Source organism: Acomys minous (assembly GCF_964271855.1).
Source record: "Acomys minous genome assembly, chromosome: 5".
In the NCBI taxonomy this organism is placed as follows: domain Eukaryota; kingdom Metazoa; phylum Chordata; class Mammalia; order Rodentia; family Muridae; genus Acomys; species Acomys minous.
In genome coordinates this window covers 32,131,604-32,260,981 of record NC_140494.1, presented here as the reverse complement: position 1 = coordinate 32,260,981, position 129,378 = coordinate 32,131,604, and the positions used below count along the sequence as shown (strand labels likewise).

General features: G+C 45.5%; 3 protein-coding genes across 12 annotated transcripts; 1 reads left to right on the top strand and 2 right to left on the bottom strand.

Annotated features, from left to right (window-relative positions):
- Positions 1-10,803: 10,803 nt before the first annotated feature.
- Positions 10,804-11,474, bottom strand: LOC311598758 (uncharacterized protein; the record flags this gene model as incomplete). Its single annotated transcript, XM_084784100.1, has 2 exons — positions 10,804-10,933; positions 11,046-11,474. The coding sequence occupies 2 exons, from the start codon at positions 11,472-11,474 to the stop codon at positions 10,838-10,840; spliced, it is 525 nt and encodes a 174-aa protein (XP_084640226.1). The 3' UTR covers positions 10,804-10,837.
- A 31-nt stretch (positions 11,475-11,505) lies between these two features.
- On the top strand, positions 11,506-95,732 carry CDC14B (cell division cycle 14B; the record flags this gene model as incomplete). 9 transcript variants are annotated; one of them, XM_084784066.1, is made up of 15 exons in its annotated part: positions 11,506-11,668; positions 39,527-39,617; positions 40,251-40,326; positions 43,879-43,971; positions 60,488-60,564; positions 63,921-63,987; positions 64,781-64,843; positions 68,319-68,406; positions 68,875-69,105; positions 74,538-74,676; positions 74,778-74,937; positions 75,655-75,752; positions 85,239-85,355; positions 89,517-89,582; positions 89,867-93,364. In XM_084784066.1, 15 exons carry the CDS (start codon positions 11,509-11,511, stop codon positions 89,901-89,903), a joined length of 1,563 nt encoding a protein of 520 aa, XP_084640192.1. In that variant the 3' UTR covers positions 89,904-93,364. The 9 variants fall into 9 exon arrangements, with proteins under 9 accessions (XP_084640192.1, XP_084640194.1, XP_084640198.1 ...); XM_084784068.1 differs by lacking the exons at positions 85,239-85,355; positions 89,517-89,582; positions 89,867-93,364 and adding exons at positions 94,767-94,826; positions 95,541-95,732; XM_084784072.1 differs by lacking the exons at positions 85,239-85,355; positions 89,517-89,582; positions 89,867-93,364 and adding exons at positions 94,763-94,826; positions 95,541-95,692.
- Positions 95,733-97,934: 2,202 nt separating this feature from the next.
- HABP4 (hyaluronan binding protein 4) lies at positions 97,935-127,410 on the bottom strand. 2 transcript variants are annotated; one of them, XM_084784075.1, is made up of 8 exons: positions 126,867-127,410; positions 119,312-119,474; positions 114,844-115,005; positions 114,137-114,205; positions 112,433-112,516; positions 105,047-105,218; positions 101,008-101,193; positions 97,935-99,321 (listed from the first exon to the last, which is right to left on the bottom strand). In XM_084784075.1, exons 1-8 carry the CDS (start codon positions 127,249-127,251, stop codon positions 99,265-99,267), a joined length of 1,278 nt encoding a protein of 425 aa, XP_084640201.1. In that variant the 5' UTR covers positions 127,252-127,410; the 3' UTR covers positions 97,935-99,264. The 2 variants fall into 2 exon arrangements, with proteins under 2 accessions (XP_084640201.1, XP_084640202.1); XM_084784076.1 differs by having other exon boundaries at positions 126,906-127,408.
- Between the last annotated feature and the right edge of the window lie 1,968 nt (positions 127,411-129,378).

The window sequence follows — 129,378 nt, the reverse complement described above, 5'->3', positions numbered from 1 at the left end:
GTTTTGGTGGAATAAGTGAGTTGAGGAAAGTACTTGGTTTCGTTTAGGGCCTGTGTTGGGAATAAACGCCAAGGTTTTTATGCATGTGAACACATATTGTTATCACTGAGCTGTATCCCCATTAAATATCTGCAACAAATATCTGATTATATTTTAAGTATCTAGGACAAAGGGGCACAGAGAATATGCATAGCTCTAGATTTTTATCCCTAGAAGTGCACTTAAACACACACACACACACCTTTTTTTTTTTTTCTGAGACAGAATTTCACTGTGTAGCCTTGACTATCCTGGACTTGCTTTGTAGACCAGGCTGTCCTCAAACTCACAGTGATCTGCCTGCCTCTACCTCCCAAATGCTGGGATTAAAGGTGTGCACCACCACTGCCCAGCTACACACGCTACTTTAAAAAACGCAGTGCTAAAATTTTTTTAAAACTTTGTAATGAAAATGTGTGCTGTGTGATTGGGCATTTTAGCTCACGTCATCTCAGCACAGGCAGAGGCAGTGAGCTTAGGGTACACACCGAGTTCCAGGCCATTGAGGGCTATCTGTAGTCAAACTATGTCTCAAAAATAACAGCAAGTAAATGTGCAGCCAGATGTGATGGCACGTGGGGAGGTGGTGACAGAAGGACCTCTGAGTTCCCAGACAGCCAGGGCTATGAAGATAGACCCTGTCTCAAAAACAAAACAATTACGTCAGGTGGTGGTGGCCCACATGTGTGCTTTAATCCCAGCACTCGGGAGGCAGAGGCAGGTGGATCACTGTGAGTTCAAGGCCAGCTTGGTGTCCAAAGTGAGTCCAGAACAGCCAAGGCTGCACAGAGAAAAACCCTGTCTCAAAAAAAAAATGCACATTGGGTTGGGGTATACATTCCTAGACATCTGCTTTTTCTGACCCCCAAATCTGTCTTACTAAGAAAACTATTGTCAAAAAGAAAAAGAAAAAAAACTATTGTCATATTTTACTTTTTAAGAATCTTAGTTTTGTCCCAGAAATTCTCATGAAAAGTATCACAAAATCAAAACTTTGGTAATCCTTAACAACTGTCATAATACTAAGACCTTATATTTTTATATAAAGCTTATTAAGTCACAAAACTGTATTTTAATGTATTTTCACATGAGCATATATGGATAGTTGTGTTTTTAAATCAATAAAAGTGAGAATTTTCAGAATTAAAAAAATTGGTATTTTAAAAATTAAGATATTTTGTTTGTTCTGGGGTTCTTTGGGGGTAAGAAAGAGGGCTCAGATGTTAAGAGCACATGTTCTGAAACCCAGCATGGTGACGCATGCTTTTAATCCCAGCACTCAGGAGGCAGAGGCAGGCAGATCTCTGAGTTCCAGGCCAGCCCGGTCTACAAAGTCCAGGACAGTCAAGGCTACACAGAGAAACCCTGTCTTGAGAAACCAAAAAAAAAAAAAAAAAAAAAAAAAAAAAGAGCTAGCCTCATCAGCAGCTACATACACATGATATACATAATAACCATATCCCTTTTTGCCAATTTTAACTACAATTTATATATTTGCAAGTGTAAATAAATGTTCTTTATGTGGCTTTAGGGAGGTACAGTTCCAGAAAGACTGCAAGTAACTGCCACCAAAACATACATGGAACACCAAGTCACTGGCTTGGTGTGGTGCTGTCTCAGCCACTGCTCTTCTGCTGTGCAGAGATACCATGACCAAGGCAACTCTTTAAAAAATATTTAAGTGTTTACTTTGGCATATACCAAAATCTGAATGATACGAAGAAGATTAGCCTAGTCCCTGTGCAAGGTACACACAGGTGGTACAATCTGCACTTTTTGCTTTGTTTGGTTTTTTTTTTTTCTTGTTATTTTTTTTTTTTCGAGTCAGGGTTTCTCTTGGGAGGTTGAGGCAGCCAGATTGCTGTGAGTTCGAGGCCAGTCTGGTCTACAAAATGAGTCCAGGACAGGCAAGCCAACACAGAGAAACCCTGTCTGGAAAAACTAAAAAAACAAAACAAAACAAAACATGTTTTCTATGTGTATATTTGACTGTCCTAGACTCTCTTTGTAGACCAGGCTGGCCTCGAACTCACAGAGATCCACCTACCTCTGCCTTCCGAATGAGGCATGACTCCGTGGTAGAATGCTTGCTGAGCAACACATGCAGATGATAGATGGATAGATAAATTTTAAGACATGTACCTGACATACATTTTGTAAAAACTAGTTTTCAATTTAAGTTAAGGAATTCAATTTAATTAGGCACGGTTGCACATAGTTTTAATCCCAGCACTCAGGAGGTAGAAGCAGGTAGCTCTCTGTGAGTTTGAGGCCAGGCTGCTCTACAAAGTGCATCCTAGACCACCTAGGGTACACAGTGAGACCATGCCTCAAAAAAATACAAACAAAAAACCTAAAACAAACTGAACCGCCACAATTCTTAGGGGCTGGTGAGATGACGCAGAAAGGAAAGTGTGCGAGTCGCCACGCCTGCAAACCTGTGTTCAGCACTTGTGGCTGACATGGCTGAAATTGTCCTCTAACTACTTATGCCTTGTGTGCATGAAAGCACATATGCACACACACCTAAGTCTTTATTAAATCACACAAAACCAAAAATGGTTCTTAGAAAATTATTAATGATGTCTTGACTTTAGACACATTCAGACAAAAAAGACTAAGCAATAAAAATATGTAAGTATAATTATTCTGTTTATTCTTAGCTAAGAATTATTCAACATTAAGAGCACTCACTGATCTTCAGAGGACCCAAAGCCAGTTCCCAAACCCATGGCAGGCAGCTCACAACCACATATAACTCCAGTTCCAGGCATCCAGGACTCTTTTAAGGACTCCTCCTCCTCCTCCTCAGGCACTGCATGCATATGCGCATACACTCAGACACAAATACCTTAAAATAAGAAAATAAGAGTCTCAATAATAAGCCAGATGTGGTGGTACATCTCCAAAGTCTGTCTCACACAGAAGCCAGACAAGAGGCTGGAGGATGCCTGCTAGCATTGTTTCAGTCTGCCTACCTGTGATGTCATTGCTTACCTGCCATGGGGGTGTGGCCCTGCCCAGGGCCATATAAAAGGACAGTCCTACCTCGCCCCTCCGCCTTCCTCTTCCTCTCTCTCCCCTCTCACTCTTCTTCTCTCTCCCCTCTCTTCCTCTGTCTCTGTCTGTCTGTCCCTGTCTGTCTGTCTGTCTGTCTGTCCCTCCCTCCCTCCCTGGGGTACCCCGCCCCCTCTTTCTTCTCTCCCCATGCTCATTATATAAACTCCTCTATAACATAATATCTGCTCCCTGGTATCTCTTATTATATTATCTTATATCTTATATATTAAACATAAAGATGCCAACTGCAGCACTGTCACAGCTATGAACTGGAGATAACCCAAATGGCCAGCATCAGGAAAGGGATGAGGACATTGTGGGTTATCATGTACACCTGTGAAAAACAAGCCAAAGGTGTGCATATCTGAGAGGCTGTGTCTTACTTTTCTATTGCTGTGAAGAGACATCATAATCAAGAGAACTTACAGAGGAAAGCACTTAATGTGGCTCATGGTTTCAGAGGGTTAGAGTTTGTAACTGTCATGGCAGGGAGCATGGCAGCAGGCAGGCAGGTGTGGTACTGGAGCAGTAGCCGAGAGGTCACATCTTGAGACAATGAGGCAGAGAGATATTGGGAATGTCATGGATTTGTGAAACTTCCAGGCCCGCCCCCCAGTGACATACCTCTTCCAACAAGGCCACCTGCTTCAAGAAGGCCACACCTCCTAATCCTTCCCAAACAGTTTTCACCAACTGGGGCAATATATATCTATGAGGGCCACCACCATACAACCTGATTCCAAGAAAACAAAGCAGTTACAGAAAAAACAAAACAAAACAAAAACCCTTAATGCACATGTATGCATACAACCATATATACATGCACACGAGTGCACAGACACACACATATTTCTGTCTCTGTGTCTGTGTCTGTGTTTGTCTGTCTGTCTCTCTCTCTCTGTTGTTTTTTGCTTTTATTTATTTATTTATTTATTTATTTATTTATTTATTTATTTATTTTTGAGACAGGAACTCACTCTGTAGCCCTGGCTGTCCTACAGCTTACAATGTGGATTAGACTAGTTTAAGCTCTTACCCCTTCCTCCTTTTCCCTCTACCCGCTTCCTTCCATTCTCTCTCTCTCTCTCTCTCTCTCTCTCTCTCTCTCTCTCTCTCTCTCTCTCCCCCCCCCCCCCATGCTCATTTAATAAACTTCTCCATATCTGGCAAAAAAAAAAAAAAAAAAAAAAAAGACTAGCTTAAAACTCAAACTCACAGATCTACCTATCTCTCCTTCCCGATTGCTAGGATTAAGTCCTGATGAGCTGAGTTCAGTCACATGGTAGAATGAAAGAACTGAGCAATACTAGTTCTTCTCTGAGGGCCCCCCCAACACACACACACACACACACACACACACACACACACACACACACACACACACACCCCACGTTGTGACACATGCATGTGACTGACTACATACAGATATATACTCACACATTAAAAACAAACGAGTAAATATAATTTTGAAATAGAGGGCTAGGGAACCCAGCTCAGCTGGTAGAGTGGCTAACATCTGTGAAGCTCAGATCCCCAGTGCTGAGGCCCAGGCATGGTTGGCACATCCTTGTAGTTCAAGCAGTTGGGAGACGGAGGCAGGACGATTAGAAGTTCAAGGTCATCCTCAGCTGAGAATGAGACCAGGCTGGGCTAGGTGAGACCCTAACTCAGAAAGTATGGAAGAGGACAATAAATGCATGACAAGTGCTCCTTTGCAGAGTGCAGACTGTTTGATGGGAACTGGAAACGTTTGGGGCCTGCATCATCAGTTGAAGTCAGGTTTGCTCTGAAGTGCTTCAATGCAGCTCCCAGAAGCCACAGGGTAATTATCCTTGCTCATCACAGTGAGATATTTGATGAAAGCACTTATGGAAGTCAAACTTGTTTCTAGAAAAGCATTTTAAATATTATGCCAATCTTTGTATAGTGACTTAAAAATATAGGGAGGTAGTCAGAATGTTTTAAAAGGTTCCTTAGTAGGGCTGGAGAGATGGTTAAGAGCTCAGTGGTTAAGAGCACTGCCTGCTCTTCCAAAGGTCCCGGGGTTCAATTCCCAGCACCCACATGGCAGCTCACAACTGTCTGTAACTCCAAGATCTGACACCCTTACACCAACGCACATAAATTAAAATTAAATAAAAAATATTTAAAAAAAAAAGGGTTCCTTAGCGATCATTATAACTTGCTGTTATTTAGTTACTCAACTAGCAGGCTGGAATCGATGAGTCACTGACATTTCCAGACTTCAACCCTTAAGGACTTAAAATGCCATATGTGAACACGTTTACTGACTTAGTGTAAATGGGGAATAGCTTTTTATTTCCAGCAGTGTGTGGGAACATAGGCCTGCACTCTCATCTATAGAAGATGTAAGATAGGAGACCAGTCCATGCAACTTAATGAGACCCTGCCTTAGAGCTGACAAAGAGGTTTGGTAGTATAGCCCAGTGGTTGCGCTCTTGCCTACTTTGCCTCTGACTATCGCTTTGGTCCCCCATAACTTCAAATATGTCTACCCACACAAATGATCCATTCTTAATTTAGGAAATTAAAATTTAGCCCCAGAGATTACTTGGTATGGAGATATGTCACCACATTTAAACATAAGCATCTGACACTTTTGCAGGAGAGAAAAAAAGTGTATCACTTCCCTACACTGAGAACTGAGTTTGTGGATGGAGAAACCTAGGGTCTCATTCAAATGACACAAAGTTTATTAACAGCCCAGCGCTTGGGGCAGAGGCAAACAGAGCTCTATGGAGTTCCAGGCCATCCAGGGTTGCAATGATGTCATCTCAAACAAAACAACATACCCCAAAACCCAGTAGGGATGGGGATGTAAATTAGAGGTAAAACATTTAGAACATGGGTTCAGATTCTAGCTCTAATATATACCCCCAATAATCCAATAATATTATCAAATTTGTGTGTATACACACACACACACACACACACACACACAGTTTCTACTTGTATGCCTTCTTAGGCTATTTTGTTCTAGAATAGAAAAATAGACAAGAGCTGATTGTAGTGGTACACACCCTCAGTTCCAGCAGTCAGGACACAGAGTCAGATGGGTCTCGTGAGTGGAGAAACAGTCGGCACCATCTGCAGAAGGCATTGCGTGTCCTAGAAGGCATGTACGCTTAGGCAGCCAGACACTGAATCTAATGAGCTTCAGATTCAGTGAGAGACTCTGCCTTAAAAAATAAAGGTAGAAGCCGGGTGTGGTGGCGCATGGCTTTAATCCCAGCACTTGGGAGGCAGAGGCAGGCGGATCACTGTGAGTTCAAGGCCAGCCTGGTCTACAAAAATGAGTCAGGACAGCCAAGGTTACACAGAGAAACCCTGTCTTGAAAAACCCAAAAACAAAATTTTTTTAAAAAATAAAATAAAGGTGGAGGGGCTGGAGAGGTGGCTGAGAACACTGGCTGCTCTTCCAAAGGACCAGGGTTCTATTCTATATGGAAGCTCATGACTGTCTGCAACTTCAGTTCCAGAGGATTCGGTGCCCTCTTCTGAACTCCACAAGTACCAGGCATTCCAGGTTCCCAGACATAAATGCAGGCAACCCCCCCCCACAACTAAAAAGTTAAAAATTAATATAAAAAAGATGGAGGTTGACTGGGGAAAGGCATCTGTCAACCTCTGGCCATCAAACACACACACATACACTCAAGCACAGGACACACAAAATGAGTTACTTCCCCTAATTTTCAGAAGTAGACTGCCTATGAAATGGGCTCCTTAACCTTTGGATTTTTTCCATAACCTCTAACGTTGGATTAAAGGATTCACTGCTCACTGGCTGCATTTAAAAATAGAATGGGGGTTGGGGTGGCTCAGCAGTTTTAAGTGTCCAGAGTTCATTTTCCAGAATACACATGTGAGATTACAACCTCTTAGAACTCAGGCTCCAGCAGATCTGAGGCCCTCTTCTGGCCTTTGTGGGTAAATGGAGACCCAAGGGTGCGATAGGATTTCCTCTTCATGAAGGGACGTTAATAGAAAAGACACAGAGGAAATCACTGTATTCGAATTGGTAGGTAGTTCTCTTTTCAAACCAGAAAGCCTGCAAGAATATTCTCCTTAGCCCCAGTGAGAGATGAAGAATAAATTGCATTTACATTTCTACAACCTTTGAAGAGACTTGAAATTGATGCCTTTCAGTTACTTCCGTGTCAATAAGGAGAGTTAGACAAGAATGTCTTTCTTGTTCTGTAATAGTTGGCAAGAAAAACGTGTGTAGTGTGGGTGAAAGGGGTGGTTAGCTATCTCTAATTACCTGATTATCTTCGCTGATTAGGACCGTGAAGCTTGCTGTGTCCTCCCCTGGGGGGAGGAGGCTTGGCAGCTGGGCCCACAGGCAGAGTCAACTTGGATCTGCAGCCACTTTTGCAGACTCCAGGAAAGACTGTCCAAGCCTGGTGTGTTTAAGAGGACCAGGATTCAGCCAGAAGAGCTGGTCCAACTCGGTCAAGATGAGAGAGCCAGAAATAAAATTCAGAAGCCAAAATATTGTGCCAGAAGACATATCTGACATGGAGAACAGCAACCAAGCAAGGAGCGGGAGCCAGAGGCAGGGGCTAGCTATAGGACATGGTCTGACCTAGAGAATCATGCTCATGTCTGTGTGGAAGGTTCTTCAGATTGGGTACTTTAAAAAAAAAGAAAAAAGAAAAAAAAAAGAGGTTTGTGTAGCTCACATTGCTGGAAGTTCACAAACTTAGCACCAAGTCCCAGTTTATTAAAAAATGTAAAGTGATTTTATTTTATGTACATGTTTTGCCGGCATGCATGTTCTGTGTGAGCTGCCATATGGGTGCCATTTTAACCTGGGTCCTCTTCTTCTGGAAGAGGAGCCAGTGCTCTTAACCACTGAGCCATCTCTCCAGCTCCACGGGACTAGTTTATTTTTTAATAGATACAGAATATCACCAGCCCCCTGATACTACTTCTATATAAAAGAAATACCTTCTCCAATTTGGAAGCTTTACAGCAAACACTGTGTTGAAATTCTTTGTGTGTATCTGTTCGTGTGAGTATAAAAGGACATGTGTGTAGAGGCTAGAGGTTCTTGTCAGGTGTATTTCACGGATTCAACTAGGCTGCGGCCACCAAGCACCAGGAATCCTCTTGTTTTTTTTGTCTTTCCAATGCTGGGATTTAGATACTTATCCAGTTTTTTACATGGGTACTGGGGATGCAAACCCAGGTCTTCATTGTTACATGGCAGGTACTTTACCCACTCAACCATCTCCTAGTCTGGAACTCTTTTGTTTTAAAAAAGATTCGTGTGCACTGGTGGGTAGGTGTACGTGAGTGCAAGTGCGGAGGTAGTCAGATCCTCTGGAGCTGGAGTTACAGGCAGTTGTAAGCAGCCCCATCAGGGTGCTTGGAAACCAACTGGAGATACTCTGAGAGAGCAGTGTTCACTGGTAACCACAGCCATCTCTCTAGGCCCAGCCTGGAATTCTTGAGTCTCACCTGTTGAGAGTTCAGTTATATTCCAGAGTAAGGGGCTTCTTCTCTTTCCCAGGAGTCCCCATCATGTGCCTGTCCTCACTGTCATGGACAGCCTTGGACCACAGTCGTCTGAGGTGCTTTCAAACACTGCAGTTCCATGACCAGTGATCAATCAATCAACAATAATATACTCATGCAAGCAAACTCAGGGTCTTTTCTGTAGCCAAATTCTTAGAACCTGGAGGTCAGCTTGCTGAGAGAAATCAGACAATTCAAAGGAAATGTCACACACACACACACACACACACACACACACACACACACACACACACACGACAAAGATCAGCTATTTTCTGCTGCTATGTAAACATGACAGGAAAACAAAATACAGGGTTTGGGGTCACATTTACTTATTTCTTTAGTATGTGTGGAGGGGATGTGTGTCGTATGACAGCCTGTGGGAGCTGGTTCTCTTCTAAAAACTGGGTTCCCATGGATCGAACTCAGGTTGTCATACTTGTTGGCAAGTGCCTTTACCCACTGTGCCATCTGATTGGTCTTGAACTTTTTGGGGGAGGTGGGGGAGGATCTGGTTGTATGTAGCCTTGGCTGGCTTCCAACTCTTTTTGTTTTGTTTTGTTTTTTTGAGACAGGGTTTCTCTGTGTAGCCTTGGCTGTCCTGGAACTCTCTCCACTGGGCTGGCTCTGAACTCACAACAATCCGCCTGCCTCTGCCTTCTGAGTGCTGGATATTAAACTCCTGCTCCTCCAACCTCCTTCGAGTGGTGATATTCCAGGCCCGTGTGGCCATACCCAAGTGATGAACATGTTTAGCACGTGGACTTCTAGTTCCAGGAATGACAGACATGTCTGGATGATGAGGTGTAATCCAAAGCCTTGTTTTAAACATTATTTCAGCAAGATCATAAAATTATGTATTTGCAAAACATTAAAATGCTTGCATGGTATAACTGTGTATACCTGTTTTTTAACCTTTGTTTAAGCTGAGTGCATTCTGTTATTTCTAGTGGCTAGAATCTAACCCAAACATTCGATTGGAAGGGGAGAGAAAATCAACTGCTGCCTGGAAACTGCTTGGCTCTTAGACATTTAACTAAGCCAGTCTCAAAGAATATTGTGGGCCAGGGATGTGGCTTTTGGGAAGATCATTTGTCAGGGACGCGTAAGCCCTTGAGTTTGAGTCCCAAAAGCTCAAAAAATGGAACCCACTACACACACACACACACACACACACACACACACACACACACACACACCAGTAAGGTGCCGGTGGTAGCCCACACCTGTAATCCCAACACTGGAGAGACAAGTTGCCATTTTGAGGACATGCAGGGCTTTGCAGGGAGGCACAACAAATAATCCCTTAAAAATACTTTCTTCCTGTAATCCTATGGATTACAGTAGGGATTTTAAAAAGATCTATTCTTTAAAATACTTCTGAATGTGACACCCGGTGGCCCTTCTACTATGAGTCCTAGAGCAGTGTGGAAGACTTCCTCTTCCAAGCCAAATGTTTTTGCTAGGGCTACAAACATTTAAAATATAAGGCCTTCGTTGATATCCTTATGGAAAACTGAAAGATGATCAGGAAATCAAGTCCGTTCTTAAGCGGTTCCTGGCCAAAGAAAGCTGACCCACATCTTTTCGTGCTTAGCTGTCTTAAGGGAAAACTTCAAAAACAAAGCAGCCAAAATGACCCTAGGGGGAGGAACTCCGTGAAATCTATTTTTCTGAGAAGTTCCTTGGGAGGAGGGGAGGAGGGCCTGAAATTCATCCCTCTCACTCTGGCTTCCCTTACAGACTAGAAGTTAAATCGCTGTTGACAACAGGAACTGGCCTGCAGATGGAGAGTTTGGGACCACCGAGTCTAAAGGCTGCTTCCAGTCTCCTCGCCCCTATAGATGCTACCGTGGAGCCAGGCCCTTCAAAATGGCAGCTGTTGTCAAGTTCCAGAAAGGTCTGGAACTTAAACCCAGTAGCAAAATATGAGGCTGTTTCCCTGTAGACCCCAAGGGGAAAATCCCGAGGGCGCAGCTGTGCTCCACGTGCTGCACCACTTCGTGCTAAGTCGGACCGTGGGCCACATCGGCTACGCACAGCAAGCGTTAGCGCAGCTCCTGGGTCCCGAGGGGAGGTGCAGGGAGGTGCAAACCCACCGCGGTAAATCGCTTCTCTAGGTGGTTCTTACCGACGCCAGGAAGCCCTCATTGCTCTGTTCCTATAGGTGGAAAACCAGCGCTGGTCTGAACTTCTAAGTCCTGAGGTCCACTCTCTGCCTTGCGTCCACAGAGCTGCGGACCATTTCAGCAGGATACACTCTCCTAGCAGGCGGCCATGACAACGCTCCCTTGGCGCGAATTACAAGGAAACCCAAGAAACACTTAAAAAAAAGAAATTCCATCCCAAAGACCCGGAGTGGAGTTACTAGGGCAGGGCTGTGTAGGAACTTGGGGACTCACTCGAGGAACTGGGGGTCGGGGCGTCACACCTGGACACAGGACACAAAAGTTGGGGGGTCCCAACAAGGGGGTCTCCAACACGCTTTCTGCCTGATTGGCGGAAGCGCTCAGACTTTTCTTTATGGCGTCACCCAGTACCTGCCTGTAGGAAGGCCCCGGCTGCGTGACGTCACGCCGCGCTGACCAATGAGCGGCCGGAGCCGGCGGGCCCCGAGGAGGGTTGTGGGCCCTTCTTTTTGTGAATGAAGCTCCACGGAACATCCCTCCTGGGGGTCCCCGGGAGCCGCGGCCCGCAGAGCTCGGACGCCCCGGCAGCAGCGTCCCAAGTCGCGCGCGCTCTTCTCCAGCCGCCGGCCAACGCTGTGGTGCCCCGGGGGCGCGGACGGCGGGAGACGCAGCGCGAAGACCCGGGCCGGGCTGCCGGGCCATGGTCGCGGTCTCCTGACGGGCCGCGGCCGCCTCCATGAAGCGCAAGAGCGAGCGGCGCTCGGCTTGGGCCACCGCGCCCCCCTGCTCGCGCCGCAGCTCGTCCGCCTCTCCCGGCGTGAAGAAGAGCCGCAGCTCCACGCCGCAGGAGCTGCACCGCCTGGATCCGCAGGACGACCTGTACCTGGACATCACGGGTGAGCCCCGCCACACCCCCACGAGGCTCTCGGCTCCTCGCGCGCCTCCCTCCCTCCCTCCCTCCCTTTCTCTCTCTCTCTCTCTCTCTCTCTCTCTCTCTCTCTCTCTCTCTCTCTCTCTCTCTCTCTCTCTCCTCTTCCCTCCCTCCCTCTCTCCTTTCTCCTCTCTCTCCTCTCTTCTCACACCTCACCTCCTCTCCTCTCTCTGTCTCTCTGCTCGCGCGCCTGCGGCAGCAACTTTACCCGAGAAGGGCCGAGGGGTCACCTCTGCTAGTGTGCCCGGTCCCCGAACCTACCTCATCTCGGGATAGGTGGCGCAGTTGACCCCACGCGAGTCCCAGCTTCTCGTGAGGCACGCTGGTGTTTGCTGTCCCGAGGGCCCCAGAACCCCGCTGAGCCTTAGCAACGCGTGGGCTCCCGCCTGACCCCTGGCCGTCCCCCCTCCCCCCGCCATCGCGCCCTCTTAGGCCTCCTAAGGGATCCTCGCCCTCCCTCCCGCGCCTCCAGGAAGGTGTCACGGTGATGGCGTTTTAGCCACCCAGCACGCTAAGAGCCCAGAGGTGTCACTTTTGAGAAATCCCCGCCAGCCGGAGCAGGTAGAAAAGCAGCTTTCGAGGGTGATTTTTCTTAATGCCTCAGTTCTTGAAGACCAAAGAAATCCATTTGGCAGCTGCTGGGTTTGCCGGGATTGATGTAGGAAGCCAGAGCTCAGAGTTTTCCTTCGGTGTGCTGATGTTCATGGAAATGCGGTGTCAGCTGCATAGCTATCTGAGCGGTTGAGGGAATGTTGCCGCGTTTTCTGGGGCGGAAGGTGTCCACTTCTGGGTGGGTGGGGGGTGTCTTAAGAAAAGGTTCCCAGGCCTTGAACTTTGCCTAGGTGTGCTCTGTTGGTGACATTTATTTATTTAGGAAGTGTTTAGACAAACATAGAAATTGAATAGAAAGTACGTTCTGTACTGACGAGCATCTAGAAAGTAAGACCGGTTTTTAAAGGAAGCCTAGAGGAGGGGGAAGGTTTCTTAGTGTTTGAAGGAGGAAGAGGAAAGAGTTGCTTTAAGTACAGCCCCTGAGCACTCGCTGTCTGCACAGGTCTACGTGTGCCTCTCCAGGAGGAGATGCCAGCTTGCCCAGGTTCCTTCCAAAGAGACTTCGTGCTGGTGGCACCTGCGCATTCCTTTGCACGTTCTCATATGTCTTAAAATGATCTTTGGTTAGGGCTGTTTAGTGTAGAGCAAGTTAATCCTTGTATAGCTCGGAGTGGTAAAGGGACGCAAGAGTATATGGAGAAAAGTTGGTGGCAAAGACACAGGAGTGTCCTCAAAATGTAGCTGATGTTGCAGGTTTCTTGTGAATCTTTCCAGAAACATCCTAGACCAGCACACATAGGTATCTGTTCTTTGCAAACCCACATAAATGAGTTTGCCTTGCTCTGCACAGTGCTTCATACAAAAGGCTAGCCTCCAATTGGTGTGTTCAAAGTCTCATTTGATTTTAATTTCTACCCAGGCCAAAGGGTGTTTGGGTTTAAAAGATTAAACTGTGAAAAAAGGTTTGTGGATGTAAATGCACTTGTAGGTTTAAATGTTCCTTCCCTCTCTCTGTTGTTGTTGTTTTTTGTTTGTTTTGTTTTTGAGACAGGGTTTCTCTATATTATCTTGGCCATCCTGGACTCTGTATACCAGGCTGGCCTGGAACTCACAGCGATCCACCTGCCTCTGCCTCTGCCTCCACGCCCAGCTCTTAGATTTAAATGTATGAACATTTTACACAGTTCTCTGTTGAGTATTTAGGTGGTTGTTTTCAACAACAAGAGTTGTAAGGCTGGGCATGGTGGTGCAGAGGCAGGCAGTAGGCTCTCTTGAGTTGAAGGCCAGCTTGGTCTGCAAAGCAAGTCCAGGACAGCCAGGGCCACACGGAGAAACCCTGGCTCAGAAAACAAACCCAGGACAGCCAGGGCCACACAGAGAAACCCTGGCTCAGAAAACAAACCCAGGACAGCCAGGGCCACACAGAGAAACCCTGGCTCAGAAAACAAACCCAGGACAGCCAGGGCCACACGGAGAAACCCTGGCTCAGAAAACAACAAACAAACGGTCAATAATACTGAAGGAGCGGGTCCATTTTGTGCTCAAATCAAAATCCTCTCCAGTTATGAGCCCTGATAATGGAATGGCTCAGCCTCAGGGTAAGATACTAGCGAGCTCCAGGCAGCAAGGCTTTCAGCCAGTCAGTGAGTACCTCGGCTTTCTGCAGAAAGAAGAAAAAAACAAAAACAGAAAAACAACCAACTAACTAAACAACCCCAAGACACCGAAACAGTCTGTTTCTGTGTTATTTGCTAAACAAACAAATAATTAAAAAGGTTTTACCTTACTTAGTTTTATGTGTCTATGTGCATGCCTGTGTGTATATATGTACACCACATGGATGCTGTCTGAAGAGGTGAGAAGAGAGTCAGCAGGTCCCTGTGGAGGAGCTGGAGTTACATACAGGTGGTTGGGTTCTGGGAACCGAACTTGGATCTTCTGCAAGAGTCGAGCCATCTTCTTCAGCGACCCTCTATAAAAATACTAGGTCTCATTATATAGTATAGGCTAGCTTGGAACTCACGGATCCACACCAGCCTTAAACTGGAGACCCTGCCGACTCAGCCTCCCCAGTGCTGAGGTTATGGAGGACATCCTCTACCATGTAAATCACAGGGTCCAGATTACTTTTACTTTCACTTCTTATCTTATGTGTGATGGTAATGGAGGGAGAGAGGTATAAAGCTTTGTGCTTAGCAAAGGCGGCAGCGGGTCCCTTCATTTACAACGTTTTTCTCCATTGTCCTGTTGTTGTTTGCTCTTTGAGACGGGGTCTCTCTGTGTAGCAGGCTGGTCTGGGACTCTCTGTGTAGACAAGTGTGGCCCTGATCTCACAGATCTTTTTTTTTTTTTTTAATTCTTCACTCTTTAAACAGTTTCTTTTTTTTCTTTTTCTTTTCTTTTCTTTTTTTTTTTTTTTTGCTTTATTTGTGCTGGGGAAGGGGATGTGTGTGTGTAGTGGGATGGTGGTGGGAGACAGAGGCATGATGGCTCACTCTTCCCAGGGCTGTGTGCACAGTCAGAGGACAGCTTTCAGGAGCTGCTTCCCTTCTTCAACCATGTCAGAATCCAAGATTCCAAAATTGAACTGAGGTCATCAGTTTTGGCTGCAGGCTCTTACCAGCTGAGCCATCAGGATGTCCTCTTTTTAACTGCCCAGCGCTATCATACTGTATGGCTGAAATATGATCCGTTTCGCAGTAGCAAGCGGGGATTTGGGAGAGTTAGGTTCTGTTGCAAATGGCTGGAGAAGCATCATCAGTGTGGATGGAATCTTCCTGCGTGTGAGTGAGACTGCGTCTACAGAGTGAATTTTAGCAGTGAAAACGCTGGGCCAGCATTACACGGCTTCAGTGGACTTTTGGACTTGTATGCATTTTGCCACCGTGCACATTGATGTGCTGGTCTTTGTAAGGACATGCTTTCGGCTCCTTTGGATACATACATAGCTGGGAGTACACTTGTTGGGCTGTGTGATGACCCTGTATTTTTACATCTCGGGCAGCGGCCAGCCTCTTTTGAAAAGTACTTTCACTGTCAGCTTTCCTACCCTTGACCTGCCAATCGTTTCTGCATCTTTGCCAACACTTGTTACTCACCAGGAAGACTTTTGAGCAGACAGGGTGCATGTTGTCTGTTTTGCCTGCTCTGCTCCTAAAGCTTTTCCTCACATAGCCCAGGCTTTCCTCAAGCTTGCTGTGTAACTAGGGATGACCTTGAATGTCTGAATCTTCTGCTTGCATCATATTGCTGGGGTCACCGTGCCTGGTTTTATGTGGCGCTGGGGCTAACCCAGACTTCATGCATCGTAGGTAACCACTGAGCTACGTCTCTAGTCCCAAATGATTTTGACCCTTAAACACCCTTGATGTTTTTCCCTAATGTTTTCAAGACAGGGTTTCTCTGTGTGGCCCTGGCTGTCCTGGAACTTGCTCTGTCGACCAGGCTGGCCTCGAACTCACAGAGACCTGCCTGCCTCTGTCTTCCTGGTGCTGGGATTAAAGGCATGCGCCACCATGCCTGGCTGACTGGGACCATTTTGTTTTTTGTTTTTGTTCTGTTTTTCCAAGACAGGGCTTCTCTGTGTAGTCTTGGCTGTCCTGGACTCCCTTTATAGACTGGTCTGGCCTTGAACTCACAGTGATCCCCCTGCCTCTGCTTCCTGAGTGCTGGGATTAAAGGTGTGTGCCACAACCGACTGGGGACGTTTTTTAAGCACTCCATCCAGTACAGCTGTGAGATCTGATCATTGGCAGGATCTAATAGTTGACACGGAGCTTTGATTTATTTCACTTTTATATCTTTTAAGTTTCTAATTATTGAAGAAAGTTAGTAATAGTTACTACTGGCTGAGTCACTATTTTGTTTTATTTTTATTTATGTTTGTTTTTAGAAGTTGATATGTAGCCAAGGATGCTTTTGAACTTCTGATCCTCCTGCCTTCACCTCTGCTGCGATTACAGGCCTGATCTATGCAGTGCTGGGGATCATGCCTGGGCCCTTCTACATACTAAGCAAGTACTCTGCTACTGAGCCTACTCTACGTCTTGGCTACACCCACAGCCCTTGCTTTGTTTCTTTATTCTCCCCCCTTTTAACTTGTCCAGTACGTGTGCTATGATTTAGCCTTTAAATTGTCTCTATTATGATAGAACTTACTGGAGAAACGCCAATCGAGGTCATGCTAGTTACTTCCAAGAACTGGTTGTCACAGCACAGGCTACTCACTAAATGAAGTCAACAGAAGCAGCATTTGCCCCTTACCCTCTCTCTTTAGGATCTTTAACATTCGCAGCGGGTGTCATTAAGCTAGGGGAATGTAGTCATTAATTCAAGAAGTGTTTATTGAATGCTTACTATGTAAAATCCTCATGCATATTCATTGCTTGTGCCGTAGAAGTGTATTTTTCTGGATAGAAGAGGAAATACTGTGACCCAGAACACTGAGCTAGAGGGCAAAATAAATCTATTTTCATTGCTCCTGCTGTAGCAGTTTCAGGTGGCTAAGCTGCTGGAACTTTTCATTTGTCTTTCCACCTGCAACATGTTTCCACACTTTTGCATTTATTGCATTCTCTGAGCTCATCTTGATTTCTCTACTTCCTGTGTCTTCTGCTTCTTTGCTCTTGACAGGTCGTGTTCCTTGTCTTTCAGTTTAGCTTGGGCATTTCAGTCCCACACACAGTCAAACAATTAAGCCGCAAATGTTAATTGCCTTTGTGGCTTTAGCGTAGCCAGGCTTGTCGGTGAGGGAAAGTAGGTAACCCGCTGTGGGACCAGTCCTAAAGGTGATTCCCTGTAACCACCAGTCAGTGGTCATTGTCTGGGCTCTGTGTTTTATATATGGTGATGGAGAGAGCTGGGCCAAAACCCACACTCTGAGTTCTTAGGATGTAGGGAGAAAGCACTGGTGCATGCAGATAATAATCCTTGAAAAATTCTGATTATCTGCAAGTTATAGGAAAGATGCTTTGTGAGTGTGCAGTTTTTAACATTTTATATTATGTTAATTAATGCATGTGTGTGTGTGTGTGTGTGTGTGTGTGTGTGTGTGTGTGTGTGTAGGGGGTGGGGGCATTATGCTTGAAGGCTCCTTCCAGCTGAGAAGCATACAGCACAGAGGCAGTGCTGTTGTGCTGCTTTGCTGGCACAGGGTGCATCTGAGCCATGATGGGGCCAGCCTTCAGAGACACTGAGGAGTGTTCCTTAAAGACTTCAAAGGGCAACCAAACACCAGAGCTCTCATTTCACATCTGAGCTGCTATCCCAGAGAGCTTATAGCTTGTTAGTTTACATGTGGCTTGATGCAGAGGCTTCATATGGGAGCCACAGGTAGAAAGTTTTATAAAGCAAAACAAGAGGCTGAACTAATGACCATTTTTTTCCCTGGATGGTTAATCCACCCCTGGGCAGGGCTCAACCCCCCATCCCCACCCCTCCTGTCCCCCATCCCCCACCCCCCACCCCTCAGCCTGTGGTGGTGGTGGACTCAGGGGTGAGGGGGGTGGTGGGGGTGGGGTGGTGGACAAGACATTTTCAGAGGTCCTTCCATTATTTTACAGGTAGCAGAGACATGTCATACGGAAGAGTCAAAAGCTGGAAATAGGTTTTAAAAAATTATGAGTTACATTATGAGTTTATATTTATCTGTGTATATGCACATACACCCCTGGTATGTGTGAAGTTAAGGATAGCTTATGAACTCAGAATGCAGGTACCTTTATCTGCCTAAGTCATCTTCCCAGCCCCAAATTAATGTCTTTATTTCTGTATTTATTTGAGGTAGGGTATTCCTGTGTAGCCCTGGTTGGCCTGGAGCCTGCTAAGTGGACCAGGCTGGTATCAAACTCACAGAGTTCCACTTGCCTCTGTCTCCTGAGTGCTGGAAGTAAAGATGTGCTCTACTGTGCTTGGCTAAAATTTAAAAATTATGTTTTTAAATCTGTACTTTTATGCTGGAAAAGTTCATTTTAGTAGATAACATTTTATTTTCCTTCATACCCTAGCTACAGAATTTTTTTCACTTTTCGATGTTTTCTGTTGAAATTATCTTTTTTATTTTGGGAGCAAAGAACTAGGCAGATTTTTATTTTGGGGTTTTTTTTTGAGATAGGGTTTTTCTGTGTAGCCTTGGCTGTCCTGGACTCGCTTTGTAGACCAGGCTGGCCTCGAACTCACAGTGATCCACCTGCCTTTGGCTCCTGAGTGCTAGGATTGAAGGTGTGTGCCACCACGCCCTGCCCCAGATTGTTTATATGAACATCTCAAAGCCATTTGTCACCTAGAAGGCACCTTTGCCAGTTAGAGAAGCAGGATCAGAAGATGAGGAAAGTGTACAGAGAACTGCCGTCTGTAGGAACTAACCATTCTTCCAACATGGCTTTTTTTTTAACCTCATTTTTTTAAGCTTCCAAACGTAATCATTTAGCTTCTAGTTTTTTCTTTTAATTATTTTTGTATGTGCATGTGGGTTCATGCACCACATGTGTGTCTGGTGCCTAAGGAGGCTAGAAGTGGGTGTTGGGTCCCCTGGACCTGGAGCTGGGAACGGAAGCCGGGTCCCTGCAAGGAGCATTAAGTCCCCTCAAGCACCCATCGTTTCTTGTGTTTTGTCTGTGGATGACCTGGCTTCAATATTATGCAGAGATCACTGTAGAAAACATTTCCAAAAATAAAACTGATTGCAAAAAGTGAGGGAGCAGAGATGGCTCAGCAATTAAGACTACGTACTGTTCTTACAGATGATGATGATTCCCAGAACCTCTGTCAGGCGGCTTACAGCTCCCTATAGCTCTAGCTCTAGGGGATCCAGTGCCCTCTTGGCTTCCTGGAGAACCCGTACACGCTTGATGTACATACATAGACACACACATAGTTAAAAAATTAAATGTGAGTCTTAAAAACAGAATTTTAACCTCCCCGAAGTTGAAGATATATATTTACAAAATTAAAAGTGTGTGTGTGTGTGTGTGTGTGTGTGTGTGTGTGTGTGTGTGTGTGTGAGATGAACAAGCATAGGTGCTGGAGAATTGGTTTTTCATTTCACAGTGTATGTCCCAGGTATTGAACTCAGTTTGTCGGGCTCAGTGGCAAACCTTTACCACAAGTTAAGCCATCTTCCTGTCCCTCAAAGTCAAGGCTATTGAAGCGTGTGTGATGTGCCATGTACATCTCATCTGGGCTCTGTTTTGATTTAAGTTTACGCCCTCTCTCTCTTTTTTCTATAGCTTCTCATGGACAAGGCACCTACAAAGGTATTCAGATTCTTGGCTACTTTGTGGTTCTTTCTGATACAGTCAAGTCTAGTTGTGATTCTGGGCTGTGTCTGGTTCCGTCTGTCTGTCCTGGGTTTAGTGTGAGTGATGGATTCAGCCCCAACTGTAGATCACACCTTCTTCACAACGGAAGCTGGAACTGCTTTGTATGAAGAGTTGCTGTCTGTGTGTGCCTGCTTCCAAGGGTGATTTCCCAGCATTGCATTGAGCTGGTTATGCGTGCTAAGTAGTGAATATTCTTGGTAGTACTAAAATTGGTCTTTTGAAATGCAAGTACCTTTGGATGTGCTTTCTGAAAGAATATTTACAATTAACTTATTATAACAGCTATTCTTTTTGGTTTCTTTGTTTTGAGAGAGGGTCTTTAAAATAATAGTTATTTCTATTTCCTAGGTATTTCTGTGCTTACTGGGTGAGTTTAGTTTTATTTTTATTCCATGAAGTGAGAAGGAACTTAATGAAATGCTAGTTTTAATTTGGGGCTCAGGGAAGGGCTTTTATGTTCTGGGTGCTAGCAATCAGTCCCAGAGCCTCTTGTATGACTGACTTGTGTTCTGCCACAGAACTACAGCATTAGTCCCTCCCCCCCCCCCTTTTTTTTTGATACAGGGTTTCTCTGTGTAGCCTTGGCTGTCCTGAACTCTCTTTGTAGACTAGGCTGGCCTCGAACACTCAGAGATCCACTTGCCTCTGCCTCCCTAAGTGCTGGGATTACAGGTGTCGTCCTCCACCTCTTCCTCCACCTCCTCCTCCTTCTTTTAAAGTATTCTAATTTATTTTGATTTTAAACTTACTCAATTAAGGGAGTGAGTAGTCTCATGCATATAATAACATGTTTCAATTCTTTTTTTATTTTATGTGCATAAGTGTTTTGCCTGCATATAAATGGATCATATATGTGGGTTAGCTTGAGACAAGAAAAGGCCACCAGATCCCCTCAACTGGAGGTATAGATGGCTGTGAGGCACCGTGTAGGTACTGGGAATGGAATGCAGGTTCTCAGCAAGAGCAGCAAGTGATCCTCCAGCCCTGTGTAGCTCTTTCTCATTTATACTGCTGAGGAGCAGCTCTCTTAGAGTGTGCTTTGCTCGCCAGTCAGAAGATCTAGTCCCTCTGTTTGGAAAGCAGGGGAAGCTCGGCTGGAATTAATTCTGGACCCGCATCACACACTGACTTTCATTTCCCAGGTAGTTCGCTTTTGTACCATCAGAATTCTGTTGGCAGCCTACTTGTCACAAAAGCAAAACATCTTGTTCCTGATGTCACTGGAATTTGTTGTTCCTTCAGCTTCTCATTTGAAAGTGAAATTACTCTACGTTCTGCCATGCAGTTTATGACATTGATCTTTTTATACCCGATCCATAATGCTTTAATATCATTTATAAATTTCGAATTGTGCAAAGCTCTCTATTTTAGGACCATCTCCGCTGAATCACTCTCTGCATTTTGCTCATCTGTATGAGTTAGTCTATGGAATTAATTAAAGTATCTATTCAATAAGGATTTGTCACCCCGTTGCTATGAGCAAGGAATTGGACCAAATGTAATTGAGGGAGGGGGAAGAGAACTGGAAGATTTATAAGAGCATGTCCCTTTTCTCTGAACAGGGAGAGCAATAGGTTCTTAGTCATCTTGTGAAGACAGATAACAAGGATTTAACCATGTGGCTTTGTTTTCTTTAAGGAATCAGTTGGAGACAGTTGTATGTTGAAAGTGTCACGTAACGGTTCCTACATGATGTCAGTTGTTTTTCCCAGTGGTTGGTGAAAATGATCTATTTTAATGGTGCATCTTTGTGTGTATCTCTGTGCATGCTTTACTCTTTTAAAAACATTCTATTCTATTTTACTTTTGTTTGGCTAGACATAGGCTAGAGTAATCTGGACATAGGGAATCTTAATTGAGGAACTGCTCTCATCAGATTGGCCTGCGGGCACGACTGTGGGACTGTGTCTTGGCTAATGACAGATGTGGAAGAGCATGCTCTTATCTCTGAACACTGAGAGCAATAAATTCTTAGACATCCTAGTGAAGACAGGTAACAGGGACTCAACCGAGTGGCTTCAGAGCTTGCCTCCAGGTATTTCTGCCTTAAGTTCCCTCAGTGATAGACTGTTATCCGGAAATGTAAGAAATAAGCCTCCTCCCCAAGTTACTTTTGGTCTGTTAATTGGAAATCACTAAATATTAAGTTGCTAAATATTTCTATAGCTTCATTTGCTGTGTGTGAGGGTAGCTGAAAAGCACCCCAACTTTCGCATTCTTTTAGGGTACTGAGGGAGAATTGCTTTGGCAAGAATGTGTGATGGAATTAAGATTATGTTCTTAACTTTATGAAAGATGTTCTTAAACTGCATGTGGAATGTATTGTTGAAATACTAAGTAGTTTGTTGGAAGTGCCTTATACATGAAACTGAAGCATTGTAACATGGCGTTTCTTCCATTTTAGTATTGAAATATTAGCAAAGTGTAGTTTATAAAGCTAGGAACTCAGCTGAGGGTAGATTTTTACCTCCACTGGCAATGTGTTCTCATTTTAAATCATTGAATCTGAAAGGGCTAGAAAGCACAAATTCAATCAAGACACATTCGGATGCATTTCCCAGTTTCATCCTTGCAGTGTATCCTGGGAGAACTATCAAGACCTCAGCAAGGCAGCTGGGACATAGGAAGTGGAGCCTGGTGCTGCCTTTTGTCTGAAAGGGGAGGGCCCTCAGCAGTGGACTCCTTGGGATGATAGGATACCTGGAAATTTGTGCTGGAATTTTCCTTCCTTCCTTCCTTCCTTCCTTCCTTCCTTCCTTCCTTCCTTCCTTTTTCCCTTTCACCCTTTCTCCCTCCTTCCCTTCCTTCCTTATTAGAAAATGCTTTTTGAGACAGGGTCTCACTGTGTAGCCTTGGCTGGCCCGGAACTTGCTTTGTAGACCTGGCTGGTCTCAAATTCACAGATCTGCCTGCCTCTGGATCCTGAGTGGTGGGACGTGAGTGCATGTGCTCACATGCACACACTTGTCCTGTCCTGAGGGTCTTGGGGGATCAAACTCAGGTTGTCAGCCCTGGCACTTGACTACAGATTTGTCGGTTTCCCTCTAGAGCTAGCAGGAACTGAATTTATTTATTTATTTTGTTTTGTTTGTTTGTTTGTTTTCCGAGACAGGGTTTCTCTGTGTAGTCTGTTTCGGAAGCAAGCAGGGCTGGACTAACCTGCAGACCTGCTGGGGCTGCCAGATGCAGAACCATACTTGGCTGTCCCGGATTCGATTTGTAGACAAGGCTGGCTTTGAATTTACAGAGATCCACCTGCCTGTGCCTCCGAGTGCTGGGATTACAGGCGTGCACCACTTCGCCCGGCAGGGTTTTATTTATTCACTCATTTAAGTTTTGAGTCAGGTTTCAAGTGGCCAAAACTAGCCTCATATTTACTAAATAGCCAAGGATAACCTTGAACTTCTGACCCTTCTGCTTCCACCTGGGTGCTGAGATTTCAGATGTATTTCCCCAGGAATTTCTTTCTTTCTTTCTTTTTTTTTAATTTTAATTTTATTTATTTATTAATTGGTGTTCTGCCTCTATGTATGTCTATGTGATCGGTGTCAAATCCCCTGGCACTGGAAGTACAGACAGTTGGGAACTGCCATAGGGGAGCTGGGATCTGAACCCAGGACCCTTGGAAGAACAGCCAGTGCTCTTAACCACTGAGCCATCTCTCCTGCCCCGGAATTTTTTTCTTGATTAGAAAATTTTGATAACTTCCCAAATGAAGATGTGAGATATTTTGCAAAGTAACACACTCCTGGATCCTCTCCCTCCTCCTGTCTTCTTCTTCTTCTTCTTCTTTCTCCTTCTCATTTTGAGAAAGAGCATCACTTATATAGCCCAGACTAGCTTCAAAATTATAATCCTCCTGCCTCAGCTTTTCTAGTGGTGAGGTTTCAGGCATACTTCTTAAAACTTTTCATTGAAAAGTCTGAGTTGAGAATGCCACTTAAAAATGATATATAGGGGTTGAGAGTGTAACTGAATGGTATTTGCTTAGCAGCGTTCTTGAGTACCCAAATTTAATACCTAGTACCCCTCACCTCTCTAATAGGTGTGTTGTTTTTTGTTTGTTTGCTTTTAAATTGGTTGATTGTGCAGGGGCTGTCTTTAACCTTGTATGTCAGTCTAGTTTTAGTTTATGTGCTAGTGAAACAAACATGAAATATGAGTTTTATGCTTTCAGTAATTTTTAATAAGTCCACTTTTGTAAACGCAAAACCCTAGACACTGTTGCTTTGTTGCAACTACATTCTTTGAAGAAGTCTACTGAAAATAAACAGGCATGTGCAAAACTGCACCCAATGTGATTGTCTAGCAGGTTGTTGCTGTAGAGACCTGGAATCCAGCTTGGGGTCCAGCCTGCAGCTACTTGTGGGAATTTACTCTGTGGAGGAGGCTGGCTTTGAATGCAGAGATATCCAATTGCCTCTGCCTCCCAAATGCTGGGATTAAGGCCTGTGCTACCAGCTGGGCCCAGTGATGCACCTCTGTAATCCCAGCCTTCTGGAAGGCAGGAGCATCTCTGAGTTCGAGGCCAGCCTGGTCTACAAAGTGAGTCCAGGACAGTCAAGGTTACACAGAGAAACCTTGTCTTGAAAACAACAGTAAGGCCTGCAATACCACTCCTGGCCTTTTATTTATTTATTTTTTGGTAGCATGAGGAATTGACTTAGTTCTCATTCATGCTAACTAAGTATGCACTCTGCTGCTGAGCCAAAGTGCCTGCACCTGGGTGAGGTTCTTAAAATATTTGCTGCAGTTAGTTACCTAGTTAGGTTTTTTTCCTCCCTGCTTCTTTTGCTTGTTTTTTTTTTTTTTTTTTTTTTTTTTTTTTTGTCTTTTGAGACTGGGCTTCTTTGTGTATCCTTGGCTGTCTTGGACTTACTTTGTACACCAGGCTGGCCTTGAACTCACAGAGATCCGCTTGCCTCTGCCTCCTCCCCACCAGGGATTTAAGGTGTGCGCCACTACACCCAACTTCCTCCTTGCTCTGTCTCTAGTGAATGTGATATTGTTATTGTGTTGTGTCTTGCTAGTTGACATTTAAAAAGATTTATTTATTTATTATGTATACAGTGCTCTGCCTGCATGTACACCTGCAGGCCAGAAGAGGGCAACAGATCTCATCACAGATGGTTGTGAGCCACCATGTGGTTGCTGAGACTTGAACTTACTACCTCTAGAAGAGCAGCCAGTGCTCTTAACCTCTGAGCCATTTCTCCAGCCCAGTTGACATTTTTTTTTTTAAACCATTGGGAGACTACCAGGCTGGTTGTTGACAGTGTAAACCTAATGGTTTTTTTCAAAGATAGATGTGTGCTGGTTAGTTGATCCAAGCTAGAGTCAACTGAGGGAACTTCAGCTGGGAAAAGGCCTCTAGCAGACCAGCATGGAGGCAAGCCTGGTGAGTAACGACTGACGTGGGAGAGCACAGTCCACTGCCGGTGCTGCCAGCCCTGCTCGGGTGACCGGAGAGTGAGCCAGGAGGCAGAATTCCTCTGCGTTCTTCCATGGCCTCTGCTCTGGTTCCTGCCTCCAGGTTCCTGCCCTGACAGCCCTCCATGATAGACTAGAAGCTGAAATAAACCCTCTCTCTCCAAGTTTATTTTGGTAATTGTTGGAGACAGGCCATATGGCCAATGTTCAGCCATCATGGCAGAGCCTAGGTTCCTACTCCAGCACTCTGTCATTTGCTAGAAGCCAGTTGACCCTGTTGTGGTTCCAGCAGTTAGACTAAAGATAAGATATAGGCGGAGCCACCCTGTTGTAGTTTAGCAGTTAGATTAGATAAAGATAGTAAAATATTCGGTGTGGCAGAACGTTGTGACCTGCTTGGAATTCCTCGCATCTTGAGATAGCCTGCAGCTGGGTTGCCATAGGAATGTGCTTCCCTGCCCCCTGCCTTATAAAACCTTCTATCTGAACAATAAAGTTTGAGAGCTTGATCAAAGACTTGCTCTTCTTCTTCGTGTCTTGTATTCTGTCACTATACAGGAGAATTCTCCTCCCGAGCGTTAGTCGAACCCTGGCGGGCCGGGTCAGGTAATATTAGTGTTTAATCATAGCAACAGAAAAGAAACTAGGACAGAATTGGTAGCAGAGAGCAGGCTGTTGCTGTGACACACTGGCCAGGCTGTCTTGGGCAATGTCATGGAAGCATTTGGAACTTGAAGCTGGAAGAGCCGTGAACGCTTGGAGTTCAGTGAACTGTTCTGTAAGGAAACCTGGAGGATGATGTTGACAGAGGTGCAAGATGATGGAGCCTCGTTTTGAAATGTCAGACGCAGAGATGATCAGGGCTGTTTGTGATCATTTGATTTAAGAATCTGTGGGTGTTGCGTGACAAGAAGACATCTTTGCACCCCAGGTAGGGAGCCCATGACAGACCAGGGTATGGACACTACCAAAATGCACTTTGGTTAACCAGTGAGTTTTATTCACTTACAGCAATATTGGTGTGTTAGCATGACAGCTCTGGGGGGAAAGGTTACCTGGCAGTTAGGAGCCATGGAATGCCACAAAGTCACATTGCACAACAAACCCCACTAAGAGATCCACTGGGAAAGACACAAGACGGTGGCTGCCGCTCCTCAAGACCGGCTTTGTGTAGGGTTTCCTGCTGTCCCTTCACTCCGAACCCCAAGTTTTTCAGCGTGGGGATTGGTGAGATTGTAAATCCTGAGCTTGGTTGAGCCCAGGGATTGGTGGGTTTTAACCCTGGAAGTGAGCTGTGATCATCCCTTATTCCTCCCTTTTTTATTACAGGGACGGGGGAGCGGGGGGCTGCTGCTCCTCTTCCAGAGGACCTGGCACCCATTTGGCAGCCAACAACTCTTAACTCCAGTTCCCAGCGATTTGATTCCTTCTTCTGACTGCCTTATCACGTGGTACATATATATACATGCAGGCAAAACTATCCTATCCATAAAATAAATTCTTAAAAAAAAAAAAACCAATCAGGGGTTGGGAATGGGGGCCACGTAATCATTAGACTACCTCCTGCTGAATGCAGAGCTTTGGTGTCCTTGAGCAGAAGAGACCAGAAGACTGGACTGTTTCACTAAAGCCCACCCCGGTGTGGGTGAGCTCACATACCTGGAGCACTTAAGCACAGCCTGCCAGCAGCTCAAATAGGTTGGAGAGTGTCCTTTCCAGGTACCTTAGTTGGTCTCAATCTTTTTCAGGCACCTTGGCTAGTGTGGTCTTACCCTCTTCCCCGCAGCTTGTCTGGTTTCGGTCTTGGCAGCTTTGGTTGTCTGGGAGTCTTCTTGGCAACTTGGCTTCATTTTGTCTGAGAGGGGCTCTCAGCCTTTGTTTCCTCTGCCAGGGAATATGGCCTGGAGAATATGATCAGTTTCAGGGACTTCCTGAAGTTATTTTGAGGCGCCTGTCATCCTATTCGGTTTGGTTTTGTTGTAGTTTGAGACAGGGTTTTTCCTTGTAGCCCTGTCTCCGGAGTTCTGCCTCCCAGGTGCTGTGGCACTGAAGGTGTGAAACCCCCCCCCCCCCCCCACGGCCTGGCTTTTACCTTTGTGTTGTTAAAAGCTTCTCTGCAGGATCTGAATGTTTCAATATGGGAGGGAACTGTTAAACGACTGTGAGTGCCCCAAGGGGAAAAAAAGAGAAACCTTTGCCTCTTGGAACTAGTGGTGCTGGTTAGCTGGGGCGGAAGAATCAGCTGTGCTTCAGGAAAGCTGGTCTCCTAGGTGAAGTCTTACTATGAGGTGAGTTAAAAAAAATCAAGGTAAAGACTTGTAGGCAATACCGACTTAGAGGATTTTTTTTTTTTTAAACAGAAGGTCTTGTAAAGGTCTCTGTGACATGCAGGTTCCCATTAGGAGTTGTGTGAGGATCACCAGAAGGTTGATGGGCAGGCAGATCTTTTCTGTGGTGAGTGCGGTAAGACTGGAAGGAGCAAACCATTGCCAAGGTGCAGCGCCAGGAATGGGTCTCCATGGAGATTCAGCGGATTCAGAGTCAAGTTCCATTTCCAGGAACTCTTTGTTCTCAGCTAAACGGAGCAGCGTGTGCGAGAGTATGAAGCCGACCCTATGTCTGTTTTCTAACAAGCTGGGTAACAACTGTTAGGCATTCTTGGACTGATGCAAGATAGATACCCCTGTGTTTAACCGTTCAGGTATTCGATGGGCTGTGTGTGATAGGCTTGTATGATGTGGAGGGGAAGTCATGGGTTATAGGGCGTGACTTAGTAAGTATAAGCTGTCTTCCACTGGTACCTTTTTGGTTGCATTCCGTTACGGGCCAAAACCTTGCATGATACTTTCTTTTGGGAAGAATTAGTTCTTTCTTAGCACAATGAAAACAAATGTTACTATTGTGTGGGGATGGGGGGTCTGCTTAAGTCCAGCTTAACTCAAACACCAAGTCAATGCAGGTAACTAAAATTTATTGTAATCAAGCCACTACTGATAGATGAGGGCCACCAAACAGACTCGGGAGCAGAACTGAAGGGCCGTTGTACAGCTCATTTAAAGGATAAAGCCATAAAGTAAAGGGGAGCAGGGTGGGCTGTAGCACTGTCCAGTCGTATTTTGACATAAGGGGTTGAGCAAGGGAGTTGCCATCAATCAGGAGAGGAGTAGGTTCCTGGGCCTGGGAACATGAACTTGTTTGACTCAGTCAGCAAGATGGAGAAGTTGTCCTTGAGATGTCTGGACTCAGACAACTGTTTGCTTACCACAGAAGCTGTTCAGCTATTGGGAAGTCCCAGCTCCTCTAGGGCCTGGGACCTTGAATTTAGTTTCTCCCTGGGATTAAATGGAGTCTGAAAACAAAACGGTAGTACTTCAAGCAGTTTCTTTTGCTTGTTCCCAACAGTTACTGCTCACCCTATCAGGCGTGTAATTGGACAAAGCTGAAGCTTTCTTATGGGGTCAGGATTCAGAGACTAATTCAGAGGCTCAGGCTTGTTCTTTCAAGCCTTGGCTTTGGGAGCATGAGAGAGATTTTTTTTCCTTAGCCTAACTGAATATCAGGGCTTTAGATCTTACTAGATTAATTAGTTCCTCTCATCTTACCTAGCCCTTTAAGCCTGTCCCCTGAACTACAGGTGCAGTTACTATTCTGGATTCTTTTTTTTTTTTTTTAAGATTTATTTATTTATTATGTATACAGCACACACCTCCAGGTCAGAAGCGGGCACCAAATTTCATTCTAGATGGAAGGACCTCTGCAAGAACAGACAGTGTTCTTAATCTCTGAGCTGTCTCTCCAGCCCCTGTTCTGGATTTGTAACACAGAAATGTGTGTCAAGAGTTCATGGTGACTCCTAGTCACACTTGATGGTACTGCCTAATAACCATTCAAAACACGAAGTCACCCCTAGTAATTTAGACATACTGCTTTTTCTTTTTTCTTTTTTCAGGGACAGGGTTGCAGGTTACACTAACCTAGATAACTTGGTGAGAGCATCTGAGAGTAAAGAGTTGTGGAGAGCTCAGTGCGTGTGTAGCATGCCAGGCCCTGGGTTTGAGCCCCAGGACCGTATACAGTCTTTTGTGTTTATTCTTCTAAAAATTAATTACGTTTATTTGTTGTGTATCTGTGAGTGGGTGAGTGTGTTACGGCATGCCACATCCTCAGCTCTGAGATTGTTTGAAATAGATGGTCTCTTCGGGACAGTTGGGTGCCAGGAGATCATCACAGCTCAGGTGTCAGATGTTCACGTGGACTACCTCCATGTTATATCAGCTTGAGAAGTAGATACAGAACTTTTTTTGTTGTTGTTGTTCTTTTAAGACAGGGCTTCTCTATGTAGCTGTGGCTGTCCCAGAACTCACTCTGTAGACCAGGCTGGCCTGGAACTCAGAGATCTAGCTGGCTCTGCCCCCACCTCCCAAGTGTTGGGAGTAAAGGCACACACCACCACCGACCCCGGCATACACAGAGCTTTTTACCTTCAAAAAAATGAAAGCATGCTTAGTTTCTCGTAAGAGCCTTCGGTGTCCTGCTTCCTGTGGAGCTAAGTGACGCCACAGGGAAACGAGTTGTAGTTAAGTGACCTGTAAGTAAAGGTGAGGGTGCCTGGCAGAGCAGCGTGGCTTGGCCGTCTAGGTGACACCTGCTCTCTTCTGCTCCCTTCTGCTCTCACTTTACGGCGTCCTCTGGAGTCACCATAGCTTCCTCAAAATGCAGAGCTTGGGATGAGCTCACCTGTGTGGATCTCACTGCCTCCTAACCCACCTTGTCGTCTTTAAAATAATCTTGCATGCCATCTCACCCCAAGTAGGCGACTTGGTGTGAACCTCGCTTCCCTGAGCTACTTAATTACTTCCCTCCAGCTGACAGAAGTCATGCTGTGGTGCGGTAATGAGAAATGAGCTGAGGACAAGGCTACTCAGTCAGTCAGTAATGCTTGCCTAGGTGCACAAAGCCCTGGATTCTATCCTTGGCACTGCATCAGGCAGTCAGGGTGGTGCATGCCTATACTCAGCACTGGGAAGGAAGACTGGAGCATCAGAAACCCCGGGTCAAAGAAAAGGGAGGCTTTTTTTGCTTAGCCCTCTGGAGTCAGCTCTAACTACACAGCGTGGTTCTGTGTGGCCAGAGCTTAGATTGACCCAGATGTCACAAACCAAGTGACATTGCAGTTACTTTGTTTCCCTTCACACTTCCTATTGTTAACTTATTTGTTAGGTTCCGGGGTCTGGGGCAGCCCTGAGAAGTCAGCCTTGGCTACCTGTTCCTAGTAGGCCAGTTAAGTGAGTCGTAGTGAAAAGCAGAAAAATAAGTTTACTTAATGTGGCCAAATTAAGAAGAGGGAACAAATAGAGAGCTCCAGTTCCCACTCCATGTTCTAGGGTTCTGTTGGGAAATTTAGGTTTAAATAGGGTTCTGAGCTGGCTATGGTGTCATACACCGTTAATCCTAGTGCTCTGGAGGCAGAGGCAAGTGGATCTCTTGAGTCAGCCAGGGCTACATAGTAAGTAGGACAAGATATGCTTTAACTAAGCAAGACTGGCTGAGGTGTGGTCCTACCCATCATTGGCTAGGCTCCGGTTTCTCCCAAAAGGCACTCCTGTTACCAGAAAGTTCCTCCTGGTTGTCACCAGTCTTCAATCTTTCCCTTTTCTCAACATGAGATTTCTCAGCGTTCTTGGTCTGTATAGTCTGATATCCGAAGGGAAGGTAACAGTGTCTCTAGAATTTTCCATTCCTGCCAAGATGGTAACACTCCTTATGGTGAGGGGTGTGTGTGGGGGGTAGCTATGCGGTTATCATAGGTTTCCGTTTGTTCAGCTTCACCTGTCTTTCCATCTGGTCATTAAACAGGTGTTGGCTGAGTGCCTGTTGTGTGCCTGTGCCAGGTAGGGTATCCCTGAGGTGAGGAGGCTTAGTGCCATCAAAGGCCTCCACAGTGCCAGGGAAGCTATGGGTCTCTCACCTCGCAGCAGTTATAAATTAGAACTGAAAGCCCTATTGCCTGCAAGCCTGCTGCTCTGCGCTAGAGCGGCCAACAAACAGCAGGCTCAGGCGCTTTCTCTGCTGAGGGACTGCTGGACGACGGCTCTCTGGAGTGCAACTCTGAGGAGCAAAGCTAGTGTAGCTGGAGCTGAATGGCTTGTCCTCAGCAGAGCCACCTTTTCTCCTTATTCTTAATCTAGTTCACCTTTTAAATACTAAATACGTAAATAAAATGGGGCTGGCATGTCAGGAAGAGCAGATAGTCTTCCTAAGAAAACATGGCTTAGAAGCCCTGGGAATGTAGCTCAGGGGTAGCCAGCCCACTTGCCTAGCAAGCACCAGGTCCTGGCTCAGTCCCTACCATTCACTGTCCCCACCTTCCACCCCGCAGAGAACACTTGCTTTCTGTGAACTTGCCTTTGTGAGACCTCAGCACACCAGGCCTGTTCTTAAATTTTTACTACTATTATTACTTTGAGCAAACAGTTTTGACTGAAAATAGGTAAAAATTCTTCTTCTTCTTCTTCTTCTTCTTCTTCTTCTTCTTCTTCTTCTTATTATTATTATTATTATTATATTTACTTATAAAATATTTATTTACTTTTGAGACAAGTTTCTGTTATGTAGCTCTGGCTGCCCTGGAACCAGACTGGCTTCAAACTCAAGAGAGATCCACCTGCCTCTTCCTCCCAAGTGCCGGGATTAAGGGCATGCACCACCATGCCAGGCAGATAAAAATACTATTTGAAGTATCTTAAATTATTTTTTTCCTGTCCTTAACTGTGTTTTGTGGTACATCTTTGTGTCGGGGTCTCGGTAGCCTAGGCTAGCCTTGGACTTCAGCTAAGGCTAACTTGAACTTGTGATGATCCTTCTACCACTGCCTGAGTGCTGGGAGGACAAGGCTCACCTCCCTCACCAGCTTTAGCCAGTTCTGGGGAGCCAACCCCTGGCTTCCTGTGTCCCCAGCGTATTTTCTTTTCTATTTTTATGTTGTGATATTATTATTTATGGTCTTAAGATAATTAGGTTGAGATTACCCTTCATTGTTGTTCAATATAGAACACTTTGCTGGTACTTTTATTCACAAGTCCAAAGTAATCAAGATTCTTTTATTTTTTTTGACTTAAAATTTAAGTGTGTGTGTGTGTGTGTGTGTGTGTGTGTGTGTGTGTGTGTGTGTTGTATTTCCATGTGCACGTGGGTACCCTTGGAGGCCAGAAGAGGATACTAGATCCTCTGGCACTGGGGTTGCTGGTGGTTGTGTGTGTGCCACCTGATGTGGGTGCTGGGAACCAAACTCCAGTTCCTCTGCAAGATCAGTAGAACTCCTAATTGAGCTGCTCTCTAGCCCCTAAGGTTCTTTCTTTTCTTTAAAAAATATTTATTATGTATATTGTTCTGCCTGCATGTACCTCTGCACGCCAGAAGAAGGCATCAGATCACATTCTAGATGGTTGTGAGCCACCGTGTGGTTGCTGGGAATTGAACTCAGGACCTCTGGAAGAGCAGACGGTTCTCTTAACCTCTGAGCCATCTCTCCAGTCCCCCTGAGATTCTTTCTTAAGCTGCCTTCTTACCTCCAGCTCCTTGAAATTATACAGTACAGCCTATATGCAATCAAATGTATAGTTTGAGCTTTATCAAGTGTGGAAACTCATGAGCCACTGTCCCCACACCCACTCATGAACGCTGTCAGTTTCCGTCTCTGAGCCTGCTTTTGTTTTACCTGTGGTTGAACTTTGTGAGCGCAGAGTCCTGCAGCATGAACTTGGCTGCACCCGAGGTCAGCGCTGCAGGTGTTGGTGTGAGCATCATGCCCTTGTTCTCCGTGGTGGTTGCTGGTGTCGAGTTCCACTGGGGGAGCCCCTGCTCTCTTACTGATGGTCCCTTGGCTGCTTCTGGTTGTTGTCTGTAGCAAAGCTGCTGTGAGTGTTTGTGTTCCAGTCCAGCTTGGAACTTCTCTTCTGTTACTCTTTTCAGTATATACATAGAGGTAGGATGGCAAGATCAAAGGGAAAATTAACTTGCAAGAAACTGCTAAACATTTCCAATGGGGTTTTGTGTGTGTCTTTGTGTGCACATGTGTACAGTTAGCATGCAGACATGTACAGGTGGGCGTAGAGGCCAGAGGTCAATGTTGGGTGCTTCTTGACTCACGCTCTGCCAGTTTCCGCCCTCCACACTAGTGTGTAGGGTTCTTTTCTGTGTCTCCCTCTCTGTTAGGGTTAGGGAGGGGTGAGGTGAGGTTAGGCTTCAGAGTGTTTTATTAGCTTCTCTGTTGCTGTGATACCACAATGACCAAAAGCGACTTGGGGAGAGGCGGGCCACCATCCACCATCCAGGGTAACCTAGAGCAGGAGCTGACATAGGAACTGAAGCGAGGACCGTGGAGGCATGCTTGCTTGCTCGGCTCCCTTGCTCACACAGCCCAGGCTAGCCCAGGGATGGCACCACCCACAGCGGGGGCCCTTCCCCATCAATTAGCAATTAAAGAAAAGTGTCAGATACCACAGGCCAACCCGATGGGGACAGCTCTTTAGGTGACGGTCCTCTTCCCCCAGTGACTCTAGTTTATGCCAGGTTGACAGAGAAAGGCACAGAATTGGATTGTCCTGGCAAAAGGGACTTGGGAGGACTGATGTTTGTTTCCAGGGAAAACAAAGGATGTTCTCGTAAGGTCTTTTTTTAGTGTAGAGCGTGTGTGTGTGTGTGTGTGTGTGTGTGTGTGTGTGTGTGTGTGTGTGTGTGTGTCTGTATTTGTGTGTGTGTCTGTATTTGTGTGTGTGTCTGTGTGTTTTGTGCTGAGGAGGAAGTGGATCCAAGGTCAGTTGACATTATCAAGTTCTTTACAGTTTGGGTTGGGGCAGGTGTTTGGAAAGTCCCAAGGACATTGCTGGATAAGGGGCTTCTGGACAATTCTACAGAATAATGTGCCTGATTGGTACATGCCTTGTGGGACATGACTGTAGTCAGTCGTCCCTGGGTCTGAGCCCAGGGGAGTCGGGCGTGTTCTTTCCCTGCCTGCAGTTTTCCTTTGAGACCTTTGTTACCTGGAAGTCCTGTTTGCAGGACGGTCAGATTCCCACTTTGACACTTTTTTTCTTTTTTTCAAGACAGGGTTTCTCTATGTAGCCTTGGTTGTCCTGGGCTTGCTGTGTAGACCAGGCCAGCCTTAAACTTACAAAGATTCTGCCTTGGCCTCTGCCTCCCAAGTGCTGGGATTAAAGGCGTGCGCCACCAGCCTGGCCTTGAAACTTTTCTGTGTTAATGGATGTTAATATTATTGTAGTTGATTCCTAGGAGTATAAGCACATGCCGATGACGCTCTCTTTCCCAGGAGTATTGTTTTTCTAATTTTAGCCACTCTGGTAGATGTGAAGTGCTCCTTGATTGTGATTTTAATTTGCATTGCTCTGATTTTGAATACTTCTTTTTCATGAGCTATAGGCCACTTATTTCCTTTTGACAGCTATCTTCAAGTCTTTTGCCCTGTTTCCATTTTTAGAAATCTAATGCAGATGTATTAATCTGTGTGTGCCACAGAAGAAAAAACACCACAACCGTAGCATAGTTGTGTTTGTTAAATCTTTCTGAGTTTTTCTAAAGAAAGATTATTAGGATGACCGAAAAATTGTGACCTGTCCAAACTGTTGTTTTGAGAAACTTTAAACATAGGAGTTAGAGTATAATTAGACCTTGTTTCTGATAAAGAAAGGCTCAGCTTCCCTGTGGATGTGACCTCAGATAGAGCTGGTGATTGGATGTAATAGTACAAAGCTTCTAAGATGTGCAGTGAGCAGACAGGAACTCAGAATCAAACCAGAATGGCTGAGTGCTCTGGCCGCCCTTGCCCGTGCTGCGGCCTGACGGGCTTCGCTGTGCCCCTGGTTCTGAGTGCACGGCACAGCGGCTCGCATCTGGCGTGCTTCTCTGCATGCGGTGTTAGCCAGCACTGCCTGGACGCCCCTCAGATCGCAGGGCTCTGCTGCACAGGCACTTCTCCTCCCTCTCAGTGACGTTCTGGTTAATTATGGAAAGCAAAGATGTTTAGTCATGCTTTCTGCTGCCGTCCTCAGAACATATGTGTCAAGTATTCTATCTTTGGATTGTGTTATGGTAGAATGATTTTTAAAATTGCTGACTTGGGCTTGTTAAAACAAACAAAAGTCTTTGAATAAATTTTGCCTTGAGATTGGAGCAGAATTGGCGATTTCTGAAATAAACTTATTTATACCATTTTGTACTATGTATTTATGTAAAATGGCATGTGTTCTCAGCACTGATGACTGTAATAAAATACTTTTTTTTTTTTCAAGACAGGGTTTCTCTGTGTAGTCTTGGCTGTTCTGGACTTGCTTTGTAGACCAGGCTGGCCTCGAACTCACATCGATCCACCTGCCTCTGCCTCCCTGAGTGCTGGGATTAAAGGCAAGCGACTCCTAAATACTGGGACTAAAGGTGTTCGCTACCACTGCCTGGCTGTACACCCGTGTTTTACCTAGGTTAACATTAAATTTTCTATGGGCAAACTGGTTTCCTATGACGATGGTTTAAGAAGGTCTGAAGTGAAGTTTGTTTGAAATGTTCCTTCAGTCAAGTCTTTGTTTTGAAATAAGGTAAATAGTGACTTATCTCCCCCCCCCCCGAAATTATTACTTAAATAGAAAAATAAGAATTTGTTAAAGTTCCTGGCTCACAACCCTAGATGAATATCTATCTGCTTCAAGTATGTGGCCTCTGTGACATGGGTCAGCTCTGACTATTATGCCCAGTGGGCATGGAACCTGCTAGTGAGACAATCCGATCACACCCCCCTGTCCTCCTGCTGCTGCTGCTGACCTGAGTCAGGTTTGTAGTTAGGCTTCTGTTGCTGTGATTAATACCATGACCCAAAGCAACCTGGGGAGGAAAGGGTTAACTGTAGCTTAAACTCACAGGTCAAGGCAGGCAGGCAGGCAGGCAGGCAGGCAGGCAGGCAGGCGCTGAAGCAGAGAACTCTGTTTACTGGCTTGCGCCCATTGCTTACCCTGCCTGCTTTCTTATTCAGCTGAGAACCATCTGCCATAGGCAGCTCCTCAGTTGAGATTCTCTTTCCAGATAAGTCTGTGTTTACATGAGTTAAAAATCAAACGCACGCCTGGCTTTTAGGGTTTTTTTGGGGGAGGGACGGGGAGCAGTCATGTCAGAAGAAGAGGAGGAGGAGGAGGAGGAAGAGAGAAGAAGAAGAAGAAGAAGAAGAAGAAGAAGAAGAAGAAGAAGAAGAAGAAGAAGAAGAAATAACACACTCTCCTTTCTATGGTTATACTGAAAGCCAATTTTCAACCAGAAGTTCTGCCAGGTATAAAAAAAGAGTGAACTCAGAGATCAGGTTTGATTTGTGCAGACGATATTTCATGTATAAGACTGCTACTCTTGGGATTGGTACCATTCAACTGGTAATTTATAGCTAGGAGCTTGTTGGGAGGGGAGCTTAAGTCCCAAACATGCTTTTTAAAATAAGTCTTGCTAGACTGTGTATGTGTCCGTGTGTGCGTGTGTCTGTCTCTGTATGTGTGTCTGTGTGTCTCTGTCTGTGCCTGTGTATGTCCGTGTGTGTCTCTGTGTCTGTGTATCTCTGTGTGTGTGTGTGTGGTGTGCCTGTGTGTGTCTTTGTGTGTGCTTGTGTGTGTGTCTGTATCTGTGTGTCTGTGTACCCGTGTGTGTGTCTGTGTGCCTATGTGTGTCTCTGGGTGTCTAGGTGCGTGTGTGTGTGTGTGTGTGTGTGTGTGTGTGTGCATGCCTCTGTGTGTGCCTACGTGCATTGGTAATGGAGCCACATGCCTTTACTGTTGAGTAACACTGAGCTATGCTTTTTCCTGAAACTAAAGTCGTGTGTATTTTGGATAGGCTTTGAACTTGTTATGCAGCCAAGGATGTCCTTGAACTCCTGGTCCTCCTGGCTTGCTTCTCAGGTGTTGAGATTTCAGGCGTGGGACCCCATGCCCATGTGCTGTTGGGGATCAAAGTTCTGCGCGTGGCAAACTGGGTGTCACCGAGCTACATCTCCAGCTGAAGCTAGCATATGAGTGCGAATTTTTCACATAGCCAGAGAGCATGTGAGACGTTCTGGGCAGACCTCGCAGTGGAGTTTCAAGGTTCCTTGCTTTACAGGACAGGGAGTCATTGCGTCCTCTCTCTCAGTCAGTCAGTGGGCATAAACAGTCACTGAGGAGGGAAAGATAAGAACATAGGGGCGGTTGGCTAGAGACACAGACATCTTCCACTGAGAGCGAGTGGCTGGAGCTTTTTGTTTGTCTGTTTTTGTTTTTCCAGACAGGGTTTCTCTGTGTAGCCTTGGCTGTCCTGGACTCACTTTGTAGACCAGGCTGGCCTGGAACTCACAGAGATCCGCCTGCCTCTGCTTCCCCGAGCGCTGGGTTTACAGGTGTGCGCCACCACGCCCAGGTGGGAGTGGCTGGAGCTTTATGCTTGGGTCTTCGTAAGTCTTAGTCAGTGGGAGAGTTGCCAGTGCATTTCATGAACAGGGGAGCTGAGTACATAGTCATGGACTTACTAAGAGGAGCTTGGAATTACTCTACTATGGGAAAACATTTAGACTTCTGGGCATTAAACTCTGGTCATCAGGCTTGTATCATTGAGGATCCAGCCCCTTTACCTGCTAAGTCATCTCAGCCCCTACTTATTGCCTTGAACTATTGATCTTGCGTCCTCCACCTCTGCCTTCAGGTGCTGGGGTTATGTTTATGCCCAACTCGGGACTAAGCTACCTTGCAGTTTCTAAATTGCGGTGGTGCAGAGTCCAGTTGCAGGCCTGGCTGGTCAGAGCTGAGACGCTCAGCTGTGTGGGTCACGCAGCGCCCCCTTGTGGCAGACAGCGGCGATGGGGTGGGCGGGAGTCCCGAGTCTGTGGCGGAGGCTGGCGCCGGCCTGGCCCCTAAATCCTTCATTACGCGTGCCTGGGTCATGCGGGCTGCCGGGCTTTGAGCTGTCCCTAAGCTGGCTGAGTCGGTTCCTTTGCAGGACAGCTGTATGTCTGGGCTCTTCCTTTGCGGGACAGCTGATCCTGGTTGCGCGTGCTCGTGGGCTAGGTCTCTCTCTCTCTCTGACCTCTGGTCGTGCGTGCCCGTGGGCCTGGCCTCTTTTGCAAGGCTCTGGCTCCTGGCCGCCCCAGGGACATCTCAAGAGTTTGGACTTCCGGGGTTGTCTCCCAGTCTGCTGCTTGTCACCCGCCAGGGCGTTGCCGTGCCCATTGCTTGGGCGCGGCCCTTTAAACTTCACTGTTTTTTATAAACTTCGGGGGTGTGGTCACCCTTGCATTCTTCATCCCGTTGCGGTCACCCAGGACCTGCCGGCTCCTTCTCCTGCCCTGCCTTCCAGATGCTTTGGAGTCATGAGCCGGGAGGGCACGAGGACCCCTCGGGTGGCCGAGGTGATCCGAGGTGAGTGCTCAGGGCAGGGCTCGGGCTGGCTGGAAGAGCGTGCTGCTGCCGCCGGAGCCTAACCGGCCTCCCCTCTGGGGCCAGTGGCTTTGGGGCAAACTGACGCCTTGCTATGCTTGTGACCCCTGTGTCCTACAGCCTCTCCACCAAAGCGGTGAAACTCTCCCCCCCTCCCCCCAGCTCTGAGTACTGCAGGTCAAAGGTCATCTGTGGTTGGAAAGAGTGAGCCAGTCTGAGAACTGCTTCAAGAAGTTTGTAGCTGCATTTACTAGGACATGCGTGCAGCAGTTTTAAGAGGGGTGATGCAGATAGAAAAGAAAAGCTTAAATTACTATTAGAGGAAAAGTACGTCGTTTCTTACCACTAGCGAACTGGTCTGAAAAGAATATTAAGTATTTTAGAGGCATCCTTTATTTTTGCCATGTTTTGGGGTGTAGGTGTTGCCTTTTTCTGGGGTGGGGGTGGAGGGCGGAGCGTTTGAACACTACTGCCCTTCTTTCTGAGTGCCATAGCACCCTATTACACTCATGCAGCGCCGATCCTATCCCAGTGTGGTTTCCCATTGCTTTGGTTTTAACAGAATTTCGTAAGAAAAACAAATCCATGATTCCAAATTAATAAAACAAGACAGAAACACCATGTCCATGAGAATAACTGGATAACACTTCTTGTGTTGTACTTCTGTAAGCAGCAGTATTGAAAGCATTCTTTGCTTTACTTTAAAAGATAGTTTCCTGTGTGTCCTCGTAAACTTGATGTGTGGCTATGGGCTGGCCATCAAACGCATGCCGTGTTTCCTGAGATTTCTTAGTCTTACTTGCTCCAGAAGTCAAAATAGTACCACAACACCTACCACTGTGGACACCTGTTCAGATTGAGGCAGTTTCTTTAAAACTTTCGCTTATTTATTGATATTCACCAAAAGAGACTGTTGCCATGGTCACCTCTGCCATCTGAAGCGCGTGTGGGTGGGGGAATCAAAACAAACAAACAAAACCCCTCTTTGAGTTCATCGGAAAAAGAGTTGGGTCTTGACGTGGGACACTTTTTTAAGAACGTGAAGAAAAGACCATTGCAATTTTTCCATTTCAGATCGCCTTTGTTTTGCCATTCTCAACAGCAGACCAAAGAGTGCAGCAAACGAACATTATTTCAGCATAGATAATGAGCTTGAGTATGAGAAGTAAGTATTGCCCCTTAAAAGACCAAAACTTGTACAGTTTCTGATGGGGAATCTCCGGGTGTGTGTACAGATGACATAGCCTCGGTGAAATCATGTATCTGGTGATGATCTCCAGGGTGATGTTTCAGGTTCTTGGTAATAAAGTAGATCGTTGAGGATACAAAGAACCTTTATATAAACACAGAGACTTGATGTTCTTGTAGTTTGGACTGCAGAGCTGTGTGAAATATGAATATGTAAAAACACTGGGTTTGCTAGTGGAAAATAGAGGCAAGAACAGTTTTCTTAATTGAGCTTAGAGTTAGTCTATACCCGGTGCGTGTGCATGTGTGTGTGTGTGTGTGTGTGTGTGTGTGTGTGTGGTGGGGCGTGTTAGGAGAGGGCAGGAAGGCCTGATGCCAGCTGAGCTCCCCGCTGATGAGTTACCACTCTGGCCTACCTGTTGCCTATTTCAGTCGGCCTTGCTGACCAGAATATTCCTTCTGTTAGTATTAGCAGGGCAGAACCTAAGCACTATCTGGCCAGTATTAGTTTGGGTTGCTGGATGTCCTCTTGCCATAATTTGTTTTTAGGAGCATTTACATTCAGAACAGCTAAAATATGCATACTTGTTTCTATTTATTTTTTTTAAAGCTTCTACGCGGATTTTGGACCACTCAATCTAGCAATGGTTTACAGATATTGTTGCAAGATAAATAAGAAGCTCAAGGTAATTTTAACTCAGGGTTTGACTGAAATGCTCACTTAGCAGTGTGTTAGAGCAGAACAAAGAAGACCTGGCCCTTTTAAAATTGTTTAAAAATTCAAAAAAAAAAAAAAAGCTTCCTCTTACAAAACAAAACTCTTGGAGGCCAGGTGTGCTCAGGTGGGAGATCCCAAGTTTAAGCCAAGCTTGTGCCAGACAGTGAGATCTTAGTTTTAGAAAACAGAAGAGGCTTACCAAGAAGCTGGTTGCCTACTGAAGTGTGTTTTAGGATGTCTTGGCGTGGTGGAATGCACTGTGGTCTCACCGCTCTGGAGGACTGCTGTGAGCTCGTATGGTATACATTGACTGTTTGAGACTGGCTTACATTGTCGGATTCTAAAGTCTTGTTTCTCATTGTAGTGGTACTTAGAATACGTACTTAAAAAAGAGTTCTTAGTCTGGAGAAATGCCTTAGCAGCCAGGAGCACAGGGTGCTTTTTCAGGGACCCACATGGTGACTTAGGACTGTCTGTCCCTGCAGTTTTCAGAGGACTGACACTCCCTTTGGGCCTGTGTGCACTGGTGAAACGAATAGAGCACATACATACTTGCATGCAAGAATACATTTAAAAATATTTTTCCCCTAAACTTAATACTGCATATATTTGTTTCCTAGAGGTTCTTCTGGGCTTTGAGACACACTTACTGTGCAACCCAGACGGGCCTACAAGTGCCTGAATCCCCTCACGGATACACCAATGCATGTAACTTGTGTTTTCTACATTTAATGGAATGGGTTATATTTGAGTTCTTTGATTCTAGTTTGGGTTGCAAATATTAAGTCAAAGTGAGAGGCAGTTGCTTAGCTCCATCCCATCTTACCTGACCTCCTTGGAACTGAAGCCAGACAAGGAAAATCTTCCCTTGCTTTGGCCGTCCTTCCTGCCTCCCTTTCCAAGGCAGCTGATGAATGGACAAGAAAAAGCAGACTCTCCTCTCTCTGAGCTGGAAACCCACATAATGCTGCACAGGTTACTTTTCAACTTGGACCCTTTACGCCTATGGGAGTAGGAGAACCCAAGATCAGCAGTGTGTCACTGAGGACCCACAGTGTATTCTTCTGATTGAACACATATCCTATGCCTTCATTTAAAAAATTAGAATTACCGATCAGACATTTAAGGAATACCTGGGGGTGCATGATGGTGTGTGCCTTTGATCTCAGCACTGGAGGCAGACGCAGGTGGATCTCTGAGTTTGTGACCAGCCTGATCTACGTAGTGAGTTCCAGGCCAGCCAGGACTACATAGCGAGACCATGTATCAATTTTTACAAAATAATTTGTTACTATAAGCTGTCAAGTAGAAAATACTGAATTTGTTAACAGGAATTAAAACCAAAGAAAAAATTATCAATGGATTAACTACCATTTATTTTTGCTTAACACCATCATAAGTTTATGGGGAAGAGAGATGTTTTTTTCCCTCCTGAGCATCGCCTCTATTCACTACTCATCATGCACAAGTGTGGACTTCTTCCCAGGCCCTGTTAAATAGCAAAGTCAACATCCATGGCCTTCTGTCTTTGGGTTTCCCTACTCTTTCCCACTTGTCAGTGGCAGCCCTTTGTTGCCACGGGGCCAAGAGGCTGCATAATCCCCTCCCCTCCCAATTACTGTTCCTGTGCTTTAGTTTTGAAAGAGTGAGTCTTCACATACGTGCACCTGTGCATGCACCTTCACTTCCAGCCTGTTGGAGACTTTTATTCTTTGCATCCACCTGAAATGAGCACATTCCTGTCTAGTGATTTGCTGGAGGCAGGGACGAGGTGTTGAGCACCAACCCGCCTGAAGCCTCACTGCCCGCTTAGCTCCTGAGATTCAGAGTACTCTGGTGAAAAGGGGCCTGTGCTGCCAGTGGCTAGCTAGGTTTTGTTTTTGTTTTTAATCAGTTTTGGTCTCTTGATCCATATAAAACACTAATGGAAACTAATTGATGGTAGAGACACCAGAACATTCCAGCAAGCATGGGATAGTGAGATTAGTAGTGCTTTCACATATACTGAGCGTAGTCTGTTCCAGGCTTACTTGATGCATTTCATTTACATTAGTGTAGAACCACTGGGGCCCTGCTGGGTGATGACAGCTTCCTTTTCTTTTTAACTTCCTGTTGAACTATAACATACGTAGAGAATTATACACAGATTTTCATAAATTAAGAAGAGTCCTTTCGGGACTGGAGAGATGGCTCAGCAGTTAAGAACACTGGCTGCCCTTCCACAGGTCCAGAGTTCAGTTCCTGTCCTGTGGTTACACGGTGGCTCAGAGCCATCTGTAATGTGATCTGCTGCCCTCTTCTAGCATACAGACGTACATGCAGATAGTGCATTCATTCATTAAATAAATAAATCTTAAAAAAATAAAAAGAGGCCTCTCAGCTGCTGTCTCATGGATTGATTTTATTGTATATTCTTCTAACTAGTGGCTTTAGGACTATGTATGTTCATGCATTTATGTCTTTATACCATGTATGTGCAGTGCCCACAGATGTCAGAGTACATCTGATCCCTGAAATAGGAGTTACAGACAGATGTGAGCTGCAGTGTTGGTGCTGGGAATCAAACCCAGGCCTTCTTCAAGGCAGCAAATGCTCTTAGTCACCAAACCATCTCCCCAGCCCAGGATTAGATATTTTTTTTAGAAAGCCAATAGACCAAGCTTGATGGTAAATGCCTTTAATCCTGGGATTTAGGAGGCAGAGGCTGGTGGGTCATCGGGACTTCAAGGCTAGCCTAGTCTACCTAAATGAGTTCAGGATAGCCAGGGCAAATAATGAGAGTCTATCTCAAGCAAATGGGGAATCTAAAGGCAACTTTTCCACTTTCTTACATCTCCTGTTATAGGAAGCCATGGTTTATTGTTGACTTTTCACATTGAGACATTTATACAGTTTCCAGTGTCACTAGTTGTGGATAATGCCATGATCTTATATCTCCTAGAAAAACATGGCACTGTTGAGTGACAGTGGACTCCAGTGAGAACTTTAGTCCCCACAGACTCTGGATTCATAAGTTTTTGTTCTTAAAATTAAAAGTTCTTGGCTTGGGGCTGGAGAGATAGCTCAGAGGTTAAGAGCACTGGATGCTCTTCCAAAGGTGCTGAGTTCAAGTCCCAGCAACCACATGGTGGCTCACAACCATCTATAATGAGATCTGGTGCCTCTTCTGGCATGCAGGTGTACATGCAGGCAGAACTCTGTAAGCATAATAAATAAAGAAATCTTTAAAAAAAATAATTCTTGGCTCTACTCATAGCTTTCCGAAATGACCTGAAGATTGGCCTGTCTTCAGGTATCTGTCTGTTCACACTTCCGTTTCTCTTTTTAGTTTAAAGTAATTTTGATGTCACAGTATGTCATGGGAAGGCATCTGGGGTTTCAGGGCATCAGTGTTCTTCTTTTTAGAGGTTTTAATATCTAGATTGCTTATGTAGTGTGAGATAGAGAATTTGTCAAAAGCAAAATTTTAGAAAACTTGCAGTGGCCAAGAAAATACTAACAATAGTTTGTCTTGATGCAGTCCATTACAATGCTGAGGAAGAAAATTATCCATTTTACCGGCACTGATCAGAGAAAACAAGCAAATGCCGCCTTCCTTGTCGGATGCTATATGGTAAGTGTCACTGACTCTGAAGGTCTGTCTCTGCACAGCTGTGCTGCTTTGTAAGGCAGGGTTGGCGTGGTGCAGCCTCTCTTTCCTAAGGCGCTGTCTTGGTTGGTTTCCAGAGGGGATGTGTTTGTTTGCTTTCTGAAAGTCGTTCACCTCAGCAACACTTTGCTCATGTTGCCTTGGAGCATGTGTGAGTCTCTACTTGGTTTTACTGCGAACCTAGGACTAAAAAGATTTTTTAATTAGAGCTTTTTGACTGATTGCTATGAAAAAGTTGATATCTTTTAGTCTTTAAGATTAGTGAATAATGCTTCCCAAAGCAGCTTTTATTAATTCCACGATCTGTTTAGAGAATTATAAAGTGATTTTGCTGGGGTCAGGCCCAGTGTAGATTGGTTTCGTGGTTCGCTTTCTACCTCGAGGGTTTCAGGTTGTCCAGCTTGGTGGTGGAGGCAGCTTTACACACTGAACATCTCTCTAGATACCCCTGTTCCCTCTAAGTGTATGAACATGTGTGAGTAGTCGTGTGCACATGGGGGTGTATACACACACACACACACACACACACACACACACACACACACACACAGCTGTTACATTTCTGTGAGTGCCAGGATCTGAACCCCAGTTCTCATAATTGTGCAGCAAGGCAGCAAGAGCTCCAACCACTGAGCCATCACTCCTGGTTTGACTGCTTACATTTGTGACTTTGGCCCTAGGCTCTTTCAAATGCTAGGTCTCTCTTTATGCTGGGCAGCATCCCCAAACCAAGCCTTATACCACCTCACACCCCCTTACAATTCTCTCCTGTTACGTAGTTTGGTGATCTGCATTTTACAAAGATTGGGTCAAAAAAATTGGTGGAACTAGTTGAAGTTGCACCTTGAAATCTGATTATTTTATATGTTCAGGGTGTTTTGTTACCAGCTGCTTAGGCCTTTTTGATTGTTGTCTTTTCCTGGTTGTGCTCAGAAAAGTAGTGATTCATCAAAGAAGGTGTGAGATGCAGGTGGATTATATAAAAGTAACTTTTATTCTCCTGACTCAATTGTTGTCTGAGAGGCTAACTGCCTCCTTCTGCTAACCTAGGCCTAGTCCTGGAAGCTTCTAGCCTCCATACAATCTAATCTAGGCCTAGAATGTTTTCAGCCTCTGAGACTTACTGCTTAATGAGCTCACCCTTCCTTGTTCTTCCTGAGCTCTGGGCTGGCTGGCTCAGCTCAGCTGTTGTGGCTCAAACTCTTCTCCCAGCTGACTTATTTCATGTGGCTTCTCTCTTGGCCTGGAATTACTCTGCTTGGTCTCAGACTAACCCAGCTGTCTGCTCTAATCTTCTGGCTTCTTCCCTCTCTCTGAGAAACTGCCTCTTAAGTAGCTGCCCTTTCCTCTCTCATGAGAGTTGGGCATATCCTATTCTGTGAAATCTTCTCTGATTCATCATCTTTTCTGCCACTCAATTAGACATCACTTTCAAACATGGGTGCTTCCTTCTACAAACTAACTTTACCTTCATTTGGGATTAAAGTATGTATCACCACGGCTAGACCTATGCATTTCTTTACTTGATACTTCTCTATACCAGGCTGGCCTTGAACTCAGATCTGTTTTCCTCTGCCTCCTGGATCAAAGACATGTCTGTGTTCCAGCCAGATCACACAGACCTAGAAGATCTTTGGGTGCGATCCCTTGCCAGAGCAGCCACGTTCTGAATCAACATTCCTCTCCAGGTTTGTGTCTCTTTAAGCCTGGCTTCTTCATCTGAGTTGTTTCAGTCTCTTGGTGTTTCTTGTGTTGGCAGCAAGTCCTGAAGCAAAAGGAGAAAGCAAAAGAAAGGCCGGAGAGCTTGCTGCTCTTGCAGAGGACCTGAGTTTGAATCCCAGAATCCATGATGGTAGCTCACAACTAACTGCCTTTAACTCTAGCTCAAGAGACCTAACAAGTGTCTCCCTCTGTAGTCCCATCTGCCCTGGAATTCTTTATAAACCAGATTCAAACTCACAGAGATCCTCTGCCGCTTTCTCTCTTAATAATTAAAACTCTACAGGGAGGGGGCTACAGTGAGGATGTAAAGTGGACAAATTAAAAGCAAATAAAAAATTTTTAAAAAATAATTAAAACTCTGTTGTAAAGAATTTGCAGCCAATTGTGGTGGCACACACCTTTAATCCCAGTTGTTCTTGCTGTGGTTTTATTTTTATTTTTATTTTCCAAGACTGGGTTTCTCTGTGTAATAACCTTGGCTGTCCTAGACTCCCTTTGTAGACCAGACTGGCCTTGAACTCACAGAGATAGATATGCCTACCTTTGCTTCTCAAGTGCTGAGATTAAAGGCTTTACTACCGCTGCCCTGCTCGATCTTGCTCTTTTTATGTTTTATTTTTTTATTTGGTGGTTCTGTGGGAAGGAACTCAGGGCCTTCAGCATCTAATGAGGCGTCGTACCATCAAGGCGTACCCCTAGCCTATGGCAGCAGCGAACGTGGAAGATAACTTCTTAAATTTATAGACATCCCATCCTGATGCACCTTTGGCTCAGCTAATGGTTGAATTTGGGCACACAGAAGCTTAGCTTTGCTTTTGTGTTTTCATAGTTAATACATCTGGATTTAGACGTACTCTGAGAGGCTTGCTCGTGCACATATATCAATGCTGGTTCCATGGTTAAGAATTTGTCAGGTGTACTGGCTGGTTTTGCTTGTCAGCCTGACACAAGCTAGTATCATCAGAGAGGAAGGAGCCTCAGTTGAGGAAATGCTTCCGTGAGATCCAGCTGGAACGTATTTTTTCAGTTTGTGATCATGGGGAAGGGCTCAGCCCATGGTGGGTGGTACCATCCTTGGGCTGGTAGTCCTGAGTTCTGTGAGAAAGCAGGCTGAGCAAGCCGCATAAAGCAAGCCCAGCCACCGCTCCATGGTCTCTGCATCACTTCCTGCCTCCAGATTCTTGCTCTGTTTGAGGTCAAGGATGAACAGTGCTGTGAAAATGTAAGCCAAACCTACCCCTTTCTCCCCAAGTTGCTTATTGGTCATGGTGGGGTTTTATTTAGCTTAAAAACAATTTTAAAAAAGATTTATTTATTGTGCCTCCATGTATACCTGCGGGCCAGAAGAGGGCATCAGATCACATTATAGATGGTTGTGAGCCACCATGTGGTTGTTGGGAATTGAACTCAGGACCTCTGGAAGAGCAGTCAGTGCTCTTAACCTCTGAGCCACCTGTCCAGCCCCAGTCATGGTGTTTTTGTCACAGCAGTAGAAACCGTAACTAAGATATCAGGAAAGCTGGATAGATATGGATATTCTCCAAGGTTATTACTCTGCCCATGGAAGGGAGTTTGTGGGAGTATTAGAGAGTGTGGCTGTGACAGGTGACTTTCAGGCCATGCTGGGTGGGCTAATGGGGGAGCTTTGGAGTGGTTCTAATGCTTGGTGGGGAAGCAGGAGAAAGGCTTCCAGTAAAAGAAAGGTATTAATAGCAGGAAAGAGTTTTGACATGTGATAGAGACACTCCAAAAGATAAAAACACCTGGGTGAGCATTCACTTCTCTGGTTCAAGTCTTCCAGAGATGAGTGCTAACCCCTATGAACTGAAGTCTTGATAACTTTTTTTTGGAGTTGTTGAAGTTTGGAGGTAGTAAAGCTTGAGCAGTAATGTTGAAACAAACCAAAAGTACGGAAAGAATTTTTGAGCTCAGTGGTAGATCAAAGGCTTGCCTAGTATGTGAGGGGCTCTGAGCTCCATCCCCTACATTGCAGGGAGGAAAAAAGAAACAAAAAACAAACCCAACAACCAACAGAAACAGCAAAGAATGCCGGGGAGATGGTTGGAGTGGGTAAAAGTGCCTATTGTGCGTGGCATCACGTCTTCAGCACCAGTGTAAAACAGGTTAGCACAGCTGTCCATGCCTGTAGCCCTAGCATTGAGTGGAGACACATGAGCATCCATTTCAGTGAAAGACCTTGTCTCAAGGCGGGAAGTTAGGGAGCAGTAAAGGAAGGTGCCTAATGTCTTCCTCTGGTCTCTGCGTATATATGTAGATAGGTATCTACCCACCCACTCACGAGGATATAACACACATTTGCATCTATGTACACACATATCAGCAAACACAGGCATATACTTGCATACATATCACAAATTGCAAACTGCAGTCACATGCACACACATACATATAAACATTTACATATGCACACATTTATACACAGCAATACTTCCATCTATTTATTTATTTAGTTATCTTTTTTTAAAAAACCTTGACTATCCAAGACTCTTTGGCCACTGCATTTGGTATTTGTACAAATAAATAGTTTGTTTGGTTTGGTTTTCTTTTAAAAAGATTTATTATTTATTTATTATTATGTATATAGTGCTCTGGCTGCATGTACACTTGCAGGCCAGAAGAGGGCATCAGATCACATTACAGATGGTTGTGAGCCACCATGTCAGTGCTGGGAATTGAACTCAGGACCTTTGGAAGAACAGTCAGTGCTCTTAACCTCTGAACTATCTCTCCAGCCCCAAATAAATATTTTGTATGTGGGTGTTTGACTGCAGGTACGTATGTACTCCATGTGTATACCTAGTACCTTCAGAGGCCAATAGAGGGGGTCAGATTTCCTGGGATTGGAGTATGCCTAATGTGGGTGCCGGGACTTGAACTTGGGTCCTTTGGAAGAGCAGCAAGCTTTATTAACCACCAAGCCATCTTTCCAGCCTCCACGTTTTGTTTTGTTTTCTTTTAACTTGGGGTTGAACCTAGGATTCAATATGTGCCAGGTTGGTGCTCTACCACTGAGCTACATGTATGCGTCTTATTTGTGTATTTATGTGCTTGTGCATACCGTGGTACATGTTTGAAGTCAGGGCAACTCCTAGAAGCTGTCCGCCACCTTCCATCTCCTGGGGCCTTGGAGGCAAGCTCCTTTGCCCACTGACCTATCTTGTTGTCTTGCAATCCGCTTTTCACATTAAAAACTGTACTGCTCTGTCTCACTGGTTATCATCTGTGGTTACATCCTCCTGTTAAAGCTTTCCTGCAGGCTTCTCTACCTTAGGTTACGCACACTTCTGAGGCAAGACTTCTAGGATTTTTCTCTGTAAAAAATAAACACAAAGTCTCCAAGTGTAGACTCCAGGACACATACAGCAGGCTATTTACCGTACAGCAGGCTATTTACCATGCAGCCTGCAGACCCACTGTCCTCCGTGGTTAGTTGGTACTCTGGAGGGACTAACTGTGGTAACTTGTAGGTTCCCTTGTAAATACATATCACTATGGTTTTTAAAGCAGTTCTTACAGACCTTAGAATGGCTTGCCTTATAAGCATTCATATGGAAAAATATGGTCCTAATTAGTCTCTGAGAATACACTAGCTCCCCAGTCTCTGTGTAGAATACCACAGTCTGAGATTGCCTTAGCCGTCAGGCTGAGAACTTTGGGACTTTATTTAATGGTGAACTTCTGGACCTCTGGTCCACTTTTTAAGGGCTATCACTGTTTGCACTTTGAGTTAAGGTGGCTCCAGGGCAAAGGAACTGGACCCAGTGGGAGGCTAAGACAGGTATCCGGAGGAGGCTTAGGGTCAGATTGCATTCAGCTGGCAGGGCAGTGGGGACCACAGAGTAAAGCCAGGTTGGATGGCCACAGGCTCTGTGAACACTCTCCTGGATCTTAGGAAAGGCAGAGAGAACAGCCAGGCCCACAGGCAGGAGCCATACCTACAGCAGTTGCTGCTCCCAGCTCATGAGGCTTATTTCTGGTCCTCTCCAGTAAGCGCCCAGACACTGTGGCTCCTGGGATGTTGACTGAGTGGTATTAACTTTGACCCTTTGACCATGTGTGATTTTTTTTTTTGTTTGCAGATCTGCTTATCTGCAGATTTGCTTTTATCTTCATTTCAGTCCTGGTTTTAGGCAAGATGGTTTCTTGTCTATAAATAAGGGCAGAGCAGTGACCTTCTGTCAGCAGCAAGCAGGGAGATCCCAGAAGAACAGCTAATGCCTCCTTTGGAGAAGGATAGACTGCAAGGGTTATGTAACTCAGGGTGTTTTTAAATGTTTGTAGCCCTCCACCCCGTGTTTTAAAATTGAGATTACGGGGCTGGGGATGTGGCTCAGTTGGCGAGCGCTTGCCTGACTTGCAGCAGGCCTTGGGCTTGATTCCTAACACTGAACAAACCTGGTGTGATGTACGTACTTACAATCCTTAACACTTGAAGTTGGAGGCAGGAGGATCAGGAGTTCATTTCAGCCTGGGCCACATGAGACAGTATGTTAAAAAACAAACAGTGAACAAAAAACAATGGAGTTCTTTCTTTAAAAAACAAAACCAAACCAGGCTGGGCATGGTGGCACATGCCTTTAATTACAGCACCCGGGGCGGGTGGATCTTTTTTAGTTTGAGGCCATCCTGGTCTACATAGCAAGTCAGACTGACATAGTGAGATCCTGCCTCAAAAACAACAGTGAAGCCAAAATGATTTAAAAAAAAAAAAAATATATATATATATATACACACACACACACACACGTAAGAAACTGTCAGAAAAAAGGGAGAAAGAATCAAGAGTTTTGCTTTGGTTTTTGTTGTTTTGTTTTTTAAATTCTAACAATGTGCAGGACTTCTACCCAAGGCCAGCTCACTCATTTTTATTAACTGGCATTGACAAAGAGGCATATTTGTTTGGGTTTGGTTTTTGGAGGCAGGGTTTCTCTGTGTAACAACAGCCCTAGATGTCTTAGAACTGATGTTGTAGATCGGGCTGGCCTCGAACTCGCAGGGGTCTGCCTGCCTCTATCTCCTGCGTGCTGGGACTAAAGGCGTGTGATACTACAGCAGCTGGTAATGAAGCATTTGATAATCTGGACTTAAACGTTCCTATACGTAAACTAAGGACAGCTACAGTATAAGTACATATGTAAGTAAAAGTAGTTTACAGAGTTAAAGCTATTGACGTGTAAGTTCAGCTGGTGGTTTTATTTTATTTTAAAGTAGGGCAGAGCTTTGTAGCTCACGTTGGTTTCAGACTCTCAATCCTCCTGCCTCAGCTTCCCCGAGTACTAAGGTAACAGGCTGGTGCCACCATACCCCACTAAAATCTGATCAATTTTTAAAAAGTGAGCTGGGTGCTGGGCTCAGTTGCTGAGGTACTTGGGGATCTGAGTCTGGTACCCAGAACCCATATAAAAATGCTGGGCGTGGCGGTAGGCACTTGAAACCCAAGTGCTGGGTGGAGGCCTGGAGACAGAGGGTCACTGATGGCATCTCTAGCCTAACTGAGCTTCAGGACAATGCGAGTCAGTGTCTCAGTGAAGGTGGACTACCTTCCTGACGGTAACACTGAGGTTCTTCCAGCTTCCACGTGTGCACACACATAAGAAAAACAACTGTGAATTTGTGTTGTTGCTAGTATTTACGTAGATCTGTGGGTTGTGTGTGTTTTGCCTACCTTTTAGCAGCAGAGTATGAACTTGTATTGATTTTGTGCACATAATGTCGTAATTTGGAGATAGTTTTGTTTTAATTTCAGTCAAATTCTTGGCACAGGAAGGACTGTGTCATCTGGCTGACATGTGAAAATAGTTACAGGAGCTTTTAAAGGCTGCAAACATTGTGACAGTTTCTGCATAAAGAGTATTTGCAAACAGTTTATTGGTTTCTCCTGTGGCTGTTTGTTGTTGGGAGTCCAAATGCCTTTTGTTGTTGTTACCTCCGGCACAGTGGTATGATGTTTGGTTTTGACACATTACCAGAGCTTCTTTAAGTGTGCAGATGAAGCTCAGAGTGTGTATGAGAGCAGCAGCGAGAAGCCTGTGCTTAGTTGGTTTTCCGCTGCTGGAGGCCAGGCCTGTCAGAATTAAAACCATGTTTGACGGAGTAGGGACACTTTGTCTAGCCCACCAAGTCATTCTGTCACTTAGGGCCGCCTCCCAGTATTCCAGGGTCACAGGTTCTCACAGGACCCAGAACCTGTAATCAAAGATGTAAAGGATGCAGTGAGGTGGTTTAGAAGGGACCCCTGTGTTTTGTTTGTCTGTACCAGAGACAAGAGTCTCATCATGCCACTCAGGCTGGTTTAGTGCTCTTGGCCTTACATTTCCTGCCTCAACTTAAAGTAGGTAGGGCCACAGAGTCTCTGTCTCTCTCTGTCTCTGTCTCTTTGTCTCTGTCTGTCTGTCTGCCTGCCTGCCTGTCTCTCTCTCTCTCTCTCTCTCTCTCTCTCTCTCTCTCTCTCTCACACACACACACACACACACACACACACACCATTCTTTTGTTTAAAATATTTTATTAATTTATTCATATTACATCTAAATTGTTATCCCATCCCTTGTATCCTCCCATTCCTCCCTCCCTCCCGCTTTCCCCCCTACTCCCCTCCCCTATGACTGTGACTGAGGGAGAACTCCCACTGTGTAAGCTCATAGGGTATCAAGTCTCTTCTTGGCAACCTGCTGTCCTTCCTCTGAGGGCCACCAGGCCTCCCAATCAAGGGGATGTGGTCAAAAATGGGGCACCAGAGTTCCCATGAAAGTCAGACCCCACTCTCTACTCAACAGTGGAGAATGTCCTGTCCATCGGCTAGATCTGGGTAGGGGTTCGAAGTTTACTGCCTATATTGTCCTTGGCTAGTGCCATAGTTTGAGCAGGACCCCAGGATCCAGATCCACGTGTCATAATGTTCTTCTTGTAGGTTTCTAGGACCCTCTAGATCCTTCTATTTCCCTATTCTCCCATGCTTCTCTCACCTTAAGTCCCAATAGGATGTCCTCCCCTCTGTCCCACTTTCCTGGTAGGTGCAGACTTTCATGGAACATGCCCCTTGGGCTAGTGTCCAGATATAAGTGAGTATATACCATTTGACTCTTTCTGCTTCTGGGTGAACTCACTCATTATAATCGTTTCTAGTTCAATCCATTTGTCCATAAATTTCGAGAATTCCTTGTTTTTAATAGCTGAGTAGTATTCCATAGTGTAAATGTACCACAGTTTCTTTATCCATTCTTCTACTGAGGGACATTTAGACTGTTTCCATGTTCTGGCTATTATGAATAAGGCCACTATGAACATGGTTGAGCATATGTCCGTGTTGTGTGGTGGAGCATTTTCTGGGTATATTCTAATGAGTGGAACAGCTGGGTCTTGAGGAAGCCCTATTCCCATTTTTCTGAGAAAGTGCCAGATAGATTTCCATAGTGGTTGTACCAGTTTGCATTCCCACCAGCAATGAAGGAGTGTTCCTCTTTCTTCACATCCTCGTCAGCATGTGGTGTCACTTGAATTTTTGATCTTAGTCATTCTGATGGGTGTAAGATGGAATCTCAGAGTCGTTTTGATTTGCATTTCTCTGCTGACTAATGACGTTGAGCATTTCTTTAAGTGTTTCTCAGCCATTCGAAATTCCTCTGTTGAGAATTCTCTGTTTAGTTCTGAGCCCCATTTCTTAATTGGGTTATTTGGTTTGGTAGTGTTTAATTTCTTGAGTTCTTTATATATTTTGGATATTAGACCTTTGTCAGATGTAGGGTTGGTGAAGATCTTTTCCCACTCCATAAGCTGTTGCTTTGTTCTGTTGACAGTGTCTCCTGCCTTACAGAAGCTTCTCAGCCTCATGAAGTCCCATTTGTTAATTGTTGACCTTAAGGCCTGGGCTGTTGGTGTTCTGTTCAGGAACTTGTCCCCTGTGCCAATGTGTTCCAGGCTCTTCCCCACTTTTTCCTCTAACCGATTTAATGTCTCTGGTTTTATGTTGAGCAACAGTAATTAAAACAGCATGGTACTAGCACAGCAATAGGCTGGTGGATTAATGGAATTGAATTGAAGACCCAGAAATGAATCCACACATATTTGATCACTTGATATTTGACAAAGAAGCTAAATCTATTCAATGGAAAAACAATAGCATCTTCAACAAATGATGCTGATCTAACTGGATGTCTACATATAGAAAAATGCAACTAGACCCATATTTGTCACTATGCATAAAACTCAAGTCCAAGTGGATTAAAGACCTCACTCAACACACACCATTGTTAACTGGCTATGGTTTCATTGAGTTAAAAAGGTCATTGTACAAGGACCTTAAGAATTCCTACTGTCTTAGGTATTTCCTGCAATTCTTTATTGGTTTTTATTTGTTTGTTTGTTTGTTTTGAGACAGAGTCTCTCTGTTGTAGCCTTGGCTGTCCTGGAGTCGCTTTGTAGACCAGGCTGGCCTCGAACTCAGTGATCCTCCTGCCTCTACCTCCTGAGTGCTGGGATTAAAGGCATGTGCCACCAATTCTTTATTGTTATGTATATTTCATGTATAGATTTGTGTGTATAAGGACGTTAGACAACAACTTTTGGGATTGGATTCTCTCCGCCTTGTGAATACTAGGGATCAAAGTCAAGAGTGTCAGGCTTTGTGGCAAATACCTTTCTCCAAGCACTTAATTTTTTTGGGACCTTTGTTGCTGCACAGAAATTACTATTGGTCTCATCACATCTCGGCAGTGGTCATGTAATTTTGTGGTGGTTTTGTTTATTTCCTTACTGCTGGGTGTGTTACTGTATAAACTTTGCTACCTAAGTCAGTAATGATCTGGTTCTGTTTGTTTTGATAAGGGGTCTTGTGGAGCCCAGGCTGGTCTTGAATTTGTCCTTTTCTATGTGGTGCTAGAGACAGAAGCCGGGGCTTTGTGCCTGCTGGGCAAGCACTCTCTCCACTGGAGTCCACCCCACTGAGTATTCCTCTGTGTTCTTAGTTTGGAGTTGGGAGTTGCTTCTCTTGGGTGGGTCAGGTCCCCAATTTCCTGGTCTTCAGTTCTCTGGATCGTCTCCAGAGCTGGCTCACTCATGTCCTGGCAAGTCGCTGTTGAACTTTGACAAGGGGCACGCTTCACTGTGTGATCTGGTGAGGTTTGCCCCCTACATGATAGTTTGCTTTACTCAGCATGAGGGGGTCTCAGGAAAGCAAGGCAGAGACACATTCTCTATGACCTCATCCCAAAAGTCCCACTCTGCCAGTTCTTTTATCGCCCCTCGACCCTGTTTTTAAAAGATATTTATTTATTTTTATGTATACAATGTTCTGCCTGCATGTATACCTGCAGTCCAGAAGAGGGCATCAGATCACATCATAGATGGTTGTTGGGGGATGTTCTGATGTATTTTGATGCAAAATCATAAAAAGCTATCACACCGGGGCAGGGCAGAGGAGATAGAGGTGTGGCTAAGGTACCCAGGCTGAGAGAGGGAGAGGGAGGGAGGGAGGGAGGGAGGGAGGGAGGGAAGGATGGGGGAGAGAGAGAGAGAGAGAGAGAGAGAGAGGGAGAGAGAGAGAGGGAGGAGAGAGAGAAGAGGAGAGGAGGTGGTAGGGGGAATACTGGGAAGGAAAAAAAAACAAAAACAAACAAACAAACAAAAAACTCCACGAGGAAGAAGAGGGTCCCTAGGAGGAAGAAGGCCACCATGGGTTAGATGGAGGAGATGCACATGGTCGGCGTGGATGGAGATTTGGCCCAGATGAAGAACATTAGCAAGTATATAGGATTATGGATGGGACATAGCTTGATAGAAAATATTAGAAGCAGATGGTATGGTATGGTATCCCATACCTGCCCCACTATGGGAAGTAGTTTAGAGAATTAATGTCTGCCCTGCCCCAGGTTACGTAAGGCTATTTTAAAATATCACAAGTGTCAGTGTCTTCATTGATTGCTACCCGGACATACTGAAGTACTGATAATACAGATAATTTAAAAACAATAGATGGTTGTGAGCCACCATGTGGTTTCTGGGAATTGAACTCATGACCTCTGGAAGAGCAGTCAGTGCTTTTAACCGCTGATCCATCTCTCCAGCCCCTCCTCCCTCCTTTTTAAAACATTTATATTGATTTGTTTACGTGTATGGGTGTTTGTTTGCAAGTATGCTGAGGCATCACATGTGTGTAGTGCCCTTGGAGGCTAGAAGCTGGGGTCGGATCCCCTGGAACTGGAGTTACAGACCATTGTGAGCCACCCTGTATATGTTGGGAATAAAACCTCTGGGAGTAAAAAAGGCCCTCTGTAAGAAAGAGCAGCTGGTGCTCCTAACCACTGAGCCACCTCTCCAGCCCTGCACTCTTGTCATTTCTGTAAGTGCATACATTGTAAGAGAGGGCAGGTTGAAGGTGGAAATACAAGGCGCCAAGATTCTTTGGGACTGTCTTGGAATCTGGCTGTCATGATGCCTAATCTTTCTTTTGGTAATAATCAAAACAGCATGACATCCGAGCGGGCATTCTACAGAATATGGCTTCTGTATAAATATCCGGAAGGAATTTGCCAAGGCATTTCTTGTGTCCAAATAACCAGCATTGATAGATAGATTATGATGTTGTGTTGATTTAGAGTTTGCTAAGCTGAGCACTTGTGTTCATACAGAAATCATGTAGTAGGGTTCCTCCTAAGAGCAGGAAAGTAGCTCTGTGTGGGGAGGTCTTCTGATTGGAAAGATGAGGACGTATGAAGCAAAGATGGAAGATGTTAGCAGTTTTCAAAAAATGGTTATTTTGATTTTATGTGTATAAGTGCTTGCCTGTATGTAATTATATACACCAATGCATGCAGTGTCGTGGAGGCCATAAGAGGATGTCAGATCCCCTTAACTTAGAGTTGTAGATGGTTGTTAGCTACCAACTGGGAACCAAACCCAGGTCTTCTGCAAGTTTAACCACGGAACCATCTCTCCAGCCTGCTAACAAATATTTAACAGCTATGTACAGAGGTTTAGATTAAATCTTCAGGTTTCTTTCAGCTTATCTGCTTAACACCTTTTTGATTTTTCAAGACAGGGTTTCTCTGTGTAGCTTTGGCTGTCTTGGACTCACTTTGTAGACCAGGCTGGCCTCGAACTTACAGCAATCCGCCTGCCTCTGCCTCCCGAGTGCTGGGATTAAAGGCGATCTGCTTAACTCTTAACTACTTTTGTATAATCATTCCTCAAACAGATTTAAAATACACTTTCTTTGGGAATCTGGAATTCCCCCCACCCCCCATAGGAAAAAATGCTATGTTGTTCTGTTCTTTGAATTGAACTTGCATCCTGAGACTAACCCACAGTTATTAACGGATTAAAGGCTATTTTGTTTTGAAGTTTAGAAGAAAATCAGAACATTATCATTTTGATATTTAAAGAAACCAAGAAGCTACAGTCTTGTGGAATAAGAATTGCCTTAAATTGATGTTTAAGGAAAAACTCTTAGTTTTGTATAGAGAAGATGGTCTAGGAAAGCCAGAAAGATTCTGAGAGAGGCTTCTCTGGATTTTCTTTGACTTGTTTGAATTATATGCACATGTGTACATGGCTACACAGCAAGTCCCGCTCTTTCACCCTATTGACTTGCAGGGACTTTTGTTTTACATATGTGTTCAGGTGATTCATTAAGGAATACAATGTCTTAGAGGTTTGTTTGTTTGTTTGTTTTTTCTCTTGACAGTTGTGTTTATTATAACTTTTGTAACCATCAGGAGATCTCTTGTCTTTAGTGTCTCATGCAATCAGGAGTTTTATAGCATGATGTCTGATTTGATCACTAATAAAAGTGAGGCAGGAGAGGCAGGATGATCTCTGAGGACAGCCACAGGGTGACAGGGTGAATCCTTATCTCTAAATAAATAAACAGAACAAACAAAGGGAATAAATAAGAAATAGTTGCAGGGGACTGGAGAGATGGCTCAGTGGGTAAGAGCACTGACTGCTCTTCCAGGGACCCAGGTTCAATCCCCAGCACCCACATGGCAGCTCACAACTGTCTGTAACTCCAAGATCTGACACCCTCACACAGACATACATGCAGGCAAAACAACAATGCACATAAAAAACAAACAAACAAACAGAAAACAGTTGCAATGAAACAGTAGCTATGATCATCACCCTCTTGTTCCCTGAAAAGATGATAATTGTCCATTTGAAAGACAAAAGTTGCCTTTTCCTAGGTTAGTCAACATGCCCATGAGTGCCTTCTACATGATTCCAAACCCAGCCACAATGATGGTGAAGATTAGCCACCACAGCTGTAGTTAGTGGTCTTCTGAGAGTAAGTGGAATAAAATTCTGGGAAGAAACAGTTCAGACATTGGGAAAACAGTTCATTTATACCTGTTGAAACAAAAATGAATGACTTCTGGAAGATGTAAAATCTTTTTGTCATTAGTTCTAAGATCTAGCTTTATGTTCAAAAGATGCTGCTAGATTTATTAATTTGTCCCCACCCCCTCCTGTGTGTGTGTGTGTGTGTGTGTGTGTGTGTGTGTGTGTGTGTGCGCGCGTGCGCACACACACGCAGAGATGAGAGGTAGACATGTGCGTCTTGCTCAGTTATTTTCCACCTCAGTTTTTGAGGAAGGGCTTCTCACTGAGCCTGAGGCGCATCCGCCTTACCACTGCTCTCCAGTCATTGCCTATCTTCTGCACCACAGCACTGTGGTCTGAGAGCTGCACCACCACCACCGTCACCCTTACTTGGACCCTGGGGATCTGACATGGCTGGAGTGAGACAGGGTTACTCTGTGGAGCCTTGGAGTTCTTGTGCTTGCATCGTAGTCCCTTCTTCCAGGAACTCTTTCCCCAGATGTGGTCTTTTAATCCTTGTTTTTTGTTTGTTTGTTTGTTTTTGTTTTGTTTTTTTCGAGACAGGGTTTCTCTATGTTATCTTAGCCATCCTGGACTCACTTTGTAGACCAGGCTGGCCTGGAACTCACAGTGATCTGCCAGCCTCTGCCTCCCAAGTGCTGGGATTAAAGGCGTGCTCTACCACGGCTGGCTTAATCCTTATTTTGGGACATGTTTTCTCTGTGTAGCTGTGGCTGTCAAGAAACATACTCCATAGTCCAGACTGGCCTTGAATTTAGAGATCCACCACACTGGGTTCTACACAATAGACAGTTTATGCTTGAACCGGGAATTAAGGCTCAAGCTTCAGAAAGTGTCCAGCCATGAAAACAGCTTCCACACCTAGTATTAAACAACAGAGATAAGACACTTCATCCTAAAACTGAAGAGGCAGAAATGGGATCTCTGAGTTCCAGGACAGCCTGGTCTACAGAGCAAATTCCAGGACAGCCAGGGCTACCCAGAGAAACCCTGTCTCAGAAACTCAAACCAAACTAAACCAAAGCTTAGCTTATAAGTAACTTAGTAAGTTTTTTTCCCCCCTTCATGCTATGTCTTGGCTCTGGGAATCGAATCAGTGCCTTGTGTGTTGCTCAGCCTTTGCTCTGCTGCCAAGCTACACTTCTAATCTGGATTTGATTTCTATTATTGTAATCTAAAATATATTTTCTGTAAATAAGCTTTGGAATTGAGTTTAGTGTTGGTCTTCATATGTGTCTAATCCAATGCATGTGGGTCCCTGGTTCCTGCGTGGGAGTAGGGAACACCTGCAGACAGCAGGGGCAGATGGTGGCTTGGGAGAATAGCAACAGCTGCTTCAGATGCAGGTGAATGAAGCGCTCAAGGCCTCAGAGCAGTGTAAACTGTCGAGGAAGAGACTGCAGGCCACAATCAAGGCATCGTAGTAGCATGAGCCACAATTGGCAAGGAAAGGGGTTTGGCCAGGGCTGGTAGTGCCTTTCTGAGGTAGGTTTAATGGTAAGTTCTGGGCCAGCCAGGGCTACCTGTGGAGCTCATGAGAACTCTGTCTCAACAGAAAGAAAGAAAGGAAAGGAAATGTGTTTTACCAGAGGAAAACAGAAACATACCCTAGTTCTGAAGACAGAAGAAGCGGATGAGGGTAGGAAAAAGATGTAGTGAGTCCATAGCAAACTTCCATAGTGGCACAGGACCTTACGTAAGAATGGGGGGAATCAAGGTCTTTGTTTTTGAAAACAGTGTGGTTCAGTGGGAGGCTTCTGGCTAACATGCATGAGACACTGCATTCAATCTACAGCACTGTAATATATATACTATATATATATATTACAATATACATTATACTTTTTTACAATATATTATGATTTTAAATTTTTTTTTACCTTTATTTTCTATGCATTGGTGTTTTGCGTGCATGGATGTCTATATATAAGAGTACCAGATTTTGGGTTATAGACAGTGTGAGCTGCCATGTGAGTGCTGAGATTTGAACTGGGAGCAGTCAGTGCCCTGCAACCCCATATATATATTTTAAAAATTCTTTCAAGACAATCACACTGTACGTAAGGCTGCTGTGCACTCACAGAGCAGGAGCACTGCTTCGAGTGCGTGCGTGCGTTCGTGCGTGCGTGTACACATGCCACTGAAACATCTGGATCTGGAAAATATGCTTATACAATACTACACTTCTTAGCATAGGTATTTTTGAAGTGTTGGTGTGCTCAGCATCGTGTGGCAAGGAGGAATCTGTGACAGGTTGAGACAAGTAAGTCTCTGACAGGACTCTGGGAGCCTGAGAACTTGGCTCTGCCAATTGGCTGGAGCGTGTGTAAAAATGGCTTCTTGGTGACAGAACTGTGACATTTAGAACTAAAGTGCCCCTTTCTTTTCTTTCCAAATATAGGTTATATATTTGGGAAGGACTCCAGAAGACGCATATAGAACATTAATCTTTGGAGATACAGCCTATATCCCTTTCAGGTAAATGTACAGAAGATGTAGAAGATGTGTTTGATCAAACCCTTACCAGGAACCTTTAGGTGGAAATTCTTTGGTGGGGAGGGGTGGAGGGGGACAGAGAAAATGAAGGCCTGGCAGCAAGGAATGATCTGTGGACAGTCTTGACAGTGGCCCCGTTGAAGTGTTGTCACTTCTGGCCTCTCTGTTTGCTAGACACCAGTGGCTTTGCCACCCTGTTCTGACTTCGTCTTCTGTCTCTAGACATGGTAGGCTGGAGTAGGACCTTCTTGGCTGAGAACCAGGCCGTGCTGTAGGCAGAGGAGAGTCCTGGTGGTACTGTGCCCATTGCTACCCCAGGGAGCTTCCCTCCTCAGTCCCTATTCAGCAGCAGGAGCTTTCTGGGACTGCACTGACCTCTTTTCCCAGGAGCACAGCCGGCAGAAGTTGAGGGTGTGGCTGCTGATGTAGAGCCACCTGCAACAAAACCTGTCAGGCCACCGTGTGTGGAGGTGGCAGGTGGCAGTGCTCCTGCCCTGTGAGTGGTCTACAGTGTGATTGTCTTGAAAGAATTTTAAAGGGAAAAAAAAATGCTTAAAAGCTATTGGCATCGTGTAGACAGACTCTGGACTGTCTTCCTAACTGAAGGCAGTCTCCCCATCAGGTAGCTCAGGAACCCTCTCTGCTCCTTGAAACAGGGCTCCCGTTGTTGGGGCAATGTTCAGATTTTGGTCATGTAGCAGTTAAAGGCCACAGCTGGGTCAGAGTGCCCCTTCCTTGTTACCTCACGGACTCACCCAAGTGTTAGCGCGATTTGAGGCGGGCAGGAAGAGGGAGGAACTGAGCTGAGGTAAGCAGCTTGTCTTCTCAGCTGTAACCATCTGCCAGTTAGAAGCGATTCTCATACCTGGGATCTCAGTGAGCAGCAGGCATATAATAGATGTGCTGGGGCAGCGTAGTGATGGCCTTGTTCTCCAGAACTCTCCATAGTGTCACTCTCTTGTTGCCATTCTCACAGTTTACGATTGTGACCCAATGTAAACAGGCTTACTTCTTGCTAGAACCTGGCACAAACAGCCTCAAGCCCAGTTCCCACTACAACCTCCCTGGACAGTCCTAATTTGCCATTTTCTCATTTTGTCTGTCTGTCTGTCTGTCTGTCTGTCTGTCTGTCTGTCTGTCTGTCTATCTTGTACCCAGGCTATGATATTCTCCCTCTTCTTTCTTTCTTTTTTCTTTTTTTCTTTCTTGCTTTTTTCTTTTTTTGACAGGTGTCTCTACAGCTCTCGCTATCCTGGAACACTCCCTTTGTAGACCAGACTGCTTCAAACTCACAAAGTCCTGCCAGTCTGTCTCTCTGTTCTCTTTGTTTGCATTGTCCCTTGATCTTTTTGCTTCCACCTCCCAAATGCTAGGGCTACAGGCGTGCAGCGTTGTGCCTGTCGTGTGGTTGTTAGTGGTGGCTTGCTTTGGTTATCAGAGAGAGGACTGACTGTTGCTGTGTCCTTACAAACCTGAGCCTTGGTACTTACTCTGAATAGGAACAATAGTAGTACCTGCCTGCAAGAGTTATGTGCAAAAGTGAAAAAAAAAAAGTGAAAGGAAGAAAAAAGAAGGAAGGAAAGTGAGAAAAACAGAAAACCCAAAAAGACACAGTACCTGCCCCCCCTAGTGTTCACTCAGGGTTTGTAGCCCCACTTCCTTTTTTAAAGTTTATAAATACAATTTGGAAAGAAAACACTGCTAACAAACTAATATTGCATACATATGCATGTTGCAGGATATTTGATCCCATTGTGAACCCTGAGATTATGAACTGTAGAAACCTGCTTCTTGTTTGTGGTTGAGCCCTAACACACACACTTTTAACCCAAGAACTTTCTGTTTATTGTAAACAGGTGATTAAAGTGTGGCCAATCAGGGAGGCCAGCAACTAGCATCAGAATACACCCAGAACAATCTCCAACAGTCTTGGTTTTATTTGTGTGTTTTGTTTGTTTGGTTTGGTTTGGTTTTTGTTTTTTCTCCTCCTGGGTTAGGCTGAACTAGTGAGCTTTCTGGGCTTTTTCATCTGAGATGTGAGCTGTGTAGGAAGGCCAGCTGGGTGCTTCCTCTGCCTCTCTGAGCTAGCAGGTTTTCACTCCAGCAGCTGGCTACCGAGTCTTCACTGGTAAAATGGGAATGATTGGGATTTTCGCTTTTTTTAAGACAACATATGTGTGTGTAGTGTTTACAGATTGAACTGAGGATATTGTACAGGCATACACACTGTACCACTGAGCCTGCACCCCAGCTCACAACACTAATCTGAATTGTACAGCCAACACGTTGTGTGTGTGACTGACACATTTTGGGATATAGAACATGGCTATCACCCCAAAGATTTCCTTCCTGCACTATGCAGTTGGCTATCACCCCCCCCCCCCACACACACACAGACTGCTTTTACGCTACCTTTTCCTGTCACTCAGGCTTGTTTGCTTTTGAACTTGATGTGTCTGGAACCGTCTCATATGCATCCTGAGGGGATATCTCAGTGGTTACAGCACTTGCTGCACAAGCCTGAGGACCAGAGTCTAGATTTTCCACATCTCACATAAATGCTGGGTAGGTAGGGCAGCCTGACTGTAATTTCTGCAGAGACAGTGCATTCCCAGAGCAAGCTGGCTGTTGAGGCCAGTCACATTTGTGGGCTCTGGGTTTGTTGAGGGATATTGCCCCAATGAGTAAGATAGAAGACCAATTGAGGATGATTCCTGCTGGCTCAGGTGGGAGGGATGGGAAGTGCTTGACGTTGAGGTGTTCATGAAGCAAGCACGTGTGTTCAGATAGTGTAAGGCAGGACTTAAGTAGAGCAGGCCTTCAGCCATTGTTCTTGAAGAAACCATGCATCAGAGTCTTTGCAAGGTTGAATCACTGTGCCTTTAGCTAGGTTAACTACTTAACTAGGTTGGAGAATTGTCTGCCATGTAAAATTAATGCTAGTTGTTAACAGTTACGTCAAAGTTGTTGCATTGCTGCAGTTTGAGAGTTCACTGTCTCTCCATTGATCGCCGTAGGGCTGATGCAATATTTGAGCAGAGCTGTCTTGTCTGTCAGGTGGTTGTACTCCTGCTTGGATATGGAGTCATTCTACCAAAGGTGTTGGATGCTTTTGCTCCTCTGGTTTTTATCAGAATTCTGACTCTTAAGAAGTAGAAAAAAAGTTGCCCAGTTAAATTTATTCAAAGTTCTAGTAGAACTGTAGGGACAAATACTTGTGACTGTGCTGTACAGAGAGTTCACTGGAGCAAAGCACGTTGCTTTCTGAATTCTAGTCAGCGTTGTCTTGGGATGAGTGTGCTGTAGAGCATTAACGGATTAACACTTGGGAATTTCAGAGATGCTGCCTATGGAAGCTGCAGTTTCTACATTACACTTCTCGACTGTTTCCACGCAGTAAAGAAGGTGAGTGTGTTGGAGACGATGAGGCATTCTTCTTCACAGGTCTGTGAGAGTTTCTTCAGAAGAGGTCTGTAAGATCAGAAGCATTCCATTCCCATTTTAACATTAAAGTGGACCCCAAACCAATAAACAGCTTATTCTGAATTTCTGATTGCTTCTATGCATGAATGGGAGGGAAAAGGTACTTACAGACAGGACACGGGCTGGAGTTGTCACTCAGTTGGGTGAGTGCTTTAGCCTAGCATGTGAGGGGCCAAGGGTGTACTCCCAGCAACACAAAAACAAGGACAAGTAAGAGAGTTACTTGTGGTTCTAGATACAGCATTTGCTTTCGGTGTGTCTCATTTAAAAGGAAAAAAAATTGAATACTTTTTCCTCCAAGTTGTATTTATGTATATATAACAGTAACTGTAGGTGGGCACTATCGATCAGTGGCAGAGTGTCAGCTTCGCATATGCGTTGTCCGAGGTCCTATTAACTGTGAGACTCAATTCTGTCTTCAGGCACCAGGCTTATAATTCAACAGGGGAATTTGGACCAGCACTTACTTAGTTAGAACATTTTGTATAAAAACAAGTGGGTCATAATTGCTTTGTCAGAAAGTTGCAGGACTAGGAGTGTGACATAGGGGCCCAGCAGCAAACAGGTGAACAAAAAACCCCACAACCTTTGAAAAAGTTCAGTATGTATACAGCGATAATTTCTAGGATATCTCCTGGTGCTTAACAGAAAATTGGGCAGGAAACTGGCATTTTGTTTATTCCTTTGTTCATAAAAGTTTTCTTTTGGATTTCAGGCAATGCTGTATGGCTTCTTTAATTTCAGCGCATTTAACCTTGATGAATATGAACACTATGAGGTAAATTCTGATTTATTGTTTTCAGTCTCCCTACCCTGCACTTTACTGAAGTGTCGCTGAACATTATCTCTATTAGTGTACAAGGTAATGGTTTTAAGTTAGTAGTTGTTTTTTTGTATTATTGTTATTATTGTTGTGGTTATTATTATTATTATTATTATTACTACTACTACGACTATTACTATTATGTATGATATGTATTGATGAATTGGTGAGGTCAGAAGGCATCTTTGCAGAGTCAGTTCTGTTCACATCTACATGCGTTCTGGGGCTCAAACTCAGGTCTTCAGGTTTATGTGTCAAGTGCCCAGATAGTGCTTTGATGGGTCTATGCTTGTAAAATGGTTCCCATGGTCAAACTCATTCATGTCTGTGTCTCCTCTGGTGTGTGAGCTGGGGACATCGAGATGCAGGAACAGCCTGCCTGTTAGACCCAGAACTTACTGCTGGGAATGTGTGCTCTCATCAGAATTCCACTGTTTGCCCACACACTTCTCACTCTTTTGTCCTACCTATAAGACTAAGGGAACTGTCTTTTCTTACACACGCATGCACGCACACACGCACATACACACACTTCTTCCTTCCTTCCTTCCTTCCTTCCTTCCTTCCTTCCTTCCTCTTTCTCCTCCTCCTTTCTTCTTCCTTTTCCTCTTCTTCTTTTCTTTCTTTCTTCCTCTTCCTTTTCTTCTTCCTCTTCTTTTCCTCCTCCTCCTCCTCCTCCTCCTCCTCCTCCTCCTCTTCTTCTTCTTCTTCTTCTTCTTCTGTGGCTGAGGAGATCCTTCAGTTGAGGAATGGGGTTTGAATGCCCAGACCCACAAAAGCACTAGGTGGGCATGTTGGCCTTTATATCAGTCAGCTCTGGGTTCAACTAAGAGATCCTGCCTTAGTATATGAAGTGCAAAGCAATCAAGGAAGACAGGTAATGTTGGCCTTGGGCTTCCACATGCTTATACCACACATCATCACACACACATGCACCCAACACAGAAACATACATGGACATACATGCACGTGAGGAAAAAATCTTTAGCCCTTGTCTTGGTTCTCCGCTCCTGATTCTTAGTGGTGGTTTCTGAGTTTGATCAGTGGTTCCAGGGTGGACAGGTGCTTAGTGTAAGTTCTTCTTTTCGTGGTGGTGGCCTTCCTGCACTGATGGGATATATGGTTGAAGTCTTTGGCGTGGCCATAGTAAGGTGATTAGTTGCCATGTCAAATGACTGCTGAGGTGTATTTGGCTGTTACAGCCAATGTGTGTTGTCTGGACACTTCTGTTTCAAGTTATTAAAACTCAGCACAAATAGCCAGGCATGGTACAAACACCTGCAATCCCAGCACTCAGAAGGCAGAGGCAGATAGATCTCTGCAAATTGGAAGCTAACCTGGTCTACACAGTAAGTTGAGGCCAGCCAAGGCTACATAGTGACACCTTATCTTAAAACAAAACAAACACTTAAAATAAAAGAAATTTTACTGGATTGTGCAAATTTAAAATCCGGGAGCGGAGCTGGAGAGGCTGCATTGTAGATAAAGCAAGAACGAGACTGTGAATTCGGGTTCCCCAGGACCCACGCGCCCAGTGCGGCAGTCAGCACTTGTGATGGCAGCACTGGGTGGTGCAGAGCAGGGTCCCTGGGGCTCACTGCTCACCTGCTGTAGCTGAATAGAAGGCTTCAGGTTCAGTGAGAAAAGTTGTTTCAGAGAGTTAGGTGGAGAGGAAGTCTGGCTTATGCACACACGCGCGCACGTGCGCACGCATGTACACACACACACACACACTCGCGTGTACAGGCTGAGTTCTCTGGCTCTGCCGGGAGTTCTGGTCCTGATTTACCTTATCAAATAAAGAAGATGGGGCAGGAAAAAGTATCCAGGTAGGCAAATTGACAAATATTTAGCATAAATAGTAAAACAAAAAATCCTTGATTCTAGGGTCCCTTCCTCCAAACATGTGGGTGAGATGCTGTAGTACAGGCCCTTTGTGGGCTGTAAAGCTTATGGATGCTCCATGTCCACAGGTGCTCCACACTCCATATTTTGAGTGTGAGGAGGTTCTTCAGACAGCGCTCCATGCATTCACATCCCAGACCCACAGATAACCAGCTTTGGCTGCCAATTCTAAAGACCTCTTATTTAAAAGTCTGTTGATTTTTAAATATATTAGTATGTTATTATATATAGTAATAAGTATTATATCATAATAATGTATTATTGTTTATATAATATATAAGTATAATTGATATCTGAGCTGTTTTTACTACAAAGATAAAACATATCCAGGAGTTCACTTTTGCCGCTATAGCTTCCTTGTAATACTACTGTGTTTCTAAAATGCAATATTTAACTACCTCCTTCAGTGACTATATAACTAAATTACTAAGATCCTTTTTTCTTTCTTTTTTTTTCATAAAATAAAAAACATTGTTTTTATAAAACAGAACATTTAAATAAAATAAACGTTCTTGGGGCTGGATAGAGGGCTATACAAACATGACAGGCAGACTTTGGATCCCTAAAAGCTACATAAAAATCAGGCAAGCATGCATGCCTGGGACATGTAATCTGAGCACTTCAAAGGAAGAGACAGATAACCACTGAGTTAGACCAGCCTGAGTGAGAGTCTGCAAGCTCTGGTTTTAGCAAGAAACCATGTTCCAATAAATGAAGTGGAAAGTGAACATTAGATGTTAACTTTGGGTATCCACACATGTGAACACACACACATACACCATACACACATACACACTTAAAAATATTTTTCTGGGTATATAAAAAACTAAGAATTGGTGCATGAAGTGCTGTGTTTCTTTCACTGTGATTGTTAAAGTGATTTTTCTCTGGGCGCCACTTCTGTCACAGTCAATTGCCTTTTCTTAAAAGTCTGTTTTATGCTGGGCATGGTGGAACACGTGTGTTATCCCAGCACTTGGGAGGCAGTGGCGGACAGCTCTGTTGAGGCCAAGGGCATCTTAGTCTACATAGCAAGTTCAGACCAGACAAAGATATATAGTGAGACCTTCCTTCAAAAAAGAGCAAGATAGCTAGCACTTGAAGATTGACACCCGAGGCTGTCCTCTGTCCTCTGCACACACGTACATAGCGTAGAGTGTGGTTTGATATTTACCCTCTGGAGAAGTTACTTTGTCTGTTTTGGATAACGGGGCGCAACTTTCTAGTATCCTCACACATACTAGAAAAGTTTATTCAGATAAAATAACCAGGTGGTTGAAATATAACAGCTGAATACAGAGTATTGAGTATAGAGTATATTTTCCAGATTAGTGACCTAAGCAAAGAAACACTTTTAAAACAAAGTGATCGACACCAGGGAAGTCAGCCAACCCTTGGGGGATGCTCAAAGCAGGGCAGCAGCAGGCATGCTAAAGCTGATGCTTTGAGCTCCCTGAGAACATTGGGAAGGGAGGTGGAAGGAGATGTGGTTGAAAGGTTAACTGTGCTGGTCTCTCTTTTACAGAAAGCAGAAAATGGAGATTTCAACTGGATAATACCAGAGCGCTTTCTTGCCTTCTGTGGACCTCACTCAAGATCCAGGCTTGAAAGTGGTATGTGAAACTAGGGACCAGTACAGCCTTTTTCCTTCGGCATAGACCAGTGAGCTGAGGACAGCAGCGTATGCCTGTTGTCCCAGCTATTTGTCAGTCTGAGTAAGGCAGGAGGATATTTTCTGTGTGCTGTGAGATTTGGGTGTCTGTGATAGGCTCGACATAGCTGTGGTCCCTGCCCGGGCTCCTGCGTTGCTTATGGAGGGTGACCCAGCCCGGGTTGGAGAGACTGAAGAGTTAGGCTAAACCTGAACCCGTCTTTAAGATGTGACCACTCTTGGTTATTCGAGCACATGCTCTGCCTACATGCTAACTTTTTAAACTTTTGGTTTTTTTTTTTTTTACAGTTATAACCAAGTTGATACTCAGTCCCCCATCCAGACACTATTTCCACCCACTTTCAGGTGAAACTACTTTCCATCGTTTCCTTCCTGCCTTTTACAAAATGTGGTGCTTTTCTTCATGTAGGTTACCACCAGCATTCCCCTGAGACTTACATTCCGTATTTTAAGACTCACAATGTAACGACCATTATCCGTCTGAATAAAAGGATGTATGATGCGAAGCGGTTTACGGATGCCGGTTTCGATCACCACGATCTTTTCTTCCCGGATGGCAGCACCCCTGCTGAGGCAATTGTCCAAGAGTTTCTGGATATTTGTGAAAATGTTGAGGGTGCCATTGCAGTGCATTGCAAAGGTAAGCGGCCCGGCTGGGCTCAAGGGCAGTGTGTGTGCATGTACGAGTGCATGGGTGGATGTGCGCTGCATTCGTTTATGCAAGATGTTATTTCTGAAAGAATGATTTAAGCTTTTGTATGACGTTATTGTGTGTGTCGGTGTCAGGAGAAAACTTGTGGGTATCAGTTCTCAGTTCCCTCCTACCCTGTTGTGGCTCCCAGGAATGGAACTCCTGTCAGATTTGGCAGCAAGTGCATTTACCAGTTGACCCATCTCGCTGGCCAGAAAGAGCGATTTTAAAACCCTTAATTCGTATGAAGAGCATAGTTAAGTCACTGTCGTGAGTAAGCCTGCGACGGCTCGTCACACTGCAGTGTTGGTTTGTTCAGTTGTCTACCTTGGGCTTATGTGGCAAGCCCTCAGGTTATCAGCAGCAGAGCAAGGTCTCGCTCAGCTTGCTGTGTGGAGAGTAAGGTGTGGCAAGATGTGTTTCATCAGCTCTGACAGTTTCTGGATCTAGATGTTCCCTGAATGACTGTGATGATGCACCGTGTTCATATAGCGGAATTCATTTAGCTTTAGTGTGAGCTAGTTAATTAAGAAAACAAGGGGTGGGGGCTGGAGAGGTGGCTCAGAGGTTAAGGGCACTGACTGCTCCTCCAGACGTCCTGAGTTCAATTCCGAGCAACCACATGGTGGCTCACAACCATCTATAATGTGATCTGATGCCCTCTTCTGGCCTGCAGGTGTACATGTAGGCAGAGCACTGTATACATAATAATAAATAATGCCGGGCGTGGTGGTGCACGCCTTTAATCCCAATACTCACTCGGGAGGCAGAGGCAGGAGGATCGCTGTGAGTTTGAGGCCAGCCTGGCCTACAAAGCGATTCTAGTTTAGCCAAGGCTACACAGAGAAACCCTGTCTCGAAAAACAAACCAACAAAAAAACTTTTTTAAAAAAGAAAAGGGAGCCAGGCGTGGTGGCGCACGCCTTTAATCCCAGCACTCCGGAGGCAGAGGCAGACGGATCGCTGGGAGTTCAAGGCCAGCCTGGTCTACAAAGTGAGTCCAGGACAGCCAAGGCTATCACAGAGAAACCCTGTCTCGAAAAACCAAAATAAATAAATAAATAAATAAATAAATAAATAAATAAAAGAAAAGGGATATAGTCACTAAGAAAAATTCAGTAGCAAGGTAAAAAAAATTTTTGGAGCTAAAACTATATTTGTAGTTAGGAATGTAGTGATAATTACAGCGTTCAAATGTTCAGTTTACAGTGGAAGATGACAAGGCATACCAAGAAGTAAAGTGGAGGGGGAACTAGGAAAGTATAAAAAACACACAGAAATTATCCTTGATAAGGATCAGATAGTGGATTTTCTAGACAGATGGTTTAAAACAACTACCTCAAATGGTTCTCACAGTGAAAAGAAAATGTGGGAAAAGAAGGAAAAAAAAATGTGTGAGCAAAACCTAAGTTTCAGTAGGAGACAAAAGCCATAAAGTAAACTCAAAAGACATTTTTGGAAATGAATTGAAAAACTCACTGGCAGCATTCCAAGGCAGACTTGCACAGGCGGAAGGAAGAAGCAGAGTCTGTGAGGAGTGGAGCTGCTGTAAAGAGTCCCCAGGCCCAAGGAACAAGGGAAAAGAAAGGATTAAGGGGCTGGAGAGATGGCTCAGAGGTTAAGGGCACACAGACTGCCTCTCCAGAGGTCCTGAGTTCAAATCCCAGCAACCACAAGGTGGCTCACAACCATCTATAATGTGATCTGATGCCCTCTTCTGGTATGCAGGTGTACATGCAGGCAGAACACTGTATACATAATAATTTTTTAAAAAGGCCTATGCCCTGCCCCCCTGCCCCCTGGCCCCCCCCCCCCCCCGCCCAAAGAAAGGGTTAAGAAGAGAGAGGAGCAGAGTGTAGCAGGGTTTTGGGATGGAGCCCAACAGACCAGATGTGCATGGTAGTGCGAGCTCCAGTGGAGGAGAGAGAGAAAGGCAAACTGCCTGGAAAAGTTTCCCCGCTTTTATGAAAGGCATTATTGTAAACATTCTCAAAACTCAGCAAACTCCAAATAGAACAAACTCAGAAACTCACATGAAGACTCTATAATGTGACTGTCTAAAGCCAGAGACGGGGAGCGAAAGAAACAAGGGAGGAAACAATAGTAACAGATTTCCCACCAGCGGAGCTTGAAGGCAGTGAACCGGAAGTAATCCAGTTGCTGGCGGAAGACCCCTTCCTTCAGTAATCAGATGTCCTCTAAGCCTTCTGAATTCCCTCAAAAATAAGGAGAAATTAAACAACCCAGAGATGGCCAGGTGCTGGGGGAGTTGTCACAGCTGAACATGCTCTGTAAGACATGCTAAGGGTCTGTTAGGACCCCAGATGGTGGTGACCAAAGCCATATGAAGAAATGAGTATTTTAGGTAGAGATAAATATGCACACAGGATAAAGACTAGTAATAGCTTGTAAAATATTGTCACTGTTGAAATATAAATATTGTAACACATACAAAATAGAAAACCAAAGCAAAAATCACTAAAATCCGGGGTCGGTTCTTCACAAAATCTAACAACAATCCCAAAGCTTTACTTTTATCGATGAAGATAAAAGAGGGGGTCGGGGGGAAAGGCTGAAAGTGCTACAGTGAGAAGTGGAGACAGTGGAGACAATATGAAACTCAAGAGTCTACGGAAACAGTAACGGGACCTGAACCTGGATCTGCATGTACAAAGGTAGGCATGGCTGCAAGCGCCCCTAGCCTCAGCAGGAGGATTGCTGGGCTTACTGGCTTGTCCACCTATCCTGAAACCAGTGAGCCGTAGGTCCACTGAGAGGCCCTGTCTAAGGGGATAAGGTCGAGAGTGCTAGGGCTGGACACCGTGTGTATGCACAAGTGTGAGCAGCCAGCAAGACAGTACTATGAACAGCTGCCAAGCAGAAAGCTGGATAATGGAGGCGGGAGTCCCCACGAGGCTATGCAGACGGTGGGTGGGGTCTGAAACAGAGAGGGCTGGGTTGGTAATGAAGCTTCCCAGAGGAGGACAGCGCTGGACCTGACACATCACCTCTGACACCACTTCTCAGAGACCTATTCACATGGAAGGGAGTGAAGGCCCCCATAAGAGGTTGTCCGAAGCCAGGATTGCTTTGCTGCCAAGCCTCAGTGAAGAAGCTGTGCAATACTATCAGCATCGTGAACACCCTGAGCAGAGTGCTTACAAGTGGAATTCAGTACCGTAGTAAAGGAGTGCGGAGCTGGGTCCCCATCGGAAGAGGGCTTGCTTTGCAAGCGTGAGGATTTGGGTTTGATTGACAGTGCTACACAGCCCAAGTTCTCCTGCCCTACAGCACTGGGGATATGGACACAGGAGGATCAGAAATTTAAGATTATCCTAGCAACAGAGTGAGTTTAAAGCCAGTCTATAGTATAGGACACCCTGTCTAAGACAATACGTTTTTGTTTTATTTTGTTTCTTTTCTTTTTTCAAGACAGAGTTTTTTCTTGTAATCCTGACTATCCAGAGCTCAATTGGTAGACCAGGCAAGCCTCAAGAACTCACGAGATTTGCCTGCCTTTGCCTCTGCCTCCCAAGTGCTGGGATTACAGGTGTGCACCACCATGCCCGGCAATACAATATAGTTTGCCCTAATAAAGTGTTTGTCCTGGAATTACAGAACTAAGGCCACAAAGAAACATCAGTGTTAAGTCCCCACAGTAGTTGTGAAGTTCAAAAACCACATAGTTATATCTCTGTTAATATAGGAATGGCATTTGACAGAATCCAGCACCTCCCTTTTGTGAGAAAACCACTGAGAACAAAGTAGGGCTGGGTGGGAACTACCTCCACACAATTAAAAGCCATGTATAAAAAGCCCACAGCCACCGCCATTCTGAGAGGCTGAAACCTTTTCGTTGCTCACTCTCCTCCGGGGTGGTTTTCTTAACAGCTACCTCAATTCTCCCCTATACAGTTCCAAAGCCACTGCCATGGTTTTACGTATTTGCTTCAGCAGCTTCCCTTTCTAAGGGAAGCTCTAGAGGGTCCTCTAGAGATTGAGAGCAGTTGCCTGTTTATATATAGAACGGTTAATTAAAAAAAAAAAACCTGTGGAGTCAGTGAGTCCCTCATCTGTACTTTGAGCTGCTGTTGTGGAGGCGTGGAGGCAGGGTGCAGGAGGACCTGCTTTGGATAGAAGGCTGGTCTTTTCGTTCTGTTCAGGCTTTGAATGGATTGGAAATTCCAAATTATGGGAAGCAGTGTGCTTACTAAAATTGGCACCAGATGAAATGCTGATCTTAACCAAAACTTCCTTCCCGGTTGACACAACATATTAACCATCATAGGAGTTAATTATAATAGTCACCATAAGAAGAGAGAAGAGGGCTTCAGAAAGTGCTTGCCATGTGAGACTGGAGTTCAGATATCCAGAACACAAGTCCTAGGTGGCCATGTAGCTCGCCAGTCGCCCATGGGGCAGTTCTGGACCAGACTGGCTCACCAAGCAGCCGTGTGCCAGCTTCAGTTCAAAAGCCCGGCCTAAGTGAATAGGCAGAGAACAAAGAAGGACGACCAAGACATCTGCTTAGGGCTCCCTCATGCATGTGCCTCCCCCCCACATACGTACATACATACATACATACATATGCACACATGCACACCACATACAGAGAGACACATACAAAAAGGAAGGAAAGTTATAGAAAAAAGGAGCTTGAGGGTGCAGTAGTTTAGGGCAAAGTGCTTGCCTAACATGTCCAAGGTTTGGGTTCTGTCCCCAGCACCCCTGTCCTAAAGCAGAGTGTGAACAGATACAAACTTTGGGTAGGTAATACTGTTGGATGTGGTAGAAATATAAGGGTCAGGCAGAAAACAGCATAACTTTAAAAAGTGTGTGTGTGTGTGTGTGTGTGTGTGTGTGTGTGTGTGTGTGTTTATGCCTGAATGAATAGTGTACCATGTACATGCAGGTTCCTTTGAGGCCAGAGGGTGTCTGGTCTAGACCCAGAGTTACAAACAGTTATAAGCCTCCTGATGGTGGGTGCTGGGAATCGAACCTGGGTCCTCAGGTCCTCTGTAAGAGCAATAAGGTGCTCTTAACCGCTGAGCCATCTCTCCAGCTCCAAACACCACATTTCTTAGTAATCCATGTTCAGAAAGTGATGCACAGTCTTTGGCCTCACATCAAGTCCTCGGGGGTGGGAGTTGGGGTGGGGGATTTTAGAAGGCCCTGGGTCCAGTCTCTCCTCCGAGGCTGCATCCCACTTAGACCAGAGGGTGCGACCTGGTGCTAGCCCTTTACCACCTCTTCAGACTGAGCTAGAGAACCTCTGTGGAAGGAGACAGAACCCTGGGAAGGCTCTGATTTCCTTCTTCCTCCTAGTCAGAAAATTCTGGAGGCTGTGCAATCAGGATTCATTGATTGGTTTGTTTTTCTAGCTGGTCTTGGTCGAACAGGCACTTTGATAGGCTGCTACCTCATGAAGCATTATAGGATGACCGCAGCCGAGTGCATTGCTTGGCTCAGAATCTGTAGACCTGGCTCGGTGATTGGGCCCCAGCAGCAGTTTCTGGCCATGTAAGTATACTTAAAACTTATCTTCTGTGACAGCAGGTGTGCCGTGCGGTGGGAGTGCCCTTACAGAAAGCTGTGTTTTTGGTGTTGTTTAAACACTCTAGGAAACAGTCAAGCCTCTGGCTGGAAGGTGATTATTTCCGTCAAAGGTTGAGAGGGCAGGAGAATGGACCCATCAGAGAAGCCTTTTCCAAACAGCTTTCGGATGTTGATGACATTTCGATAAATGGGCTTGAAAATCAAGACAGGGAAGAGCCTGAGCCGGTAATGGAACGATCCCGATCACGCTGTTGTTATTGCTGTAAATGCTGTTGAGATCCTTGTAGGGCATGGAGAAAACTATAGGTAAAGATCGTAAAGTGGCTGTGCAGGGGATGGCACCACACAGTCATGTTTACTGTATTTACAACCTTCTGTAGAAATGTTTGACTGAAGAGAAAGTTGTGTGCTCACAGAACGATGCTTTTCCTAAACACAGATGGAAATTCGCTCTTCAGATGGATCTAGTTACGCCCCCGCCCAACTGCCCCCCAGCCCCCTTCATCTCAGCCACTTTAGTAGTTCAAATATAGAACTTTCAAAGAACCAGTTTTAGCAGGTTACAAGGTTAAGCAGTAATGAATGCACGTTCAAACTTTAGCAAACTCTAAAACCAAAAGCCCATTATGTATCTTTGATAAAGAGAGGGCTTTGGGTTCGGTGACCCTGAAAGTTAGTTTCAATTGTCTTGAAATAATGACTGGTAGCTTGATTTTAAAAACTATTGTAGCATTCCAAAGAGACTTAAAAGTGTGTCTCTGTGAATATGTGTGTATGTGTGTACATGTGTGTATAAATGGATGCATGCTTTTGTTTGTGTGTGTGTGTACATGCCTGAATGTGTCTGAATAAGTAGCCACCTAGCTGCAATAGCAGCCTAAGTTAGCTCAGTCTTTATTTGCTTTCTTGTTATTGTTGTGGTCCTTGTTTTAACTCACACAGTACAGTGATGACGATGAAATCAATGGAGTGACACAAGGAGACAGACTTCGGGCCCTGAAAAGCCGGAGACAATCAAAAGCCAACGCCATACCCCTCACGTGAGTGGTTTCCCTTACTGTGGTCACACTTGCCTACATGTGTGGGTCCCCCGTGGGCTTTCTTCCATAGCTACACACTTGTGTAGCAATGATCACTTGTGTGATTTAAAATCTAGAGGTGCTTCCCTGGGAAGCATTTGGCTATTCGTTTATTTATGTTCTGCTGTAAACTTGAGAGCCATAATAGGTAAAAAAAAAAAAAAAAAAAAAAGCGGAATTAGGGAAGTTTTCTCCATAGACAGTCAGGAGAGTGATGGCAGATGTCAGGACCAGGTAACAGACTTGTCCATGGTTATGAAGATGGCTACTGTGTCATTACACGTCAGTCTCCAGTCTGCATGCAGGAGAGTGCAGCCCATTGTCATGATTTGGTTTTCCAGACAGGGTCTCTCTGTGTAGCCCTGGCTGTCCTGGACTCATTTTTTAGACCAGGCTGGCCTCGAACTCACAGTGATCTGCCTGCCTCTGCCTCCTGAGTGCTGGGATTACAGGTGTGTGCCACCATGCCTGGCTGATGTTTTAAAATCTCTTTGTTGTTTTAAAATCTTATATCATCTCATTATATATAATGAGAATGATAAACTCATCCCTGAATTAGTTTTTATAATTTCTTTTTTTTTTTTTTTGTCTAGAGAATTGAGTTTCAAACACAGACCAAAAAATGAGAAGTTTCCCCAGTTAATGGGTGTCTTTATTCCCACATGTGTTAATTTGGGTCAACTAAAGGGGACATCCACGGTTGGCATACGAACACAGAGACACAGAGCATAAAGCTGCTGTGCCTTTCTCCAGGCTTTTCCTCAGTAGGTGACTGCCCCCCAGGCCAGTGCTCCTGCCTTGCGTCACTGTGGGCCCGTGTGCCCAGCCTTTCTATAAGGAACCACTGGTGGAGATGCTTGTCTTTATCCTCACTGTCTGCAGTGCAGTAAGAAGCTAACACTGTGTGAGGGGGGGAAGAGTGGGAGGGGTCTTCACACAAAGTCAAGCGTCAACACAAAGTCCTGTGGGAATTCACAATATTAATCCTGATACTAGGCACCTATTAAGAATTCTTTTCTTGGCCTGGTGTGGTGGCACACACCTTTAATCCAGCACTCAGGAGGCAGAGGCAGGCGGATCTCTGAGTTCGAGGCCAGCCTGGTCTACAGAGCAAGTTCCAGGACAGCCAAGGCTACACAGAGAAACTCTGTCTGGAAAAAAAGCAAAAAAAAAAAAAAAAAAAAAAAAAAAAATACTCATCTTTACAAATGGTGCTTTTTATATAATATATTTCATATAAATAAGTAGATATAAATATAGTATACGAGGTATGTTAACTTCAAGTGCCATTTGTTTTTAATTTTGTTAATTTTTTTACTTGAGGCCTTTCTCGTTCTTTTTATTCACACAATAATTATCTTGAAACTAACTCTAGGCCTGATGGAAGAAGGCAGGTTATGCCCTGCAGCAGCCCTCCACAGACCTAGCTGAGCTTTTCAGTCATGTGGGGAGCTTACCATATAATGCAGCTTCTTGTTAGAACTTCTGGGGTAGAGTTTGAGGTGTTTGTTTCTAGCAAGACTCCTTGCCTGCCCCTTGCTGCTGCTGGTGGCAGAGGGAGACAGCACACAACACACACCTACAGCCTTAAAATCTTTTTTTTTTTTAAGTTCTTGTCAAGTAGAACTTTCAGGAATTATATCTCCTCCACTATATTCAGAAATGTGATTTCTGGAACTCAGTCATTTAGTGACTTCTCAGGAAAGCTGAGATTATACAATTCACAGCCTGGGGGAATATGGTAGCAGACAAGCAATCGAAGACTAAGACCTTTGGAGCTTGCAGGTGACTTCAGATGTTCCACCTTTCAGCAGGCTGTGTGAGGCTATGTGGGCCTGAAGTTAGATCTCTCAGAAATGGCTGACTGAGAGCAGTTGGGAGGTTTGGGTAGAGTCGGTGGGAGAGAGCTTGCCGATGGCTGAGGTTTAATTCTCTTCACTGCTAGAAAAGGAAGGGAGGGGAGGAAGAAAGGAGAGTGAGGGCGAGAAGGCAGGTGGAAAAGACTGAGCGAAGGGACTGGCCTTCTGCCGTAGGCATTTGTTTCCTTATACCCTGAAAAAAGATGGTGGGCGCTTCAGCACCTTCAGCCCTCAGACTGCCCTCCTCTCCACCTTTCAGCTTCAAGGGTTCCTCCTCTGCCCTGTGGACATTAGAAAACTAAACTGGATCTTTTGGGCTTAGTGAGATAAATCCACTCCCTTCAGTTTCTCCCTCATGTGTTGCTATTGGTAAATTATTTGCCTCCATATTGATACATAGATATAGGAAAACACTCAAAGAACTGAATGACAAATGCCCTAGAAAATCCTGGAAGGAGCTTACAGGGAGATATCAAACCCCCCTCCCCCCAAGCGATTGGTTTCTCTTTAGAGAATGACAATATTGGGGAGAAGTCTGTTTTGTCAGAAGTTGTAAAAGTGACCCTCTCAGTGGAGAGCTGCCTGATGCTGACTTCCCTGAGGACCACTCACAGCACCATGGCATCCATCAGACCTACAGGTCTGGATGGCAAGTGTGTTGTCCGTGGTACAACTGACTTAATGGTTCGTATCAGTTGCTTTCCTGTTACTGTGGTTACAATAACGGGTGGGATTTACTTAGGCCGATCATGGTAGAAGAGTTCAGGCAGCAGGCGAGTGAGGTGCCTGGTCACCCCTCCCTGCAGGCAGGAAGCAGAGAGAGGTGCATGGATATACTCAGCCCTCTTCCTCCTTTTTGGGATGGTGCCACTCACGTTAAGGTGGGTCTTCTGTCTAATCTTAGACAACCCCTCACAGACAAGGCCTGTCTCTTGGATAATCTGTATTCTGTCATGTTGACAGTATTTTTTTACAAATAATCTATTTAATTTTATTTTATGTGCATTGGTATGGGGGCAAGGGTGTCAGATCCCTTGGAACTGGAATTACAGACAGTTGTGAGTTGCCATGTGGGTGCTGGGAATTAAATCCAGGTCCTTTGGAAGAGCAGACAGTACTCTTAACCACTTAAGCCATCTCTCCAGCCCCCATGTTGACAGTATTAACCACCAGACTGCCGCATTACTCTGTGCCGCTGTGTGTCTTAGATTACAGGAAAGGATGGATAGAGGGTGGGATTGTGGTTATTATCCTACGTGGCCCTAATGTAGAAACATGTAATTACTTTAGAAAAATCTCTGAAATCCAACAGTACAGAAGAGACGAGTGAGCATTGCAACAAAGAGAAGTAACTCTTGGGCTTTGAGTTTTACCAGAGGATTAAATAAAAATCTATAGTGCAGACCCCGCCCCATGTGCGTGCCACTCCCAGCTAAGATGTCAATGTAGTTAGCGATTATAAATGAAAGTAGGGTGGAGAGCAATTGAGGAAGACACCTGGCATTGACCTGGCCTCTTATCTTCCATACACACCTACACATATATGTGCTCACATGTGAATACATACAGCACACACACAGGAAACACCAAGCCAACACTGGGCATATGGCGCACGTGTGTAACTCTAGCACTTGGAAGGTGACAGCAGGAAGATCAGAAGTTCAGGGCATTCTAAAGCGCATGGTAATGTCAAAGGCCACCTGTCTTAAGAAAGAAGGAACAGGAGGAGTAATAAGCAGATACCAAGTTTTGAATGTATATTAGTTTTTCTATTCACCTTTCACTGAGGCAGCTGATAGAAGGGATGTTCCTTTGTGCTTAACGGTTCCGGGGGTTGGGGTCCACCACTGTCACAGGGAAGCAAAAACACGCATGGCAGCTGGAGCGGAAGGTGAAAAGGCAAATTCTGAGCTGCAGGCAGGAAGCACAGAGAGCCAAGACACTTGGAAATTTCAGAGCCAGTGCACAGTGACAGATTTCCCCCAGCAGGGCACATGCCCTATAGTTACCCAAACCACCTCACCAACTGGGGGCTAAGTGTTTAAATGCCCGAGGCTATAGGGGCCACCTCTTCCTGTTACCTCAGGTTGTGTAAGGAAGAGGAGACATCCGTGGTGTGAGCACAGTAGTGGAATGGATGGCTTAGTCGGGTGTACATCTGTAATCCACAGCTCACTGGAACACCCAACTGACTGAGGAGTTGTTTTGTTTCTGTTTAGAGGGATTCAGTTCATTGCCGTGTCTCATCTGATTGTATTAGTCTGTGGGTTGTTTCTGCCACTTTAGCTTGCTGTGCTCAGGTGTAGTGTTCTGTATGAACAGACTAGTGTATGTTGACTATGGCCAGCTCAAGTATTGTCAGTCAGTATGGTGGGGTGGTTATCCAAACCAGAGATGGTGTCTCTCCATTTGTTTCTGTGTGTTGAACCTGTTTAAACTAAAGTCAGCATTTTTGTCTCAACAGAAATTGGACCACCACCACCACCACCACCACCACCACCACCCTTGCTCCCGCCCCTTTGCCATCACAGTTGCTGCTCTGGGCCTGTTAGGGTGTCTTAAATCCACAGGTGGCTCTATGTATTTTATTACTGATTTATTTTGGCTTTCCCCTTTCCAGATGTCCCCTAGCTGTGCTGACCTCTGCACTGTGTAGTGTTGCCATCTGGTGGATTGTGTGTGACTACATTCTTCCCACCCTGCTGTTGTGTCTTGATGGCTTCAGAACACAGTAGCCATTTGGACCCTTTGGCAGATAGTTTGCTGTGTAAGTTTCCTGTTCCGTTTCTCTCCCGCCTCCCCCTGGTGTCCAGCGTGGTTCATGGTGCATGTGTTTCTCCTCCTGGCTCTCCTTGCTTTGTTGGTTTGCTTGTTTCCTGTGGTTCTCTTTCTGAATCACTTCAGTGAACGGGATGGTAGCAGCAGGGGAAGGCCTCACGATCCTCTTAGGCCAAGCATGTTAAAAATGACACCTAGTTTTGAAAGTTGTGCTAGTTATTTATAAATGTGGGCATGAGCGGTCAGGGAGTTGGGCTAGCTAGCCTGGTTTCGTTTCCACCAGGGGTCTGCACACACCTCTCGCGCTCGGTACCCTGCGTGTGTCTCCAGTCAGAAACCTTGTCTTACCACTTTTTCATTTAGCAAAGGTTGGGTGTGGCAGCCTTGAGGGTTAGTGGGGACTGTGGCCTGATTTTTTGCCCGTGGAACAGCTGTCTTCAAGTCGCCTGTTTGTAGGACCATCATGTCACACGAGTGAGAATAGGGAGCTGGCTGTCTCCTTTGCTTGTGTTTCTACAGTCTCTGGACTCTCTCTTCCTTTCCCCAAAATAGCCAGACCATCTTTGTTAGTTGTATCCTCTTGATCTGCCATGTTCTCAGGGGAGACAGTGTTCAGCAGAAGGGAGCAGAAATGTCCATGTGGAGGACCACAGTCCAGGCCCGCAGAGGGAGACGCTGCCCCAGACAATCACCATCCCATAACTGTTTCTTTTCTGTGACCTTTATTTTGTTCATTCTAAAAATGGCTTTTCTTGTCGCAGCTTGGACTTAGACATTGGCAAAGCATGCAGAGCTCCTTTCTAGGGTCTCTTCCAAAGTAAGAGCCCATTGCAACCAACCCTGATCTTCTGCGGTTCCGTTGAGTGTTTTCATATAGCTAAGATAAAAAAGGGAATCAGAGTCCACTCTTTAAAGTGAAAGAACCTGCTGAACACCTGTGGGTGGTGAGGGAGGGGGTTCGAGACAGGGTTTCTCTGTATAGCCTTGGCTGTCCTAGACTCTCTTTTTAGACCAGGCTGGCCTCGAACTCACAGAGATCTGCCCGCCTCTGCCTCCTGAATGCTGGGATTAAAGGCATGTACCACCTCACCTGGCTCACACTGAGATTTCTACAGAGTGTTTTTGAAATTTTTTTCTACCTATTGACTTAAGAGCAATGATACTTTTTTAGTTAATTCTTCTCAGACTGTTCCAGGTGGTCAACTTGCTCTAAATGGGTGGACTTAGTGCTAATATGTGTTTTCAGGTTCTGCTTAAAAGTTGCTTCTGCTGGGTATTTCCTCCTCAGTGTCCTCTGCAAGATAGATTGCGTTGTCGCTGATGTCACCACTGCGTTTCAAGGTGTAAGCAGGACGTACCATTTAGCCTGCCTACTGACATGAACTTTAAAAAGCTTTCTGTAACTGAGGCAAGAGCTTTGTAGCCAGGAGTGCCAGGTCACTTTCTTCCCCAGATGCTTAATCTGTGGGTGGCAGTTCACCGCTCCATTGTGATTGGCCATTGCTGTGAGCTCATGCGTGAGCCTTGCCCCCTGACCACTGAACGTCCCATGAGCTGGTGGCTGGAAGCCTAGGGCTCCTTCATATCCAGTGTGTGCAGTAGGGGACAGTGCCAGTAAAGGAAGGTACAGGGTCTTGTGGGGCATCACAGAGAAGGTTCTGCTGCAGCTCTCCCCTGGAAAGCATCCAGGCATCCTGAGGCTTGGCAGGACACTCCTTCCTGTGCGCCTCACATCATTGTCACTGTCCAGTGACAGAGCTGCTGAGGTTACAGAGAGGGCAATACTCTGTGGGTTGTGCACAAGACAGGGGAGCTAGGCAGACTTCACTGGGGAAGATAGAAGAAAGATGTATGTTCTGCGTATTGCATGGGAAGAGCCACGGGAGGAGGGCAGGTGGGAAACTGAATCCCCAACTTCCTGTGACTGAGGAAGCACTTGTCACCTCAGCTGTTTGCTGGTAATAAATATGTAAGTGTGGTCCAGAGCTTTCCCAGTGTATTGATGTATTAACTGCTCACTCAGGGCAGATAACCACACCAGGGAAGCTTTAGGTTAACATGTACTAAATTTCCTTCTGAGTTTCAAAGCTCCACAGAAATTAGTAACCACAAATTTCATTATTTCACATTTGTTTTAAATTTTTTATAGAAAAATAAATACTCTATAAAAATATATTGGTGGCGCACACCTTTAATCCCAGCATGTGGGAGGCAGAGGCAGGCAGGTCTCTGTGAGTTCGAGTCCAGGATAGCCAAGGCTACACTGAGAAACCCTGTCTTGAAAAACCAAAAAAAGAAAAAAAAAATGTATTTTCACTCAGCCTAAGAAATACTTCTTGATTGAGCAGTAGTTCTTTGTTTTGTGTAGAATTTATACTTTGGGTGGGGGTTGGGAGTGTTTGTTTGTTTGTTTGGCATTTGGTTTTTCTAGACAGGGTTTCTCTGGGCTTTGCCTGTCCTGGAAAACTCTACATAGACAAGGCTGGCTTTAGACTCAAAGAGATCAGCCTGCCTCTGCCTCCTGAGTGCTGGCAGGAAAGGTGTGCCCAGCTTGTGTAGCATTTAAGTGTTCCGGTAATTTAAGAAGTCAAGAGCAGATCCCTTGAGCAGGCCTTGCCCTGGTTCATCTGGTTCTTTTGGTTTTTGTTTTGTGTGTGTTAGAGACCTTACAGAATGGGAGTTAGCTATGCTATGGTTTTGACCTCAAACGATCTGATAGTTCAGAAATCAAACGATCTGATAGTTCAGAAAAGCCCAGTCTCGTTTTCCTTCCTTGTAAAGAAGCAGCAGAGGAAACTCAGGTACACACACTGCTCAGAAAGCCTGGAAAAACCAGCAGGTTGATTTGGTTACCTTTATTCTTAAGAGAGATAAATAAATGTTTTCTCCTTGGTTTGTATTAACAGAAAGAAATGTTAGCAGTTGGATAAGAGTAGTGTTAATCTGTACAGCCAGCGCAGGGTAACTGTGATTGACAGCTGACAGAGTTTTTTAAGGAGAGAGGGCCTTGAAGGTTCCGAACACTGAGTGATGATACACGAGGCCTTGGCAGAGACAGCTATTCCATCTTTGGTTTTTCGAGACAAGATTTCTCTGTGTAGCCAAGGATGTCCTGGACTAGCTTGGTAGACCAAGCTGGACTTGAACTCACAGAGATCTGCCTGCCTCTGCCTCCCAAGTGCTGGATTTACAGGTGTGTGTCACTGTGCCTGACTTTTTATAAGTCATTTTTAAAGAAGATTTATTTATTATTTATACAGTATTCTGCCTGCGTGTGTGCTTGCACACCAGAAGAGGGCACCAGATCTCATTATAGATAGTTGTGAACCACTATATGGTTTCTGGGAACGGAACTCAGGACCTTTGGAAGAACAGACAGTGCTCTCAACCTCTGAGCCCATCTCTTCAGCCCTTATAGGTCATTTTTTTTTTTTTAAAGAACTCTTCAATAAATCCTGTTTGTGAGAGCAGAGTTCGTGCCTTAGGGCAGTTGGTTCTTCTTGAATCACATTTGTTTATGTGCCTACTGTTATTTCTATTTAGAGTATCTGAGATCAGCTTTGAGAGATGGGCAGATAGATGCACCAGGGCTAGGTTGCCTGTGAAGTTGCAGGGCTTTCAGAACAGTGGTGGCTTACAGCTCTGCCTCCTCTTGGACAGCTGCGGGGCCTTTGGCTTCCTTTGCTGTGGATAACTCCACCATCACCTGAATTTAGGAACCTTTTCTGCATTAGAAGGACCAGTTTTTTTTGTCCTCAGGTGAAATGACTTCTTTATACTCTCTGAGCTGGGCTCTTACAGCTTGCCCCCCCCCCCCCCGTTGTAGTTTGACTCTGGAAGGAGGAGGCTTTTAAGTCTTTCTCCTTCCTCTAGCAAACTTTGGTGAAAATAATGTGAGTGCATGTGGTTATGAAACAAAGACTTACTTGCCAACATCTTTTGACATTTTCTGCTATTTTTCCTCTGACAGTTTAATGAGTTACTTATAGAGAGTGCTCTCTGCAGCCTGTTCTTTCTGATTCATGATTTGTCCTCCTGGGCAGTCTTCTGCTGTGAGAAGACTTTTAGATTTTAATTACGATAAGTTTCACAGCATTTAAGTAATTGTAGTTTTGTTAGGATAATTGAAGATTTAGCAAATAGTTATAATGCAGACAAAACTGAAAATTTGCTTGAACATTTTTTTTTTTGTTTGTTTGTTTTTTTGTTTTTAGAGACAGGGTTTCTCTGTGTAGCCTTGGCTGTCCTGGACTTGCTCTGTAGACCAGGCTGGCCTCGAACTCACAGCAATCCGCCTGCCTCTGCCTCCCGAGTGCTGGGATTAAAGGCGTGTGCCACCACGCCTGGCTTGCTTGAACATTTTAAAACTTTCATTGGAACATAGTTATTTCTTTATTATATTTTCTTTCTGTTCTGGTCAGTGAATATTATAGAGCTATTTTGCTAAATTTATATTCAAACACTTTAATATTTGGGATTTGTGACTTGTCTTTGAAATCCGAGACTCTTCTCTGGCAGGTTTGACTAACAGATTCTTTGGTTTGTGAATTGTACAAAATGCCAGATCATTCATTTCTCCAAAACAAAGCATACTGCTTACTTTTGCATTATCTTCAAAGAGAAATGAGATGCTTGGTATAAAAATGTTCTTCAAGGTGTTTATTGTGTGTAAACGGCAAACGTGATTGTGGAAAATTCTGTCGATTTGCAAAACAAATAATTATACCAAAGTACAAAACTGCCTTCCTTTTTCAACTATTTAAAAGTTGTTTTAGTGAATATAATATTACCTTTTTCCAACTGTTTTCAGAGTAATTCTTCAGTCCAGTGTTCAGAGCTGTAAAACCCCTGAACCTAACATTTCTGGCAGTGCAGGCATTACTAAACGAACCACCAGATCTGCTTCGGGGAAAAGCAGTCTTAAAAGGTGAGAAAAGAATCCTGTTCTGGAAAGCCCCATGTTTGTTTCCAGTTCACTGTTTTGGACCCTGCTTCTAGAGACTAAAATGAAAACAGGAAGTGGAGCCTCTGTGGTGGGAATGGAGGCGTCCGTCCTCCTGGCTGTCCACAGGGAATTCCTCTTGTTGGAAGTGTGGTCTCTGGCACGGTTTGCTATGGAGGGGCTGAGAGCGTCCCCCTAGAACTGCCAAAGTGCTCTGTTGGGCTTGGAGGAAGCCCCTTCCCTGTGCCAGATACAGCTCAGTGCATCATAGTGGAGACTTGGGGCGCTCGAGCTGGTGAGACCGGATGCTGCTTCCCTTTTTGTCTCCTCAGTTTTCACTTCTCCACTTACTTACCCTAGGCTCTGAGAAGATTCTTCATTGTCATAACCAAAGGCAAACATGTATGTAATTCTTAGCCCATGGAAAGCAGGTTTGGGCACCATCACTTGACAGTGGAGATACTTCACTTTTTTCCCCCCTGAAACAGGTTTTCTCTTTGTACCCTTGACTGTTCTGGAATTTACTGTATAGACCAGGCTGGCCTTGAACTCATCTAGAGATTCACCTAGCTGTGCCTCCTACGTGCTGGGGTTAAAGGCATGCACCATCACACCCAGCAATGCTTCACTTTAAAATGGATGGCTCTGCGGATAATCAGGGCCGGGTTCTACATTCTCCTTGCCTCTTTTATCAGTTCCTGTCCTGTTCGTCGGAAGCTTTCTCACCTTCGTTACGTCACTGTCAGGCCATTCCTGGTGTGGTCCACTGTCACTCTCTCTCCTAAGAGCTATGTACTCAGGGTTCTAAGGAATGCTTTTGAGTTTTGTTGTTTTTTCTTGTTGCTGAATCTTTTGTATCACTTACAGAGTTAGAGTCTCCTGAGAACAGGACAAAAAACCAACATGGATACTTGAAAATCGTCAGGCAGGCACTCAGAAAGTTCAGGATTTTATATATATGTTGGAGTGTTGGTGCCCACAGAAGCCAGGAGGCACTGGACTCCCAGGGCTGGGGTCCAGGTGACTGATGGCTGCCTGATGTGGTTGCTGAGATACAAAGACCTGGGATACAAAGTCCTGTGGGGTTAAGGCATGTCTCCAGCCCCATTTAAATTTTTTGTTATACATTTACTAAGTATTCATGTTTCTTTTATTCTGTGTCTCCAACTTGTCAAGAAAATTAGAGTGAAAGGTCAGATTTAGGTACATCATAACGTATGTCCCGAGTTTTGGTAGAAAAATAGGAGATGGGCCTAGTAGTGCTCATTTAATTTTAATTAACTAACGATTAACCAGGAACCATCTGTTTACTGATTGGTTGCATGATTGAGAGTGCTGGTGCTGGGACTCAGTTTCATGTGGACTAGGCAAGTGCTTTACTACTGAGAAATTCCCAACCCAAGGCCTGTTGTAAAAGAAAATTTAATGACTTGGATAAATGCTTCTGAGAGAAGTAAGAAAAGAAATAAAAGTCCCACGTAAAACTTCTGAGCTATAACTCAAATTTGTAATTATACGTTATGCCATATATAGAGAAGTGTGTTGGAATGTAATTATTTATAACATGCAAATTTCTAAGCATACATGCAAGTGAAGCACAAGAAACCTGCCCCCCCTGCCCCCCCCCCCCGCCATGCTTCTTGATTCTGATTGGTAGGACAGTTGAAGTTTTAGATTCTAGCTTCTCCGTTATGTTTCAGGAAATGAGAGTTCCTTTTGTGTCCAGTCAGACTGTCAGAAGTACCGTGGGAGTGGTGGCCTTTAATCCCAGCCCCCAGGAGGCAGGGCGCCTGTTCTACATAGCAAGATCCAGACCAGTTAGGGTTATGTAGTGATACTTTGTCTCAAAACAGCAGCAGCAACCCTGTCAGAAGGCATGGTGTTCGTGTTGAAGGGCTCAAGCTTCTTGGTGCAGTCCAGCAAGACGTGCTCATTTGATTTGAGAAGTAGAGTTTAACCCAAGCTTTGAACCACGTCATGCCCTGTTCCACTAAGGAGGTTTTCTGTCTAGGTCTCTCAGCTTCACGAGTCTCCTGTGACCTCCGCTTGTCCTCCCTGGATAGTAGTTTCTGATTTTCAGCTGCTCCTGAGGCCTAGGCTGGATGCTCTGATGATTCTAAGCAGATTTCACACCAAATGAGCTGGGTTAAATGAACTGGCGCAAAGTGCCTTTCAGGAATTTGGGTAGTGTTCAAGCCAAGGAGATTTGGAGATGGGGGGTGGGGGTGCTGTGGCCAGCGTCACAATCACCTCAACTAGTATCACCTTCAGCTTACAGAAGGCAGGCACACGACTGTGTGTGGCGTTCCAGCACTGCTAGGAAGTCAGGGGAATCACAGAGCTTGCAGTCTCCAGCCTCAGGGGTTTATCCTGATGATGATGTTTAGCTTTTGGTTGGCGGTAACTAACATTGCTGTATAATCTAGCCTAGGATAAATGTCTCAGCCGAGATGGCTGGGTAATTCTAATGTACTTTATCGAAGTACTGCCACCCCCTCCCCCCAAAGGCACATCCAAAGGAAACTGTACTTTCTTTCACTTTCATTGTCCATCAGCCTACCTTGAGGAGAGACCCTCTCTGTTGCAGGTCCATGCCCTCACACGTCTCCTGCGCTGGCCCATGGGAACTGACTTGTTCGTTCACACATCCCCACTTGTCTCTTGGGGCTTCCAGGATGTAGATTCTCCCCAGCCTCACCTCGCTCTGAGCTGACTCCTGAGTTCTGACACTATATCAGGAGACACTGCAACTTCAGACACTTGGCCCCAACAGAACCTCTTAAAAGGACAGTTACTTGAGCTGAGGATATGGGCGGGCTGTGATAGAGGTGTGTGTGGTTGGAGGAGAAACACCACTGTGCCGCTCACGTCAGGTGGCCTTCTGTTGTGTGTTCATCTGCACAGAAGCCACGTCCATATAGAAGTCCCATGGCTCTGTGGTGTGGAGATGTTTGGTTCCTGCACTTAGGATGCCCTGTGTATGTGGCTCCTTTTCATTTGTCAGATTCAGAAGGTAGTCTGTGGGTTTTCACACTGTTCACTTTCTGTTAGGACCATAAATCCATCATAACAGCTCATAATTGACTTAATAAATTGGCTCTTTTTCCCCAGTGTTCCCATATTAACTCTGAAATGCTCTCTCGGAGTGAGGACTTGCAAATGGTCATTTGGACCATTTGCCTTGAGGTTCACACATCTTCATATACCTCTTTGTTGCGGTGTGTTTCTAGAAGCTTCTAAAGTTTGTTTTGGATAGTCTTTTCTTTCTCCATTATTTTATCCCATTTTCTTAAGCTCTCTCATATCCAGATGACCTTTATATTTAAGGATGCATCTTTGGAACCACCGCTCTGCTCCTGCCACCAAACCATCCTAATGCCTCAGGGGAGTTTGTACTTACAGGGTGTGATGGTCAGGGTCCTTCACTACTCATCCAAAAGTGTGTCCGTGAGCATCTTACCTGGGAGCATCTATCTGTGCTTTGTGGACTTTTTAAAGTCTTTTCTGTGAAATGTATGGCTACCTTGCCTGCCACTGCGTCACAACTCTCCAGGCCTCAGCTCCTGGTTCCCGTCCCATTGCTTTGGGGATTTCATATTTCATCTGCCCTTATCTCCAGGAACCCAGGGATGTTCTCTCTCTATTCCTTTTTAAGTGCGTAGTTCCCTCTGCACTTTAAAACAGTTAATGTCCTTTGGAGTGCCAGATGTATGCCCATCCGATCCGGCCCACCAGCCGTCTTTGTACTCAGCACCCTGCCCATGTCTCTAAAAGCCGAGTGAGGGGCCTCTCCAGGTCAGAGGTGGTTTTTTGGTGGGCTTGCTTTTCTTTTTTTCTTTCACTCTCTTCTTTTCCTTTTTCTCTGAAAGTTGCTGATGAGTGTAAGGTATACCAGCACATTGTGGAAGGAAGGAAGGAAGGAAGGTAGAGAGAGGGTGAACCAGGTTGATTTCAGGTGAGGCCGGAAGGCTCCTTGGCTGTCCCTGCCCAGATCTCCTTACAGAAGGGCCAAGTGTTTTGAGAAGGTGGAGCCAAAACTAGAAACTGCTTGACCAACAAGCTGGAGCTCTTTCTGTGACTAAATTCTGGCTTGAAAGCACCCAGTAACCCCTCTTTCTCTTTTCAATCTTTCCTCTTTCCCCACAGCTTAGCTTCTTGGAGGGGCAGGAGGAGGAGGAGCGCTTTGCAGCAAGTGCCCGCGCTGCCGTTATGGTACCTTGCCTTGCTCTGCTGCCCACACCCGCTTGTCTTGGTTTATTTTGATCGCTTTTTTTTTTCCTTTAAATGAAATTTGAACTTTTCTCCGCCCTGCCTTTCTTTCTCTCATGTTCGTCTTTGTGGTGGGTGTTGTACTGTCTCTTCCAAATAATGTCATTAAATATTACATTCTTAGCATGTCAGTGTTCTCATTATGTTGCCTCCCTTGTCTTTGAAAACTCCCTCTGGAACATTTTTAGAATCTTCATGGTAAATCTCTTTCTTTTTTTTCTCCTCAGTCCAGCCATTTCAAGGACTAAGACAGTCTTGCGTTAAAGTAAAAAACCGGTGACCAGCACTCCAGGGACGACTAGGAGCAGAGACCCCAACGGGGCTCAGCCAGCCGGTCTGAGACCAAGCAGACACTGCAATGGCCTTAGTTTCTTTCCACATGAGAAGTTCATTCAATGAAGATAACGTCACTGGCCTCTCTACCACGCGTTGGCCATGGGGTGTGGTTGAACCATTTGAGGGCCTGACTCTCCCTTTTGCAATCTCAAGTTGGACAAAAGCTGCTGTTGTGAATTTAGTCTCAGGTGTCAATACCCTGCCCTCTGCCACCGAGAGCTGACTGGTGAGTGTGGTACGTGTGTGTCCCTGTGACGGCAATCATGTTTGCTGCTGGCCTTCAGAAGAGTGGAGGATCTGATGGAGGCCTCTTAGGTATTTATTTTCTGTTCAGCCTGTGACCCCGTCTTGCAGTTTATGAAGATGAAAAGAGAGATGAACATCCCTCCAGTGGTACCTTCCGTCTTAAGATATGATTTGGTACAATGAGCTTCACTTTACTCTTGTTAATACTGTTGTGATGTTCACTGTGTGAAGTACCCAAGCTGCTTGTCTTTCACCAAAGAGTGCTTTACTAACAATCTGTGAACACCACATCTAAACACTGTTGTGTGTTGTTGTGGTTACCTAAAACCTGCCAGAGACTGTTGATGAGAGCGTTTGAACCCTTTCTCAGTTAACAGGTTCCTGTAAGTCCTCCTTTGTTGTGTCATTTAGGATGTAGATTTCAGGGCTGGGATGTTGTTGGGTTGCTCAGTCACATGTTATAATTGTGTTTCCTCCATTACATTAAAACCAAATAGCAATGCTAATGTTTGTCTTTGAAAAGCACCCTAAATAATGGTGACTTTAAAAACAAAATTGTTAACCCTTTATAGAGACTTTCTCTGTAATGCTGTGGAATTTTTTTTTCTTGTGATTCACAGTTTGATTTTAGCGACAATCACTTCTGGAGTTAGGCTGTTTGTGTAAGAGAACTCACTGTTGCCTTTGGTTAGGGAATATGACTAGAAACTGTAGCGTGCCTTCTCTTTTCACCCCTGCTGGAAGCCAGCAGCACCTGTGCCATGAAGCAATCGCAAAATTAGAATTTAACTGCTGCCAAAAAAAAAAAAAAAAAAAAAAAAAGACAGACCCTATAATTAGAAAAGACTTTGTGGTTTGTCTTGGTTACTTCCACAATAGAAGGGTAATGTTTTTACTCTTCTAGTTTGGAGACTGGAGAATTGCAATATTGAAAGCCATTGAAAGCCAGCGCCTTCCTAAGACAGATGAATGTGTCAGGTCAATCCCACCCTTGTCGTTGGGATGGACAGATTAAAGTCTGGTAAATGTAAAAGAAGTTGAAAGACAGTGCATCCCTCTTTCAGTGTTCTACCCTCAGACAGTGCATTGGCTGGCCGTGGGTTGGGGCCTGAGGATGGTGCCAGTGCGGATCCACACAGAGGCCCCTTCCTAGACAGCTTTCAAACACGGGACGAGGCCGTTGAGGTCAGGTTTGTTATCCCTGGAGGTGAACAGACTTGAGATCTAGGTAGGAGGACAAACATTTTCATTTACAGATAATGCTAAGTCAGACTGTGCCCGAGTCTAAGTTTAGCGACTTCTCAGGGTGGTCCTTCCTCCCCTGAACAAGCTAGGCCGGATACTTGGGACACTCAGCTCTATCTGAACCAAGCTGGATTTGTCCTCATGTGTGAGGATGAGTGAACAGGGCCTGCCCACTATGGCTGGTGGTCAGCGGTTTTGGGAGTGAACCACCTGGGCTTCCGTGATAACCACAGTGCTTTTTAAAAATCACCGCTTCATGTGGGCACCTCCATTCAGCCACAGTTGCTGCCACCGTGGCTCCTGCTAAGATTCCCTGTATTTAACGCTCTTGCTGAAGTTACTTAGGAAACGAGTTGGTGGGGGCACGTTCTCAGGAAAACTTTTACTCTACGCTGTGACAGTGCTGGGGTGGACTGCATGGCCTCCTGACTGGTGACATCCAGGATCCAGGAAACATGTGGGTCAGACTAATGGAAAACCCTTCTCAAACACAACTACCCAGAAACTTGTGGCATAGAAGAGCCTGTTGGTACAGAGCATGGATCAGTGGGTATTGGATGGAGGGGCCCTTTAACCTAAGAACTTTGAATAGCCTAGTAAGTACATCAAGCCTTCTCCCAACAGAATTAAAAATTAGAAAAGCATATTTAGAGGTGCCCTTTAAGCTTTTTGGGGACTCAGACCATCCAGAGTCCAAGAGAAGAATGTTTGCAAAGCTGGGCTTCAGGACATACAGATAAATACAATTCTGAGTCCCAACTAGGACTCTCTTGCCTTGAGGCGAGAAGGATGGGCTGTGAGTGGCGCCACATTCAAGGGCAGCAGTATTTGTCTAGCACGGCTGCATGCTGCTCCTCCTCCTCCTCCTCCTCCTCCTCCTCCTCCTCCTCCTCAGAACTTCCCAGCTTTAACCTCATACCCCAGACCTAGACCCCTGTCCATTGTCCTGCCCTGCCCTAGTGCCCCTATCTCAGGGTGGCTTCTACCTCTTGGCTCGGGCCCTGACAGGTCACGGAGGCTTTCCCAAGTGTTCTCATGAGGCTCTCTGAGCATAATCAGATCTGGAAGACCTTTTCAGATTTCTGGGTAATCTGTGCCTGGAATTCCTTAGGCCTTTGTTAGCTTGAACAACTGTCTGTGACAAGTGGGTATTTCTTCATGTGGTGTGTGTTCTAGAAGGAACAGCTGCTTTTCTTCATATATTTTCTTAAAAGTTCTTACTTCATTGAAAAGCAGTTGGTTTAAAAAAAAAACCTTAAAACCTATTTTTTTAGTGAGGTGGTGGTGGCATGTGGATCTTTGTGAGTTCAAGGCCAGCCTGGTCTATAGAACAAGTTACAAATAACAAACAAACAAACAAAACTATTTTCTTTAAGGTTTCTCTCCCACCAAAATGTCCTAGTGAGGTTAGCCACTGTTTGTGCACTTCTCCTTAAATCTGAGTGCTTCTCACGTCACCAAGTGGGTGTACTACAGATGTGTTTAATAGACTTGTCTATACCGTATAAGAAATTACCTCCTTACTGACTCAGTAGAACTCACTGTGGATAGACATGTCCTGCAGTTTTACACCATTGTTTGAAAACTTTACTGTAATCTCATGTACAGATTAAGGGAAGTTTTAAAATGTAACTGATGAGTTAGTATTTGCTCAGTTGTTGTCTTGATATTTTATTAAATTGTATATTTCTAATCATTTTTTAAAGCTGAGAGAACTGGTTGGATGTTTATTCTCCTGAAGGTATTTTTAAGATAAAGCTTCCCCGTAGCTTGTAAACTTGGCACATATGTAGTTTTTGATACTTCTTGTTGCATTTGTGTATTGTAAAAATGGTTTTATACTAAATAGTAGAAATTGTATAATTTACAATCATACAATTAAAAATAATTAAACTGTCTTTTGGCTTATTGCATTCACTTACTGAGCATGGCACATGTAAGGAAAATATGTTCCCTCTTAGTGCCAGAAGCATGGAGCTCAAGGCGCAGGTGTCCAGGGTGAGTTTCTCTTAGCTCACTGATTGACCCTTCAACAGACTTCACATGGCCTTTGCTCCGTACCTGCCCATCCCTGGGTGTAGAAGCTCTCCAGTGAGCATGGCTCAGGGCCACCCTGACGTTCTCATTTTACCTTTGCCTCAGTAAAGGTCTTGGCTGCAGATGTGGCCAGCTGTAAGGTAGAGAGGGGTTAAGGCTTCAGCAGCCTGGCTGACTACTTTTATGTGGCCCAGCACCACACTCTCCGGTCCCATCACCTGGCAAATACTTTGTTTACCCATCACCTCCCAAGTGCTTGTCTGTACTTCTGCTTGCTTCCTAAGTGGGCAGAAAAACAGCTCCCTCCTTAGAAGTCAGTGAGTGAAACAATGTGCAGAGCGGGATACAGACTTGACTAAGTTACTTTGTATCTTTTAGCAGAGGTAAATGTCTTAATAATGTCAAGACTGATTTGGGTACATTATGACCTCATTTTTGATATTTTTGGTATGCAGTCTCAAACACCTGAGTGTGATTAGCTCACATTGTCTTTGCTGTGTCCTAGAACCCGCATAAAGGTAGAAAGACTTGACCCCACAAAACTGTTCTCAGCCCTCTATAGGATGCATGTGGCCCCATCCCAATACACACATAAATTTTTTCTTTTAAAAAAGCAAAGCCAGTTTTTGAGCCTGTGTTGTATCTTGCATGGAGGAGCATTTTGATAGAATCATCCAGAGCCCAGACTATCTTGTACAAAATTTGGCTCTGACCACATGTACTTACTGATTGGGGCTGAATCAGCCTACCTAGATCTGTTTCCACTTCAATAAGATGGGGAGATGGGGATGGCAGTATTCCTGCTGGGATATATGAGTTAATGTCATGAGCCACTCAGTGCAAGAGCCTGGCATGTACTAATATATTTGTAATATTCAATTAGAAATGAAAATATTGCTATAATGTCTTTCAAATGGATGGTGACCCCTCCTATTAGCAGCTGTGAGGACATGGATGAGCTAGTTAGTGAAACAGGACAACACTGGCCACCAGCACTGAGGTCATGGGGTCTCTTCCTTCTTCCATTATCCAGACTTGAGGTGTTTCGGTGGTGGTGGATGGCACAGTATGGCCGTGTTTCTGTCCTGTTTGTTGTGGGAGGAAAATGGACCCTTCTGAGCAGTCTGTGCGGTCTCTCTCCCTCCCCAGCACCCTTTTTTGAAGGGATTGGCTTACGTGTGTTTATAAGCCCCTATGTGCCGTCCTGTGCCACACCTGCTGCCATGCCGTGTTTCTAACCAGTCTCATCTTTTTGCCAGCAAGTCTGCATGGCTCTGACGAGCTCATGGATGACCAGTGTTCCGACGAAACGGAAATGGCCAGGTAAGAGAGCCTTTGGCCTGGAGGGGCAGATCTCAGGGCTGCCTGCCACCAGTGTTCACCAGTGCCTCAAGGCTCTGAGTGGGAAAACAAGGCAGAGGAGGATGAGATGCTAGCTGGGCGTGGTGCTTATAGAACTGATCTCTCAGATAGGACAGTTCTTCCTTGTGTAGGACTCTAGAGAAAGCAGGGTGTCTGGCATAGCTCCACCCACACCTCAGTGCCAGCCAGGCTCCCAGCCATTGGACAGCACCATTCCCCTCCCCCATTTATGCCAAATTCTAGGCGTCCTGCTACCCCCTCAAAAATGCCTAAGTGCACATAGAGCTTTTGTTAGAAGTATCTAAAGAAGCGGCCCAAGCACCCTAGGGCTCCATTTCTGCTCTGGCCCCAGACCACATATGTCAGTGGAGAAGCAGAGCTTCTAAGGGCTGGGGGTCCAACGTGAGCCTCGGGTTGTCTAGCCCACTGCTTTGCCTGACCTAGGTGTTTTTCTTCACAGAGAACACCTCAGGCAGTCCTGGGGTTGGCAAGTCCTCCAGTGTTGTGGATTGGCAGGATGGGTGGGGAAGAAGAGCTGGTGGCTAGCCACTGTAATGCTTTACTTTTTCTGGAGTGACATTTCTGCAAAGGCCATGCCTTCCCATGAGCACAGTGGCTGGCCCTGGGCTGGGGATGAGAACAGATTTGAGAAGTGCTTGTCTCCTCCTTTTTCAGTGATGGCTGGCTGTCCCGGGCTGTGACCTTTCTAGACCGGCTCTTGATGTGGCTTGGGGTCCGTAGGTCCTAGCCTTCTGGAAGTCTCTCCTGTCAACGGTGCTGCTCTCCCCGCTGGGAGTCCTCGCCCTGTGCAATGTAAGCCTGCCTTTTCAGGCTGGTGCCTCAGCTACTCAACAGTCGTGTCTGTCTCGTTCTTGTTAAGTATTTCCACTGGGTGTCACGTAAGCGCTCTTGGTGAGAAGGGGGCCAGGTTGAAGCCCTGGGGGTAGCTGCCCAAAAACTTTCACCTTCACCAGCAGTGCACAGCACCTACCTGCCTGCTGCACCAAGGCACTACAAGGATGCTCAGTGAACATTCTCAACGGTGTTTTCATGTCAGGCACGGCTCACCTCCTTCACAGGCTGACTTGGTACTCTTGTTTCTTCCCTTTTTCCCCTTCTGAAACCTCCGTTCTTTACCAATAACATTTCCTGTTGCTGTGACATTAGGCCATCGGCTAGTGTCTCAGTGGGCCACTCTCAGCAATGCCCTCAGAGTCTGTGTACAGCTGATGCTGCTGTGTTCCCGGGTACACAGCCACCAGGAACTGGGCATTCTTAGAAAGTGCTTTGGAGGCATCTGTCACTCCACCGTGTTGCTTAGACCTGCTAGGCCCACAGGGTAGTTTCTGGCACCTGTATGCTTTGATTAGGGACATTTCCTTGTTACCAGGTTACTGGAAGCCTTGTGGCCTCACCACAAGTTCAGGAGACAAAGACTGATGGCTGGGGCAGAGGCAGTGAGGAGCAGAGCTTGGCCCCCAGTCTATTCCTGTACCTCTCTGGTAGTAGCCCTTGGGGTGGCTAACACACACAAATACACACACACATACACACACACTCTCTCTCCCTCTCCCACTCCGGGATTTCTGTCCCGATGAGGTTCTCATGAACCTTTGTCTCTCAATTATAGTACCTAGGACACTGGGCCCAGGTACAGGCCTTTTTATCTGCCTTGTCCTCTTCTCGTTTCTGGTTATGTATCTGTGGGTGACAAGGTACCTACAGGGCAAATGACCACTGTCAAGACACCCACACTCCTGCCACAGGTGGAAGGGCCATCCTTCAGACTTCAAAGGAGCCCAGGTGCCCGAGATAAGGTCCAACTGGAGCAGAGTGGGGGCACCCATGCCTGTGCGTTTGAGTTGCTGCTTGCTTTCAGTAGTACTCTTGACCGGTCAGGAGGTCAGGGAGGTGGGCCCTGAGGGAAAGGGAAAGCCCCAGTTCTGCACTTCTGTGGACCTAGTTTTCCTTATTCATTCCCTTACCATATAAACATAGGTGACGACAGGACAGGGCCCAGTCAAGCTTTCAATGCTGTGGTCCACTCAGGGTTGACCACACAGGTTGCTGGCAGCTTGACCCTCACAGGAAGCTGTGTGGGTAGCAGCAGTAACAAGAGAAACAAGGGCAGACCTTACGTCTCCTCACAGTCTGGCACGGCAAGCCTGCAGTGAACAGCACTTGTTCACAAGAGGCTGTGACCTGTTCCCACCTTGCTCACACAACACGAGGGACTGAATAGTGTCAGGACAAGTGTGTGTGCCTGGCCTGCTGGAAACAGCCGAGATGTCAGGCTGCAGTTACTTCACAGCTCTGCAGCAGCATCACCAGCACAGCAGCTTCTGGAAACATCTGTGCCAGGCACACTTCCCTATCTAGATGTGTCTCAGCTGGGCATGCATAAGCCTTTGGTGGGACATGTGTGACAGACACATGTTGGGCCTTCAATTCAGATACCTGCAGCCCTCTGGTTCAGAAGTGACACAGTCAGGACACCCCTGCCTGGCCTCCCACCTCTAACACTAGTCTTCTTTGGTGTGGATAATCTTTGGTGGGTTTTAAGTTACCGGACAGAAGGCACAGGCTCATGGCACCTCTAGGAGTCTGGCAGGGAAGTTTGAGTTTAGGTCTTGGTTTTCGTGTATGTCCATGCAGGATGAGCTTGCTAATGGCTTTCTTTGCCTTTGACTTCTGGCCTCTGTCTTCTCTGGAACATTCAGGCTGTTTGCCCCATCAGATTAGCAAGGTGGCCCCTGTATAAAAGCCTACTGCCAGGTTGCCTGCTGCTTGACAATATAACTGAGGTAGCATTGGAGAATTGTTTTTCAAGGCAAGGGTTTCTCTGTATCAGAGTCCTGGCTGTCCTGGACACCTAGGTACTAAGACTAAAGGCACGTGCTGCCACGCCCAGCTGGGGATGTTCTTAAGATGAAGCCTTGCTTTGTCGACCTTCAAAGGCAAGGGAGGCAGAATGGCTCCATGGGCCAGCCCTCAACACTGCCCTGGTATCAGGACTCCAACTCACGCAGTGTGCCAGCCCCAGGGAAAAGGAACAAGGCAGTCAGTTCATATGCCTTTGTACTCGTTTGTTTAATAAACATGGGATCAGAAGCAGGTCACTCAAAGCAAACATCCTCAGTAGGAATGTGTCTAGTTCACCTTGACTCAACCGAACCCCAACAGGTCAGTTTGTATACAGACTTCGGAGGGAGTACCAAACCTTCATTTACACTTGGGTTCCAGTTCAGCACCATTCTCAGACTATGTGGCCACATGGGGAGAGCAACAGGCCTTGGGAGCAAGGTTCCATTGCAAGCACAACAGGCCAGCCTTGGTCCCTATCTCTGTAGCTGTGGCTGGTTCCTCCCACACAGTGACTCTTACATAATTTTGTGAGTGCATGGGTGGCTTGGCCCTAGGCCTCAAGGTGCTGGGGTGGGATTCCAGGTGAGTGAATGGGCCTCTGAGGCGGTCCCTAACCCTAAACCTCTGTGGTAAGAACAACACGGGAACTGGGGCACAGCCCAGGGAAGGAACCTGTCCATGTTCCCAGTTGGAAATGGGATTGAGTTACAAGTTAGTCTGCTCAGAGTACACAGTGCTGAATTTTGACAGTAGTTCTGAGGGGGAAAAATACACATTTACCAGGAAGCCTTTTTGTTTGATTAGTGAGTTAAATAACATGATTTTAAGTCATAATAATACTCAACAACCACCTGAATACTAGGTATGCACACGAACAGTACATGAGGGTGTGTGCACAGACACAGACCACGAGGTAGTTTAAATCACCACTGAAAGCCACTACTTCCTCTGTTTCAGAGTGGTTGTCACTGGTGCACAATTATCAGTCTAAAGTTGGTATCTGAATAAAAACCACAACTCAGGAAGTTTCTCGGACGGAGCGATTACAGGTGAATGGTAGGAAAACCAGCTATGGCTTCTTTCAGTGAACAGCTCCAGCTCTCTTTGTCTCCCTGTGTCTGGACAACTACATAAGTCATCTCAATGGGTGTTTCATCTTCTGTTTGTAGAGACTCCCTCTGTAGACCAGGCTGGCCTTGAACTCGCAGCGATCCGCCTGCCTCTGCCTCCCAAGTGCTGGGTTTAAAGGTGTGCACCTCCACGCCCAGCAGTTCTATTTTCTAATTTACTTTACTCTGTACTTCTGTGGTAGAATTGCTAGAGTCTATGTACACATTTTAAACATTCCTTACAGAAATCTCCATTCATCTGGGTAAGTGTATGATCTCAGGGGAACCTGCACCCCACATCCCAGAGCAAGAAAGAACAGCCCACAGGACACGGGAAAAGCAACATCTATTGTTCTTAGAGTCTGACTCTTCTCGCGGCAAGGAAAGTCTCTTCATAGTGCTGCTCTGTTGCAGGGGAGTGGCTGTTAGGCCAGGGCGGGGAAGTCCTCAGGGTCATCCGGGTTGGGAGCGATATCTTGGGTCTAAAGAAAAAAAGTTTTTATTTTTATTTATTTTTTTTAAAGATTTATTTATTTATTTACTATGTATAGTATTCTGCCTGCTTATACTCCTGCATGCCAAAAGAGGGCAACAGATCTCATTATAGATAGTTGTGAGCCACCATGTAGTTGCTGGGAATTGAACTCAGGACCTCTGGAAGAGAAGTCAGTGCTTTTAACTTCTGAGCCATCTCTCCAGCCTGAAGTTTTTATTTTGTTTATGTGCATTGATGTTTTGCCTATATGTATGCATAGGGGTGTCAGAGTCCCTGGCACTGGAGTTACAGACAGTTGTGAGCCGCCATGTGGGTGCTTGGGAATTGAACCTGGGTTCTCTAGAATAGCCAGCATTCTTAAGCACTGAGCCATCTATTCCTCCAGCTCCTAAAAAGAGGTTTTTAATTGACTGCCCTTCCCCCACCCAGCCATGGCCAGCATTAGACAGCTTAAATGCATGTGACACACGCGCTAGTACAGGGATAGACTGACAGAGCCACAGTGAAAAGGGAACACTGTACCTGCTTGAGGGCCCCTGTCAGGAGCTGTCTCGGCCCAATGAACACCTGTTTGGGTCTGGAGAGTTGGCTCAAGGTTAACAGTGGCTGCCCTTCCAGGGGATCTAATGTCTTCTGGCCTTCACAGGCACCAGTCATGTATGTGGTGCACACATGCATACATACAAGCAAAACACTTGCATACATATACATAAACCTAAAAAATAGCTTTATTACAAGCTAGGTACCCAAGGTAAGCAAGAATGAATTCACACAGCTTCTCACCAAGAGCAAGTTTTAGGGAAAGATAAAAAGTGGGGAATTTAAGTCACAGAAGTCCAGTGTCAAGCAAGGTCTTCTGTAAAGAATTCTCTCTGAGCTGAGCCACCTCAGTGCAGGAGCAAAGGCCAGCTGTGGCTCCCGTGGCCTACATGAAGGAGTAGAGTAGCATGGGCTTGTGGAGGGGTGGCCAGGGCTGCACTGTAGCTTATGTTGCTCAGCAAGAATGGACAGTTTTTTTGTACCTGACTTGAAGTGTATATGGAAGAAATCTAGTCTTTGCATATGTGTGTAAACAAGCTTTAGGCCCTTATTTCCAGAATAGCAGAGGCCAGAGGATGGTTTCTGAGATCAGCTACAGCCATCTTGAGGTAGAAGATTTATGGAGTCCCTGCACATGTTCAGAAGCCAGCACTAGGCAAATGCTGGTGTTGCTTCCACCACTGGCCAGAGAGTAGCAAGGATGGGTAATCACACAGCAGGAAGAAATGATTCAGAAGTGGGAAGAGCCTTTGCTCAAAGACCCTGACTATTCTAGAAAAGTACCAGAGGCTGAGCAGAGCTACTGAATGGCAGGTGGGGAAAAAGTGCAAAGCAAAGCACATGGGTGAAGGTCTGGGGTGCGGCTTTGCTATGTAAACAACAGCAGTGTGAGGCAGGGGGCAGCTGGAGGTGGGAGTACTGTCCTGACAGGATTGTTCAACAGAGGGCACACAGACCGTTAGAGTAAGCAGCTGTCCAACCGCCTGATTCCACCTCAAGCCCAGGGATCCTGTTTTGTACAGATTCAGTCACTGGCCAGGACTATAGGAATCACGTGGCTGATATCCATAAAGTGACACACTGTTCCATTTGCCCCAGACCAGACCATCCTCTCCTCCAGCAAGCCACTTACCACCACTTCTGCTCGGGGGCAATAGTTCTCTGGTCTTCTGATCCTTCCTCGGCCTCCCCGGGTACTGCCTCTGGCTCCCCGTCCAGGACGAGGGAGGCTACCAAAGTTAATCTCCAGCTGGGATGTGATGTCATTGGCGGCTTTCCGGAAGACATGAGACTCCTCCTCACAGTCATCCTTCACCATCTGAAAAGGTCATAGGTCAGACAGGCGCATGCTCATCCATTTACACAGAAACACAGCCTGGGTCCCAGCAATGAGCAGAAGTAATGTGCTATGCTGGTGGCCTGTGTGACCCTAGGAAGACCCTGGATGTGTCCCAGCCCTGAGCATCTGGGCTGGACACAAAGAAACTGGTCTAATACAAGTAAAACTGTACCTCAGGCTGGCCTCAAACTGATGATCCTCTTGCCCTGAGCCTCCCCAGTGCTGAGGACATAGGCATGAGATCAGAGTTAGTCTTAATCCGAGTACCTTTGAATTTATTGTTCAAGTAGAACCCAATCCTGCTGGGTGTGGTGGTGCGTGCCTTCAATCCCAGCATGCAGGGGACAGATCTCTAACCCTGAGGCCATCCTGGTCTACAGTGAACTTCTGGACAACCAGAGCTACATAGCAAGACCCTGTCTCCAAAATAACTCCCAGGCTGTGCGAGTTATTGATATGTTTCAGGTGTGTTTTGTTGAGGTTTAAAAGTTTTAGTTTCTATCTTCTGTTTTACTAGCTCATAAATGTTATTTAGACAATAGGAAAATATTGCCTTCCAGGAATCAAACTTGATGGAGAAACTCTGTTCGGTGTGGGTGTGGGTGCTGCCACCCACGTGCCATGTGTGGGATTCCACAGAGCAGAGCAGTCATCTCCGCACCGCTGCCAAGCTGCACAAAGAGCTCAAGCCAGGATTTCGCTGTGTAGCCCTGGCTGCCCTGGAACTCACTGTGTAGACCAGGCTGGCCTCTGCCTACAGGTGCTGGGACTAAAGAACACCTTTAACGGTGGCTCTTTTTAAAATTCTTTAGAATTTAAGGAGCCCAACTAGTTCTTCTTTTGATTAAAAGAAAATTACAGTAAGTCTTATGACTTCAACCCCTAAGCACAGATAAACCAAAACCCTTTAAGTCAGAAGTGAAGACAGGATCGGTGGTCAGGTGACTTGGGAAGCAGGCAATTCCCAAAGCACATGTGCAAGTGTGAGGGCCCAAGTTCAGGTCCTGATAACCCACACAGCTGTGAACTGAGAACTGCAGGGGTAGAGGAAGACCTGGAGTTCACTGGTTGGCCAATCTAGCCACATTGGCAAGCCCCAAGTTCAGTGAGAGACCCTGTCCAAAAGGACGAAGAAAAGGTGGACGGTGGAGAGTGACTGAGGATGACGCTCAACTTCAACCTCTGGCCTCCACACGTGTACAACACCCACTCCGACACATGCACAAATGCAGACCAGAGCTAAACATTCCTATGAATTGCCCAGAAAATAGAAAATTTTTCCTTGGCTACTTCAGTTCCTTTAGGCTATATGTTCATTACAGAATCAAAAACCTGTGTCCCCTTCAAACTTACTGATTAAAAGCAGACTGAGGTAAATGGACTCCAGAAGCTGAATGGTGAAGGAGAGAGCGAGTGGGACATACGGAGTCAGTAAACGGCAGAATGATTCATGCTGGGCCCAGTTTGGGCTATCAGCATGTCCTAGAAGGAAGCTGCTGAGGTCCAAGGCTACCCCACACGGATCCAGTCTGAGGCCTGGGTTCCTCTCCCAGCTCTGATCCTGGCCAAGTGCTCGTTGCTAAGTTGCATTAGGTTGGAATTTGCACATGCACGCGCGCGCACTCACACACACACACATATTCTAGGACTTTTTGGTAGGGGTCTCTTAAGGCACCAAAACCAAAGTAAATTAGCAGCCCTAAGATTTGGCTCATGGCCAGGCAGTTATGGAACATGCCTTTAATCCTAGCACTTGGGAGGCAGAGGCAGGTAGATCTCTAAATTTGAAGGCAGTCTGGTCTACATGGCGAGTTCCAGGACCGCCAACAACAGAGAAACTCGGTCTGCAATGCCACAAGATTACAACCTAATCAGGCTCAGTGACTCAGATATTCCAACAGAGCTCTGGGGCAGGGAAAGGAATCTGATGTGTCTATTTTTACCTGTCTCCCACTGGCAGCACAGTGGTTTCATAGGAAGCTTCATTTCTAATGTTCACAACAACAAAAAGATAGGCTGCCTACTTAGCTAGCTCTGGCCTCCATGTCTATAAAAACTGTCTCTGGTGGACATCCCAAAGCGAATTAGTAAAGTGTCTGAGAGCGTGAACTGACCACATAGGAGGACAGTCGGCACACTGTGCCATCAGCAGCCTTCCAAATAAAGCAGTCAAGGAACAGAGCTGACAGATGTGCCCGTGAAGGCGGCTTTGCCATGATCTCCAAGGACCCATCAATAAAGGCCTGTGCAGGTCTTGGCAGGTGGTAGAATCCTTAGGTGGTGGGTGTGATAAGAGGAAGTGGGTCATTAGGTTGTGTCCTGGATTGGGACACCAGGGCTTTGCCTCCTGCCTGTCTTTTGACCACAGTCCAGCAAGCAAATATGGTTTTCTGCCATCTGTTTGCATTCTGATATGACAGGTCCAAAGCCAAAGGGCCACACAACTTAATACTGAACCAAAGCCTTTCTCACTATAAGTGATCTCAGGCACTTTGTAACAGCATTAGAAATCTAACAAACACAGACAAAACTACGCAGTATTCTGAACTTGTGACTGGACCTCTAGGAGTAAGATCCATCGGGGAAGATAGTTTTGCTCATTACAACCATCAGTACTGTTTCCTGATGGGGCTGGACAACAGGAAGTCCAAATTCTAGGCCTAGGAGCTTCAGTGTTCCCTTAGGTTCAGAACCAAGAAGAGAAGGTAACTAAGTGATTGGCCTTGTTATTACAGACAGCCTGGTGCTAGTCTAAGGAACGACACGACATTGATACAGTGGCTGTACAAGTGTGCGGACTTGAGTTTGAATCCCCAACAACTCACGTACAAAGCTGACTGTGGCAGTCCGCATCCAGAACCGTGAGACCAGGGAGGCAGAGACAGGATTCAGGGAGCTTTCCAGTGGGTGTGCTGAGTCCTAGTTCACTGAGAGCTTGTCTCAGAAAATTAAGTGGAGAGTGATAGGCACACGAGTGTGCCTATGAGTGTGTGCACACACAGGGATATAGGCACATGAGCAACTATGAGCATGTGCACACACATACACATACACTAGGATAGAGAGGTACATGAGCAACTATAAGTACACACACACACACATACACACACACACCCACCCGGATAGAGCTATAGAGAAGCCATGAAGAGTGAAGCCAGGGATACTGTCCTCAGAGCAGCTGGTTGTAGTGTGGTGCCTGACCATGCCGTCAGCAATCCAGGAGCTTCCCTGCAGAGGGACTGTGTGAAGGGAATCACAGAACGTAAGCTCCCAGCTACTGCTGCAGCTGAAAAACAGACCTGGCGGTGGTGCACACCTCTAATCCTGGCCCTCAGGACGCTGAAGCAGGAGGATGGTGAGTTTGAGTTCGACACCAGACCAGACTACATACTAAAGACTTTGTCTAAACCAAAAGAACCTGCGAGGACGACATTCTACCAAATCCAGAGTAAGTAACGTACGGAGCGTCTCCTCTGTGCCTCTCTCACTAAGAGACCAAACCTCCAAGGTTCGCAGACCATGTGCAGTAATCTAGTGTCCACACACCAAGTCCCACTCCTTTCCATCATCCTTGATGATGCTTGAACAGAACAAGAATACCAAGTGGCCGGCCAGCAGGATGGCTCAGTGGGTACCACACCTGACAACTTCAGTTTTATCCCTAAGAACCACAAATTGTCCTCCAACCTCTGCATGCACACCCCACACAAAATAAATGCTTGGGGTGGGGTGGGGGATGACAGACAAGAATGCCAAATGGCAAGGCCCTGTCTTCACACCCATGTGCCTGATGAGGTACATAGTACAGACTTCCCTGAGGCAGGAGGCTTACATCGTCTCTGTATCTGGCCTTGTGAATCACCACTGCCTTGGAAGGAACGGTGGACTCTGGCTTCCGGATATTGAACTCGGGCTTTGGTCTGGTTTGCTCTTGAAGGTTTTTCCACTCATCTAAGGTCATCTCTTGGACTTGATTTTCCTCTTCTACCTCCGACTCAGGAACTCTATAAAGATACATAATCATAAGAAAGAAAATTTTTTGGCTGATGGGACCAAATGCCTACTTTAGAAAAAGCGCTGCATCAAAAATGTAAATAAGGTTAAAAGTAACCCCAAGCCCTTGGAATTACATCTTGTGAGTTAGCTTCACCATTCTCTGCCTTCACTGCAAACTGAAGACACATTCTGTGCTCCACTGCAGTCTGTGGAAATGATGTCATCACCCATGTCATTTTCATCACACAGTGCCCCACGCACCTTCCTAAAGGCAGATGGACAATAGGATAATTGTGGAAGAAGATAAGAGACACTATGAACACAAAGTAATAGGAAACCATGGACAGAAGACTTAAAACTATGGGTCACAAATGCATACTTTCATGAATACTTTCTTCAGTTGGTTCTAAAGATTTATTATGAATACAGTGCTCTGCCTGCATGTGTGCTTGCATGCCAGAAGATGGCACCAGATCTCACTATAGATAGTTGTGAGCCACCATGTGGTTGCTGGGAATTGAATTCAGGACTTTTAGAAGAGCAGCCAGTGCTGAGCCACCTCTCCAACCCCTTCGATTGGCTCTAAAAGCACAAGAGTTATTATTTCAAACTCTCTCCAGCCTATGCTCAAACCCTCTTCCTCATCATGCTAAAACTGTTTTTGGTTACATTCTAAGTATGGCTTTCTTGTGGACCTCATATTTTCACACTTGTCTGATAACTTCATGAGAACCTTCATGGTTTGCTCTTTTCTATGACTCATGGCTTTGAGTGAGGTTTTGGTTGTAGACTGTTTTTGGAGTGCTATAGGTGGAGCAAATGTTCTGTTCCCCACCAGCAGGTATGGTGGATGGCTCAGGGAAGCAAGCACAGGACCTGGGTCTTAATCCCCAGGGCACCTACACCTCCAGTTCCAGGGGATCTTGGGCCCTCTTCTGGCATCTGTGGGTACTGCATGCACATAAATGCAGTCAAAATATTCACGTAAGTTACAAACTTTTCAAACGTCCACTGTTGTTAGTCATCAGAGAAATACGGCTCAAACCACAAGGAGTTACAACATTCCACACTCAATAGGACAGACAGTATCAAAAGTGCATTTATGGGCTGGAGAGATGTTTCATCGGTTAAGGCCACAAACTGCTTACAACCAGCTGCTGCTTTGGCTCAAACGAATCTAGTGACCCCACAGGCACCAGGCACTTATGTGGTACACATACATACATGGAGGTAAAGCACTCATACATACAAAAAGAATTTTTTAAGAGTAAAGGGAAAAATATATCTTTAAATGCATTTAACAAGTGCTGACAAAGATGTAAAAAACTGGAACCAAGGTATACTGCTAGAGGAATGTTGTATGTCAATTCAGAAAACAGTCTAGGGGATCTTCAAGAAAAATTAAGATTTATTTATTTATTACTTATACAGTATTCTGCCTGCAGGCCAAAGGAAGGCACAAGATCTCATTATAGATGGTTATGAGCCACCATGTTGTTGTTGGGAATTGAACCCAGGACCTCTTGGAGAACAGGCAGTGCTCTTAACCTCTGAGCTATCTCTTCATCCCTAAGGATCTTCAAAACTACAGAGTCAAGTGTGCTGCTCATGTCTTTAATCCCAGCACTCAGGAGGCAGAGGCAGGTGGGTCTCTGAGCTCGAGGCCAGCCTGGTCTACATACCAGGCTCCAGGACAGTTGGGACTATGTGGCAAGTTCTCAGATAGCCTACAGAGAGAGAGCCTGTCTCAAAAAAATTTTTTTCTGACAGAGTTCATATATGATCCAGTAATTTCACACAAGAGAGGAATGAGAGCATGCATCCATCTCAGAGCACACACGTGAGTGTTTACAGTGGCACACACACAGAGCAGCCGCAAACTAGAAACGGCCAGTGTGACTATCAACTGACAAATAACCAAAATATGAGATTTTTAAAAGTATAAAGTATTAACATAGGTGACAGGAATTTGGAAACATGATGACAAGTGAAATAAGTCAATGTCTTCTCTTTTCTGTGTAAGATTCCATATACATGAACTCTTTGGAAGCGTTAACTCAAACACCAAGCACGTCAGGCTAGCAGAGTCCCTCAGACACCACAACACTGGTGAGGAAGGCCTCAGCTGCTGCCGTGGAGAAGGGAAGGAAGGGTGTCCCACACCAGCCAACTGGCTAACTTGGAAGGATAAGTGTATTTTAGGTTGTTCACTACACCGCTGGCAAACAGGACTTTAAACTCTTCCACCAAGAAGTTTTAAGCCTGAGAGGTGAATGGAAAAGGGAAAGCTGCAACATCAGTTCAGCCAGCCTGAGCAGACACGGCACCTCCCAGCTCACCAAAGAATGTTATTTTCTTTTTCTTGGCTAACATCTGTATCATTTATTTGTTCGACAGTGGAGTTTCTTCTGTGGTTCAGGTCATGGCCCTGGCACTGAGGATAAAGATAAATCCTGGCTGTCAAGGAGCTCACAGTCTAGTGGGGCAAACACACAAAAATGCATATACTGCGATGTAACTAGACTACACAAAGGAACTCCAGGAAGGCAACGAACAGAGGCATCTAGGTCTTATGTGAGTGTCTGCAGGCAAAAAGCCGCCTCTAGCGGACGTTTTCTTAAGGACTAGATGAGGCAACGGCTTGCAAAGGCTCACTAATTGCCCAGAGCACACACTAAATTGTAGGCTCCTGGTGCTTTGTGCAGACTTTGATTCAGCAGGCCAGGGTCCAGGATCTGCATTTTAAAGTGCCTCTAAATGAGTCCACAGTAACTCAAGTTGAGAATCAGTGAGATCGGAGTTGTTGTTTAAACTGAAACAAAGAGTGATCTGTACATCTGAAATGCTGACTCGACTTTCTCCCTGTCCGGTGCTGGGAGCTCAGGGCCTGACATGCTGGGCAAGTGCTTCACCACTGAGCTGTATTCCTAGCCCCTGTGTGGGTCTTAATGCAGAGAAGAGGAGGAAGGGACGCAGCACACATGAAAGTCTATGGTGGTCTGTATGAAAGCTAACTGAAGCCCACAATAATCCTATGAGGTAGATAACATCCCCATGTTCAGAAGAAAAGAAGATTTAGAGCTTAAGTAATTTCTCATTGACAAGCTAATGAAAGTAATGACGATATCCGAGCCCAGTTCACTGAGTGCCTCAGCCTATCAGTGTCTTGGAAACACCGTGCTGGAGCTAAGGATGGAATCTTCAAACCATCAAGATGACACAGCTGCTATGAGAGAAATCTCTAGTTTTAAAGTCTGGCAGGGCCGCAGAAACAAGAGCACTCTCTGAAGATTCCCACGTAACTCACTTCCCAGCTCATAGAAATCAATGTGTCTGTTTCTTTAGTTAACACACTCCGTAAATAGGCACACTGACTATGAATCCTATTTTTAAAACATTCTTAGTTGTTTTGAGCAGTAAATTCATAGCTGTCACAACTGCCAGTCACTGCCACTCCTGTAAGAAGCAGAGATGACACTGGCAGATACTTACATAGCAGCCAAGCTCGGGCCCCACTCTAGGTGCCCCCTCCCTCTCTCTCCCACTTGCGATCTGAACGTAGCTGTGCACAAAGCACTGTCCTCAAACCTCCGTGGTGCAGGCAGCTGGTTACCCCCATTTCCCAAACAGGGGCAGGTTAAATAACTGCATCGCACGGGCTCAGCCCACTCTGGTGACAAGTGAGTGAGAGAACCAGCTGCAGGGTAAGGAAACGAGAATTCAGCAAACATGGAAGCGGTCTGTGACTGCCAGTGGGGGGAGGGTAAATGAAGTCAGGGCCGCACAATGAATGCCGGGACGGCGCAAGAGTGGTCAAACTTGAGGGTCCTTCCTACAGGGGCCAGGACATCCAGGACTGTGCACATCAGGATAAGAGCTGCAGTGATAACCAGATGTCACAAGTTTAGGCTATGCTGGTGACAGAGATGGTGAACAGGGGCAGAGTGAAGGCCTGGATTTAGGGGTAGGGGAGGACTGAAAACAGGACTTCCCAGGGAGACTTCTAAGTTTCTGTTCACAGGAGCTGATAGGTGATAATGCCGTCCCACGACATAGAGACACCTGCTGAGGCCCTGAGGTTTGTGGGAAAGCAAGCATGCTGAGCATTGAGAAGCACTGAGGATGCTGGCATAGGTATGCAAGACACAGATACACAGACCTAGGACTCATATTGAAGGACAAAGGCAATGATCTGTGACCTGTATTCTGATGTCAACACGTGCATGACAGTTTAAGCAGCAGTGCACATAAGATCACAGGAAGATTGAGAAAGAGAAGAGGCCTTGAGGTGCAAAGGAACTGGGCGTGGTGGTGCACGCCTGCAGTCTCAGCACTCAGGAGGCAAAGGCAGGCAGATTGTTGTGAATTCGAGGCCAGCCTGGTCTACAAAGAGTGAGTCCAGGATAGCCAGGGCTTGTTACACAGAGAAACCCTGTCTGCGGGGATCGGGGGAGGAGAGTTGCAAAGGAAATGCGCAAGGCAGAGCGGAAACCAGAGCGCAGTGAACCAAAGAGCTAAGCTGAATCCAACACAGATCCAGACTGAAGTGCCCATCAGCCTGGCGCGGGGGAAGTATCAGAGGAGCGGAAGTATCAGAGGAGCGGTAACAGGAAGCAGGCCTGCAGTTAAGGGGAAAGTGAGAGAGCACAGGGTTGAGGGGAGACTTCAGTATGAGACTGTACACTAAAATGCCCAGAGACCAGAGTTGAGAAAGAAGAAATGAACAAACTAACAGTTTGAGGGTTTGAGGAAACCAGTGTGAATGGACCCAACGATGGAAGAGCTGTGAGAAGAGATGGCACTGTGTCTGCCCAGAGCAAAGAGGCTCAGAGGCAGCAGACGCAGAAAAGTTATGTCCTGGAAGCTGAGAAGGCCATCAGCTTCCTAGCTGGGGACTCTGAATTTCTCCGAGGCGTGGCAGTGATGTGAAGGTGCTGGTAACACAAGCCTAGTGACCTGTGGTCGGCTCATTCCTGGAACCCGCATAAAGCTGAAGCTGAGCATAAGAAGCACTGGGGATGCTGGCGTAGGGATGCAGGACACAGATACACAGACTGAGGCCTCATAATGCATGTATACATGTAGTAATAATAAAAACAAAAACAAAACCAACAGCCTTTACAAAAGTTCCAAGCACCCTGCCTGTGACTTGCTGGGCAGTGGATGGGGAGAAGGCTGAATGAAATTATCCAGGAGGTGGTTTTGCCTTAGGAGACTAAGCCAGGCCGGGCGGTGGTGGTGCACGCCTTTAATCCTAGCACTCGGGAGGCAGAGGCAGGTGGATCTTTGTGAGTTCAAGGCCAGCCTGGCCTACAAAGCAAGTTCAGGACAGTTAAGGCTACATAGAGAAACCCTGTCTTGAAGAACCAAAAAAAGAAAAAAAGAAAAAAAGAAAACCAACTCCGCCCCCACCCCCTAAAAAGAGACAAAGCCAGGGCATAGGAAGATCCTAAGAGTTCACTGGCCTGTGCACTTAGCTAAGATAGTAAGCTTCATTTTGTGAGGGACTCTGGCCCATTCCTAGGGAAAGGAGGTTTGGCTTAGAGCTTAAATGTGCTAGATGCTGGAGAGATGGCTCAGAGGTTAAGAGCACTGGCTGCTCTTCCAAGGGTCCTGAGTTCAATTCCCAGCAACCACAGGGTGGCTCATAGCCATCTATAATGAGATCTGGTGTCCTCTTCTGGTGTGCAGGCATACATGCAGACAGAGCACTGTATACATAAAAAATAAGTCTTGAAAACAAAACAAAACAAAAAACCAACAGATTAAATGTGCTAGATAAGGACCAGAGACTCAGTCTTCATGAGAAAATGGATGACAAGAGATTAAAGGGGACAAGAGCAAGACAGAAGAGCTGAGGGGCAGAGGACACAATACTTTCTTTTAATATACTCTTATTAAAAACAAAGAACAAAAACAACAACAACAAAAAACAAGCAAAACCACCCTATCAAATTACTTAATTAGTATGATTGTTATCCATTAGCATATAAACAAGGTCAACTCAGTGTGATGTTAGAAAGGATTCAGCTTGGGCTGGAGAGATGGCTCAGTGCTGAGAGCACTGGCTGTTCCTGCAGAGGTCCTGAGTTCAAGTCCCAGCAACCACACAGTGGCTCACAACCATCTGTAATGTGACCTGATGCCCTCTTCTGGCCTGCAGATGTACATGCAGACACAACATTGTGTACATAATGTATAAATCTTTTTTTAAAAAGAAAGGATTCAGCTTTTAAAACACTAGGCTAGGGAGATGGGTTAGTGAGTTAAGAATGCTTGCTCCAGGGCTGGAGAGATGGCTCAGTGTTTGAGAACACTGGCTGCTCTTTCAGAGGACCCAAGTTCAATGCCCAGCACCCACATGGCAGCTCAACTGTCTGTAACTCCAGTTCCAGGGGATCTGACACCCTCACACAGAGACACACGCAGATAAAACATCAATGCACATAAAATGATAAATAAAGAAACAAAACAAAACAAAGAATGCTTGCTCCAGCTGAGTAGGGTCGTGCACGCCTTTCATCCTAGCACTAGTGAGGCAGAGGAAAGTGGAGCTCTGTGAGTTCAAGGACAGCCTGATCTACATATTGAGAGTTATAGGACAGCCAGGGTTACACAGAAAGACTGTCGTTTTTGAGAGTACTTGCACTGGAAGCATAAGGAACAGAGTGGAATGTCCAACACTCACATAAAAAGCCAGGCTTGGCTGGGTACACCTAGGAATTCCAGCACTGGGGAGTGGACAGAGGAGCCTAAGAGCTCACACCATAGCTGAGATTCTTTCACTGTGAGGGGCCCTGTCTAAGGCAGCAAGGTACAGAACCATAGAGGAGATACAAGGTACCTGCTCTGGCATCCACTCTCACAAAAGCACTCACACATTTACACACACACACACACACACACACACACACACGACTTCATGCTCGTAAACATAATGTCCAATCTTAAAAGAGAGATGATAGATCATTAAGAATTTGGTACAAGCCCGGCATGGTGGCACACACCTTTAATCCCAGCATTTGGGAGGCAGAGGCAGGTGGTTGTAAGTCTGAAGCCAGCCTGGTCTACAAAGTCCAGGACAGCCAGGGCTCTGTTAGACTGAGAAACACTCTCTCCTCTCCCTCCCTCCCTCTCCCTCCCTCTCCCTCTCCCTCTCTCTCTGTGTGTGTGTAAGAATCTTTACACACGACAACCCATAGGCATGAGAAGTGGCCCCTACTTGGCTGGAGACTCCTCATCCAGGACGCCCTGGCACTCCTCCGTCATTGAGGTCTCTTCCGTGGACGCAGGTGGCTCCGTGTCACTGAAAAGCAGCAACAACATCCGTCACACAATCCGTCACGCCCGCCAATGCCTTGTCTAGTTAAGGAAACACATCTCAGGCCCAGTTTCTCAGGGCACGCCCTTGAAGCGAGGACTTCCACATCACAGTGGGAGGCAGCAAGTAGTCAGGGCTGCTTAAAATTACGTTATTTCAAAACTGTCAGAAATAAATATAAATGTCCATGAATGTTCTAAAATTAAGAACAGAGACTAAAATGATCATAAAAAAGATGAAATTATTATACTGGAGAATTCCAGCTCTTTAAGAAACTTTTTATATATATTTTACTTTTGAGGAAAGGTCTCAATGTGTAGCCCTGGCTGGCTTAGAACTCACTGTATAGACCAGGCTGGCCTCAAACCCACAGAGATCCACCTGCCTCTGCAGTGCTTCCTCCATCCAAGTGCTGGAGGGCAAAGGTGTGTGCTACCATGCCTGGCAAGAATTCCGTCTTTTAACTTTTTTTTAAGGTTTGTGTGTGTGTGTGTGTGTGTGTGTGTGTGTGTGTGTGTGTGTGTGTGTGTGTGTGTGTGTGCCTGTATGTGCACTACCTGGGTGCAGTGCCCACTGAAGCCAGAAGAGAGATTTAAAATTCCTGAAACTCAGATTCTTTACAAGAGCAGCAAGTGCTCAGTTTGAGCCAAGGCTTCATGTTTACCAGGCTTTTATACTATGTTGCTGAGGATAATCTTGTTCCGAAACTGGGTTGCAGGCATTCACCACCTCTCCCAATTTACGCAGGGCTGGGGCTTGGACCCAGAGCTTTGTGCACACTAGGCAAGTACACGTGCTGACCAGAGGAGGATTTTACCAAATAAACATCTATGAGAATTGTGGTAACATACAGAAAAATAAAATGCAGGTTGGTGTGATGCATATGTCTATAACCCCAGCACATGAGAAGCTGAGGCAGAGGGATTAATTAGTTCAATAACGAGATGGGCCAAATAGTGAGACCCTGTCTCAAATATAAAAAAATAAATAAATTAAGAGATGTGCAAATGTGCCACACCATATGCTTAAAATGTATGAACAAATACATGGTCACCTGTCAAGTATTACTCAGAAAAAATTAAGATTAAAATAATAGACCTTTAGGGGGCCAGGTATGGTGGCATACGCTTTTTGATTGGGAGGCAGAGGCAGGAGGATTTCCATGAATTCTAGACCAGTATATATAATGATTTCTAGGCCAGGTAGGGCTACACCAAGGGACTCTGTCTCAGATAAAATGTAAACAGACTTTTAAAAGCAGTTTTGAGTCTAAATGCAACATAACAATATGCTTTAAAAAGTTTTCCCCTGGTGCAGTCAATCCCAGGGACATACATACATGCTCTCCTCCCTTCACCCCCTCCTTCTCTCTCTGTCTCTCTGTGTCTCTGTCTGCATCTGTCTCTGTCTCTCTGTCTCTCTCTCTGTCTCTCTCTCTGTCTCTCTCTCTCTCTCTCACACACACACACACATACACACACAGCCTCACTAAACCATAGCCCATATCAACTTCTACTTGGCAAATGCAACCTAGAGAACATCATTTTTAAAGAATCGGCGACTCCCGCCCTCTGCAGGCTCTGAGGAAACATCCTTGCATCTTACCTAGTGTCTTTACCTGATCCCCACAGGCGAACACCACAGCCACCTAGGCTGTCCTCCAGTCTGTTTGCTCTGGAGAAACAGAGAATATTCATATTAACTTGAGGTGGAGGCTGCTTCTCATCAGTCAGTCTCCTAGTCTGAAAACCCTGCCCCGAGGTCTGCAGAGAAGGACTGGTGCACACTGCTCTTACAGAGGACCTGAGTTTAATTTCCAGTGCTTACATCAGACAGCATACAACTGTCTAGCAATCAAGGGATCTGACATCATCTCTGGCTTCTGCAGGCACTGCACTCATGTATGTTACAGATTGCAGTCACCCATGCACCCACTCACCCACCTGCACACATCACACACAGATACACATAATTTTTTTAAAGTAAATCTTTGTTTTTTAAAGCAAATTTTCAAAAAAAAAAAATCCTGGGGATGGAGAGATGGCTCAGCAGTTAAGAGCACTGACTGCTCTTCCAGAGAACCCAGGTTCAAATCCCACGTGGTAGCTTACAATTGTCAGTAACTCCAAAATCTGACACCTTCACACAGACATCCATGCGGACAAAACACCAATGCACATAAAAAATGAAGATTAAATAAACAAATAAGTGATGTCCTGCCCCACAGGACTGACGGACAGCACACGCATATAAAGCTGGTCATCAAGAAACACAAAATCCAGAGTGGAATCAGCACAGACAAAGGAGCTTACACTTTATCATTGCTACCGTATCTTTCAAAATCTCGTCTTCCTCTTTGGTCAAAGTAGTCAAAAGTTCTATTCCCGGGACCACCTCGGCCTCTGCTCCTCAGGCCTCCTCTGGGGCCTCCACGTCCTCTCAGTGGTCTGTCTTGATCAAACCTGTCAACTGGTCTAGGAAGAGATGGTAAAATGAAAAGGGAGAAACAGACAAAAGGTCTGAAAACATACAAAAACAAAAAACAAACTAGAAGACAAGTCATGGTTGTGGTTTATTAGAAAGCATGTTGGCTTGAGTAAACTAACAGGTCACCACTGACTACATGGTCCCTGGCATGCTCCGAGCACGGCACACACAGCACTTTAATTCTCACAGCAGAACTGCCACCAAAGAGCTGGGCAGCAGAGCTGCCACCAAAGCAGCACGGAAGGGGCTTTGCCAGAGGCCACACAGCCGCCAGGCAGGGAGCCAGGTCCTGGTTCTCACCAGGTGGGGCACAGCTCGCTCTCTGTAGATCCAATTTCCTCATTTATATACAAAGACTGTGTTAGTTAAATATGAAGGTTCTTTCCTGTCTAACCATTACATTTGGAATATCTTTTGCTTTAAATCTTGTTTCTCACAGCCGGGGGCGGTGGTGGCGCACTCCTTTAATCCCAGCACTCAGGGAGGCAGAGGCAGGTGGATCTCTGTGAGTTCGAGGGCAGCCTGGTCTACAAAGTGAGTCCAGGACAGCCAAGATAACATAGAGAAGCTCTGACTCAAAAAAAACAAAAAATAAAAAAATAAAAAATCTTGTTTTTACAAATCTCTCTTGTAAACACACAGCCACAAGGTGGTGTTTAGAGCTGAAATAACTAACACACTGGACCTTCTTGTGTCCCGTGACTTCATACAGAGGCCCAAAGACAATGAAGACTTTGGTGTTTTTAAAGATTTTATTTTTACTTGTATGTATGCCTGTGTGAGTCTATCTGTATGTAAACATGCCTTTGGAGTCCAGGACAGGGTGTCAGATTCCCAGAGCTGGGGCAACAGGCAGTTGTAAGCTGCTTGAGAAGTGTGCTGGAAACCAAACTCAGGTCTCTGGAAGAACAGCACGTTCTCTTAAAAGCAATCTACCCAGCCTGGCACACTTTCTTCTTGTTTTTTGTTTTTGTTTTCCGAGACAGTTTTTCTGTGTAGCCCTGGCTGTCCTGGATTCACTTTGTAAACCAGGCAGGCCTCGAACACACAGAGATCCACCTGCCTCTGCCACCTGAGTGCTGGGATTACAAGTGTGTGCCACTGTGTCCGGCCACACCGATTTCTTAAGAAGTCTATGTGCAGAGAGTTCAGTTAAGTTCATAGAGGCCTAAGGGAAAGCTAGTGCTTTGCTGAAAGGAATATCTGCATCTCAGATCCACACACGCCAACATGGCTTGACTGTTCTCTCTATCTGATCCTGGCTCAGTCAACCCCTCACACTCGGAATGTCGCTTCTGAGGGAAAACACATGTTCTGCCTGGACACAGTCAACACCCTTGTCAACTAGCTGAGAGCAGAGTCACTCCAACTCTTGGTCTTGGTTGAAAGGGCTGGATTTACACTTTTAAGTTAACAAAGATGGGCTGGAGAGATGGCTCAGAGGTTAAGAACACTGACTGCCCTTTTAAAGGTTCTGAGTTCAAGTCCCAGCAACTACCTGGTGGCTCACGACCATCTGTAATGAGATTTGGTGCTTTCTTGTGGCAGGCAGGCACATATGTGGGCAGAATACTGTATAAATAGTAAATAAATCATTTAAAAAATAACAAAGATTAGCTGGAGCAGTGGTGCACACCTATAATCCCAGCACTCAGGAGGCAGAGGCAGATGGATCTCTGTGAGTTTGAGACCAGCCTGGTCTACAAAGTGAGTCCAGGACAGACAAGGCTACACAGAGAAAGTTGTCTCAAAACAACAACAATTGTTTAAAGACAAAAAAAAAAAGTGGGATGTGGTGGCACATGCCTATAATCCCAGCACTTGGGGAGGTGGCAGAGACAGCTGGATCTATGTGAATTCGAGGCTACCCTGGTCTACAGAGTGAGTCCAGGACAGTCTACACAGAAAAACCTCGTCTTGAAAAGCCACACACAGACACACACAGACGCACAGACACACACACAAAATCAATTTAAAGTAAGTGTACTTTAATTCAAATAAGGAAAAAAAAATCTACCTAGATTACAACCCAGTTTGCAGAAGATGTTGTGGGAGATGCTGTAACAGATTAGTGGCAAACCAAACTGATAGGTTGCTGTATCAGTGGTTTGTCACCGTGGGTCTATAATCCCACTGGCCCCAATTTTATATGTTTTTATACCATCTGTACCTATCTAACTTTGCACAGAAGCCAGTGGCAGAAATGGGTCACCTGCCCAAGCGTCACAGTTTTACAATCCAAACTGGCACTCTAATACCGGGACTCCACTAAGGAAACCCCTTACACAAACCGGAAGCTGCTTTTGCTCCCGGGCATCACTTATGAAGCCTAGTGCTGACCAAGCACAGGTCCTGTAGCATAAACAAGTAGTAATATATGACACACCCAAATAATGGGTCACTATACAGCCACCCGGTACAGGTCTTCCATCACGTGCATTAACACACACCAAAAACACTGAGCAAACACTGCTATCACATGGGAAACCCTCATGTGTGTCAAGAAGAAATGAGAAAGTATGGAGCGGTCAGCATGTATGCACGGCCATCTGTGTAGCTGGAATGAGGATGGCCCGTGGGGTCATGTTTGAATGCCTGGCCCTTAGTTGGTGTAACTGTTCCTGTGTGAAGGATTACAAGATGTGACCTTGGGCTGGGGAGATGGCTCAGTGGTTAAGAGTGCCACCTGCTCTTCCAAAGGTCCTGAGTTCAAGTCCCAGCAACCACATGGTGGTTCACAACCATCTGTAATGTGATCTGATGCCCTCTTCTGGCGTACAGGTGTATATGCAGGCAGAATACTGTATATATAATAATAAATAAATAAATCTTTGAAAAAGAAAAGAAGATGTGGCCTTGTTGAAGGAGGTGTGTCACTGGGGTGGCTCCGAGGTTTGGAAAGCCCTCGCTATCCCATAGTGCTTCACTTAGATCAGTCTCAGCCTTGTGGTCATGGTCAGGTGTGAGCTCTCAGCTAGTGCCCAGCACCTCGCCTACTGCCTGCTGCCACCACACTCCCCAGCAGGACGGTTATCAACTCACACTCTGAAACTTTAGGGCCCAAATTAAATGCCTTTCTTTTTTTTAAGTTGCCTTGGTCATGTTATCTCTTCACAGCAATAGAAAAATAACTAAGACACCACTTGCCACCTCAGTAGATGAACAGATGGGAAATGGGCCAAAAGCTGAAAAGTATCATCTCAGACAGCAAGATGGGTTGGGTGTGTTTTTTATTTTGTTTTCTTCTCTTACATTTGTTTGTTTGTTTACTGTGTGTCCACAGATTCATGCACCACTGCTAAATCTCATCATAATTATATCCCTAAGGCTAAAGTTAGTTTCCTAATCTAACTTAAAATCAATTTTTAATCTGTTCAACATACTTGTATGTGAGTGATTTTGTTTTGTTTTTTGTTTTTAGATTTATTTATTTATTATGTACACAAGAAGAGGGCACCAGATCTCATTATAAATGGTTTGTGAGCCACCATATGGTTGCTGGGAATTGAACTCAGGACCTTTGGAAAAGCAGCCAGTGCTCTTAACCTCTGAGCCATCTCTCTAGCCCCATGAGCATGTTTTTAAATGTGAGTGCATTTTTATTTTTATTTATTTATTTATTTATTTATTTATTTATTTATTTATTTGAGACAGGGTTTCTCTGTGTAGCCTTGGCTGTCCTGGACTCACTTTGTAGACCAGGCTGGCCTCGAACTCAAAGCAATCCTCCCGCCTATGCCTCCCAAGTGCTAGTGAGGGTGTTTTTAAATGAGGGTTTTTCTGGGCCTGGAGAGATGGCTCAGTGGTTAAAAGCACTGGCTGCTCTTCCAGATGACCTGGGTTTGATTTCTAGCACCCACATGGTGGCTCACGACCACCTGTAAATCTAGTTTCCGGGGAGCTGACACCCTCTTCAGGCCTCCACGGGCACCAGGCACACACGTGGCATACATACACACAAGCAGGCAAAATACCCACATACATAAAATAAAAACAAAGAAGGCTTCTCACACATACCCTGAACACGCTTTCTGTTCTTCTGACTTTGTGCAGGGCAGGCAGGTGCACAGCCACAGAGCTGTACCCCAAGCCCACAGCTAAAATTTAATTATATAATCATTTCCTGAGCTAAAAATAAGTCAGATCCTTCTGGGTCTACAGAAGGTAACATGGCCTGTAACTTACCTGACAAATTATCTGTAGGACTGCCACCACAGAAATGTCACAAAGCCTAGTACTTACCAGGAACCCCCAGGGCCCCCGGCCACCCTCACGGAAGGCTAAGGTACATACTTTTCACCTGGAAACTTCTCCGCTGTCAAGTCTGCCTGCCTCTCAGTGTCATAGGGCCGGTATTCTCTGTAGGACCTTCGCTCTGCTCTATCAAGCACCACGTCTGTCCCCCGGTTGTCACTCCATCCCTGCTGCTCCCCTCTTCTAGGAATCCGCTTCTGGCCTGCCAGGAGAAGCAAACAAAGCTGGAACGCAGCATCCGCGGCATCACTGTTCGAGGTGGACATGGGTTTTCTACTAGAAACCAAAGTCACTGGAAAGTGGGAGTTTCAGAGAGAAACAGTTACTGCCTACCGATGCCTTGTCTGTTAATTATCAACCCACGTCCCCGTCAAGCCCTAGAAATAACAGGGTCAAGCCATACGGGCTCCACATTTACAGAGTGTGACGACGGAGCCTAGGCCAGCCTTCACCTGATGCTCTTGTCTCAGGGGTGCCACCGTGCCTGGCCGGCTTTACGGTTGTCGTCAGTGCCCATGGAACTGTTCCTAGGTATCTTTTTACTGGATGGCTAAAACCTGCACCGCAGACTACACTTTTAGAATCCCAGGTGGTGGCCCAGGCTTTTCATCCCAGCACTCAGGAGGTAGAGGCAGATGGATCTCTGCGTGAGTTCTAGGACAGTCAGGACTACACAGAGAAACCTTGTCGTGAGAAACCAGAATAAAAAAGAATCCCAGGTGCAAACAAACCAAGGGCACCTAGGGTCTGTCATCTGACATAAAGGGGTTTGCTTTTTACACAGAGGTGTGTGTGCTGATTTAGATCTTCCTGCTTTTTTAATAAGGTGTGTGTGTGTGTATGTGTGTGTGTGTGTGTGTGTGTGTGTGTGTGTGTGTGCACCACTCACTCCACACATATTCCCTGACCCTTTTAAGAGGCAGCCATTACTCACACAGAGCGTCTTTTGTTCACTGAGGACCCAGAGCCCAGCTGGGGCAGAGGCTGCTGCTTTCTCCCCCACCCCCACCATTTTTTTTTCTGTTCTCTACTTTTTCTTTTCTTTCTTTCTCTTTTTTCCAAGACAGGGTAGCCTTTGTCTTTCTCTGTGTAGCCCTGGCTGTTCTGGAACTGCTTATGTAGACCAGGCTGGCCTCAGACTCAGAGCTCTACCTGCTTGTGTCGTCCCCGTCCGTCCCATGTCCCCCTCCCCCCGATTGCCTGGCCCTGTTCTCTACTTCTTATGCTTACCTTTGTGACTCATGAGGTCTGCGCTAACATCATAATACGCTGTGCAGAGCTTCACCACTTCTTCTGGTCCCTAGGACATTATGTGTAACTAACTCCTATCCTAATGCCTTTTGCTTTTCTTAGCAGAAATTATTCTTCACATTGATTGCATAGCTATAAAAGGTTTAATTTCTTCAAGTAGCCACATTTTAGCTGTTAAATTCCTCTCATAGACAACATATATATATATATGTGTGTGTGTGTGTGTGTGTGTGTGTGTGTGTGTGTGTGTGTGTGTGTGTATTTGTATATATAGGCATATATACACACATTTTAGGAAATATAGGTGTATATGTTTTTCACAGTATTTCCTATCTATTAAAGTCTAACACTTGCAAAAATTATCAGTTCCTATTTTGAAGCAAAAAATCTGTGATATCACTAACAAGACTGTACAGCTTTTTGTGGTTGGAAAGATGGCTCAGAGGTTAAGAGCACTGGCTGCTCTTTCAAAGGTCCTGAGTTCAATTCCCAGCAACCACATGGTGGCTCACAACCATCTAGAATGAGATCTGGTGCCCCCTTCTGGCATGCAGGTGTACATGCAGGCAGAATACTATAAACATAATAAATAACTTCAAAATTATTTTTAAAAAAAGACTGTATAGCTTTTCATATAAAGTAGTTTTTGATGTGGCTGTGGTGGTGTATGCCTTTAATCTTAGCACTTGGAACACATAGGCAGGCGGGTTGATGTGAGTTCAAGGTTAGCCTGGTCAACAAAGTGAGTCCAGGACAGCCAAAATAACACATAGAAACCTCTGTCTGGAAAAAAACTTTTTAAAAAAATTAGTTTTTGAGTGTGATGGACTATACCACAAACCTAAGCTCAGTCTCTGTCTCTGAGAGACCCTTTCTGGCCTGGAACTTCCTATGTAGACCAGGCTGGCCTCAAACTCACAAGAAATCTACCTACTATTTTTTTTTTTTTTTAGTGATGGGATTACAGATGTACACCATCATGCCAAGAAGCCTAATGTTTTCAATGTCCCATGACGAGAAATATGTAAATATGACATGCATCACTCAGTGAGTTCACAACCTAAATTTGCTCAGAACATGGAAAAATACCACAAATAGAGCTTTTATTGTAAAAATTTGCATTACTAAGAAATCAAGATTGGGTGCGAGAGAGATGGCGCAGCAGGCAAAGTATTTGCCATGCAAGGGTGCTGACCCAAGTTCAGAGCCCCAGGACATACAGAAAAGCCAAGCGTGGTGAACTATGCCTGTGACACCAGCACGGGGGAGAGAGAGAATGCTCGGCCAGCTAGTCTAGATCCATGTTGAGTTCTGGGGCTCTAGGAGCCTGTAAAGATGGCTCAGCAGTTAGGAGCACTGGCTGCTCTTTCTGGGTTCAATTCCCAGCACCCAAATGGCAGCTCACGACTGTCTGTGACTCCAGTTCCAGGGGATCTGACACGCTCACACAGATATCTATGCAAGCAAAACACCAATGCACATAAAATAAAAATAATTTTAAAAAATTGTTAAAGATCCTGTCTTAGGAAAATAAGGTGAAAGGTGACAGAAGACGCCTAACATTGCCCTCTAGATTCTACATGCACACCTGTGTGTGCACATGCACATGCACACGCACGCACACACATGCACACTCAAAATTGGAAGCGGTGACTCCTATATCTAAGGCTAAGGGAGCGTTACAGAAGAGGTAGAAAGGTTGTAAGCCAGAGAACCAGGGTGTCTGTTGCAAACCAGCGTCTTCCAGACCAAACAGCAATGTTGTACCCATGAGATCCACACCAGAACTGCATGACACCAGCTGGCACCGCCTGCCTCTGCCTAGGATTAAAGGTGTGTGCCACCACTCCTAGCTAACAAGCTTGAAAAAAATTTTTTTTTAGATTTTATTTATTTTATTTATTGCATATGAGTGCTTTATCTGCAGAAGAGGGTATCAGATCACATTACAGATGGCTGTGAGCCACCATGTGGTTGCTGGGAATTGAACTCGGGACCTCTGGAAGAGCAGGTGGAGCTCTTAACCACTGAGCTATCTCTCCAGCCCCCAACAAGCTGAACATTTAAAAAGGTCAATTCATGACATCCTCGTTCCTACTTTTCCTCAATATAAAAAGAACTCCCGGGGCTGGAGAAACTTAGCTCAGTACTTAAGCACACTTGATGCTCTGCTGAGGACCTGAGCTGGGTTACCAGCAACCACGTGGCAGCTCACAACCATCTGTAACTTCTGGTCTGGGGATCTGTTGCCCTCTTCTGGCCTCTCTGGGCATTGCATGCATGTACATTGCCCACATACTCGCATGCAAGCAAACATGTTAACACATGAAAAAAATATTTTAATCAGCTTCTGATTTCCTACTAGCAACTCATAGATTGTTTTTAAATTATGTAACTCATTGTAACTCACAGATTTTAAAAAAGATTTATTTATTTATTATGTATACAGATTTCGTTATAGATGGTTGTGAGCCAACATGTGGTTGCTGGAAATTGAACTCATGACCTTTGGAAGAGCAGTCAGTGCTCTTACCCTCTGAGCCATCTCTCCAGCCCAACTCACAGATTTTTTAAGACTATGTATCTCCATTCAGCTACAGAACTGCTTAGGTGCTTGCTCTCACTTCTTTCTGCTTACTCTTATTTCTATTATAACAAGTAAACTCTCTTGCCAGCCAGGGTTCCTCTGTATAAACTGAAACTGATAATTTTTTTTCAGATTTATAAACTTATCATAGTTACATGATTATGAGTACAACATTACATTTTCTTTTTTAATTTATTTACTTTTATTGATGTGCATTGGTGTTTAGCCTGCATGTATTGTCTATGTGACTGTGTCAGCTCTTGGAGTCAGACAGTTATGAGCTGCCATGTGGGTGCTGGGAATTGAACCCTGGTTCTCTGGAAGAACAGTCAGTGCTCTTAACTGCTGAGCCATCTCTCCAGCCCACATTACATTTTTCTAAAACCCCCAAAACAAAGAAATCAAGGACAGATTTTTTTCTTTTCCCACAACTTTGTTCGAGGAGATCAAGATGCAGCTGGACATAGCTTGCTGCTCTGTGCTGGATCAGCAGCTTGGAGCAGGCAATGCAGGCGCTGCCCTTCCAGCCCTTTCCAATAAAGACCTGATCAGTTCTCTAAACTAAAGCCCAGAGAGTAAATGGGATACAGTAACATTTACAGTAAGATTTCCTATAAAAAACAAAGCTGAATGTTGGTTTATGGACCATAACCCTGAAAGTTCAGGAAAATAAAAATGAAACTGGTGATTCAAGAGTGAATTTATTCTTGGGCAAGGCTCATCCACGGATTATCGTTAGACAGACAAGGACTCCACAAATATATATTTCCATGGGGAAAATGACTTCCACATCATTTTGAGATCAGTAACTGATTCTGTTACACAGAAAGTGTGCATGGTATTTGTCCACACTATCCATTCACTCAGGACATTCAAAGTTTAATTTTTTATGAGCGCAGGAAAGTATGCTCTTTCATGTTAATTAGTGCTAACATGATGTATAGAGTCACTCTCTGTAGCCCATCAGATATATTTAGAACAGATGTAGAAATCATGCACACTTGAAAAAGGAATTCTTAGCTGGGCATGGTGGCGCGCGCCTGTAATCTCAGCACTTGGGAGGCAGAGGCAGGTGGATCACCGTGAGTTCACGGACAGCCTGGTCTACAGAGCAAGTCCAGGACAACCAGAGTGACAAAGAGAAACCTGTCTTTAAAAAAAACCACCAAACAAACAAACAAACAAAAAAGGAATTCTCAGGCTAGAGAGATGGCTCAGAGGTTAAGAGCACCACCTGCTCTTCCAGAGGACACGAGTTCAAGTCCCAGCAACCACATGGTGGCTCATAACCATCTATAATGAGATCTGGTGCCCTCTTCTGGCCTGCAGGTATAAAGCACTTACATACATTAAATAAGTAAATAAATAAATAAATCTTTAAAAGAAAAAAGGAATTCTCATTACAAAATTTCCATTCTAACATCAACTAGGTCTCAAAGGCCAGAAGGCCAAGACTGTGAACTGAAAAAGAAATAATGTGCTAATTATACTAGCTTACTGAATCAGGTGGGAAAGTTATGAAACCTTGTACCTGTGCACATGCATGTATGTGTGTGCAAGTGTGCATGTGCGTCCTGGGTGTTCACCTCAGGAAGATCTCACCTCACTTTCTAAGACCAGGTCTCTCTTCGAGTTGGGGATCATAAATTCAGTCAGGGATGGGACTCACATCTTCATGTTTTCAAGACATTTTCTGAGTAATCTATCTCTCCATCCCCACACTGTGCTTTTATTATATAAATATATGTATATAAATGCACACTATTATTCATAAAAAATAAGGGATCCTTCTGCTAACTTCATACATTTTGGGGATTGTTTAAAATTTCTGTAACAAGAGCTGAGGGTTCAAGCTCAGCAATAGATCATTTGCTCAACATGAATGAAACTCTGGGTTTGCCAAAACAAATATATTTTTAATTTTCAAAAGGCTAAAAATTCAGGGGCTGGAGAGATGGCTCAGTGCTTAAGAGCACTGACTGTTCTTCTAGAGGACCCGCGTTCAGCTCCCAGCATTTGCACGGCAGCTCACAACTGTCTGTAACTCCAAGATCTGACACCCTCACACAGAGGGTGCAAAACATCAACGCACATAAAACAAAACAAAACCAAAAACCAAAAGGCTAAAAATTCAACATTAACATTTAATCTCAGCGCTCGGGAGACAGAGCTAGGCAGAACTCTGAGTTTGAGGCTCGATTGGTCTACAAATAGAGTTCCAAGACAACCAGGACTGTGACACAGAAAAATCCTGTCTCAACACACACACACACACACACACACACACACACACACACACAAAGAAAAGTAAAAAAATTTTTAAAAAACCAACATTTTAACAGCAGTCACTGGTACCCCCCCCAAAGGCTAGTGTATTTTACCTTGATAAAAAAAAAAAAGTAAATTAAACAAGTAAATATAAAAAAAAAACCAGTCTTTCTTAATTCTTTTCCTCCCATTTTTCTAAATACAACTAAGAGAAACACAATACAAAATGTACGGTGTGGCGCATTTGCATCTTTAAAGGAGCCCTAACTTCACTGATGTATCCATCTTCATGGTTTCTGACTCTCAAACTTTACAAAGGTAAGCATTACCTAGCTGTATCAGCCAAAGTCTCAAACGTCAAGCCAGAAGTGGAAAGACAATTTTTCTCAAGCAAGAACGAGGCAACGATGCCCACACGAACACACCTGCCTACCCCATGGTCAAACCACACTCTAATTCTTGCCAACCCTAGGGTCATAACCTTATTATGAGAAAAACGGGGCGTTCAGGTGGCGAGAGCGCGGCTGCAAACGCCTTGACGCAGCTCAGGTGACAGCAGCAGCCTCCTACGCAGACAGCACACCCAGCGGAGGGCTGACCCCTCTTCTAACCGGGAAGGGTAACTTTGAACATTCCGCTTGCAAAGGTTAAAACCGCTTCTACAAAAACGCAGTATTGACAGAGAGACCCCCGTCTCAAAAAAAAAAAAAAAAAAAAAAAAAAAAAAAAAAAAACACCAAACAAAACAGTATTGGATCAATCACAAGTTACACTCCCCACCTACACAGTATGCTCCGCTGCAATCGGTGCCAGCTAACAGCTGGAGGCTATGATTGATTGGGAGATGAGGCGCAGAAGAGCCGGGACCCCAAGCCCACCCCACTCACCCTGGGCTCTGGTCTGTCGTCCAGGGGCTCCCACACCCGAGGGTGCCCAGGCCTCCCTGAATCTCGAGGCCCAGAATCTGGGATCCCTGAAAGGGTTCAACAGTGAATCCCGCAGAGGCCGGACGGGAGGATGAAGGATGCAGCCAGCTGCAGATCTGGGGCTCCACCGAACCAGGACTGCCAGGTGGGTGACTCCGAAAGAGTCACCCCCGGGGCCTTCTTGTCCATCAGGAACCTCCAGCTCAGCCCACTCTACTCCCGACCCGGAATGGGTCCAATTGGATAGGACAGACAACCCCACCCCCCACCCCCGCTACCCAGAGTGACTCCCGACCCCTCTTCGTGGATAGGAACCTCGGGGGAGTGACCAAGTGGCCTCTGCCCATCAAAATTCACAGGTCTTGCTCATTCTCCACTAACTGGGATGAGCGCACAGGGCGTGAGACCCTGAGACCCTCCCCACTGAGACAGGGTGACCCGGGAAAGTGACCACCCAGGAGGGTCATGATCCTGCAAGAGTGGCCCCGAAAGAGTGACCCCGGGCCCTGCGCCCATCAGGACACCCTGTTCTGATTCGCCCACGCGGGACTGGTCCCCGTACCTAGCGGCAAGAGGGGTGACCTCGGTGCCCACGGCGTACCTGGCGGCTGCGGGCCCCCGGGGCTGTCCGGCTGCTGTGCGCCGGACGCCGCGAGGTTCTTGCGCTCCTTCTGCGACTCCCTGCGGCCGGCCGCGCCGGGCCTGTGTCCTGGGGCCACCGCCGGGCTCCTGCCGCCACGGTGCCCGGCCCCGCTGGCCGCCGTTGCCTCGTCGCGCCGCTTGCGCTGCAGCTGCTGCTGGCGCCGGTGCTCGGCCTCTCGGAGGATGTCGAACGGGTCCGACTCGTCATCCAGCAGCTGATGGAAGCGGTTAGCCACGACGCAGCCGAACGTCTCCTGCATCGCGGCGCCCGCGGCGGCTACCGGGCTCCCAATGGCCCCCTTCATGACGCCGCCGCTGCGGGCGCCGCGGGCAGCCCAGGCCAGAGAGACTCAGCGAAGCCGGGGGCGAGGACCCATGCTGCCGCCCGCCGCCGCCGCACTCCGGGCCCCGCGGTCGGCTCCTCCCGCCGGCGCGCCCCAGCCAATCAGCGCTGGCGGACACGCCCTCCGGGCCCGGGGCGCACGAACACCCAATGGGTGGCCGGCGTCTGTGACGCCATGCCCCACTTTACCCCTCCCCCCGCTGGCCTGTGGGCGTGGTGAGGCGGGGCGGGGGCGGAGCTACCACGAGGACCCGCAGGGAAAGCTGTTAGGGTTTTCTAGTCCTTTTGCGCCTGTAGGAGTCTTAGCCGAGGTGACCTAGTCACTAGCCCTTCAGAGCTGTAGAGGGAGGGAGAGAAAGTGCCTAGAGGAGAGGAAGCGTTCTCCGCTGCCCTCCTTGGCAGGGAGCTGACCCAATGAAGAAGCTTAGAGCGACTTGAGCTACGAGAGGGGTGACAGGGGCAGGAGACCAAAGCAGACCATTCAAGCTCAAAGAAACAACCCTTAGATCCAAGGTTGATGAGGTGATGAGTGCGGGCGTGGACGGGGTGAAGTTTAGATAATAGTTGTTTTTCTTTTTTTTATTATTTTTTTCTCCTTTATTAATTTATTCTTGTTACATCTCAGTGGTTATCCCATCCCTTGTATCCTCCCATTCTTCCCTCCCTCCCATTTTCCCCTTATTCCCCTCCCCTATGACTGTTCCTGAGGGGGATTACCTCCCCCTGTATAATAGTTGTTTTTCTTTTGAGACATTTGAGGCCTGGTTTCTGGGGATCACGCTTCTAACTAGATGTCAGACTTGCTGACAAGTGCCATCTCTCTGTCCTGAAAATTAATTTTGTAAGTTAGCATACAAAGTAATGGTTCTTATGGTATTATATATGTCATATATAGGTCATTACACTTTTTCCTGTATTATTCCCTTTCTCATCACTCCTCTTCATAACTCCACCCCTGCTGCTGGCTCCCTTCTTGTCTTCCAAGTAGTTTTCACTTTATATCATATGTAAAGGGAATAATTAAATACAAGCGTTAAAAGGTCTGGGTTTTACCGTTATTCTACTTATTTGTGCGAAGAAATAAAAGGTGATTTTTGTCTCAAATTGTAATTTCTGGTCTTGCCATTCAGGTAGGTTCTCAGTAAACGTCAGATGGCTAGAGAGTGTTAAAATCGTCGACCATCTCCTTCTTTGGAGCAATGCCTGTATTTTCTAGCAAAATTGAAAAGAGGTATTTAAACAAAAAAGTTGCATTATTCTCAGAGGTGCTATTCACAGCAACCAGAAAGCGGAAGCAACTCAAATGCTCACTAGCTGGGTGATGGATATAAGGTGTGGTGCAGCAGCAGCTTGGTTTTGGGGGGGCAGAAAAAGAAGCATCGCTACTCTACAGCACACATTGGTCAAAGAAGGGTCAGGTGATGTCAGGGATGGATAAATCCATAGGTTTTAGTTACCTTTGCACTGCGGCATCCACAATAGCGAACAGAAACAACTGTAGAAGAATGTTAATTCAGAACATGGCTGCTCTGGTAAGAGATCACATTCATAGATCTTTTAGGTCTGTGGGATCTGGCTGGGATACAATCACGCCTTTAATCCGGGAGACAGAGGCAAGCATCTGAGTTCAAGGCCAGCCTGGTATAGAGCAAGTATCAGGTAAATTACAACTTAGGTCCAGGCGTGGTGATACATGTCATTAATCCCAAATGAAGGTAAAGTTAGTTTGTAAAAGGAGGCATCCCCATGTTTGAAAGTGATGTTTGAGTGACAGAAAAAGTGACAAATCAGAAGATTTGAAGGATAGGATATGCCCAAGTCTCACAAGAAGAGAGAGGAAAAGGAAGCTACTTAAGAAGCAGTTTTACCAGGACAGTAGTAGAGAGATGGGTTGCAGAGAGAGAAAATTCAGGTGAAGACCGAATGAGCCAGAGAATGAGAAGGAGCCAGAAGGTTAGAAAAGATTGTTGGAGTTAGTTTGAGACTAAGCAGAGCAATTCCGGGCCAAGAGAGAAGCCACATTAAATAAGTCAGCTGGGAAAAGAGTTTGAGCCAGAACAGCTGAGCTGAGCCAGCATCCCAGAGCTTA

Excerpts from the sequence above, each read along its gene's own strand:
- HABP4 (XM_084784075.1), bottom strand. The coding sequence starts at position 127,251 with ATGAAGGGGGCCATTGGGAGCCCGGTAGCCGCCGCGGGCGCCGCGATG. Across the intron at positions 119,475-126,866 it reads GTCACCCCTCTTGCCGCTAG|GCCAGAAGCGGATTCCTAGA; the intron begins GTACGGGGACCA and ends TTCTCCTGGCAG. Across the intron at positions 99,322-101,007 it reads GCCCCCGAGCAGAAGTGGTG|ACCCAAGATATCGCTCCCAA; the intron begins GTAAGTGGCTTG and ends TTTTTTCTTTAG.